At 43.7% G+C, this 119072-nt stretch overlaps 1 protein-coding gene across 1 annotated transcript; it reads left to right on the plus strand.

The window, feature by feature from the left end:
* Positions 1 to 7972: 7972 nt before the first annotated feature.
* Positions 7973 to 99694, plus strand: LOC124043813 (myosin light chain kinase, smooth muscle-like; the record flags this gene model as incomplete). Its single annotated transcript, XM_046362793.1, has 33 exons — positions 7973 to 8070; positions 23856 to 23991; positions 25906 to 26059; positions 38571 to 38778; positions 40190 to 40235; positions 52199 to 52364; positions 52626 to 52791; positions 52968 to 52989; positions 53147 to 53739; positions 55249 to 55452; positions 56592 to 56726; positions 60003 to 60155; positions 69918 to 70064; positions 71179 to 71376; positions 71628 to 71874; positions 73465 to 73545; positions 73904 to 74727; positions 76736 to 76852; positions 77503 to 77571; positions 87446 to 87493; positions 88183 to 88310; positions 89412 to 89568; positions 91345 to 91650; positions 91866 to 91892; positions 92088 to 92172; positions 92443 to 92646; positions 94536 to 94753; positions 95018 to 95141; positions 96579 to 96731; positions 97209 to 97332; positions 98573 to 98663; positions 99169 to 99297; positions 99438 to 99694. Coding segments are annotated over exons 3-33 (5577 nt in total), but the record flags the coding sequence as incomplete, so codon positions are not given.
* Positions 99695 to 119072: the final 19378 nt, after the last annotated feature.

Genomic DNA, 119072 nt, shown 5'->3' on the forward strand with positions numbered 1-119072 from the left:
GCGATAAACAACTAATGTTAGTCCATTGGCCTACCAGCTACCTCTCTCGCCCCATGATTTGACAAAGCACGTCCCGTCATTCAAAAGGCACTCACTCTCCCGTTGTCCCCGTGATGCCCCCTATCGCAACATCTCATCATAGGCCTAATTAAGAGTCAATTATATATGGAAACACTTAGGAACTTTTCCCAAATCTCATTCTATTCTACTGGCCCGTTTCTTGAGAGCAGTTTCTGATCATTTTGAATTAAACATTTGTGTAGCCTTCCCTAAATATGAAAGATAACGTTCGCTGTTATTTCATTAGGCTTATTAAAATCACAATGACATCGGATTCAATGCGGCACTGTGGTCACGCTGTTGTCTGGCCGGTAGATAGAAAGCTAAATACTCCCCTCTAGTGATAGCCTAGTTTTTCCAGGAGACCACCAACAAATGTAAGACAATAGTAGCACAACGCTCCACGTCGCAACGACTTAACGCTATGTTATGTGGCTACCTACCCAGAAGGTATTCATTACCAAAAACGCAAAGGAGTCAAATGTGTTTTCCTTCTTGGGATAGAGCTAAAGGAGAACAATAAATGGATAATTCTTCTTATATTGGAATGTCTGTGCTTGCTGGCAGGGAAAAAAAACGATTGGATGGCCATCACAAGTAGGTCTAAAAGAATTAGTTGTGGAGCTTTCTTTTTCCATCAAGGCAGTCTTGAAGAACGAAAGGAGCAACTTCTTTGATTTAAATAAGACTTTATTTACTTGGCACTTCGATAGAGATATTTCAAATAGCGTGACAAATAAACGCCAACGCGTTTCTGCTTAGTAGACCTTTGAGTGGCAAGTTAACCAATCCAAAAATATGTAACATAATAATTCAATTAAATAACAGAATACAGAGATGATATACATAATAATAACAATAATAAGCAGTTAAGAGCGTTGGGCCAGTAACTGAAAGGTCCTCAAGCCCATTAGGTGAAAAAATCTGTTGATGTGCACTTAAACCTAATTGCTTCTGTACATTGCTCTGAATAAGAGTGTCTGCTAAATGAATCAAATGTTTAAACTGAAAAAGTTATATAGCTAATAGACTATTATTAATAGGAGAAAAAAAAAAAAAACATTGACAATTATTTTGCTCTCACAGCCATGCAATCTCCATAGACAAACATTGGCAGTAGAATGGCCTTACTGAAGAGCTCAGTGACTTTCAATGTGGTACTGTCATAGGATGCCAACTTTCCAACAAGTCAGTTCTTCAAAATTCTGCCCTGCTACAGCTGCCCTGGTCAGCTGTAAGTGCTGTTATGGTGAAGTGGAAACGTCTAGGAGCAACAATGGCTCAGCCGTGAAGTGGTAGGCCACACAAGCTCACAGAACGGGACTGTAGAGTGCTGAAGCGCATTTGTGCGTTAAAATGGTCTGTCCTCAGTTGCAACACTCACTACCGAGTTCCAAACTGCCTCTGGAAGCAACGTCAACACAATAACTGTTCGTCGGAAGCTTAATGAAATGGGTTTCCAGCAGCCACACACAAGCCTAAGAACACCATGCGCAATGCCAAGCATCAGCTGGAGTGGTGTAAAGCTAGCCGCCATTGGACTCTGGAGCAGTGGAAACGCATTCTCTGGAGTGATGAATCACGCTTCACCATCTGGCAGTCCGATGGACAAATCTGGGTTTGGCTGATGCCAGGAGAACGCTACCTGCCCCAATGCATAGTGCCATCTGTAAAGTTTGGTGGATGAGGAATAATGGTCTTGGGTTGTTTTTCATGGTTCGGGTTAGGTCCCTTAGTTCCAATGAAGAGAAATCTTAATGCTATAGCATACAAATACATTCTAGACGATTCTGTGCTTCCAACTTTGTGGCAACAGTTTGGGGAAGACCCTTTCCTGTTTCAGCATGACAATGCCCCCGTGCACAAAGTGAGGTCCATTCAGAAATGGGTTGTCGAGATCGGGGTGGAAGAAATTGATTGGCCTGCACAGAGCCATGACCTCAAACCCATCAAATACTTTTGGAATGAATTGGAACGCTGACTGCGAGTCAGACCTAAATCGCCTAACATCAGTGCCCGACCTCACTAATGCTCTTGTTGCTGAATGGAAGCAAGTTCCCGCAGCAATGTTCCGACATCTAGTGGAAAGCCTTCCCAGAAGAATGGAGGCTGTTGTAGCAGCAAACAGGGGACCAACTCCATATTAATGCCCATGATTTTGTAACGAGCAGGTGTCCACATACTTTTGGTCAGGTAGTGTACCTCCCAGTTATCTGAAAGGGGGAACATTAGAAAGCTGGAGATTGGGTATGAATGGAAAAGCGTGAATATGCCAGAGGACATCTTGAGCCACATTCTTTCAATAGGAAAGTTTGGTGAATAAATTGAATGGAATAAATTCCTTACTTCATGTTGCAGTTATCTTGGAAAGGTAAATATTAAGGCATTGTAAATGCTCATTTGATGTCATTTCATTGTAGATCATTTCTATACATAGACTATATACGGCCTCTCTCATATGACCAATATAGTATGTGTCCCTTGAGGAAGAGGTCATCTGACTCCAATGGGACTTCCTGGAATATTTACCCTCTTATTCCATGTCTTGACAGACCCTTAAAGATGTTACACCTGCTACATACTGAACTGCGATCGCAACTGTAAGTCTCCAGATACATGTGTGTCCTTTGAAACCTTCCGTTTCTCTACACCTGCCTGCAGTTGGGAATGGGAACATCTCACAACTGCGGATTGACCGAGTTCTGGGGTATCAACAACAACAAAAATAAAAGAGAATGCGTGAGTGAAAGGCATTTCTGACACCTCCATAGATAGGGTTTGAAGATGTATTCAAAGCAGTGGGTCAGTCTCAAGTCACCTCACTGCTCCGAGTGAAATCCTTTTCTTGAATCATTTGGCATTCATTATAAATGCATTATTGTCTCTGTGTCCTGTGTTGTTCCTCGCGGGAACAATGGTGGGGTGAAAGTGTCAGACTTCATCAACGATCGCAAATTGCATCTGGATCCCAACGACACGGTTCATCCTTACTAATCAGATCCCATTGTGGTGGAAATAACTGTTATTCTATTTTAGACTCTAGACTAGAAATCCTCTTTTCTGCTTTACGTTGACTGCTAAAGAATGTGAACTTAGACATCACAAAGAGCTTTCCAAAGAAGCCTTCAATGTGATGAGATAACAGCAATATTTTCAAATGGTGCAGTTTTGTAGACCTACAGCCAGTGTGTGTGTGTGTGTGTGTGTGTGTGTGTGTGTGTGTGTGTGTGTGTGTGTGTGTGTGTGTGTGTGTGTGTGTGTGTGTGTGTGTGTGTGTGTGTGTGTGTGTGTGTGTGTGTGTGTGTGTGTGTGTGTGTGTGTGTACGTGTGTGTGTGTGTGTGTACGTGTGTGTGTGTGTGTGTACGTGTGTGTGTGTGTATGTACGTGTGTGTGTGTGTGTGTGTGTGTGTGTGTGTGTGTGTGTGTGTGTGTGTGTGTGTGTGTGTGTGTGTGTGTGTGTGTGTGTGTGTGTGTGTGTGTGTGTGTGTGTGTGTGTGTGTGTGTAGGTGTGTGTGTAGGTGTGTAGGTGTGTAGTTCTCCCCATAAGACCGCCCCTAATACTGGGAATGTGTCGTCCCACAGATGGGCCCGCTGGGCCACCAGGTGCCAGGAAGTGACAGCCTTCCTCAACCAACCAGATCGGGCCCTGCCACCAAAATACACACTTCTCTCTGGCTATTTTAAGCTTGCTCAGTTCTGAGTGTGCGTGTGTGCTGTCTAATGCATGCACACTTTGTTTTCACTACATTGTCTTCTTATGATTATCTGAGTTCAGAAAATTCCTGTCTGATTTGCTTTGATATTGTGTTTGCCCTGTGGCTATATCTCCAACCACAATTAACTTGTGGTAATTGAAACCCTCCTCTGTGCATCTTGTCAGCAACAAAATGCTTTGTGGAGTTCAAAATGGGAATTTCTGAGACAGATTCCTTTGTTGGTTGCGTTTGTGATTGGAATATTCTGTCTACTGAGCCTAGGATACATACAGGTAGATTAGATGATATTGCAAATCATCCTCTGATTACTTGGTTCGATCCAGCTCCTGCCGTTTCCATGGAGACCAGAGCACAGGATGTTCTGCAGTCTAAGTTGATGATCTGTGGGCCAGGCTGCCTGCGGCCATCAGGCTATGGCCTGTTAACAGGCCCTCTGCCAGGATCCTTATGGTTTACCCACAAACACAGACCCGCAGACAGAGACAAATGCACAGCATATGGTTAAAGCATCCGACAGCCAAGACCAGGAGGAAGTCCTAATATGGACAGCGTAAGCCTAAATCAGGTATAAAGCGGGAAGTAGACTTGTCTTGGGAGAATGACCATGATTATGTGGACATTATTACCCTCATGATTTAAATTGTTTGACCAAACGATTCAAGAGAAGAGCAGCTGTACTGCACATCAAAAACATCACAGAGCCATGAAGATCAAGAGACAGTAAAATACCTTAATAAAAACCTTGAGTGCTTAATATGCACTGAGCATCTTCCTTGCAAGCTCAATACAGTATATTACTGAACCCTGGTTATGGGGAAGGCACTCTATGCACCCTAAAAGTGGTTATCCTTTATAAAAATAAATTTTGCATATCTGTAATACACAGGGAAAATAATCTGTAGGAAAAATGACTATTTCGAAAAGAGATTGGCAAACTGACCACAGGATATTATGGGAGAGATGTTGCATGTATTGGGTGGAGAACTATTCATATGAGACAGCTGGGGATAATTCAGTAGTACACTTTCTAACTTTAGCCAGTAGATGGTGCTATGCACCAGAAGGCCTGGGTTATATTTTAAAACTTTTTGGGTTAACAATTGTTATGGATTTTGTAACATTTGAAACATCCTCACTGTCCACAAACTTAAACAAATTGGACTTTGGCAATGGCATTAACTTTTTTTTTTAAATATCCAAAGACATATAAGTCTCAATAACTTACGCATTTCAGTTTACAAACCAAAAACCTCACCTCAAACGACGGAATGTCTTGCCACATGGCAGTACCACTCTCCAATTGGAAAAGTGTGCTGCCAAAACCAGGCCATAAAACATTCCTAGAAACCACACAGCGGGTTGACTACTTTAATCAGTGGAGTGGGTTAGCCAATTACAGAGATACAGCCACAAACTGACAGGAAGAAAATAATTACTGCATTAACTACGGGAGATATGCAGATCAGGGGCGCCTCTCCCTCTCATATTGACTTCTCTAAATGTCAAGGTCAACAAGGTTATACAGTAGCTATGGTCCAGGGTGTTAGCACGGCTGCTAACTCTGAGCCCCTTTTAATGGCGTTAGCAGCCGTACTAACGCCCTGGATCAGAACTATACAGGTGCCTACATGTCATGGTTTGCATTTATAGTATTTTATCCTAATGACATTTTCCATCCTTCCATCCAACTGGTGTAGTTGGTGTTAACAAGCCAGTGGAATACACTCGGAAGTAGGAGAAGTAAGAGAAGTGTGGAGTGTGAAAAACACCAGGACACTCCAATAAAACATACCAATTTGTTTCACTACATGACTTAAGATACAAAACTAATGTGTATGGGGGGGGGGGGGCTCAGTGTTGAAAACCATTTTAAACGGCCTTCCCTAGAGCAGGGTTTATAACGTATGTGGAGGGAAGAACGAGGGGGGGGCTTCCTATACCTCTGTGTTTCAGACAGTCTAGGACTGTTTTGTCTGGAGTTTCGTTTGAGGCAGCACTCCCAGAGAATGTTTACTTTTACCTTTCCGGTGGGCTAGCTACTCTTGATCTGATTCCCATGATTCCCAAGTAGCCTACTGTAAGACCTGCCTCTTTCTGGAATGGGTAGGGGTGGGTGTCAACATTGTTACATGGAATATGAGATTGCCTAATAGAAGCTGAACACCTTTAATATAACAGCGTATATCATTGTTTTGTGAAGTCTGTTATAGTGGACCTATTCAGACGTTTATCATTTTGTAATGCCTGAGACACAATAAGTACTCAGGAGAACTGCTTAGCCTGCCCAGAGAGGTACAAACCCTATTGCTCCTTTGCTTAACCAACACAGTTCATTAAAGGATAGGATAGGACACTGAGTTATAGAGAACACACTGATCTGCTGACGGACTGATAAACTGAAGTGCAGTAGTACGACATAGTACAATATCCACTAGAGAGCAATGATGTAACACTGATGCTGACCTCTCAATGCACAATTGGAAAATGAGTTATGATCTGTTCAAAAAGTTAGATGAGGTTTGGTAAGTATGCAGTTTGACTTCCAGCGTGTGTTATTTGATCAAGTTGTTGACAGAATACCACACTAAATATCTCAAGTCTTCCTCTGCATAAACCTAAGAAAAATATCTCCTCATTATCCTAATCGAATCACACGTTCCCTTTTGACACTTTCTCTCAAGCGCTTGGTAGTTTGTTTCTAACACATGGACTGTTTTTCCAACACTCAGTCCGCTGTCTTCTTTTTGCTTCCTGTGTTTCCTATATAGCACTGCCATCCCTGACAGTTGACAGGTTGTGAAGTCAGCTGCAAGTCGAGAAATGCATTTGACCGGGGGGACTGTAACAGCCAGGAGACGTGGCAGGTATCCATTCAGCCTCTGACTTCAAACCCATACGGACTAAATTACCATTCCACATGTTACAACTGTCTGCCTCAACTCTTACCACTGCTCAGCTCCTAAAACATTTATTTTTCACAGTAATAGTTCATCAGTGGTGTAAAGTACTTAAGTAAAAATACTTGAAAATACTACTCAAGTAGGTTTTTGGGGTATCTGTACATTACTTTATTATTTATATTTTTGACAACTTTTACTTCACTACATTCCTAAAGAAAATAATGTACTTTTTACTCAATACATTTTCCCTGACACCCAAAAGTACTTGTTACACTTTGAATGCTTAGCAGGGCAGGAAAATTCACACACTTATCAAGAGAACATCCCGAGTCAACCCATATTGCCTCTAACCTGGCGGACTCACTAAACACTTTTTTATTTTTATTTAACCTTTATTTAACTAGGTAAGCCAGTTATGAACAAATTCCTATTTACAATGATGGCCTACTAAAAGGCAAAAGGCCTCCTGGGGGATGGGGGCTGGGATTAAAATATATATATATATAAGACAAAACACACATCATGTCAAGAGAGACAACACAAACACTACATAAAGAGAGACCTAAGACATACTTCGTTTGTAATTGATGTCTTGAGTGTTGGAGTGTGTCCCTGGCTATCCGTAAATACAAATTAAATAAAATCCAAAGTATATTTAAAAGCAAATACTTTTAGACTTTTACTCAAGTAGTATTTTACTGGGTGACTTTCACTTTTACGTAAATCGTTTTCTATTAAGTTATCTTTACTTTTACGTGTGACAATTGAGTACTTTTCCCCCAATGTATTTCATAGCACAAAAAATACTTGACACTTTTAAATTGGGCTTTCGGGAGATACAGCTAGTGGCTCTTGGTGATAGTAGTAAACTATGGTGTCACAGTGAGAAATGCAGAGAAACGACACTAGCCGGTCCTTTTTGTTTTGAGTAATCACGAGTAAGCCTGATAAACTGGGCATTCAATGTTATCAATAACTATCTAGAAGGGATTAAAAGATGATTACATTTCAGAATAATAGCTGTCTGATTGCAGGCTATGTGAACTAAGCACTGAAAAGCGTATTTAAGATATCTATTTTAATTTACCATCTGAAAATATTGTACTAATCCTCAAATACATGTAAGAAGTTGATGGCCATTGGTTAAAAACACCCTTGAGCTGAGAGCAATATACATCATGTAGTTCATACATAATTTACAGTTCACAAATGCTGTGACCCAGACCAGACAGTACATTTTGGGGAAAGATTTGCACATTTCCAGACCTTCCCCTTTCCCATCTCCCATCTCACACGACCAATGAAACGTCTTGCAACGCATGTTAGAACTGACGCCAAAAAGTTTGATACTGGCAAACGAAAACCGCAAGAACTGAATCAAGTAGTCTCGACGGTAAGTCCGACGGGTGAGTGACTTACCTGTCTTTGAAAGCGCGATTCATTTTCTCGCTGAGTTCTTTGAGGAAAAGTTTTCCCTTCAGAGTGAAACGTTTGAGCAAAGGAGCAGCTCTTCATATTGGGGGGGCACTACTTTGTAGCACTCTGCAACGTGCTGCTAAGGTAAATCCAACTGAAATATTGAAAATGTTTGGCAGAGCCTAGGCTACCGGTATTGCATAGGCTTACGTTTATATTAAAGCAACTGACTATGACAACTTTTATTATATACTACTTTATTTCTTTAGATTTCTCTTATTGCATGTGTTTCCAATTTTCAGCGCTTTTTAATTTTTTTTAAATTGAAATGTATGAAATGACTATTTACATTATTCTACTGAATGATTAGTAGCCTAATACTTTACCAGAATATTTATGCTTTTTTTTAGCCTTTCATTTATTGCCTTTGAGTTCTAAATTGCACATAAACACTGCAGTAGATGAATAGATAATTCAACGTGGTCGCAGGGAAATTCGTATTGTTCTAATATATATATATATATATATATATATATGTATATATGTATATATATATATGTATGTGTGTGTGAGCTTCATTCAGGATCATATATTACGTTACCTTACATTGTGAATGGAATAGCTGTTGTACAATATCATGCAAGTCATTGGATGTATAGTATCATACGTCTTACACGGTCGTACAATATCATACATGTTTGAAGATGTAATGACCGCGATAAATGAAAATGTAAATGTTTTTATAATCTATTTCATTTAGCAGATGCTCTTATCCAGAGCGGCTTACGGGCGGAATTAGTGCTGTGTCCTTGAGTAAAGGACTTATCGACAGTCGGTTCGAAGATTCGAACCAGAGACCTTTCGGTTACTGGGCCAAAGCTCTTAACTGCTTTTCTCACACGGATCACATGGCCTGTCCATGTGAACCCCTTATCCTTCGGCAGCAATGGTGGTTTAGGTCAGTTGTTTCCAACCTGGGGGTACTAGGACCCATGGGGGTACTTGGCCTATCCACAGTGGGTACTTGAGGAGACTCATGAGACCATAGGACTACTGGTAAAATGCGTATGAAGGGGAACTTCCTGGGGTGTACTCCAGGCAGTCAAAATTCAGTTGGTGGTACAGTAAATGAAATAGGTTAGGAAACACTGATTTTTACCTTGTTAGCTCGGGGATTCAATCTTGCACCCTTTCAGTTACTAGTCCAAAGCTCTAACCACTAGGGTACTTGCCGCCTGTGTTGGTGACTGCAGGCCCTCCCTGGAAGCTCAGTGTGCACCTGTCTAGATCTAGCTTCCTTCCCACACAGGATGATGCACCGTCCTGACCCCTACTGTAATTATCCCCTTCCTTTCCATGGGGACCAGCTCACCTGTGACTGTGCAGAGCTGCACAGTTGTGGCCTCAAACTGAGCCCAACCTGTTACAGTTTCCAGTCTCACCATGGTTACTGTGGATCCAGTGTCCACCAGGGCAGAGCAGAGCAGAGCACCCCCTCCACAGTGACTGGGATGTGACAAAAGTCCCCAACACAGGTCCGGCCCGCCCATCCGCTTGCAGTTGTCTGCTTCTGGGGGAAGTGGAGCCCCGCTCCCCCGTCTGTGCTGTTGGGCTCCCCATGGTGGGGGTTGGGAAAGAGAGACAGGAGTCTGCACGGCACCGTCCATGCGGACCCCAAGACGTTTCCCTGGGCTCTGGGGGACATTGGGCAATTCCTGCGCAAATGGCCTGGCTGGCCACTCCCCCAGTAGACCATGGGGCCAGGGCGTGTGTTGTGTGCTGTCTGGAGCGATACAGCACAAATGAGTTCAGTCATTTCAGTCACTCATGCAGGCTTTTCCAGCTCTGGGTTACTCTGCACCACAGCCCACAAAGTGGGTGTATCTCCAAACGCCCCCACTGAAGACCCAGCCCACACAATCTCCCTCTCCAAAGCCAACTCCAAGGCTTTCTGTAATGACTCTGGATGAGCCAGCTGGGTCTGTGTGTGCAGCTCCGTAGCAGAGAGCGCCTGTATGAACTGGTCGTGTGCCAGCTTGCTCTGCACGAAGGGGGGTGGCATGTGAGCGTATGTCTGCAAGTGAGGCTCTCATAGTCCTTAGCTACCACCCGTAGAGGCTCCCCTGTCTGCTTGCATCTATTACTCCGTTTGGAGCGCAATAGTCCTCAGTTTGATCTAAAGCCCAAAATCACGTCTCTCCTCCGGCCGGGACAAGCAACAACGAACAGGACAGAGCATGGTTTGTGCGAGCAGGCTTTGTGCCCTGATGCCCTCACGACCACCTCAGCCAAGTCCTTCGATGTCTATGTGGGTTCGTAGTGTCAACCCTGCAGCGCACACACACTTACATACACCAACTGGTTGATGGACTGCTGAATGTTTTTTTTTCTTCTCTTGCTTTTTGTTCTTTTCCATATTATATCTCTCTGATAAGCTACCGAGAAAAGGGTTCAAATAGCCCATATTCATATTTGTAGCCTTAGAAATAAGGTTAATGAAATCATTAACTTATGACTATCAGATAACATTTAATATATTAGCCATTTCTGAGCTTCACTTAGATAATTCCTTTGTTACAGCAGTAGCAATACAAGGATATAACATCTACAGAAGAGACGGGAATGCCTATGGGGGAGGTGTTGCTGTATATATTCAGTGCCATATCCCTGTAATGTTAAGTGATCTCATGGCAAGTGTTATTGAGGTGTTGTGGTTACAGGTTCACCTGGCTCATCTAAAACATATTATTTTAGGGTGTTGCTGTAGGCCACCAAATGCTAACAGTCAGTATCTAAACTGAACAAAAATATAAATGCAACATGCAACAATCAGTCAATTGAAATAAATGCATTAGGCCATAATCTATGGATTTCACATGACTAGGCAGGGGCCCAGCCAGAATGAGTTTTACCCCACAAAAGGGCTTCATTACAGACAGAAATATTCCTCAGCACTCCCCCGCCATCTCCTTAGACAATCCCGCAGGTGAAGAAGCCGGATGTGGAGGTCCTAGATTGGCGTGGTTACATGTGGCTTGCAGTTGTCAGGCTGGTTGGATGAACTGCCAAATTCTCTAAAACAACGTTTGAGGCTGCTTACGGTAGAGAAATTAACACTCAATTATGTGGCAACAATTCTGTTGGACATTCCTGCAGTAAGCATGCCAATTGCACACTGCCTCAGAACTTGAGACATCTGTGGCATTGTTGTCTGACAAAGCTGCACATTTTAGAGTGGCCTTTTATTGTCCCCAGCACCGGTGTAATGATCATGCTGTTTAATCAGTTTCTTGATATTTTATGCCTGTCAGGTGGATGGAGTTTCTTGACGAAGGAGAAATGCTCACTAACAGGGTTGTAAACAAATTTGTACACAAAATTTGAGAGAAATAAGTTTGTGTGTGTATAGAGCATTTCTGGGATATTTTATTTCAGCTCATGAAACATGGGACTAACAATTTACATGTGGTGTTTATTTTTGTTCAGTATAAATAATGTTTGTGAAACGCTTGATAGTGTGTGATGAACGCAGAGAGGTCTATTCTCTGGGTGACCTGAACATTGACTGATTAGCAACTAGCTGTCCTCTCAAGAGGAAGCTTCTGTGACTAATGCCTGTGATATGACCCAGGTTATCACTCAGTCAACTGCAGTGTATACCAATAGTGTTGGATCTGTGACAACCACTTGTATTGATCATATCTTCACTAATGCTCCAAAGCAATATCAGTTCCCATTGGCTGTAGAGACCATAACATTATCCAGATGCAGCTCTGGAAGTACTTGTAAAATGATTCATGCCATTTTTGACAAGCATGTTAAGAAATTAGTGGCGAGAACTGTTAGAGCCCTTTGAATTGAAGAATCGTATGACTCAACTTGAAATCGGTCGACCTCTACTTTTTCATAACATTTTTGGATGCCAATTATGACGAGGAAATTCCACGAGGAAACTGCGTGGCAGGCTTGACCACCTGTTACGCATGTCCAGCAAGGAGTCAAGGTAAGTTGCTAGCTAGCATTAAACTTATCTTATAAAAAACAATCAATCTTAACATAATCACTAGTTAACATGGTTGACGATATTACTAGGTTAACTAGCTTGTCTTGCTTTGCATATAATTAATGCTGTGCCTCTTAATTTATCATCGAATCACAGCCTACTAAGCAAAAAGGGGTGATGTTTTAACAAATCCCATTCGCAAAAAAAGCTCAATCGTTCCACGAATGTATCTAACCAGAAACATCAATACCTTTCTTAAAATCAATACACAAAGTATATATTTTTAAACCTGCATATTTACACTGCTCAAAAAAATAAAGGGAACACGTAAACAACACAATGTAACTCCAAGTCAATCACACTTCTGTGAAATCAAACTGTCCACTTAGGAAGCAACACTGATTGACAATAAATTTCACATGCTGTTGTGCAAATGGAATAGACAACAGGTGGAAATTATAGGCAATTATCAAGACACCCCCCAATAAAGGAGTGGTTCTGCAGGTGGTAACCACAGACCACTTCTCAATTCCTATGCTTCCTGGCTGATGTTTTGGTCACTTTTGAATGCTGGCGGTGCTTTCACTCAAGTGGTAGCATGAGACGGTGTCTACAACCCACACAAGTGGCTCAGGTAGTGCAGCTCATCCAGGATGGCACATCAATGCGAGCTGTGGCAAGAAGGTTTGCTGTGTCTGTCAGCGTAGTGTCCAGAGCATGGAGGCGCTACCAGGAGACAGGCCAGTACATCAGGAGACGTGGAGGAGGCCGTAGGAGGGCCACAACCCATCAGCAGGAACTCTGCCTTTGTGAAAGGAGGAGCAGGAGGAGCACTGACAGAGCCCTGCAAAATGACCTCCAGCAGGCCACAAATGTGCATGTCTGCTCAAACGGTCAGAAACAGACTCCATGAGGGTGGTATGAGGGCCCGACGTCCACAGGTGGGGGTTGTGCTTACAGCCCAACACAGTTGCCAGAGAACACCAAGATTGGCAAATTCGCCACTGGCGCCCTGTGCTCTTCACAGATGAAAGCAGGTTCACACTGAGCACGTGACAGACGTGAGTCTGGAGACGCTGTGGAGAATGTTCTGCTGCCTGCAACATCCTCCAGCATGACCGGTTTGGCGGTGGGTCAGTTATGGTGTGGGGTGGCATTTCTTTGGGGGGCCGCACAGCCCACCATGTGCTCGCCAGAGGTAGCCTGACTGCCATTAGGTACGAGATGAGCTCCTCAGACCCCTTGTGAGACCATATGCTGGTGCCGTTGGCCCTGGGTTCCTCCTAATGCAAGACAATGCTAGACCTCATGTGGCTGGAGTGTGTCAGCAGTTCCTGCAAGAGGAAGGCATTTATGCTATGGACTGGCCCGCCCGTTCCCCAGACCTGAATCCAATTGAGCACACCTGGGACATCATGTCTCGCTCCATCCACCAACGCCACGTTGCACCACAGACTGTCCAGGAGTTGGCGGATGCTTTAGTCCAGGTCTGGGAGGAGATCCCTCAGGAGACCATCCGCCACCTCATCAGGAGCATGCCCAGGCGTTGTAGGGAGGTCATACAGGCACGTGGATGCCACACACACTACTGAGCCTCATTTTGACTTGTTTTAAGGACATTATATCAAAGTTGGATCAGCCTGTAGTGTGGTTTTCCACTTTAATTTAGTGTCACTCCAAATCCAGACCTCCATGGGTTGATAAATTTGATTTCCATTGATATTGTTTGTGTGATTTGTCAGCACATTCAACTATGTAAAGAAAAAAATATTTAAGAATATTTCAGTCATTCAGATCTAGGATGTGTTATTTTAGTGTTCCCTTTATTTTTTTGAACAGTGTAGTTAAAGGAAATTCATGTTAGCAGGCAATATGAACTAGGGAAATTGTCACTTCTCTTGCATTCATTACACGCAGAGTCAGGGTATATGCAACAGTTTGGGCCGCCTGGCTCGTTGCAAACTAATTTTACATAATTATGACTTAACATTGATGCTTGTGCAATGTAACAGCAATATTTAGACTTAGGGTTGCCACCCATTCGATAAAATTATAGTGTCCGGATTTGACCATATTAATGACCTAAGGCTCTTATTTCTGTGTATTATATTATAATTAAGTCTATGATTTGATATTTGATAGAGCAGTCTGACTGAGCAGTGATAGGCAGCAGCAGGCTCATAAGCATTCTTTCAAAAGTATTGCCAGCAGCTCTTAGCAATGCATGAATCACAGCTCTGTTTGACTTCAAGACTATCATCTCCTGAGATTAGGCTGGCAATACTATAGTGCCTATTAGAATATCCAATAGTCAAAGGTATATGAAATACAAATGGGATAGAGAGAAATAGTTGACGCAGTGGGTCAGAAGTTTACATACTCTATTAGTATTTGGTAGCATTGCCTTTAAATAGTTTAACTTGGTTGAAATGTTTCGGGTAGCCTTCCACAAGCTTCCCACAATAAGTTGGGGTGAATTTTGGCCCATTCCTCCTGACAGTCTGGTTTGTAGGCCTCCTTGCTCGCACACACTTTTTCAGTTCTGCCCACACATTTTCTATAGGATTGAGGTCAGGGCTTTGTGATGGCCACTCCAATACCTTGACTTTGTTGTCCTTAAGCCATTTTGCCACAATTTTGAATATATGCTTGGGGTCATTGTCCATTTCAAAGATGCATTTGTGACCAAGCTTTAGCTTCCTGACTGATGTCTTGAGATGTTGCTTCAATATATCCACATAATTGTCCTCCCTCATGATGCCATCTATTTTGTGAAGTGCACCAGTCCCTCCTGCAGCAAAGCGCCCCCACAGCATGATGCTGCCACCCCTGTACTTCACTGTTGGGATGGTGTTCTTTGGGTTGCAAGCCTCCCCCTTTTTCCTCCAAACATAACAATGGTCATTATGGCCAAACAGTTCTATTTTTGTTTCATCAGACCAGAGGACATTTCTCCAATAAGTATGATCTTTGTCCCCATGTGCAGTTGCTAAACGTAATCTGGCTTTTTATGGCGGTTTTGGAGCAGTGGCATCTTCCTTGCTGAGCTGTTGTTCTGGGATTGATTTGCACTTTTCGCACCAAGTATGTTCATCTCTAGGAGACAGAACGCGTCTCCTTCCTGAGCAGTAGGACGGCTAAAGGAGTGTGTGCATCCACAGGTGTGAAAGGAAGCTGAAGTAATTCCACTGCTTAGAAATAGTGAAGCAGCCTTTGCTGGCTCGAAAAGCAGCCCAATCAGTTTGCTGTTTATTAAACTGATAGAGATAATTGTGTTTGACCAAATACAACTTGTTCTCTGAAAAGTAACATTAACTACTGACTTACGGCATGCATATACAGAAGGGCACTCATCTTGTACTGCACTGACTCAGGTGACAGATGATTGGTTAAAATAAATGGATACCATTAGAGTTGGAGCTGTATTGTGAGGATTTCAGTGCAGCCTTTTATGGTATTGATCATAGATTGTTATTGAAGACACTCAGTTGATATGGCTGTACATCAGCTGCTATCAAATGGTTGGAGAGTTATTTATCCAATAGAACCCAGAGTGTGTTCTTTAATGGAACCTTTCTCTAACATCAGATGTGTACAGTGCGTTGTCCCTCAGGGCTGTTACTCTTCTTTATTTTTACAAATAATTTGCCACTGGTATTACACAAAGGTAGAATGACTATGTATGCAAATCATCACACACACTACATGTCAACACCCAAAGCCAGTGAGATCACTGAAATTCTAAATGAGGAGTTAGTCAGTATTGGAATGAATTAATATATTGGTCTTAAATAAATCTAAAACTAAAAGCATTGTATTTGGTTCAAAACATTCTCTTGACCTCAACTGGAGTTGTGTATAAAGGGTGTGACCATTTTGAAGTTGAAGTCCTAGGTATAACATTGGATGGTCAATTATCATGGATCAAGTCATATTGACAAAGATGTGAAAATGGGGAGGGGTATGTCTGTTTTATAAAAAGATATGTGTTTTTGACACACAAATCAACTGTACTAGTTGTTCAGTCTCTGGTCCTGTCTGGTAATATGGTCAAGTGCAGCAAAGAAATACCTTAGCAAAGCTGCAGCTGGCTCAAAACAAAGCAGCACGTCTCTCCCTTTACTGCGCATAGAGCTAACATCAACTACATGAATGGCAGTCTTTCCTAGTTGAGGGTTGACGAGATGAACTGCTTCTCCTAGTTTTTATGAGACGTGAACTATAGCCATTTTAAACCTGAGGTGCCTTTTTGAGTAACAAATTAAACTAAAAACACTGCAGTAGATCAACAGAAAATAATGTAGTGTACTTTATCCTTTTGGGTTAGGTGAATGTTCCCGCAAAACTGCTTACTTCCTCCAGGACTGCCTCGTAGAAGGAATGCCATGCGGCGCATAGACGCAAGATATTGAACTTCACTGTGTTCTATATAAGTTAGTGCCAACTAATGAAGCGATCAACGTTTTTTTTCTGTGATGGAATGAACATGATCTCAACCCCTTTTTCAATTGAACAAACCAAAATAAATATAACTTTGCAAGACCGAGTCCGTGACTTTGTTGTATGCAGAGCCAGAGCGCAACGGAGTATAATTATATTATCAGGGTAACGTTAGCCCATGAGCAGTCTTTCAATCACCCGCAAGTGAATGCGTTTTTCAGATCTGTTCAGAATGGAGCGCAGAGCCGCACATGACCGCATGTGTTGATATTCTTTGCTATTTGGCGAGTTATTAGCCCAGTTATAGATAAGTATAGGTAGACATAGGAGGAGTTACTGCTTCCTACAAAAGCACAAAACGTGTAGGCGACATTTCAAGGTGTATACATTGTACATACATAATACATTGTATTTTGTAAAGTGGTTTCTTGCCTCCATACAATCAAATGGACAGTCAACTATGGTGTTGAATACCAAGTAAAAAAATATAAATTTGTCAAGCCCTTCATAATGTAAAAACGTTTTCAAAAGTTTCATGCAATGTAGGCCTGTATTGAACTACATACATACATACATACATACATACATACATACATACATACATACATACATACATACATACATACATACATACATACATACATACATACATACATACATACATACATACATACATACATACATACATACATACATACATACATACATGCATGCATGCATGCATACATACAGTGGGGCAAAAAAGTATTTAGTCAGCCACCAATTGTGCAAGTTCTCCCACTTAAAAAGTTGAGAGGCCTGTAATTTTAATCATAGGTACACTTCAACTATGACAGACAAAATGAGGGGAAAAAATCCAGAAAATCACATTTGTAGGATTTTTTAAATGAATTTATTTGCAAATTATGGTGGAAAATAAGTATTTGGTCAATAACAAAAGTTTATCTCAATACTTTGTCATTGCCAACAAAGGGTATATAACAGAGGTCAAATGTTTTATGTAAGTCTTCAAGGTTTTCACACTGTTGCTGGTATTTTGGCTCATTCCTCCATGCAGATCTCCTCTAGAGCAGTGATGATTTGGGGCTGTTGCTGGGTAACACGGACTTTCAACTCCCTCCAAATATTTTCTATGGGGTTGAGATCTGGAGACTGGCTAGGCCACTCCAGGACCTTGAAATGCTTCTTACGAAGCCACTCCTTCGTTTACCTGGGCGGTGTGTTTGGGATCATTGTCATGCTGAAAGACCCAGCCACGTTTCATATTCAATGCCCATGCTGATGGAAGGTTTTCACTCACTCTCACGATACATGGCCCCATTCTTTCCTTTACATGGATCAGTCGTCCTGGTCCCTTTTCAGAAAATCAGCCCCAAAGCATGATGTTTCCACCCCCATGCTTCACAGTAGGTATGGTGTTCTTTGGATGCAACTCAGCATTCTTTGTCCTCCAAACATGACGAGTTGAGTTTTTACCAAAAAGTTATATTTTGGTTTCATCTGACCATCTGACCATATGACATTCTCCCAATCTTCTTCTGGATCATCCAAATGCTCTCTAGCAAATTTCAGACGGGCCTGGACATGTACTGGCTTAAGCAGGGGGACACGTCTGGCACTGCATGATTTTGAGTCCCTGGCGGCGTAGTGTGTTACTGATGGTAGGCTTTGTTACTTTGGTCCCAGCTCTCTGCAGGTCATTCACTAGGTCCCCCCCGTGTGGTTCTGGGATTTTTGCTCACCGTTCTTGTGATAATTTTGACCCCACTGGGTGAGATCTTGCGTGGAGCCCCAGATCGAGGGAGATTATCAGTGGTCTTGTATGTCTTCCATTTCCTAATAATTGCTCCCACAGTTGATTTCTTCAAACCAAGCTGCTTACCTATTGCAGATTCAGTCTTCCCAGCCTGGTGCAGGTCTACAATTTTGTTTCTGGTGTCCTTTGACAGCTCTTTGGTCTTGGCCATAGTGGAGTTTGGAGTGTGACTGTTTGAGGTTGTGGACAGGTCTTTTATACTGATAAGAGGTGCCATTATAACAGGTAATGAGTGGAGGACAGAGGAGCCTCTTAAAGAAGTTGTTACAGGTCTGTGCGAGACAAATCTTGCTTGTTTGTAGGTGACCAAATACTTTTTTTCCACCATAATTTGCAAATAAATTCATTAAAAAATCCTACAATGAGATTTTCTGGATTTTTTTTCTTATTTTTCTGTCATAGTTGAAGTGTACCTATGATGAAAATTACAGGCCTCATCTTTTTAAGTGGGATAACTTGCACAATTGGTGGCTGAATAAATACTGTTTTGTGTGTGTGTGTGTGTGTGTGTGTACACACACACAGTGGCTACTGTAGGCTATATCATAGAAATCAAAAGCTATTTCTATGTGAAAATCTTATGGGATTATTTATTTAGTATTTATCCACTGGTTGTGTTGGTAGGCCTACATTATGATCAAATAGCCTATTGGCTACTGTCTAAAACTGTAAGGGTACAGCCTCAGTGTTCAATGTAAACGCTTGCCGAAGGTTGAACAGAATTCTCACAATGTTGAAGTTTCTGTTCACAACACCTAAAGACGCGTTCATGTGCTTGATCCATAATCAGTTGGACATGAGCAGTGCCGTAAATAATGAAATGCAGGTGGTTGAACGGTCAATCCAGTTAATAACACTGCAATAGTAATCCTCTCTCACTAGCTGTGCTCTGGCAGTTGGCTACTTTGGCACCCAGAATCTAAAGACGGCCTTGAATAGGAGCAGAAGTCTAAAGTCAGCCCTTTCCCGTGTCCTGATACTGACTACAAGGGGACAATGGAGCTGGCTAGTGTTGCAGCAGCAGCTCATGTAATGTAGCTAGAGAAGGACGCTCTTGACCTGTTCGTCTGATGTTCTGTGGTGGAATATGTCACAACTAGGGTTGCAAACCTCCGGTACGTTCGCAGGTTTTCCAGAGATCCCATTTGGAAGATTCCAGATATCAAGAGGGAGTAAGCAAGAAATCCGCTATCGTCCAATTTTGGAAAGTTACTGGAATTTTGCAAACCTAGTAATAACTTAATTATTATAGTTTGATAGGACAAATGTCTCGACCTTCAGTCACATTTGACAAATGGAACCGTTATGGGGCATTGGTTAGGCCTATGGCTATACAAATCTGACAACAGCACCCCAGCATCGTTGTGTGGTTAAGCGATTTAGATTTAAGTCATTTCGCAGACGCTCTTATCTAGAATCGAGCCCACAACCCTGGTGTTGCAAGCGCCATGCTCTATCAACTGATCCCCGCAATGCTGTAACAACTGAGCTAAAAAGCTGTGTCCCCTTCAAATGGCATGTTATTCCCTATATAGTGCCCTTCTTTTGACCAGTGCCCTATGGGCCCTGGTCAAAGGTAGTGCACTACATAGGGAATAGGGTGCCATTTGGGACTTAGTGTGTTGAGAGTTACAGGGTTGTTACTAGCCTTGTCACTCCTGTCAGTGACTCAGAGCTTCCTGCTGTATTGCCAAACAGTAGCATTGTCTCTGTATACCACAGACCATTTATCTATCACTTGTCTTCCCAGCTGTCACGTTTACCAAAAGCCCCAACAAGTGGGATTTCTACTGTTGATAAGATTAGATGGTGTGTACACACATCATCCAGTTTCACCCAATCCTTCTCCTTTCCTTGTGGCCTTTTGTACACTTAACAAAAAATATAAACGCAACATGTAAAGTGTTGATTCTTTGTTTCATGGCCTGAAATAAGTTTCCAGAAATGTTCCATATGCACAAAAAGCTTATTTCTCTCAAATGTTTGTCCCTGTTACTAAGCATTTCTCCTTTGCCTTGATAATCCATCCACCGGACAGGTGTGGCATATCAAGAAGCTGATTAAACAGCATGATCATTACACAGGTGTACCTGGTGCTGGTGACAAAAGGCCACTCAATGTGCAGTTGTCACACAACACAATGCCACAGATGTCTCAAGTTTTGAGGGAGTGTGCAATTGGCATGCTGACTGAAGGAATGTCCACCAGAGCTGTTGCCAGGGAATTTAATGTTAATATCTCTACCATTAGCCGCCTCCAATGTCGTTTTAGGGAATCTGGCAGGAAGTCCACCCGGTCTCACAACCGCAGAGCAAATGTATGGCATCGTGTGGGCGAGCGGTTTGCTGGGGCAAATGGTGGTCACACCAGATACTGACAGGTTTTCTGATCCACGCCCCTACCTTTTTTTTTAAGGTGTCTGTGACCAACCGATTCATATCTGTATTCCCAGTCATGTGAAATCCATAGACCAGGGCTTAATGAATCTATTTCAATTGACTGATTTCCTTATAGACTGTAACTCAGTAAAATCTTTTAAAATGTTGCATTTATATATTTTTTCAGTATATTTGACTGCAGGCCCCTGTTCATATCAATCTGGTGAGTCATGGGCTGTGTCAATAGTCCACTTATGGTAGTTGCTGAGGACAGTGTATATTTCGAGCAGAAATGTCCCATTCCCGACACACACTTACGTGTTACTTCTGATATTGTTACATTTCCTCTATGGTTCTGACCTTGAGTTCCGCCATGTTCTGTTGCGCAGTTGAATGTTCAATATGATAAGCACTTTGCCGCGTGGGCTGACATTAAACGCTGTGCAACACATAAAGTGATCCCCAGACGATCTTGACTAATTTAAAATAATATCTCTTTAACTGCTAGTTGGTTTCATTCACGGGTCCCAAAAGATTTGATTTACTGGTTATTTGACTGAGGTACAGTAATGTTTAGACGGCTATTTGTTGATAGTGGCCAAAACAGTAACTTTTTAACTGTGGGATTCCAGGTGTTTTATCAGTCCACAGTTGTCTGAAACGGCACCCTCCTTTATAAACTGAGTGCACAAAACATTAGGAACACCTGCTCTTTCCATGACGTAGACTGACCAGGTGAATCCAGGTGAAAGCTATGATTCCTTATTAATGGCACTTGTTAAATCCATTTCAATCAGTGTAGATGAAGGGGAGGAGACGGGTTAAAGAAGGATTTTTAACCCTTGAAACATTGAGACATGGACTGTGTATGTGTGCCATTCAGAGGACGTATAGGCAATACAAAATATTGAAGAACCTTTTGAACAGGGAATGGTGGTAGGTGCCAGGCGCACCGGTTTGTGTCAATAAGTGCATTTTGAGGTTGGTTTCGTTTAGATTATTGAAAAATAATCACGGTTTTCGGTTCAATATTTTTTAACATTAATTCTGTAACGACACAGAATAAAACAATTCATAACTGTACTATGATGGTACTGACTGTCCATTACTGCTTATCACTTAATAACCATTTATTTACATCAATTTACTTGAATAAAATATTTCAGTTGTGCATATTCCATTTGTTTTATAGGGTGACTTATGTTATTTCATTTCTTTACAAAAATACTTCATTATTTCGTATCTCATCTCTATAGACCTGCTGTCTGACAAAATCACTATTTCGGTAGTTCTTGAAAGTAAAAAAAGGCATCACTTAGATCATGTATTTTCAGGTAGAGATACCTCATGAAGGTACTGCTCTCCATCCCTCTTGATCGCATCTTCTGTCTCTTTTCTCCCTCGCAGTGTCTGCCCCCACACAGACCGAACAAGTAGGCGTGCAATGGATTATGGTCATTGTAGTTAATTATCATGTTTTCTGCGCTAAACTATTAGGATATTGGCCTGTTGGAAACTACAAATCCCTTTACTATATCGCACAGTTCGGGCTTGATCTTATTTATCTCTAGAGAAACTGTGTATTCAACTCACAGAAGAAGAAAAAATGCACAAAATTAAATTCAAATAACTGAACCGATGTCGATCTATTAGTTTTTAAAAACTGAAAAAGAACCCACATTTCAGTTAATCACTGAGCACTACACCCCAATTGGCCTTCGGCGAAGGTGAATGACCCCATGGCCATGTAAACGTCTGAGGTGTTTGCTCATTGCTAACACCGGTGCAAAAGAGAGCCCCAAACCCAAATGGAGAAGGAGTACATCTCTCCCAGCCAGGTGTTCCAGATATACATCTCAGTGACTTAACTCTTAATGTTAGGATCATTGCTATTGGGGTACTGTGGATAGAACCAATATACCTGTGGGTTAGCACTATAGCAGCGGCACCTTTTTTTGTGGTGTTTCTTCTGTCAGCTATTGCAAGTATTTTTCATTTGCCTTGCTAAACTATATATTCCATGTTTTATTGATATTGGCTTCGAAAGGGTACGAACCTTAACATCGACCATGTCGAATGTGAGTTATGATTCATGTTTGTTTCAGGGCCATGCAAAATATGATTGGTCAAACAGACTGTGAAGCTCTGAATATACACTCTGCAATGTGTCAACTGATAAAGCACCAACATCTCTATCTTGTTGTTCTAAGAAAGGATTAGTGAAACACAGGCCTGGCTGTGGCTTTGCTGATAGTAACCCATTGTTGTTTTTTAATATTTGGGAAAGCAACATGGCATCCTGGTAAGGGATTACAGTGTATGTCCCAAATGCCCCCATAGTCCATATATAGTGCACTACTTTTGACCAGAGCCAATAGGGTGCTGGTCAAAAGTAGTGCACTATGTAGGGTGCCATCTGGGATGTAGGCAGAATAATAATGCATTATTTACACACTTGGCACACACTGGTTGAATCAACGTTGTTTCCACGTCATTTCAATGATATTACGTTGAACCAACATGGAATCGACGTTGAATTGTCTGTGCCCAACCTTTTTGTCAAAGTGTGTGTGCATGGAATATTTTGATGGTTTATACAGCAAATGGACGCTTTCACGCTTGTGGTTGTTATTGGCCTTGCACATCCTGTCTAATATAAGTGTTTTCTCAGACAGACCATTTTATGTTAACGCCGTGGATGCTGGGAAGTCGACACATGCAACGCCACTGTTTACATTTTGAAGTCCTCACCAAGCACATGTTTAGATTCCACCTGAGGTTGTGTTCTCCAATTTTGGTCCACATCAGTTTTTCCTCCTTTCCCTTTTGATTTGGAGCTGAACAGAAGCACCATGTGTTCCCTGATAGACTTGTTTTAATATGATGTTGTGTTAGTTGAACGAAGACAGGCTATAAAGTAACATCGTATGGACCCTAAAGAACCCCAATGGACATCGGCCTTCTTTTGGCTCCATTGTTTTTAAATTCAATCAATCAATAAACTAATCAACCAATCAGTCTCTTAGGACGAACAGAGCCGCACATCTTTACATGGACTAACAGCTCTACTGTACCTTAATGTGTTCCTACCTAATACACTAATTTTCTCCATGCTGAAAAAAAAGGAGTTGGGACGCACACAAACCCAGCCCCGGGACAGCCAACTAGCAAGCATCAGGCTTCCTGAACACTAAACAGAAGCAGGCCTTGACCCACCACTGCCCCTCCGACTGCGAAGCCAGCCCAACACGAGAATACACAGTGAGTCGGCGGCTTCTCTCTTGATTGTTTCCCTTCTCTCTTTCTGTTGCGCAAGCTTTCTTAATTGTTCGAATGTTTTATTAACTGTTTTATAGTGTTGACATGAAGGTGAGAATGCAACATGGCGTATGGTGACGTCACCACGACGTCGGCTAACGTGCAGGGCAAATATCATGCAGTATCGTCGTACGGGTCACTGCTGAGCAAAGATTCTATTTGAATTCTTACGTTGCCGACATGGTATCGCAACATGATCTGATCAACTGTGAGACTTGAATTGCTTCCAGATACAGGTGAATAGGCTATGATGCATTAGTAAATGTTGGCCGGTAGACTGCATTCACTTTGGGGCCCGCCATGCTTCTTTTTTTGTTAGTCACATTACATATTAAATGAGCTAGCAGTTGTGCTCTGAGCTCAAGTTAAATCCTTCATCTTCGTCCTTAATGGGTGCGAGGCTTTTGTTTCGGGGCAGAGCATGTCAATCTCATAGCCGACCCGTTCTGAATGTGTCATACTATTACTGGTCTCTGTGAGGTAATAACCCAATGGCTCCCTATTGTCTACAGTGCACTATTTTTGACCAGGACCCCAACCAAAATCACACTGCAGAGCCCCTCAGTGACCCTGAACTGACACCTGTCTCGCAACACCCCGAAAGAGTAAGAGGGCTTGACGACACGCCACATCAATTAAGCAGTGGTTTTGACATTATTAATCCCATCTGATGTTGGGTGGCATTGTGTAGAGGTGGGGATATGAATTGTATTAAAATAAAGGCTAAACTCAAATGTGTTGTTTTTGACACTTTACAGCCACTGCTGTTAAAACCGCAGGAGCTTTTTTTCTTTCTCTCCATTTTCACAAAGGAACATTTAGTCATGAATTCTCAAATCCTTTCGCTTTTTCTACCCTTTGCTCCTCTCGCGTTCGTTCTCAAGGGGCTCCAGCTGCGGCTCCGGCTGCAGCTTCATATGGCTTGCAGTCTGCAAGTCTGAGGGCCCTGTGTTTATGCCAGAATCAGACATCAAACCTCTCAAAACAGCCATAATTAAATCACTTCTACTCGTCCCTCCTTGGTGGTCCCAACTCCTCTATTGAGAGAGTGCTGATTATAACACATCCCACAGACGGGGATACACAATGACCAATGGCATATTTCCGACTGACCGTATGTTTGTATGTACAGTATGTGGGTGTTATGCTTATTTAGTTATTCTAATGTATTAGATTAGATGAGATTCACAGGGATGAGTGTTGGCCACCTAGAGCGAGAGAGCGCACGTACTGCGATCCAGTGAACTTTGAGTAGTCAAATATTGTGGTTGTCGATGACAGGGAGCATTTTTTTTTGTTACTTATTTTGCTTTGTCGCTTGTTTGACTGTTGATTTTATGGTGGAGGCTGAAAAGGTGTCTGAGAACACCGCTTCTGTGAACGCCTCAAGTCTGTGCTGCGAAATAAACATGGGAGGTAATTTCCCCCAAAACGTCAGGAAAGGGAAGTTGCAGTTATTTTCTAATATTTCCTTAACTACTTCCACAGCTAAGTTACGGCTTGCCAAAGCTAAGCGAGGGCGTCTAAGAATAACAAGCTCAAAACTGCTAAAGTAATGACTGTGAACCAATGGATGACTCTTTTTTTTGTTTGTTTTGTATCTATCGTTATTAGGGTTGATACGGATTTGGCAAACTAGTTGGTTGATGGTATATAGAGACAGGAATCACTTCAAATATAATTAGTATGTGAATTCCAACAGCCTGTTTCTGTGCCCCAAATGGGACATTATTACAGTCTTCTATGTGCCCTGGTCCACTGCACTACATAGGGAATAGGGTGCCATTTGGGATGCATCCTATAAAAATGAAGTGCATTATCAAAACAATTGACAAAAAGTAATTATATCCTGTACAGAAATATGGGGGATGTGCAGCTTGTGACAACGCGGATCTCCAAGACCAGCCTGACACAAGGCCGAGGTTCCCCAAGTCAGGATCCTCCAGCCTTCACTCTCCCACCCCGCAATGCCCGGGTCAGTCTGGGAGGGACAGCGCGGCTGGATGGGAAGGTATGGATCTCTCGCTCTCCACTTCCCCCTCTCAAAATCCCCTTCTATCCTCCTGACGTTGTACTGGTTATATCTGTTTCTTTTCAACCCGCCCCAGCATGTGTGCGTTCTGCATGTTGCATCATTTTCATTGTGTTAGGAGTGGAGAGGTGCTGAAGCGGACTTGGTGCTCTTGGGTCAAGGCCTGATGTTGAGCCCCACCTCCTGTTAGCAGACAGAGGCTGTGCCAAGACTCCTTACTGTGCTGTTCACTGAGCACTCCTTGAGCATCACCTGGGTTTAGGGGTTGATTTGGGATTGGGCATCAGTCTCCGGTTATCAGCTGACTCGATGTGGCCATGGAAGAGCAAGCAGGCTTTGTACAAAAAAAATGCTTTTCCCAACATGTGACTGAGGTTGACAGACGGTACTGTCAGGTCATTACATTTACATAATATTTTAGTCATTTAGACACTCTTGATTTATCCCGATGGTCCTTTTTGGAGAAGACCTGCTTGAATTTCCCATTTCCAAATTTTCCATCTGATTCTTGCATGGTTCATTGTTATCCAATCAAAGGAAGAAATCTCTGCCCCAAAGTGTTTTAAAGTTTCCAAACCGATAAGTCGTAGGCTATACTTTTAAACAGGCACTTCAAAAAATTGGGTGGAAGTTCCGTAGGTAGATTAAAGGTCTATCATGGGTGAAATGCTAGTCAAGAAGAGAAATATAACATATGTCATTCAGCAGGCCCAAAGTTTCTTACAGTTGTGAGTGCCTACATTTTTGTATTTATTTATTTAACAAGTCAGTTAAGAACAAATTATTGTTTTTCAATGACAGTTTAGGATTAACTGCCTGTTCAGGGGCAGAACAACAGCTCAGGGGTTTGAACTTGCAACCTTCCGGTTACTAGTCCAACGCTCTAACCACTAGGCTACCCTGCCGCCCCATGGTTGGCCCCAGTGAGAATCGAACCCATACTCTACCAACTGAGGCACACAGGACCACGCAATGCATTTATGAAGAATACTTTATTAATTTCATGCCTATACCTGGAGAGTCTATGTATTTCTTATCCCCAAACATGCATGATTTACACCGTCCACTGCACATCGCACTCAAGCTACACCAACTCTCCAGTAGCCTTGCTCCATGTTTGGACACCTCTGCTCTTCAGATGCCCCAGTCTCAGTTCTTGTAATGTCTCCCCACTGCTTTCCATGTTAAAGGGATATTTCACCCAAATTACAAAATGACATTGTTTTCCTTACTGTGTAATCAGGCTTTGGTTATCTGGCCACTGTCTACAGATGCTAACATTTTGTATTTTGGGTGGACTATTGCTTTAAAGACATGACTGCGGTGGCAATGGTGGCAATGCATTGAGTGGGATTTCTCTTTTAGATTGAGAAGGATATGTGATTAACAAGACTGTATTGTTACAGAAAGCAGACTCCTGTCACTGTGTTCAACTCCACTCTACCCATCCGCCTGGTTTTCATTTGGCTTCTCTGTCGCTGATTTTGAGTCTGATGTGAAGCATTGAAGTAGTTTCTAGGACCCATGTTATGAATTTGAATTGCATCCGGTGAATGAAATGAAACCGTAAAGTCTTCAAGGAGAGATGTGATAATTGATGGAACTGTTATCAGGCATTTGCAGAGGAATATTGTCCATAACTATGCCTTTCGACCAATCAGCATCCAAGATCCAAACTAGGGCTGTCCCTAATAAATAAAAAAAACGTATATAATCGTAGTCGATCGAGAGTTGTCTGTTCTTTCGACCATATATAGACCCTATGTTTGAATAAAATCAGCTAAATGTAAGCTACTGATCTTGTCTGATGCTTTAAGCACCGAAATGAAGACACACAAATGACTAAAGAGTGAACCAGAGATCAATATAGTCTAACAAGAAGAAAAAAACCTGTTCTGACCCCACCCCCGCTGCTGGCCTATGCAGATTCTGCTATTAAGCTCCTGATGTTGCCTGTAATAGGCTACACCAGCGGTCTGCAACCTTTTTTCCATTTGGAGTACCAAGTTATCGTACCATCGCTACTGATCTGCGTGCCAGTTATGATTTTCATGAGCACATTTTCATGGAACAGTTGAATATAATTTCTAATCATGTCTTCATATCTCAGAATCAATGTCAAATGATTAATCTAAATGATATCTAAATGAAAATGTCAAAGTAACGTCTAATAACATAGCAGCCCGCAGGTAAGAAAATATCCGGATAAAAAATAAATATCCCTTAAATTACATTGGCAAGACTTGGCCTGTCTGCAAAGAACTTGAAACATTTGTATCAGTTATTGACTTGCTAGCAACATTGTATAAAATATTCTGGGCCCTCAGTTTCCTGCGCCAGTGACCTCCTGACAGATCGACGCAGCTGTAGGCTATTTGCGCAAGGGATAAGAAGTAATCAGGTAGGCCTGTTTTATGACGTTTCCATCAGAGCATTACATTGTTTTTCCCATTTCATGCTCTGGTTATTGAAAGGGAGAGCGCTGGAAAGATTTTTCAAATAGGCTGCGTTGAAGAACTATTCTCATTCTCAATTGATTTAAAAACGTTTGTTTACTTGCTGTATGGGGTGAAGAACAAATTACTTTGAGAAGCTCCACAGTGATGGTGAGCTAAAACAATCAGAAATAGTATTAGATCCCCAAATGGGCACATTTATCAAATCAAACACAGACACAAACATGCATGCATTCACACATGCAGACTCACACTTTAACAAATGTTATTAGTCACATGTACCGAATACAACAGGTGTAGACTTTAGTGAAATGCTTACTTAAAAGCCCTTAACCAACAATGCAGTTTTAAGAAAATACCTTAAAGTAAGAGATGAAAGTAACATAATTAAAGAGCAGCAGTAAAATGACAATAGTGAGGCTTTATACAGGGGGTACCGGTGTCAACATAATTGAGATAATATGTACATGTATGTTGAGTTAAAGTGACTGCATAGATAATAAGAGTAGCAGCAGTGTAGAAGAGGGGGGGGACAATACAAATAGTCTGGGTAGCCATTTGAAGAAATTGTTCAGGAGTCTTATGGTTTGGGGTAGAAGCTGTTAGAAGCATCTTTGACCTAGACTTGGCGCTCCGGTACCGCTTACCGTGCGGGAGGCAGAGGGAACAGTCTATGACTAGGGTGGCTGGAGTCTTTGACAATCTTTATGGACTTCCTCTAACACCGCCTGGTATAGAGGTCCTGGATGGCAGAAAGCTTGGCCCCAGTGATGTACTGGGCCATGATAGTTGGTGATGTGGATGCCAAGGAACTTGAAGCTCTCAACCTGCACCACTGCAACTCCATCAATGAGAATGGGGGCATACTCAGTCCTCCTTTTCCTGTAGTCCACAATCAGCTCCTTTTTGATCACGTTGAGTTCTCTGACCACCTCATCGTTGTCTGTGATCAGGCCTACCGCTGTTGCGTCATCAAAACTTAATGATGGTGTTGGAGTTGAGCCTGGGAGTACAGTCATGAGTGAACAGGGAGTACAGGAGGGGACTGAGCACGCACCCCTGAGGGGCCCCGTGTTGAGGATCAGCGTGGCAGAAGCAGGCTGTCAGGAAGTCCAGGATCCAGTTGCAGAGGGAGGTGTTTAGTCCCAGGGTCCTTAGCTTAGTGATTAGAGCTTTGAGGGAACTATGGTTTTGAACGCTGAGCTGTTGTCAATGAATAGCATTCTCACAGGTGTTCCCTTTGTCCAGGTGTGAAAGGGCAGTGTGGAACGCAATAGAGACTACATAATCTGTGGATCTGTTGGGGCGGTATGCAAATTGGAGTGGGTCTAGGGTTTCTGGGATAAGGGTGTTGATGACCAGCCTTTCAAAGCACTTCATGGCTACAGATGTGAGTGCTACGGGTCAGTAGTCATTTAGGCAGGTTACCTTAGTGTAACGAGCAGGCCTGGTAGCCTAGGCCTATTTCTATGGGTAATCAAGTGCGTGTCCTTACTCATGAGTGCTCCAAACAAGACAATGAATAAATTGACAACTCGTAAATTAAATTTTAAATAAACCAAAACAATTTTCTCAAGTGTAGCCTAGGTTGTGCGCTCTGCATGAAGCTGGTTGAGAGAATTCTAAGAGTGTGCAAAGCTGTTTTCTAGGCAAAGGGTGGCTATTTTAGAGTCTCAAATATAAAATATATTTGTTTTAACACGTTTTTTTTTTGGTTACTACATGATTCCATATTTGTTATTTCATAGTTTTGTTGTCTTCACTATTATTCTACAATGTAGAAAATAGTACAAATAAAGAAAATTAGTAGGTGTGTCAACTTTTGGCTGGTACTGTACATAATATGTATCTCATACTCAGACTACTGTATATTTGCCACTACTCAACAAAAAAAATTGGGTCAACCAACATCCTAGCGACCAAACAATCGACCAGTCGACTAAATGGGATCAGCCCTAATCCAAACTATCTGTTTTTTTAATGTTGTACCTAAACCAACCAGTGCTCTTGGCTAAGATGCAATGGGACTGTAAAAACTCTCCCCTATCTTGAACTTTGTCCGGGTTCTCTAATTGACCATCTTTGCGTGTGTGTAGCCGTCAATGAGCTTCCACATTCTGTAGATTTTGCCTCCCGAATGTCTCATGGTGCTCTGATTACTCTCGCTGCCCGCAAACCCTTGTGGTCTGCTCCTAAAACACAGCGGGTAAGGCAGAGGAAATTGAAATGATAAATGCTGCTGCAGAACCTGCCACTGCTGTCTGGAGCCAGGGCTGGAGCCAGGGCTGGAGTATGAAGCTGAACGCCTGGGACTGCTGGGTGCGTTGGCGAGGAGAACTGAACTGGCTTTGTGTCCAGCCACTGTACCTCAGACACTGTCAGAATCCATTTAGCTGTGGTCACAGATGCTTAACACCACAGAGCACCACAGGTCCATCGAGTCCAGATTAACAGTGGCCAAAATAGCTGCTTGCCCTGAGTTAGCCTGGCTTCCACAACAACCCTAGGACCAGGCTGATGGCCATAGTAGTGATGTCATGGTTTGAGTATTTGATGAAAAAAAGAAAAAACATTGTTAAACCCACTGCAGGTTCTTGATTGCTAGACAAATATACTACCTCGTTTAGCTTTATATACAGACTTGTTACGTACATAGTTGATAACATGTGTGGCCCACCACTGCTACCTGTGGTGCTCCACATGTCTAAATCACTCATACAGGAAACTTACCACTCCCCTCTGCGTCGGCCTAATCTACGGGTTTATTTTCATTTGTCTAGAAATGTATTTAAGATCTTAACAGATTCCAGTTGTATTGGATGAAATGTGAATAGGGGGGAAATCATAAGGATCCTATTTATGGTTGCAAAATTCTGGTGACTTCCTGTAAAAACCCAGGATTTCCAGAAATCCTTTTTGGAGGATTCCAGATTCCCTGCTTATTTCTTTCGGAATCCTGGAATCTTCAAACTGTGATTTGTGTAAAACCTGGGAATTTGGGGAAAGTGACCCTAGATCCAAGTAAGTCTCTCACCCTCATAATTCCCATGCTAAAAAAGGATACACAGCTCTGACTGCCATCACGACAGACTCTTGACATAATGTAAGGAAGCACATCATTGAATTCCTCTGAGAACTTTGAGATGGCCTGAAAAATTAGCTGCACTGAACAAGTCTGGTCATTGACCCCACCCCACCCCCCCCCCCCGAGTTTTCTTATATCGCTCGGATATCGGACAGTTATGATTAAAAAAAATTGACCTTTTTGCCATTTATTCACGTTTTATTCGATGCGTCTCTATGGGCTATAGCCATAAAGCAAATGGCTCAATTATACATTTTATGACGGTCTTAAAACAATTCCATATGTTAGCTTAGTATATAATTGCGATTTTAAGGGCTTAGGCCTACAGGGGTTAAGTCGGGCGCTGTTTCCCGAGAGCATAGAACAAACTGTTGCATTTGAAGGGGCTTCAGTTTGGGGAGGGGGGGGGGACTTGTTCTTGTAGAACCCCATTCTAGCCCTCTGTTCTCAGATACTGATCCATATACTGTAGGTTCATACATAGAGATCCAACTATATAATTCTTTGGGTTCATTTTGGGTATAGTCACCCATTTGTGATATTGAGACAACTTTTAAGTACAGCTAACTTGAATATCGCTAATAAAGCTTTACTGGTAAAAACAGACAATTGAAATACTTCCCCCAGGCAGACTGCTCGTCTGGGTCACTTCTGTTTTGGCCCATTTAACAGCATGGATAAAAAAAAAGTGTTATTTAAAGTTCCTAAACACAGACACCTGTGTCTGTTTCTCACTTGCAGTCCCGTGCTGCACATGGGCCCAACAATAACAATACCTTCCGCTGTAAGTCTCTAGCTCTTTCTGTCATGTTTTGTTGTTCTGCCGTTTTTAACCTTCGTACAGTAAATGTGCGTCTGACTCTTAACACAATTCAGCATTTCTAATACCGCTAAATATGAGACATTACTGTTGCTATCAAACTAACAATGAATCCAACGTCTAACCAATGTATTTTGAAGGATGTGTATTTTTTTTGTTTTGAAGACAGTCGAGCCCCTACTCCTTTACACGTCACTTCGTAATCCTTTTGTGAGCGATCGGTTGGTTGTGATGAGGGTGACATGCTGGTTAGGAGAGGAGGAGAGCCAGCAGTGCAGTGTCTGATTTAGTGCAGCCTGACTGTCCAATGCTAAGCTGACCTGGGTTCAAATACTATTTGAAATCATTTCGAACACTTGATCTGTGCTTGATTGAGATTGCATGGCTTAATGGACCAATAAAATAGTCCCCAGAAACGGTCAACTCCGCCCATCTGCAACTCCAGGCAGGCTAGAGCAGATCCTCAAAGTATCTGAAAGAATTCAAATAATATTTGAATCCAGGTAGGTGCTGAGGCAGTAGATCTAAGGAATGCGTCTTCATAGGGATTAAAATATCTTAGTCTTGTGACTTGCTTCCTCAGGAGTCGTTTTTTTCAGAGCTGCTGGAACAGAACCCGGTCAGCTCCAGTTCTGCTTGGATGAGCTGAAACAATGCAGAATGTATCTCCTCCAACTATTACATTTTTGGGCAGTTCAAATCAAATCAAATCAAATTTTATTTGTCACATACACATGGTTAGCAGATGTTCATGCGAGTGTAGCGAAATGCTTGTGCTTCTAGTTCCGACAATGCAGTGATAACCAACAAGTAATCTAACTAACAATTCCAAAACTACTGTCTTATACACAGTGTAAGGGGATAAGGAACATGTACATAAGGATATATGAATGAGTGATGGTACAGAGCAGCATACAGTAGATGGTATCGAGTACAGTATATACATATGAGATGAGTGTGTAGACAAAGTAAACAAAGTGGCATAGTTAAAGTGGCTAGTGATACATGTGTTACATAAGGATGCAGTCGATGATGTAGAGTACAGTATATACATATGCATATGAGATGAATAATGTAGGGTAAGTAACATTATATAAGGTGGCATTGTTTAAAGTGGCTAGTGATATATTTACATCATTACAGTAGTACCTGAAGAATGGGATGGTGCTAAACACATGTTTGTGTGCTGTGAGAGAATAGTTTGTGTGGGTACTGTATGTTCAACACCAACCCTAAGACGATAGGTTCTTCAGTACCGATGTGATGAAACACCTCCGACATCTGCCAGCCAAATGCTACAGGCACACACACATACACACTTGGGGCGGCCTCCCACCAACTACGATTTACAGACCTTCAAAACAAGGGTATCAAGTGCACAGATGTTTCCCGGCTCCCAGGAGGAGGTAATGTGTCAGGGAGTTTGTTACTTGGTTCTGTTGCTGTCCCAGGCAGCATCCATCACTACTGAAGGCAAGATTCATCACCTCTCCTTACGGCTGCGTCCCAAATGCACCCCATTCCCTATATAGTGCACTACTGTTGACCAGGGCCTGTAGGCAGTATAGTGTCGGGTGCCATTCTTATGCTCGTCCAGATTGAAGCCTTTTCAAATGTTCTGTGTTGAGTAGGGGAAACTTTTTATCTTTTGGCAGATCTGTGCATATTCTACTCTAGTCAGTTTCAGCCCGATGCAGATGACCAGATAGTATCTGTCCTGCTTCTGGAAGGAGTTAGGGTTGCAACGATGATTTGTCTCCGGTCTTGGCCCAGGGGAGCGACTGGCTCTGCTAGGTTTCATTGCAGAGGGATGTTTGTGCTGTCTCCTCTCTGTCGAGGTTCAATGGACAAGAAAATCCAGAAGCTCTACCAGATCAGTTGGAGAACATTGATGTGTAAATCAGTGTCCTGCCTCGCTCCATTGGTAGAGCATGGAGCTTGCAACGCCAGGGTTGTGGATTCCATTCCTGCGGGGGGGGGGTGGGGCATTATGAAAATATATGCACTCAGTACTGGAAGTTACTCTGGTAAAAGAGCGTCTTCTAAATGACTAAAATGTAAATGCATGTCAATGGTATGTGCGTCAGGATTATTGATGTGGGATAATTGCATCCTCTCCTAAAAAGTATACAGGGAAAAACATTCAGAATAGCAAGTGAACCAGCCTAGTGTCACCATTTTGAGGTTATCTGGTCCTGCTGCCTGTCATTTTCCTTCCCGGCAGGCGTGGTTTTTGTCATGCTCCAGAGCCATGTTTTCAATAAGAGGGGGGGGATGCTCCTGTGAAGACCAGGAATGTCCACCAGCATGGAGGCAGGCGTCTGACATGCTCTAGCCCCCCCCCCCCCACCCCCTAGTCATTTATTGGCCTGCCAAGGGAAGAAGAATGCAATATTACATAATTACGAGCCAGTAGGAAAATATAGGGGGAACAGCATGTGGGGGAGGCTCCATGTTAACTCTGTGAAAGGTATGCTGCCAGAAACCTGATGGTGGTTGAAAGTGCTCGCCTATTGAAAGCAGATGTGGACCACTGCTCGGCTATTCCTACACGGCTCCACCCTTTTTCCACCGCTCCTCTCACTTCTCTAACCAGTGTTGGAGAAGCGGCCATCTTTCTTCTTCTGCTGGTTACATTGGTCAATGGTGTCCATTGGCTACATTTTTGAAGGCCGTCTTCCTCGTCTCATCCATCCACTGGCCATGGTTAGGAACGGTCGTTAAACCCTGGTGATTTGTCTCTTGCATGTGTAATTCAGAGCAGCTATTTGGCAGTGTGGCTTGACCGTGTCAGTGAAGCCAGGAAAAATAAAAGGTTGATGTGTTGGAGACATCAGGTTGTTTCAATGTTGAAACAATCAGTGAAATACTTCATTATTTTCCTTCCAATGGAATGTTAGCTCAGGACTAAACATTAACTCCGTGTCCTTAAGTGATGTGGGATTCCTCACCATCATGTAGACTGTGGCTATTCACAGCACTGAGAGAGTCAATGTATTGATCACTCAACATCATCAAATGACCAGACAATGCTCGGTTGTAGTGTTATCAGTTTTTCTGTCTGGGAATAGTGTGCCAATTTGGGACACAAACTTACTGTATTCCGACCCGTGGTAGAAATCACAACTTTGTGTGATGTATGCTACAATGCAGGTGGGAATACATGAATGGGTTCTTATGAATGTCTGTCTGAGCAATAGCCAGAGGACAATTCTTCTCCTAGAGTCTCCGTCAGAGGCCAACACCAGCAGTAATCCACTACAGGTGTCTTCCAGAATACAAAGTTGAAAAGTCATTCCGAGTACAAGACATTTTAGAGAATTACTGGGACAAATAAACCGTAGGCCTATTTCTTGGGGAATGAAAAAGACCAGGGGTTCGTCCCAAATAGCACCCTATTCTCTATATACGCCACTACTTTTTGACCAAAGCCCTGGTCTGAAGTAGTGCACTAAATAGGGAATAGGGCGCTATTTGGGACGATATTGATTTGGAGCATCGACTGGTCTGAAGACGCGAGGGATCAAAATGCCCTTTCTGGTTTCTTCACATGGAAACGGTGGTAGTGGAAATCGCTGCTTACATGATTAAACGAACAAACGCTGCATCTTCCCTTTTTAATCAGTTTCTCTCTTCATTACGAGGGGATTTTCACGGTCAAGGCTGCTTTTATCCCCTAAGTATTAGCCTTGTTATAGCGAGTAGTACCCTTGTCGTGGTGATACATTGGGTTCCAGTAGCATGACTCAACAAGAACTAGAGAGAATATTCCTTGCTTTGTTCCCTTTTTTACTTGTTGTCTTCTTGCACTCTTGGGTATTTTGGTAGTCTTTAGAAGATCGGTATGTTCTGGGTGGATCAGCAGTCAGGGCCTCTCTGCTACCAGTGCATTGGACCATAGTCTTGTCCCAACCTTTTTTGTTTTCAACCCGTTTTCTCTTGTTACTTGTCTGTTTTTCTGGCATTTTTAAACTTGTCTTGGTGTGTAAACAACCTAGTGTTTTTCCTGTACTCCGCATGTGAACTTGCTCATTCAGGATGTTTGAGGCCCAGAGAGGACCACAAGAAGCTTTAGGAATGAGAAGTCCGAAGTCTGCTCGAAATTTCTGCGGCACTGAGCCTCAAGCAGCTACGTTTTCAAGGAAATGCCAGTGTCTGTTTGATTTAATAATGACTTTAATAATGCTATTTTTGGGCAAGCCTTCGGAGAACTGGGTACAACGGAGGTTATATTTGATTGAAACAGAGAGGCTAGTTTGACAGGCAGGAATGTGAGTGGCCGATTTTTAAAGAGCGAGGCTGGGCCTGTGTGCTTTTTTAGCTTGCCTCAGAATTTTGTGTGGCCTACGGAGTCATTCTATCCTCTACTAGCAGTCGAACCTTATTCATTTGTATGTTCAATCTGAAATCCGTTGCAGTGGTTAACAATGTCCATTTCCCGTTAGTTTTTTTTCCTGTTAATTCAAAACAAGTTGTCTTTGCGAGGGGCTTGTAATTGCAGAGTTGGGGTTTACCATGGTTCTCCTCCGAAATACAATGTTTTAAACGTCCTCCAGGGTTCAAGACGAGGATTGTTGGCTTGCCACCAGTAGAAACAGTGTGCCCATCCCCTGTCATTATTACCTGTGGCCTCTGCCTGCAGATTTGTGATGCTTCAAAGATTTCTGAGAAAACGAGCTGTAGTGAGATTAGTGAAGTCAACTGGAACTGAGATGAATCGGAGAAAGGTGGGAAGCTCCTTTCAGAGATACGGGGAAAGTTAGAGGTGTTTAACAGATCTTCTGTACCTGTTCATTTTTGCTAGTTAACTTCCTGTGCTGTTTCAGCACCAGTGTTGTACGCCACTCTTGTCAAGTGGCATGATGAGTGATGGCTACTGACCTGGGCCATGTCGGGGAAAAAGAGAATTGAAACGTCAGAGAGGATAAAAAAACTTGAGTTATGCACTAAGGAAAAAGGAAGGAAGTTGAGGAAATTAGGTTTAGCTGGAAACCAGAACACAGGGATAATAAAACCAATGTTTTCTTGTATTCTAGGTCGGAAACGTTAAGGGTAATCGGTAGCTTTCCATTTCGCTTGCTAGTTACCCACATCAATGTTTATCATTTGTGTTTTTGTAAATATCCTAGTTTGCCGTGTCCATCTTGTTTTTACATCTAATTATTGATTTTGTATCCACTTTAATTAGGCCATGGGCCACAGATTGTCAGTTTCACCCAGTGAGTTGCTGTGCTCCGACTCCAATTGTATTGTGAAGATTATGCTAATGAGAAGGGTGGACGTGAACACACTGCTTTTGTGCCCGCATAGAGATTGTCATGGAGCTTGATGTCCGTCCGTGCCCTAATATTTTGACCTGCTCATTTAAAACCAGCTTATGGAAATGGTTTATTGATTATGATAGTGTTATGTTCATGGGAATGTGATACATACACTCTGTACAAAACATTAGGAACACCTTTCTAATATGGAGTTGCACCCCTCCATTTTGCCCTCAGAACAGCCTCAATTTGTCGCGGCATGGACTCTACAAGGTGTCAAATGTTCCACAGGGATGCTTGCCCATGTTGACTCCAGTGCTTCCCACTGTTGTCAAGTTGGCTGGATGTTTGGGTGGTGGGCCATTCCTGATACACACGGGAGACTGTTGTGCGGTCTGCCTGGCTCCTACTACCATACCCTGTTCAAAGGCACTGAAATATTTAGTCTTGCTCATTCACCCTCTGAATGGCGCACGTACACAATCCTTGTCTCAGTTGTCTCAAACCTTCTAAATCCTTCTATAACCGGTCTCCTCCCCTTCATCTACACTGATTTTTGAAGTGGATTTAACAAGTGACATCAACAAGGGATCATCGCTTTCGCCTGGATTCACCTGGTCAGTCTGTCACGGAAAGCGCTTATTGTACATACTGCATGTTTCTATGGTTTTACTTCCCATCCTCACTGTAAATAAATGCCTCTTCCTGGACATTGCAGCACTACCAACGTTTTTGTTTCCTCACTGAGAAATCTTCACAGGGATATTATTGCTGATTTAACCCTGTCAACTGTTTTGTTTCAACCAGGACCATTAACCACTGATGCTCTATGTTAAAAATCCACTGAGGTACGTCCATCTATCCCTAGGTGAGAGGATACCCTGAGCCCCAGGTCACGTGGTCCAGGAATGGGAAAGCAGTGACTGCTGGAGAGCGGTTCGTCATGGAACAGAGTAGCCGCGGAACCTTCAGCCTGGTGGTACACGGTGTCCAGGAGGAGGATGCAGGGCGTTACACGTGTGAGGCTGTCAACGATGCTGGGAGCCGCCAGGTCACAGTGGAGATCACTATAGAAGGTACAGGGCGCAGCTGTCCAATAACTGCGTCCCAAATGGCACTCATTCCCTAATATAGTGCATTACGTTTGACCAGAACCTGCAATAGGCAATGTCCAAACGTTGTGTGCTATATAGGGAACAGGGTCCTATTTGGAAGGCAACCTAACCCTCTCCATCAGCCAATCAGAAATAATAGAATGGTCTGTTGACAATTGGGCTCCTGAGTGGCACAGCGGTCTAAGGCACTGCATCTCAGTGCTAGAGGCGTCACATACAGACCCTGGTTCGATTCCAGGGTGTATCCTAACCGACCGTGATTGGGAGTCCCATAGGGCGGCGCACAATTGGCCCAGCGTCACAAGGGTTTGGCCGGGTTAGGCCGTCACTGTAAATAAGAATTTGTTCTTGATCGACTTGCCTTTTTTTAAAATAAAGGTTAACTAAAAATACAAATAAATAATAATTGGACAGGGTCCATTGCCCTTGTATCTCCTTTGAAATGTAGCATAGGCAGTAGACTGGGACATGTGCACGGCCTCAATACCTCATGTGAAATTAAACCAAGACGGCGCCAAGTGTTTTTAATGGCACCGCCTTTATTTTACTCTATAAAATACAAGACGTCCTGTCAAAAGTATTGTACATGGGCTTTTGTGCTGTTTTTAACTCTATGTAATAGTAAGAATAAGGTTGAATACTTTTCTACTTCCCTGTTCAGACGGCACTCATTAGAGTAACCGATGGCAAAGCCAGCAGAGGTTTTGTCCCAAATGTCCCCCTATTCCCTATACTGTATAGTGCACTTCGTTTTGACCAGAGCCCTATAAGCCCTGGTCGAAAGTAGTGCACTAAATAAGGAATCTGGTGCCATTTGGGATGCTGCCATTATAATATCCACATGGAAGGCTTCGGGAACTTTTTCTTCCTGTTAGGATAAGTGTTATTGGCACACTTTTTAGATGTTCAAATTCCTTTGTGTATACCATGCCAGCTGTGCCTCTTGCATTTCCAATGTTTACACTGTGGATACTTAGGTTACATTGTGCATGAAAGAGGCGGCCTGGCACCTACTACTTTCCAGGGAGAAGTATGTAAACATTCAGACGTCCTCCACATTTTGTTAAGCTTTACAAGATCGTAAACAGCTATTTAGGCACCTCTGGCTCACTGAACACTAGCAGATACATATGGAGCATGACCTCTGTAACAAGGGGCATTGCAGCGAGATCTGAAGCATTCTTCAACACTGCACTGTGCACATTCATTTACACCCGTGCTGCTGGACTTGCACCAGCAATCTATTCCCTGTCTCCCCAATGGCACCCTATTCCTTATATAGTGCACTGCTTAGGGAATAGGATGCCATTTGGGATGCACCTTGATGTTTATTTTTATTCATTATCTGAGGCGTGTTTTCCATCTCTCATAGGGAACACAGGGAAGAAATCCAGACTCCCCTCCTCCAGTAGAACAGGGTAAGGTATATGTGGCTGCGTCCCAAATGGCACCCTATTCCCTATTTAGTGCACTACTTTTGACCAGAGCCCAATGCACCCTTGTCAAATGTAATGCACAATATAGTGAATAGGTTGCCATTTGGTGAGCATCCTTTCTTTGCAAATGGTGGTATCATGGTGGTGTTTAAATCAACCTTACTGTCCTGTTTCATCGTTCTGGTCGTTTTTTATTTTCAGAATATTGTTCATCAAAATGCTTTCTTGGTATAATAAATATGGCTGCGAATCCAACTTTTTAGGGATCTTTAGTCCGCTGCACTAAAAAGATCCGGAGCTTCCCGAAGCTTTTGCACGTGCGGATCAGCGCATGTGTATATTCTATATGCACAGAGAACCGGCTGCTCAGACGAATGGTAATCAAATCAAATGTATTTATGTAGCCCTTCTTACATCAGCTGATATCTCAAAGTGCTGTACAGAAACCCAGCCTAAAACCCCAAACAGCAAGCAATGCAGGTGAAGAAGCACGGTGGCTAGGAAAAACTCCCTAGAAAGGCCAAAACCTAGGAAGAAACCTAGAGAGGAACCAGGCTATGAGGGGTGGCCAGTCCTCTTCTGGCTGTGCCGGGTGCGGATTATAACAGAACATGGCCAAGATGTTCAAATGTCATAAATGACCAGCAGGGTCAAATAATAATAATCACAGTAGTTGTCGAGGGTGCAACAAGTCAGCACCTCAGGAGTAAATGGCAGTTGGCTTTTCATAGCCGATCATTGAGAGTATCTCTACCGCTCCTGCTGTCTCTAGAGAGGTGAAAACAGCAGGTCTGGGACAGGTAGCACGTCCGGTGAACAGGTTAGGGTTCCATAGCTGCAGGCAGAACAGTTGAAACTGGAGCAGCAGCACGGCCAGGTGGACTGGGGACAGCAAGGAGTCATCATGCCGGGTAGTCCTGAGGCATAGTCCTAGGGCTCAGGTCCTCTGAGAAAGAGAGAATTAGAGAGAGCATATCTAAATTCAGACAGGACACCGGATAAGACAGCAGAAGTACTCCAGATATAAGACTTACCCTAGCCCCACGACACATAAACTACTGAAGCATAAATACTGGAGGCTGAGACGCGAGGGGTCAGGAGACACTGGCCCCATCCGATGATACCCCCGGACAGGGCCAAACAGGCAGGATGTAACCTCACCCACAAAGCACAGCCCCCACACCACTAGAGAGATAGCTTCAACCACCAACTTACCATCCTGAGACAAGGCCGAGTATAGCCCACAAAGATCTCCGCCACGGCACAACCCAAGGGGGAGCGTCAATCCAGACGGGAAGATCATGTCAGTGACTCAACCCATTCAAGTCACGCACCCTCCTAGGGACAGCATGGAAGAGCACCAGTAAGCCAGTGACTCAGCCCCTGTAATAGGGTTAGAGGCAGAGAATCCCAGTGGAGAGAGGGGAACCGGCCAGGCAGAGACAGCAAGGTCGGTTCGTTGCTCCAGAGCCTTTCGGTTCACCTTCACACTCCTGGGCCAGACTACACTCAATCATATGACCTACTGAAGAGATGATTCTTTAGTAAAGACTTAAAGGTTAAGACCGAGTCTGCGTCTCTCACATGGGTAAACAGACCATTCCATAAAAATGGAGCTCTGTAGGAGAAAGCCCTACCTCCAGATGGTTGCTTAGAAATTCTAGGGACAATTAGGAGGCCTGCGTCTTGTGACCAGAGCGTACTTGTAGGTATGTATGGCAGGACCAAATCGGAAAGATGGGTAGGAGCAAGCCCATGTAATGCTTTGTAGGTTAGCAGTAAAACCTTGAAATCAGCCCTTAACAGGAAGCCAGTGTAGGGAGGCTGGCACTGGAGTAATGTGATCACATTTTTTTGGTTCTAGTCAGGATTCTAGCAGACATATTTAGCACTTTACTGAAGACTATTTAGTACTTTATCCGGGTAGCCGGAAAGTAGAGCATTGCTGTAGTCTAACCTAGAAGTAAGAAAAGCATGGATAAATTTTTCTGCATCATTTTTGGTTTCTGATTTTTGCAATGTTACGAAGATGGAAAAAAGCTGTCCTTGAAACAGTCTTGATATGTCCGTCAAAAGAGCGATCAGGGTCCAGAGTAACGCCGAGGTCCTTCAGTTTTATTTGAGACGACTGTACAAGCATCAAGATTAATTGTCAGATTCAACAGACGATCTCTTTGTTTCTTGGGACCGAGAACAAGCATCTTTGTTTTGTCCGAGTTTAAAAGTAGAAAGTTTGCAGCTATCCACTTCCTTATGTCTGAAACATAGGCTTCTAGCGAGGGCAATTTTGGGGCTTCACCATGTTTCATTGAAATGTACAGCTGGGTGTCATCAGCATCGCAGTGAAAGTTAACATTATGTTTTCAAATGACATCCCCAAGAGGTAAAATATATAGTGAAAACAATAGTGGTCCTAAAACGGAACCTTGAGGAACACCAACATTTACAGTTGATTTGTCACAGGACAAACCATTCACAGAGACAAACTGATATCATTCTGACAGATAAGATCTAAACCAGGCCAGAAATTTGGGTTTCCAATTTCTCCAAAAGATTGTGGTGATCCATAGTATCAACCGCAGCACTAAGGTCTAGGAGCACGAGGACAGATGCAGAGCCTCGGTCTGACGCCATTAAAAGGTCATTTACCACCTTCACAAGTGCAGTCTCAGTGCTATGATGGGGTCTAACCAGACTGAAGCATTTCGTATACATAGTTTGTCTTCAGGAAGGCAGTGAGTTGCTGCGCAACAGCTTTTTCAAAGAATTTGGAGAGGAATGGAAGATTCAATATAGGCAGATTTAAAAAAAATTTTTTTTTTAATTAAATAAAAATATATATATATTTTCTGGGTCAAGGTTTGGCTTTTTCAAGAGAGGTTTTATTACTGCCACTTCTGGTGAGTTTGGTACACATCCGGTGGATAGAGAGCCATTCATTATGTTCAACATAGGAGGGCCAAGCACAGGAGCAGCTCTTTCAGTAGTTTAGTTGGAATCGGGTCCAGTATGCAGCTTGAAGGTTTAGAGTCCATTAATTATTTTCATCATTGTGTCAAGAGATATAGTACTAAAACACTTGAGCGTCTCTCTTGATCCTAGGTCCTGGCAGAGTTGTGCAGACTCAGGACAGCTGAGCTTTGGAGGAATACGCAGATTTAAAGAGGAGTCCGTAATTTGCTGAATTTAATGAATTTATTACTGCTGAAGTGAAAGCCATCCTCTCTTGGGGAATGCTGCTTTTTAGTTAGCTTTGCGACAGTATAAAAAATTTCGGATTGTTCTTATTTTCCTCAATTAAGTGGGACAAATAGTATGATCGAGCAGCAGTGAGGGCTCTTCGGTACTGCACGGTACTGTCTTTCCAAGCTAGTCGGGAGACTTCCAGTTTGGTGTGGTGCCACTTCCATTCCAATTTTCTGGAAGCTTGCTTCAGAGCTCGGGTATTTTCTGTATACCAAGGAGCTAGTTTCTTATGACATGTTTTTTGGGGTGCAACTGCATCAAGAGTATTGCGCAGGGTTAAATTGAGTTCCTCAGTTAGGTGGTTAACTGATTTTTGTCCTCTGGTGTCCTTGGGTAGGCAGAGGGAGTCTGGAAGGGCATCAAGGAATCTTTGGGTTGTCTGAGAATTTATAGCACGACTTTTGATTCTCCTTGGTTGGGGTCTGAGCAGATTATTTGTTGCGATTGCAAACGTAATAAAATGGTGGTCTGATAGTCAAGGATTATGAGGAAAAACATTAAGATCTACAAAATGTATTCCATGGGACAAAACTAGGTCCAGAGCATGACTGTTGACAGTGAGTAGGTCCAGAGACATGTTGGACAAAACCCACTGAGTCGATGATGGCTCCAAAAGCCTTTGGGAGTGGGTCTGTGGACTTTTCCATGTGAATATTAAAATTACCAAAAATGTGAATATTATCTGCTTTGACTACAATGTCCGATAGGAATTCAGGGAAATCGATGAGGAACGTTGTATATGGCCCAGGAGGCCTGTAAACAGTAGCTATAAAAAGTGATTGAGTAGGTTGCATAGATTTCATTTCAACGTTGTTTTTTTGTAAATTGAAATTTACTATCGTAAATGTTAGCAACACCTCAGTCTTTGCGGGATGCACGGGGGATATGGTCACTAGTGTAACCAGGAGGTGAGGCCTCATTTAACACAGTAAATTCATCAGGCTTAAGTCATGTTTCAGTCAAGCCAATCACATCAAGATTAGTTCATTGACTATAACGGCCTTTGAAGTGAGGGATCAAACATTAAGTAGCCCTATTTTAAGATGCGAGGTATCACGATCTCTTTCAATAATGGCAGGAATGGAGGAGGTCTTTATCCTAGTGAGATTGCTAAGGCGAACACTGTCATGTTTAGTTTTGCCCAACCCAGGTCGAGGTACAGACACTGTCTCAATAGGGATAGCTGAGCTGACGACACTGACTGTGCTAGTGGCTGGCCTGCACCCTATTTCATTGTGGAGCTAGAGGAGTTAGCCCTGTCTATGTTGGTAGATAAGATGAGCGCACCCCTCCAACTAGGATGGAGTCCGTCACTCCTCAACAGGCCAGGCTTGGTCCTGTTTGTGGGTGAGTCCCAGATAGAGGGCCAATTATCTACATATTCTATCTTTTGGGAGGGGCAGAAAACAGTTTTCAACCAGTGATTGAGTTGTGAGACCCCGCTGTAGAGCTCATCACTCCCCCTAACTGGGAGGGGGCCAGAGATATTTACTCGATGCCAACACATCTTTCTAGCTGATTTACAGGCTGAAGCTATGTTGCGCTTGGTGACCTCTGACTGTTTCATCCTAACATCGTTGGTGCCGACGTGGATAACAATATCTCTATACTCTACACTCTCTACACTCTCTGCCTGTTTTAGCTTTAGCCAGCACCATCTTCAGAATAGCCTTAACGTCGGTAGCCCTTCCCCCTGGTAAACAGTGTAGGATCGCTGCGGGTAATGGAGTCGCCAATGACTAGGGTTTTAAATTAGTCAGAGCTAATGGTGGGAAGCTTCAGTTTAATAAAGTTAGATCAAAGCGGAATCAATGTATGCAACAGTGGCAGTCTGTCATTTAAGATTAGGGAGGACATTTTTTATGAGCATGGCATTATTTCTATACGGCATATTGGATGACTGTCATTCATATTCCATTCACCCAGCTCAATGTAACATCGATAGGTTTAGGCTACTACATGACACTCAAATTATCCCTATGCCTATCGAGGTTGCTACAACCTAGCCTACAAATTTGAAGTTAAACACACACAAATGAAACATACACTACAGTTCAAAAGTTATAGAACACTTACTCAATGGTTTTATTTCTTTACTATTTTCTACATTGTAGAATAATAGTGAAGACATCGAAACTATGAAATGACACATGGAATCACGTAGTAACCAAAAAGGTGTTAAATAAATGAAAAAAATGTTATTCTTCAAATAGCCACCCTGCTTCCTTCTGAGAATTCGAAGGCAATCGAATAAACCCCCACTTCCTTCCATTCTGCTAGGAAATGTGCAGTCTTTGGGGAATAAAATAGATGACCTACGGACAAGATTAAACTATCAATGGGACATTCAAAACTGTGATGTCTTGTGCTTCACGGAGTCGTGGCTGAACGATGACACATTCAACATACAGCTGGCTGGTTGTACGCTGTACCGGCAGGATAGAACAGCGGCGTCTAGTAAGACCAGGGGCAGTTTTTGTAAATAACAGCTGGTGCACGATATCTAAGGAAGTCTCAAGCTATTGCTCGCCTCAGGTAGAGTATCTCATGATAATCTGTAGACTACAATATCTACCTAGAGAGTTTGTGTATTTTTCATATCTGTTTACATACCAACACAGACTGAGGCTGGCACTAAGACCGCATTGAATAAGCTGTATTCCGCCATAAGCAAACAAGAAAACGCTCACCTGTAGGGAAGAGGTCAGAGACCTAGCCATGTGGTGCCAGGACAACAACCTCTCCCTCAACGTGATCAAGACAAAGGAGATGATTGTGGACTACAGGAAAAAGAGGACCGATCACTCCCCCATTCTCATCGATGGGGTTGCAGTGGAGTAGATTGAGAGCTTCAAGTTCCTTGGCATCCACATCACCAACAAACTAACATGGTCCAAGCACACCAAGACAGTTGTGAAGAGGGCACGACAAAACCTATTCCCCCTCAGGAGACTGAAAAGATTTGGCATGGGTCCTCAGATCCTCAAAAGGTTCTACAGCTGCACCATTGAGAGCATCACTGCCTGGTATGGCAACTGCTCGGCCTCCGACCGCAAGGCACTACAGAGGGTCGTACGAACAGCCCAGTACATCACTGGGGCCAAGCTTCCCTGCCACCCAGGACCTCTATACCAGGCAGTGTCAGAGGAAGGTCCTAAATATTGTCCGACTCCAGCCACCCTAGTCATAGACTGTTCTCTCTGCTACCGCACGGCAAGCGGTACCGGAGCACCAAGTCTAGGTCCAAGAGGCTTCTAAACAGCTTATACCACCAAGCCATAATACTACTGAACACCTAATCAAATGGCTACCCAGAATATTTGCATTGACCCCCACCCCCTCCCCTCCTTTACACCACTGCTACTCTCTGTTGTTATCTATGCATAGTCACTTTAATAGCTCTACCTTCATGTATATATTACCTCAACTAACCGCTGCCCCTGCACATTGATCCTGTACCAGTACCCCCCTGTATATAGTCTCGCTATTATTATTTTCCTGCTGTTCTCCAATTACTTGTTACTTTTATTTCTTATTCTTATCAATATTGTTTTAAACTGAATTGTTGGTTAGGGGCTTTTAAGTAAGCATTTCACTGTAAGGTCTACTACACCTGTTGTAATCGGTGCTTTTGACTAATAAAATGTGTTAAAGTGTGAGTCTGCATGTGTGAATGCATGTATGTTTGTGTCTGTGCGTATGCAGTGTTTGAACGTGAGTTATGGTGTAGTGAGTCTGTATATGGTGTGTATATATCAAGTCTAGTGCGTGTGCTTAGCGTCAAGTGCAAGATAGTCAGTCCAGAGAGCTTGGTTACTCTTAATTGACTATTTAGCAGTCTGGCTATTGAGCTTCTACCCCCAAGCCATAAGACTTCTGTCTCGGAGCCTGTTGGTCCAAGAGCCGATGCTCCGGTACTGTTTTCTGGATGGCAGCAGAGTGAACAATCTATGGCTTAGGTAGTTGGAGTCTTTGTCAATTTGTCAGTCATTCCTCTGTCACTGTCTGATACAGAGGTACTGGATGGCAGCCCCAGTGATTTACTGGGCTGTCCGCACCACCCTTTGTAGCTATTTGCGGTGAAGGGCGGTGCAATTGCTATACAAAGTGGTAATGCAGCCTGTCAAGATGCTATCGATGGTGCAGCCTTTTGAGGATCTGAGGGCCCATGACAAATATTTTCTGCCTCCCTGATAGGGAGAGGCACTGCCATGCCCTCTTCACAACTGTGCGGGTGCCTGTGGACCATGTTAAGTTGTTAGTTATGTGGACACCAAGGATGATGGTGTTGGGGTCGTGCGAGGCCACACAGTCATGGGTGAACAGGGAGTACAGAAGTGAACGAAGCACACATCCCTGAGGGGCCCCCGTGTTGAGGGTCAGTGTCCCGGAGTTGTTGTTGCCTACCCTTACTGCCTGGGTCCGAGCTGTCAGAAAGTCCAGGATCCAGTTAGAGTTGTTCAGTCCCAGAGTCCCTAGCTTGGAGTGGACTATGGTGTTGAATGCTTAGCTGTAGTCTATGAACAGCATTCTCACATAGTTATTTCCCCTCTTGTCCAGGTGGGAGAGGGCAGTATGAAGTGCAATTGTGATTGCGTCATTTGTGGATCTGTTGAGGCTGTATGCAAATTTGAGTGGGTCTAGGGTGTCTGGGATGATGGTGTTGTGTGTCATGACCAGCCTTTCAAAGCACTTCATATTTACAGATGTGAGTGCTACAGGGTGGTGTAGTCATTTAGGCAGGTTACATTGGAGCTCTTAAACATTTAGCAACTGACTCGGCGGAATGAATACACCCCTGATTACCCACACACAGTTCACCTTTATAGCAGCCACATACAGCATCATCACTTTTCTCATTGTATAATTCCTTCTCGCATCTACTCGCTTTCCTTCTTTCACTTTTTATTTTCCCCTTGCTTTTGGACAACACAACAACTGTGTCAGTCTTTGCCCAGGCAGCCAAACCTTCATAGCATAACCACTAATGGCTACACAGCCTAAGTTGTCACCATAGCGTTATGATCAACAAACTAGAACTAATGTGTTTGTACACATGGATTGGATTGTGGGTTTACTATCACGCAGTTACACTAGCGGGTCCCAGTGGCAATACATTTGTAAAACCAAAAGCTTATATTTTTGTTAGCTTACCTTGACTTAGAAGAGTTGCAGTGTTGGGTAACCTTAGCCAGCTAGCTAACATAAATAGCATTAATCTCTGCTTGAGTCAGGTTGTTGGGTAAGCTAAATTAGCTGCATTAGCTAAGTGAAAAGTAAACTAAGAAGAAGAAGAAAAAAATACAATGAAATATAACTAGCTCACTCTCGCTCTCTGCTGCTCTTCCTTAGTAGTTGAACAGTTTTGAACAAAACAATTGTCGTTCTCTCTGAGTCAGAAACTCACCACACTTTATGCATTGCAGTGCTAGCTAGTTGTAGCGTATGCTTGGATTGGATGGACAACATGTCAATTCATACTGCAAGAGGCTGGATGAAGTCCCCGGGAAGTTGTCATAATTACTGTGCAAGTCTATGGAAGGGGTGAGAACCATGAGCCTCCGAGGTTTTGTATTGAAGGTACAATGATCCCAGAGAAGGACTGAAAATAGCTGTCCTCCGGCTACACCATGTTGCTACCCTAAAAGGTGCTGTTGAGGCTACTGTAGACGTTTATTGCAAAACGGTGTGTTTAAATCAATTATTTGGTGACGTAAATATATTTAGTATAGTTTTATCTAAAAAGGATACCTTTGTTTAATGTTTCACAATTTTTTGGTTGTAGAAATTCACCGAATAGGATGGTCCTCTTCCTCCCTTGAAGAGCCTCTGCTGGTATACAAGATCACATAATGGTCACAGTATTCTACATAACCTAACCCGAATAGCATAGTATAACGTTACTGTAAGACAAAAACGCCAACACACTTTTCTCTCATGTGACCAGAACTCAACAGCGCGTGCCACTGTGAAAAATACACAGGTACGCTACAGTATGCTAGTTTACCACCATCTGCTCTAAAATGTATTCACTCCATAATTCAAACAACACTGTAGGCTACATCAACTCAAGTAGATCTAAATGCATGTCTCCATGAAACTGATTGAGATCAAAGGGTACTATGCTGCTTAGCCTTTTTGAGGCCCTAAGTGAGGTTTGGTTTGGGGGGTTAATTTCCTGCAATTCTACACATCTTGCCATGGCGCATAAATAAAATGTTGCCGTTTTCAAGGCCCAGTGCTGTCAAAAATGTGATTTCCCTGTGTTTTATATATACATTGAACCAAAATAAAAACGCAACATTTAATAATTTCAAAGATTTTAGAGTTACAGTTCATATAAACAAATCAGTCAATTGAAATACATTAATTTGCGTTATCTATGGATTTCACATGACTGGGAATACAGATATGCATCTGGTCACAGATACCTTGAAAAAAAGTAGTGACCATTTGCCTCATGCAGCGTGATGCATCTTCTTCGCATAGAATTGATCAGGCTGTTGATTGTGGCTGAGATTATTGATTTCTCAAATGTAATTTTATGTCACATGCGCCGATTGAAACAGTGAAATGCTTTCTTACAAGCCCTTAACCAACAATGCAGTTTTAAGAAAAATAAGTTAAGTAAAAAACAAAACAAATAATTAAAGAGCAGCACTAAAATAACAGTAGCGAGGCTAATTACAGGGGGTACCGGTGCAGGGGCACAGGTTCAGGTTAGTCATTACTGCACGGTAAAGACTGCTCGGAACTAGAAGCACAAGCATTTCGCTACACTCGCATTAACATCTGCTAACCATTTGTATGTGACCAATAACATTTGATTTGGTAATTGAAATAATATGTACATGTATGTAGAGTTAGTGATTTTGCATAGATAAGACAGAGTAGCAGCAGTGTAAAAAAGGGTGGTGTGTTTGGACTGTGATAGTTTGTTGGTGATGTGGACAACAAGGAACTTGAAGCTCTCAACCTGCTCCAATGCAGCCCCGTCTATGAGAATGGGGGCTTGCTCGGTCCTCATTTTCCTGTAGTCCACAATCATCTCCTTTGTCTTTATCACGTTGAGGGAGAGGTTGTTATCATGGCACCAAACAGACAGGTCTCTGACCTCCTCCCTATAGTCTGTCTCATCGTTGTTGTTGATCAGGCCTACCACTGTTGTGTCATCGGCAAACGTAATGATGGTGTTGTCAATTATTTGGTCCTTAAATTTGAAAAAATAAAGTATCACAATTGGCTTTAGACAATTTTGGTCTTTAATGCAGGGCCAACAGACGTGTTCCTTACTTTTTCCCCTTTCCACTTGCCTCTTCCATTTTTGTGGTAATGCTGAAATTAGGTATCATTTTGAGTAGAGCTGGAATGTCCATATATTTTTGTTTGCTGCATGTGTGACAACTCCACCAGTCCTATTTATGATATCATTAAAAATATCACAACCAAAGATATATATGTTTTTAATCAATTAGTGTATTTGAGTTTAACCATAATATTGGTTATAATATTTGTTGTACTATTTGTTTAGTCTTTTCTGGTTGATTAAACTGAAATTGCAACCAACTTTCTATGGCTTGTTTTAAAAAATAGCAATATTTTAGAGATGATGATTTCATTTTCAAATAACCTAAAGTGAGAGATTGTAAAGCCCATTCCTGAACATGGGGTGACACGTTCTTGCTAGAGAACCAGTTTGGGTTTTAAGTATAGCTTTTGTATGACTAAAGCCTTTAGTGAGAAGTGTAATGCTTTAATGTTGAATCATTTCTGCTCCCCGAATTCATGTTCATTATATAAATGTTTAATGTTGTCTGGCTTGCTGTTCCAAAGAAAAGAGAACGTTTTGCTCATATAGTACATTTAAAAAAAAATAGTTAAACAGGCATATGACTAAAGAGTTAATCAGGGTGATATCTCCACAAATGGAAAGGTATTATCCTTTACCACTGTAGCAAGATCTATTTTTGCTAACTTTCTATTAAAATGTATTGTAGTGAGATCATTTCTTTGAATACCGAGTATGTCCACTTCACCGTCAGACCATTTTATTGGTAAACTACACGGTAATGTAAAAGTCTAATTTTTTTGTGATGCAATACATATTATAAACTGGGATTGTTCGAGCCCTGAATGCTGATTGGCTGACAGCTGTGGTATATCAGACCTTATACCACGGGTATGACAAAACATTTATTTGTACTGCTCTAATTACATTGGTAACCGGTTTATAATAGCAATAAGGAACCTCTGGAGATTGTGGTACAGTATATGGCCAATATACCACACCCCCTCATACGTTATGGCTTAAATGTAGTACTTATCATAATTTGGTTGTAATGCAGAGAGGTTAGAAAAAGTATCTAGATCATCTATGAGGCTGTGGAGGGATCCAAGTTGTGGATTTAAAGTAAGGGGGTGGCGGGGTGTGCAACTCAATATTAGGAAGGTGTTCCTAAGGTTTGATATACTCTACATGCACAGAAGATTCGGGAAGCTCCGGATCTTTGATTGCTGCAGACAAAATCCCGTGAAAGTTGGATCCGCAAGCAACGGCCTGTAAATATAGTCTGTCAGTCACTCATATTTACTATATTAAGTCATTGTTCAAATGGAATTTGTTTGTTCAAGTGGTGTGATTAAGCAGACACATATTTGGATGCTGAGGTAGTGAGTGGTTGTGTTTTCTCTGACTCCAGTGGGCGGTTTGGAGTGTCGACCATGGAGAGTATGCCCAGTATCTGGGGGGAGAGCCCCCCTAAGTTTGTGACAAGGCCCTCGCGCATCTTTGTCCGAATGGGACAGAGTGGCAAGTTCTCTGCCAAAATCACAGGACGCCCACAGCCCCTGGTTACCTGGCTTAAGGTGAGATGGAACAGAGAGAAGGTTTAGTAATCTCAGTAACTTTCCCAAAATTCCCAGGTTTTCCAGCAATCCCACTTTGAATCTTTTTTTTGTATTAGGAGGGAATAAGCATGACATTTTGGAAAGTTAACATTTAGATTTTGTAACTCTGGTTAGAACAGAGATGGTGTATTGTCTTTCAAAAATGTAGGATGGTGAGTCTTAATCTCTGACATCTCTCTCTTCCACTTTGTCACTTTTTCTCTTTGATGGGTGTCACAGGGAGATGAAGAGCTTCATACTTCTTCCCACTTCAACATGTTTGAGAAGTCGGGAATCCACTTCCTGGAGATCCGAGACGTGTGTGTGGACGATGCAGGAATGTACACCTGCTCTGTGGCCAACAGTGCTGGGAAGGCCACAGCTACAGCAGAGCTGAATGTTCAGGGTAAGATACTGCAGCCATCAACACACGGGCTGTGTCCCAAATATGACTTTTCCCCTTTGTAATGCACTCCTTTTGACTAGGGTCCACTGAATAGGGTGCCATTTGGGACAAGTTATATTTGGGACATTGTTTGTTGTATTTGAGAGGAAATTCAGTGTGCATCCTTTCCTTTTTAGGTTCAGGCAGTGAGGCTGGCATGTGAGTATGTATCTCATACAATTCCCTGCATTGTAGTATTACTAACTGTGATTCCACGAGCAATTATTTTCATGAGATGTATACATTTCTACCAAATAATTCCACAAGAATTTCTCTACAGTTAAATATTCAATCCCTTGAAAATGTGTTACTACAGCCTTGGTCCCTCTGCTCCGGTGGCCCCTGTCCCAAAGACAACTGACTCACCCGAAGTCAAGCACACAAGTAACGGCCTGCTCGCTGACCGGCGTTCACCGACCAAGACAGGGGACAGGACTGAGACCAGAGAGAGACTCGCCACACTCACCAGGGAGACCAAAGACCACACAGAGCTGACCAAAGCAACATGGAAGGACACCATGGTGTCTCCCAAGACCACCATCCTGGTGTCTCCCAAGCCCCCTGCAGACCTGCCTGATGAGGCCCCTAGAAAGCCTGGAGTGGCAACCCCAAAGGCTGCCAGCTCCACCAGTCTGCAACACCATCTAAGAGGCCAGGGAGCTGCTAGGACCAGCCCAGACCCACACAGAGCCCCTGAGAGGGATACAAGGGATAGGGTGAAGACCTCCCCAGTGGGAGTCCAGAGCCCCCCACAGCCATCTCCAGAGCCCACTAGAGAGACTAGAAGGCAGGCCAGAGAGTGCAGGTCAGCGAGGACAGCAGAGACTGCTGGAGCTCCACCAAAATTTGACTCTGTACCTCAGAGCCAGGACACTAAAGAGGGGACCAAAGTCGCATTCAAATGCCAAGGTGATTCAAAACATCTTATGGTGTATTGCATTGAACAAAAATATAAATGCAACATGTAAAGTGTCGGTCCCATGTTTCATGACCTGAAATAAAAGGTCCCAGAAATGTTCCTTCAGCACAAACAGCTTATTCCTCTAAAAATGCTGTGCAGAAATATGTTTACATCCCTGTTAGTGAGCATTTAACCTTTGTCAAGATAATCCATCCACCTAACAGATGTGGCATATCAAAAATGTGATTAAACAGCATGATCTTTATACAGGTGCACCTTGTGCTTGGGACAATAAAAGGCCATGCTAAAATGTGCAGTTTTGTCACAACACAGTGCCACAGATGTCTCAAGTTTAGAGGGAGTGTGCAATTAGCATGCTGACTGTAGGAATGTCCACCAGAGCTGTTGCCAGATAATTTAATGTTAATATCTCTACCATTAGCCGCCTCCAATGTCGTTTTAGGGAATTTGGCAGTACTGTACGTCCAACCGGCCTCTCAACCATAGACCAAGTGTAACCACACCAGCCCAGGACCTCCAAATCTGGCTTTTTCACTTGCGGGATGGTCTGAGACCAGCCACCCAGACAGGAGATGAAACTGGGGGTTTGCACAACCGAAGAACTGTCAGAAACAGTCCCAGTGAAGCTCACCTGCATGCTCGTCGTCCTAATCAGGGTCTTGACCTTCAATGGTCACTGTCACGCTGGAAAAATGTGTTTTTCACGGTTTAAACTGTACTGGGCAGATGGCAGACGGTTTGCTGACGTCAACGTTGTGAACAGAATGCCCTATGGTGGTGGTGGGGTTATGGTATGGGCTACGAACAATGAAAACAATTGCGTTTTATTGATGGCAATTTGAATGCACAGAGATACCGTGACGACATCCCAAGGCCTACTGTCATCCCATTCATCCGCCACCTCATGTTTCAGCATGATGATGGATGGCCCATTGTTGCAAGGATCTATACATAATTCCTGTAGGCTGAAAATGTCCCAGTTCTTCCATTGCCTGCATACTCACCAGACTTGACACCCATTGAGCATGTTTGGGATGCTCTGGATCTACGTGTACGACAGCGTGTTCCAGTTCCCACCAATATCCAGCAACTACAGACAGCCATTGAAGAGGATTGGAACAACATTCCACTGGTCAGTCAACAGCCTGATCAACTCTATGCGAAGGAGATGTGTCGCGCTGCATGAGGAAAATGGGGGTCACACCTGATACTGACTGATTTTCTGTTCCCTGACCCTTCCTGTTTTTGAAGGTATCTGTGACCAACAGATGCATATCTGTATTCCCAGTCATGTGAAATCCATGGATTAGGAATGAATTGATTTCAATTGACTGATTTCCTTATATGAACCGTAACTCTGTAAAATGCTGTATGTATTTGTCATGTTTTGATGCACATTTTTGCCAATTCACGAATACCAGTTCACTAACAGTTCTTAGCTACTTTTATTATTGCATATTTAACCCATTAGATTGACTGTTAATGTGCTCTTCCAGTCTCAGGCTCTCCCGTGGCTGGCCTGAGCTGGGTTAAAGATGGCTTCCCTTTGAGACCCAGAGCAGGGCTGAGTTTCCAGCAGGACGGCAACACTCACACCCTCACTGTGGACAACGTCCAGAAAAGGGACAGTGGGACGTACGGATGCACCCTGACTACTAGCACTGGGAAGGTGTCCTCGACTTGGAACCTCACGGTCAAGAGTAAGTACTTGGTTTGGGTCCCAAATGGCACCTGATTTTTATCCAGCATTTCCGAAATCCTGGTCCTGGGGAACCCAAGAGGTGCAACATTTTTTAATTTTTGCCCTAGCACCACACATATGATTTTAAAATGATCAAAGCTTGATGAGCAGTTGATTTATTTTAAATCAGGTGTGTGGTGCTAGGGAAGTCACTAAAATGTGCCCCCCTTTGAGTCCCTGGGACCCGTAGGGCTCTGGTCAAAAAGTGTTTACCATACACACTGTGGCAGGAACTAAAGGAGAACGGGAGAGCAGCATTGTTGGTTTTAATAGTGTGAACTAAGGCCCTTGTTGTGCAGGATATTTATCGCGTCTTCCTTTTCATGGTTGAAGGTACAGTAGTTGAGACGTAAATGGTCTCCGCAGTCTCCAGCTCTGCCTTTTTGGGTAAATAAGCTTCTAATTCATTTCCCCTGCCTGTCTTAATCAAAACACGATAATGTTGAAGGCAGGCTAAACTGAGGTGAGCACATCGACCGTTTAGTTCATTCCTCAGCAGCAATGCCGATTTTTGGGCCGAGTTCAACTAAAACGAGACACTGTTGCTATTGGACCGGTCCTTATAAGCTGTCTGCGGTCTTTAACCAAATAACAGTTGGTTGTTTATTGTCCAAGTGAAACTGTTTTGATATCTGGTTGGTGGTTTTGTTTGGACTAAACGTACTGGCACCAGTCTACGGTGATTTAATTTAGGGTGAGTCCAGAATTTATCGCTTTTATTTTCCACAATACAGAGCCGTGTCGGACTCTATGCATATTCAGGTTATTGTGCTTGACATGAGTAGTCTTTTTGTTGGGAGTGTGTGTCCTCCCAGACATGACTGCCACAATTCTTGTCCACATATGCCCTCTACTGGAGAGAAGGAAAGATTGCATCTGGTCATACACCCAGTTTGCTGATACTGCGGTCGGTTGTCCCAAGTCTGGGCAGGTAAGTGTTTGCTGCTGGTACTTTGGGCCAAACACTGGGGTAAAGTCTTATGGTGGAAATGTGGCCCGTTAGACTGACCAGTACCACGCATTTCAAACGTAAGGCCCCAATGTAATACATTTAGGTCGTATTCTTAATACTCTGTCTGTGTACTCCCTCCCCTGCAGACCCACGGCTGGAGGGCAAGCCCCCTGCGTTCAGCACTGTCCTGAAGGGATGTTCAGTGAGTGAGGGCCAGGACTTCCTTCTGCAGTGTTCAGTGGAGGGGGAGCCTCTACCGAACATCTCCTGGCTCCTAAATGGTGAGAGAGCCCATCATTAAAACAATTTTACATTTGACTTAGGAAATAGGTGCCATGCTCAAGGGCACAACGGACAGATTTTTCACCTAATCGGCTCAGGGATTCAAACCAGCAATCTTTCGGTTACTGGCCCAACGCTCTTAAACCGGTAGGCTACCTGCCACCCTGCATCTCCCCCTGCAGTAACTAAGGATGCAGAGTTCCAGTAGCTTTCCCATAATTTCCAACTGGAATTTCTGGGAAACCTGGGAATTTGGCAAAAATTACCGTAAATTTGCAACCCTAGCAGTAGCAGTCACCATTGTCTGCTAGTTACCGTATATCCATTATACCCACACGAGGGGGGTGATAATCCTGTTTTTCAATGCTTTGTATCTCATTGGACGGACAGACGAAAATCCCTTCCACTCCTATGAAAAGTGAAGGATGAAGGGAGAAGTGGTAGGAATAACAAAAAGTCCCTGTACTCAGAACCCTCTTGAATAGATCAGCTAGGTGGGGGGGGGGGGGGGGGTAATTTATTACATGCGTTCCCGAATGGCACCCTATTCCCTATATAGTGCACTACGGCCCTAGTCAAGAGTAGTGCACTATAAAGGTAATAGGGTGCCCTTTGGGACACCACCATAGTAAGTCTGCTACTGCTTTCCCTCTCAGCATGAGGCCGGCCCATCACAGGACCACCGTTTCACAGGTCTGGCTACTCTGCTGCTGAAGGTTCATGTGTCTCTGTAATATGTCAGATCCCACACAGAGAATGTTGATCTTTTTCATCTTTAACTGCTCTACGTAGAGAATGTCGGAGGAAACCCCTTGAATGGGCAATTTTGAAGGTCATAACTCCAAAATGATTAATGCTATACGGGAGCCTTTGGATGTCCATGTCTCATTGGAGTTGACGTTTGAATTGGTTATGGTAAGAGTTAAGGTTAGGGGTCAGGGTTTAGCCTTGGGAGTATGGACGTCCTAAGGGTACCCAATATCACTAACCAAAATGAAAGCTTGGCATGACAATTGATCTAGCAGAATTCCAACTGAACATAGAATTTTTTTATTGTAGCTAGGTCATTTTTATCCTTCCATATTTAATGAAGATTCATCACAATTTGTTAAGAGTTAGACAAAATCAATCTATCACCTGAGCCTAACTTTGCTCACAACATAGGGCTACAGTTCTTAACTGTAACTTTCATTTCTAGTCAAAAGTTCGGCTCCTGAACTTGTTTGTGAAGTGTCTTGGCCAATGTAATTGTTTGTGTTTTGTTTTACTTCGGTGGCCAAATGTGTTTGAGTTGAATTATCCTCGTTAGAAAACATAGCTGAAAAGTATTAAAGGTCCAATGCAGCCGTTTTAATCTAAATATCAAATCATTTCTAGGTAACAATTAAGTACCTTACAGTACTTAATTGTAAAAAAAATAATAAAAATAGCTTCTTAGCAAAGAGCAATTTCTCAAGCAAGAAATTTGCTAGGACTGTCTGGGAGTGGGCTGAGTGGGGAGGGGAAAATTGAAAACTAGCTGTTATTGGCAGAGCGGTTTGGCACTTTCTTTCTTATTGGTTTATTAACTAATTTACCATGTAGTGACGTCACCAGGCAGACCAAAGCTCCATCTCAGCAAAACAAGATTACATTTCAGGCGGTCTTTTCAAACAGCTCTTACAGTACACTAGAAAGGCATTATCATTATTTTCACAACTCCACAGTATTATTTCAACCTCATAGTGCTGAAATATAAAACATATGAAAATCACATTTTGTCTGCACTGGGCCTTTAAGAGGCATCTTTAAAATAGAGATTTAATCTTTAAACTCAAATAGAATTGACTTGTTGCTGATTTTAGCGAAGGATCTAACATAGTTTGTGTCCCAAATGGCACCCTATTCCCTTCATAGTATACTACTTTTTGACCAGAACCCTATGGGTCCTGGTCAAAAGTAGTGCACTATATAGAGAGTAGGGTGTCACTTGGGACGTAGCCATAGTTTCCACAAGGCCACTTCTCTTAGTGCTCCAGGTCTGAGCTGTGCGGGAACTGTTGATGTTATACTCTGGTCTCTTGAAGACGGATGGACAGTTAATGGCATCACACTTATCTCAGGGAAGAGAAATAGTCCCCGCTCCCAGCAGGGATCCCAGCACCGACCGATTCACAGCCCTCTGTTCTTTCCGCTGGAAAATACACCCACAGCCATTAAACAAATATGAGGCCTAGGAACCATATAAAGGAAAAACATGCATCGCTGCCTCCTGAAACCTCTTCTGAAATATTACACACAGCTAGACTTGGCAAGTGTTTGTGCTCCAAAAGCAGACATCTGAGACTCTCTCTCTTTCCAAACTCTGACCTGTGCCGGCCGATTATGAAATGCCTACCACAAGGACAAAAAAAAGGCTCCTCTGGATTTCAAAGCGAATGCCTTTCTTGGGATTGGGTGGTCCAGCACCGGGAGGGAGCAAGAGCCGTTTATATAGCGGTGGTGCATAAATATGGCATATTGTACATTCCTCTCCGTTACTCTCTTTTTGTGTCGTCATTAGCACAGTATACATGATCTCAATTTGAGCTCCAAGATTTGTAAAACTCCAAAATGTGATTGTGCCGATTTTATTTACTGGTGCATTGAATCATGTTGTGTGCTGTAGTTACAAAACTTTCTCCACATTTTCGTGGTATCCAACTGGTAGTTACGTTCCTGTCCCATCGCTGCAACTCCCGTACGGACTCGGGAGAGGCGAAGGTGGAGAGCCGTGCGTCCCCCGAAACACAACCCAACCAAGCCTCACTGCTTCTTGACACGACGACCCATTTAACCCGGCAGCCAGCTGCACCAATGTGTCGAAGGAAACGCCATACACCTGGCGACCGTGTCGGCGTGCATTTGCGCCCGGCCCACCACAGGAGGATCAATTTAACACAGAGCTAGCTAGCTGCCTGTCTGTGTAAACTCAGGCCTGCTGGGAAACACACATCCGATCAGTTACAAGGTTGTTGTTGTTGTTTTTTACATTCGTTTAGTCTTTCTCTGCCACCACACATTTATTTGTTTCATAAGCGATTCCACAGCAACAATTTTCTTTGTTCAATATGAATATTAGTCTCTTGCTTCATTTCTAATAATCTTTCTTCAATCATCTCTCTCCATGTAATACTGCTCTCCTTTACTTTTACACTCTTAGTGTAAGAAACGTGTTGTTGTTGCTGTGTGTGGACTGGGTTTAGGTGTTTCCTCTTCGAGTGTGACGCATGTTCCTTCCCCCACTCCCCCTCCAGACAAGCCAGTGCCGCATGCCCACTCTGCCTTTGAGAATGGCCTGACCCAACTCACAGTCCAGGGTGCACTGCCAGAGGACGAAGGCCAGTACGCGTGTGTCGCTGAGAACAGCCATGGGAGAGCGGTGTGCACTTCCAGAGTCATCGTCAAAGGTGGGCTTGGGAGCCTCTACAGTGGTCGTATGTATCAAGCTTCTCAGAGTGGGTTCAGCTCCTCCCTGTCCAAATGCTGTTCATTAAGATCCAAAAGTTATAACTGATCATATACCATGACCCGTACTCTGAGACACTAGGTACATACAATACACATTACACTGAGAGTACAAAACATTAGGAACACCTTCCTAATATTGAGTTGCACCCCCTGTTACCCTCAGAACAGCCTCAATTCATCGGTGCATGAACTTTACAAGGTGTCGAAAGCATTCCATAGGGATGCTGGACCATGTTGACTCCGATGCTTCCCACAGTTGTGTCAAGTTGACTGGATGTCCTTTGATTGGTGGACCATTCTTGATACACACGGGAAACAGTTGAGTGTGAAAAGCAGCGTTGCAGTTCTTGACACACTCAAGAACTACCATACCTTGTTCATAGACACTTAAATTGTTTGTCTTGCTCATTCACCCTCTGAATGGCACACATACACAATCATGTCTCAAGGCTTCAAAATCCTTCTTTGACCTGTCTCCTCGCCTTCATCTACACTGATTTGAAGTGGATTTAACAAGTGACATCAATAAGGGATCATAGCTTTCACCTGGATTCACCTGGTCACTCTTTATGTCATGGAAAGAGCAGGTGTTCCTAATGTTTTGTACACTCAGTGTACACCACAATGGCTTTGGAAATATTATTTTTAGGACAAGGAAAAAGTCTGCTTTACTAAAAAGATGGTCATATAGGGGAATGCCGAATTAATATTTAAAGTCTTTACATTTTTGAACATCTGAACACACATGCATGTTATGCTGACAAATTATTTAAACGTGTGTGTGTGTGTGTGTGTGTGTGTGTGTGTGTGTGTGTGTGTGTGTGTGTGTGTGTGTGTGTGTGTGTGTGTGTGTGTGTGTGTGTGTGTGTGTGTGTGTGTGTGTGTGTGTGTGTGCATATATAGAAACATCTCCGGTAAAATATAAATCTATACAGTACCAGTCAAAATTTTGGACACCTACTCATTCAAGGTTTAAAAAAAAAATGTATTACTGTTCTCTACATTGTAGAATAGTAGTGAAGACATAAACTATGCCATAGCATATATGGAATCATGTAGTGACCAACAAAGTGTTAAACAAACCAAAATATGTTTTAAATTTGAGATTCTTCAAAGTAGCCACCCTTTGCCTTGACAGCTTTGCACACTCTTGGCATTCTCTCAACCAGCTTCATGAGGTAGTCACCTGGAATGCATTTAAATTAACTGGTGTGCCTTGTTAAAAGTTAATTTGTGGCATTTCTTTCCTTTTTAGTGCATTTGAGCCAATCGGTAGGGGTGGTGTACAGAAGGTAGCAATATTTGGTCAAATTCCAAGTCCATATTATGCCAAGAACAGCTCAAATAAGCAAAAAGAAACGACAGTCCATCATTACTTTAATGCATGAAGGTCAGTCAATCCGGAAAATGTCAAGAACTTTGAAAGCTTATTCAAGTGCAGTCGCATAAACCATCAAGTGCTATGATGAAACTGGCTCTCATGAGGACTGCCACAGGAAAGGAAGACCCAGAGGTATCTGCTGCAGGGGATAAGTTAATTTTTTCCTAGCCTCAGAAATCAGCAATTAACTGCACCTCAGATTGCAGCCCAAATAAATGCTTCACAGAGTTCAACAAACACATCTCAACATCAACTGTTTAGAGGAATCAGTCCTACATGGTTGAATTGCTGAAAAGAAACCACTAATAAAGGACACCAATAAGAAGAATAGACTTGCTTGGGCCAAGAAACACGAGTAATGGACATTAGACCGGTGGAAATCTGTCCTTTCGTCCGAGTCCAAATTTGAGATTTTTTCGTTCCAACCGCCGTGTCTTAGTCAGATGCAGAGTAGGTGAACGGATGATCTCCGCATGTGTAGTTCCCACCGTGTAGCATGGAGGAGGAGGTGTGATGGTGTGGGTGTGTGTTGCTGGTGACAATGTCTGTTTTATTTAGAATTCAAGGCACACTTAACCAGCGTGGCTACCACAGCATTTGGCAGCTATTCGCCATCCCATCTGGTTTGAGCTTAGTGGGACTATAATTTGTTTTTCAGCAAGACAATGACCCAAAACACACCTCCAGGATGTGTAAGGGCTATTTGACCAAGAAGGAGAAGGATGGAGTGTTGTATCAGATGACCTGCCCTCCACAATTCTCTCGACCTCAACCCAATTGAGATGGTTTGGGATGGTGAGTTGGACCGCAGAGTGAAGGAAAAGCAGACAACTCCTCAGCATATGTGGGAACTTCTTCAAGACTGTTTGAAAAGTGAAGCTGGTTGAGAGAATGCCAAGAGTGTGCAAAGCTGTCATCAAGGCAAAGAATCTCATCTAAAATGTGTTTTGATTTGTTTAACACCTTTTTTGGTTACTACATGATTCCATGTGTTATTTCATAGTTCATAGTAGAAAATAGTAACTATAAAGAAAAACCCTTGAATGAGTAGGTGTGTCCAAACTTTTGACTGGCACTGTACATAAAATGTGTCTCATACTATCAGGCTATTTTAAGTCTTGGCAATCTTTTGGCTTTATTGAGAATGTGCTCAATCCATGATGGGAAATATGCTTCTCTTCTCAGAAGAATGAGCATTTGACTGTTTACTAAAGCCCTGAAATGTCTATATTGAGAGTACTTTGAGCCCTTTGATAAGCAACGCTGCTGCTCTAAGAGAATATCTATTTTAGGGCTCTGATGTTGCATTTAAGGAAACATCTGCTCTCTCTGTTCCAGCATGCATCTTGTCTACATCCCAAACGGCACCACATTCCCTATATAGTCCACTACTTTTTTTTTTTTTTTTTTACCATGGCCCTGGTCAAAAGTAGTGTACTGTGTAGGGAATAGGGTGCCATTTGGGACAGAAACCTTGTCTTTCAGCGCACACAGGGCTTCATGGCAGAGGTTCAGATTTTTAAAATGTGAAATGCCATCATTTTCCCACACATGCACCGTGAGTTCAGCATGCAGCATGAGAGAGAGAGGGAAACACAGCGTGTTTGACTTGCTAGCACACCAACCATCTTGGTCATGCATTCAGAACGAATGGCACTCATTCATTTTTAGTAACAAAAGAGTGCTAGAGCAATCTGTTTGGAAGCACTTTCTATGAAGTCCTTTATAATGCATTATAATACACTTATGTTTAACAGTAATGACACTGACTGTAAGATTCCATAGTGATCTCGATCTACAGGTTAACCTTCACTTCAATCTGATTTAAGAGTCTCCTTTCTAAGCCCTGATCTTAAAGATGCAACGCTTCGTGCAGATGGGCTAGCTGCAAGCCAAGTGGCCGTTGATTCGCTTGGCAAGTTGGCATCACACTGAACCTGTGAGAACAAGTAGATGAGTGGATTGGTGCCCGTTTATATGATGCTAGTCTAAGAGGTAGGGTGAGTCTGCTTTGTTCAACACAGCTAAAGATATATTGTTGAAGAACAGCCATGGCAGTGTTAGCTGTAAATTAAGATCATCATACTGTACATATACCTACAGTATATGACAGCGGAGGCTGCTGAAGGGAGGACGGCTCATAATAATGGTCGGCATGGAATGGTATTAAACAGATGGTTTTCTTGTGTTAGTTACCATTCCATAATGCTCCATCCCAGCCATTACTATGAGCCGTCCTCCCCTCAGCAGCCTCCAATGATATACGAATACTGTAAGGTGTAATGGTTTCTTTTTACTATTGAAATGCCTTTGGGAAATGCAAAATGTTTATATTGACTGTTGAGCATTGCATGCCTTAGGATTGGTAGAGGGGCGAGAGGATGTCCCACGCAGTTAGGCTCCCCGCATTATTATTAACGTTTGTTTAAAGTCGGGCCCTTGTGCAATGTGTAAACTGTTATGAGGGCTCCTCAGATTACTGTCGGTCCCAAATGGCACCATATTCCCACTACTTTTGACCAGGGCTGACGAAAGCTCCCGTAGGCCCAGGTGAAAAGTTAGTATAGTATAAAGGAATAGGGTGCCATTTGGGGACGCAGCCCTGAGGCAGCAGTGAAACGGGGCTTTTTAAGCAGTAGTGCTGTTGGAAACGTGCTGGAGAGATGCCTTGGATCTCCCTCTGGCATGCTGGGTATGTATACAGACAGTGGGCTGTGTTTATGACCGGCCCTGTCTTGTAGGGTCCTGACGTCCACAAGGTTAGGGCCACTAGATTTATGAACCTGGGGAGGAGGGGGTTGACTCTACGTAGAACCAAACGCCATACATGGTGCGTATGAATCAAGGAGCGAGGGCCAAAAATGTTCTGTCTGTCTGTCTGTCTGTCTGTCTGTCTGTCTGTCTGTCTGTCTGTCTGTCTGTCTGTCTGTCTGTCTGTCTGTCTGTCTGTCTGTCTGTCTGTCTGTCTGTCTGTCTGTCTGTCTGTCTGTCTGTCTGTCTGTCTGTCTGTCTGTCTGTCTGTCTGTCTGTCTGTCTGTCTGTCTGTCTGTCTGTCTGTCTGTCTGTCTGTCTGTCTGTCTGTCTGTCTGTCTGTCTGTCTGTCTGTCTGTCTGTCTGTCTGTCTGTCTGTCTGTCTGTCTGTCTGTCTGTCTGTCTGTCTGTCTGTCTGTCTGTCTGTCTGTCTGTCTGTCTGTCTGTCTGTCTGTCTGTCTGTCTGTCTGTCTGTCTGTCTGTCTGTCTGTCTGGGTTCGGTTCTGTCTGTCTGTCTGTCTGTCTGTCTGTCTGTCTGTCTGTCTGTCTGTCTGTCTGTCTGTCTGTCTGTCTGTCTGTCTGTCTGTCTGTCTGTCTGTCTGTCTGTCTGTCTGTCTGTCTGTCTGTCTGTCTGTCTGTCTGTCTGTCTGTCTGTCTGTCTGTCTGTCTGTCTGTCTGTCTGTCTGTCTGTCTGTCTGTCTGTCTGTCTGTCTGTCTGTCTGTCTGTCTGTCTGTCTGTCTGTCTGTCTGTCTGTCTGTCTGTCTGTCTGTCTGTCTGTCTGTCTGTCTGTCTGTCTGTCTGTCTGTCTGTCTGTCTGTCTGTCTGTCTGTCTGTCTGTCTGTCTGTCTGTCTGTCTGTCTGTCTGTCTGTCTGTCTGTCTGTCTGTCTGTCTGTCTGTCTGTCTGTCTGTCTGTCTGTCTGTCTGTCTGTCTGTCTGTCTGTCTGTCTGTCTGTCTGTCTGTCTGTCTGTCTGTCTGTCTGTCTGTCTGTCTGTCTGTCTGTCTGTCTGTCTGTCTGTCTGTCTGTCTGTCTTAGAGAAGTCCCTCGTGGAAATGTGCCTGTTTCGCTCAGAACAGCTTGTCCTCTTGCTCCCTCTGTCCCTTTTTATTTTTGAAATAATGATTTATTTCTATATAACTGTATTGTGATAATACATGTTTTTATCATTAGATTCAACTTGGCTTTTTACCCCATTATGACCAAAGTATAATTGATGAGTCAAGTAATTTGATTTTGACTCTTAAAGACCTTGGCAAGAGCATCGCCCTTTTCCCTCATGTCCTATGGTCATCTTTAATGAGATTATCCAAGTGTTTGCTTTTTCAGGACATGTACCTCACTAGTTTGCCAATAACATCACATCATCAGTCATTTGGAGTGTCCAGATCGTCGCTGTGGTGTTTAGAGCACGGGTCTAAAGGGTGATCGAGCTGTAATTGGTGTACTGTAAAGTGTCCGAACAAAAGTAGTGCACTGTATAAAGGGGTTAGGGTGCCTTTTGGGACGCACACCTGGTAACGTTCAGGACATCTCGTATTCATCCCAAATGGCACACTATTCCTTATTTTGTGTATTACTTTTGACCAGGGCTCTGTTCACAAAGAGTGTACTAAATAGGGAAAATGGTACCATTTGGGATGCAGATATAGCATTGCGTTGTGCTCTGGAAACTTCTCCAGATGGCAAGTCTGTAGTTATGGATGAAATTCTACTCCCGACTTCTGAGGATGACAAAATGTGATCAGAGTAGGAGGAATTCTATCGTAATAATTATTCATTCTGACTCTATAATCATGTGTATAAAATGCATACGGCCCTGTGCGTCTCTGACGGGTCTAGCAAGATAGCTAATCATTGCATCACCAGACTATAATGTGTCTATCTTGTACCATAATGGAATTAACAATGTTCGGATACTTATAAGCTGTTCCTAGCGATCTAAGTTCTCGCATTATTTGAGTCACGTTTTAGAGCAGAGTTGTCAAGGTGGAACCCAAGTGTACGATGTGTAGTATAATTACAGTACCAGTCAAAAATTGACACACCTACTCATTCCATTTTTTATTGTTTTTTGTTGCTAGTTTCTACATTGTAGAATAATAGTGACGGCATCAACACTATGAAATAACACATGGAATCCTGTAGTAACCAAAAAATTGTTAAACAAATCAAAACACATTTTAGATTCTTCAAAGTAGCCACCCTTTGCCTTGACAGCTTTGCACGCTTGTGGCATTCTCTCAACCAGCATCATAAGGTAGTCACCTGGAATGCATTTCAATTAATAGGTGTGCATTGTTTTAAAGGTCATTTGTAGCATTTATTTCCTTAATACGTTTGAGCAAACCAGTTTTGTTGTGACAAGGCAGGGGTGGTATATAGAAGATAGCCCTATTTGGTAAAAGACCAAGTCCATATTATGGCAAGAACAGCTCAAATAAGCAAAGATAAATGACAGTCCATCATTACTTTAAGACATGAAGGTCAGTCAATCCGGGAAATGTCAAGAACTTTCTTCAAGTTTCTTCAATTGCAGTCACAAACACCATTGAGCGCTATAATGAAACTGGCTCGCATGAGGACCGCCACAGGAAGGGAAGACCCAGTTAACTCTGCTGCAGAGGATAAGTTCATTAGAGTTAACTGCACCTCAGATTGCAGCCCAAATAAATGCTTCACAGAGTTCAAGAAACGGACATATCTCAACATCAACTGTTCAGTGGAGACTGCGAGAATCAGGCCAATGGACATTAAACCCGTGGAAATCTGTCCTTTGGTTTGATGAGCCCAAATTTGAGATTTTTGGTTCCAACCGGCATGTCTTTGTGAGACGCAGAGTAGGTGAACGGATGATTTCCACGTGTGGTTCCCACCGTGAAGCATGGAGGAGGTGTGATGGTGTGTAAGGGCTAATTTGACCAAGGAGAGTGATGGAGTGCTGCATCAGATGACCTGGCCTCCACAATCACCAGACCGCAACACAAGTAAGATGGTTTGGGATGAATTGGACCGCAGAGTGAAGAAAAAGCAGCCAACAAGTGCTTAGCATATGTGGGAAGTCATTCAAGACTGTTGGAAAAACAGTCTTCATGAAGCAGGTTGAGTGCTGTCAATGCAAAGGGTGGATACTTTGAAGAATCTCAAATTTACTATATATATTTAGATTTTTCATAACACTTATTTTTGGTTACTACATGATTCCATATGTGTTATTTCATAGTTTTGATGTCTTGACTGTTATTCTACAATGTAGAAAATATATATAGATTTTTTTTTTTAATGAATGAATAGGTGTTGCCAAACTTTTGACTGGTACTGTATATTTATCATTATTCCAGAACAACAAAACAAAGAATATTACTCTGAATTACAAGGACTACAGTATGAAGACAATTTAAAAGTGATAAAGATGCATTACAAGTATGCAATAAGAATATAATTAGAAAATGTGTACATACCATACATTTTTCTACAATGTAGAAGATTGTCTGTCTAATAACATAGCATACACACTATGGCATAGGCCTACAAAGTATAGCCAGGAAATTTGCAATAGAAGTTCTCAATGAATGAAGCAACCCATTTCAATTTCCTCCATCGATTGAATTAGCATCGCTCTGCTGGCCAACAAACAAAACGCATAAAACTTCACAATCATTCTCAAAACCTAATCGACACACTCAATCTAAATGATAGGGGCATTGAACTGACCACCGTCCGGCGACCAGTTTAGTTCAGCAATTCTGTAAAGATGAATCCTTAACTTGCAGCTCTTCAGAGCTACTGAAGGGATCCAAACATGACAATTGAATTGAATCAGTCGTCATGCCTCTGAGTGTGCCAGTATCCTTGGACCTTCGTGGCAATGTCCGGCCCCAGAGAAAGCCACTGGCCAAGGTGTGCTTCACTCCTGTGATGCGTATAAATATGGTCATCCATCCGGACAGTGTCATAAATCGTGATCAAATCGTCACGCTGTGCCTTGGCGCCGACGTGTCTTCATCACCGCTTTCATCATCGGTCAACCCCCTAATTTTTCATATGAGTTCATATGAGGATCAGCTGTACACTTGTAATGTTCTGCTCCAGAGCCTCTGAAAGTTTTCAGACTATACGCTTGGCTGCCAATGTCATTGAGAACACAGGTTTTCCATATTCTTTGGCATGGTTTCTTCAGTACTGTAGGTTTCAGATGTCCTGGCCGCAGGATTTTTTCAGTTTTTGATTTGTTAAAAAAGTTAGAAATATCCAATAAATGTCGTTCCACTTCATGATTGTGTCCCACTTGTTGTTGATTCTTCACAAAAAAATACAGTTTTATATATTTATGTTTGAAGCCTGAAATGTGGCAAAAGGTTGCAAAGTTCAAGGGGGCTGAATACTTTCGCAAGGCACTGTATGTAAACATTCTTAAAGTGGCATTACCCCATAGGGTTCAGATCAGAAGTATTGCACTATGTACAGGAAATAGGGTGCCATTTGGGAAGTACTATAAGAAATCTACTCCAGCCTTAATATACAGTGTGTGCTTAGGGTCATTGTCTTGTTGGAAGGTGAACCTTCACCTCAGTCTGCGCTCCTGAGCACTCTGGAGGAGGTTTTTATCAAGGATCTCTCTGTACTTTGCTCAGTATATCTTTCCCTTGATCCTGACTAGTCTCCTAGTCCCTGCCGCTGAAAAACATCCCCCACAGCATGATGTTGCCACCACCATGCTTCACCGTAGGGATGGTGCCATGTTTCCTCCAGACGTGACACTTGGTATTCAGGCCCTGGAGTTCAATCTTGGTTTCATCAGATCAGAGAATCTTGTGGTCTGAGAGTCCTTTAGGTACCTTTTGGCAAACTCCAAGTGGGTTGTCATGTGTCTTTTACTGGGGAGTGGCTTCTGTCTGGCCACTCTACCATAAAGGTATGATTGGTGGAGTGCTGGAGAGATGGTTGTCCTTCTGGAAGGTTCTCCCAAACCAAGGCTCTTCTCCCCCGATTGCTCTGTTTGGCTTGGCGGCCAGCTCTAGGAAGAGTCTTGGTGGTTCCAAACTACTTCCATTTCAGAATAATGGAGGCCACGGTGTTCTTGGAGACCTTCAATTCTGCAGAAATGTTATGGTACACTTCCCCAGATCTGTGCCTCAACACAATCCTTTCTCGGAGCTCTACAAACAATTCCTTCGACCTTGTGGCTTGGTGTTTGCTTTAACATGCAGTCAACTGTGGGATCTTATATAGACAGGTGTGTGCCTTTCCAAATCATGTCCAATCAATTGAATTTACCACAGGTTGACTCCAAGTTGTAGAAACATCTCAAGGATGATCAATGGAAACAGAATGCACCTGAGCTCAATCTCGAGTCTCATGGAAAAGCATCTGAATAGTTATGTAAAATAAGGTCTGTTTTTATTTTTAATACATTTGCAAAACATTCTGAACCTGATTTGATTTACATGACAAACAGTCCATTGGGAGAATGCTGCTGAATCTCAAGTTGGTTGTCTTGGCTTAGTGTGCTGCTTAGTAATTGACTCATGTTCTTAAAGTAACCCTGCTAATGTTGTCGTTACATTTCAGCGAAGAATACTTTCAAGAGGACGGACCCTCCAAATGCAGTTGACGCCAAGAAGCCGTCGAAGCCGTCTGCCCCTGTATTCCTACGTGGTCTGAAGGATCTGAAAGTCATGGACGGTAGCAAAGTCATCATGACCGTAGAGGTGGCGGGTAAGAGAAGGCCTAGTCTCTCCTCCTCCTAGGTCATATTCTTTAGGTAGCAAATGAAAGAAAACAGACTACCTAGACTAGTCCAATAAGAACACCTTTTGTTTTTATATTCCGTTGAAAAGCATTTCAATGACGGTGTGCCACAGTGAATACATACAACCCTGGTCGGTGTCTTGTGTTGGCACTTATTCCTATTAATCAGACTAGAAAACTCATATCTTTTGCTATTGTTTTCAGTGTTTTTAGCAACTCTGTTTGCTTTAGACACTGGTATTTCCTGCTCAGCCCCCCCAGAGATAAGTTGTTTGGTTTTTGGTTGTTTTATGCATTTGCATTTCCTTCCAACATGTGACCTGAGGGGATGGGTAGCCTCTTGGAGTATTATCATTTCTTATTATATCATCTTCATCATCCCACTTCCTGTTTGTCTGAGAGGTTGTTCGCAGGAGTCGCAAGTAGTATGGCGTATGATTTAAGTTATTATTCTAGGCCTTTCATCATTTAATGTAAATAGTGATGGAGCGGGATGGTCTCTCGCTGTATTTTCTTATGGAGATTTATGATAACAGTAATCCCACATGCAATTTATTCAATTATACCATGCATCATACCTGTGTGGAAAATGCATAATATTATGCAAGATAATTCTAAGTCACAGCATGTGTTATGTAACACAGCCTGTCATAACAACATGTAACTATAGGGCACAATTCAAATGATTTAAATTACAAAATTACATATTGGTTTCCTTACTCAGTAAGCAGTCTGACAGAAATCCATGTTTTGGTTTTGTTTACCTGGCCACGTTCTTCAAATGCTAACTTTTTAGCATGTTTGTCCAAAAATCAACTGATTATCCAAACAATTAGTATGTTTTGTGTTTCATGTCCAAATTATCTTAAAGTAGCTTTATTGAGCTAAACGATACATGTCAGACACTTTTTAAGATGATTGGGGCATGAAGCAAGAAAAATGTTAACTTCTGGAACAATGACTTACATTGGTCTTTGGACAATAATGCTAAAAAAGTAATTTAGAGACCGTGACCAGGTAGACAAAGCCAAACACAACCACGTCCAAACACAAGGTTTAATGTCAAATGTTGTGGTCGTAGGGAATCCTCATCCAGAGATTGTGTGGCTCCACAATGGGAAGGAGATCCAGAAGTCAGAGGACTTCCACTTTGAGCGGAAGGGGAGCCAATGCAGTCTGTTCATCCAGGAAGTCTTCCCTGAGGACACTGGGAAGTACACCTGTGAGGTGTGGAACGAAGTGGGAGAGGTTCGCACCGAGGCCTCGCTCACTGTGCAAGGTAGGCTAGTAGCCTAAACTCCACCTAAGCTAGCTCAGTATCTCTGATGAAATATCTCTAGTAGGATGTAGTTTATGCCTAGGGTCATTTTCCCCAGGTTTTCCAGATATCCCGATTTTTGGAATATTCCTGGAATCAGAGAATCCGGAATAAGTTGGAAATCAGGGAATCTTCCAACCAGGATTTTATGGAAAAAAGTTACAGGAAATTCACAACCCTAGTCATGCCATAATGTTGTCTCTGTCTTCCAGAGCCCCAGGACGGGGTGCAGCCCTGGTTCATCACTAAGCCCAAGTCCACCACTGCCTCCTTGGGCCAGAATGTCCTGCTGTCCTGTGCCATCGCTGGGGACCCCTTCCCCCAGTGGAGCTGGATGAAGCAGGGCCAGGTGGTGACCACTGGGCTGGACTATGAGATTCTGCAGAAAGAGGATGTGGTGTCCCTGCTCATCAGGCGAGTCCGGCCCCACCACGCCGGGGACTACGAGATCAGCCTGAGGTAGGCATTTGAGACGCGCTGGACTCCTTACACAGTAGATGACTCACTTCTGTAGTGTCGGGAGAAGGGGCTGTTTATGTTGGAACACAATAACACTGCCATTTACACTATAACATACTATAAGGTAGTGGTTTTGAAGCTGGGGGTCCCGACCTCTCGGGAGGTCGAGAGAAGGTTTTGGGAAACTGAACGGGGGGAAATATTTTGTTTCCAAACATATTTTAATAAGCTGAATATACCATTAGTATTTTATATGTAGACCTTTGCCTATTCAATCTGGTTAGCAACATAGGCCGACAAATATTGGACCAAATTCTTCTTTAAAAAACATCTCTGTGATTCAGAACCAAAACGTTGCGCGTCTTGACTGTTGATCGTGACCAAAGACCAGTCATCGGCATTGGCACGCAAAGGCGGGCACACACATCCAGATTAGCTGTGACATCACACTGCCTTCAATACCTGTGGCTGATGTTGTAACATTCTGGCTAATTTATTACGATATTTGTGAGGAAGGCAACCGCTACGGACAGACCATGCTATTCATCCGATCAAATCAAATTGTATTAGTCACATGCGCCGAATACAACAGGTGTAGTAGACCTTACAGTGAAAAGCTTATTTACGAGCCCCTAACCAACAATGCAGTTTTTTTTTTTTAAATGGATAAGAATAACAAGTAATTAAAGAGCAGCAGTAAAATAACAATAGTGAGACCATGTACAGGGGGTACCGGTTAGTTGAGGTAATATCTACATGTAGGTAGTGTTATTAAAGTGGCTACGCATAGACGATAACCACAGAGAGTAGCAGCAGTGTAAAAGAGGGGGGTGGCAAATGCCAATAGTCTGGGTAGCCATTTGATGAGGTGTTCCGGAGTCTTACGGCTTGGGGGTAGAAGCTGTTTAGATGCCTCTTGGACCTACACTTGGCGCTCCAGTTCCGCTTGCCGTGCAGTAGCAGAGAGAACAGTCTATGGCTAGGGTGGCTGGTGACTTTGACCATTTTTTGGGCCTTCTTCTGACACCGCCTGGTATAGAGGTCCTGGATGGCAGGGAGCTTGGCCCCAGTGATGTACTGGGCTGTTCGCACTACCCTCTGTAGTGCCTTGCAGTCGGAGGCCGAGCAGTGGCCGTACCAGGCAGTGATGCAACCGGTCAGGAAGCTCTCGATGGTGCAGCTGGACTCTAGAGAAGTGACATGATATCCCTAGTTGATATTGGCTACTAACATGAATGACTTTCAGCTCAAAATGTTAAGTGTAAAATGTAGTTTATTTCTGTATCTTGTGTCTTGAAAATGTGTGCTGGTCAAACAGTTTGAGAACCACTACTATAAGGTGTCTGCCTATGCCAAAGTTGAATTTTAAATCAATGTTTTGATTGGTTATTATAATACATGGATTAGTTATTATAATACATGGATTAGTATGAGGATTGCGAATGTTGAAAAATTATGTTTTTAGGGCAATCCAAGACCGGCATCACTGAGCCTCTTCTTGATTTGGTCTTAAAAGCAAGGGCCAGTAGTTAACCTTCCCCCTCCCTAGTTTTCCATTCACCTTCTCATCCTCTCTCTCTTTTCTTCTAGGAACAAAGTGGGTGACTGCAGTTGTGCTGCCACTCTGTTGGTCAGTGAGGGTGCTGTGGTGTCCAGTGGAGAGCACCAAACGTATGTAGCTAACTATCCTACTGCTTCACTGTAGAGTCCCCTCAGCCTGGACTATTTTTGCCTTCTCCCCACTAACTCCCCCCTCCCCAGACCCCGGTTTCGAATCAGCTTAATCCCTGAATATAACCAAATAAATTGTTTACAGTACCTTTTCCAGCTGTGCCATTGTTCAAAGCCAGGGGTTTGGGGGATGGGGCCCCGTTCAGGGTGCATACCCTTATAAGGCTACTGAAGTCATCTCTGATGTAACATCAAGTTGAGTTGTGGTCCCCCCCCCCCAATTAACCAGTGGATGTCGGGGCTTTTAAACGACCACTGTTTTTTTCCCTCCTCTCTCTGTCTCTCTGTGCTACTGCAGGCTTGAGCCTTGTCAGCGTGTGGGAGGAGTGGACGGGACAGTGCGAGGCAGAGGAGCACCGAGCAGCAGCACTAGCGCTAGCAGCAGCTCCATTCAGCAGCAGCAGGAGTCGGAGGAGCCCAGCGCAGCCCGAGGACTCCTGAAGAGGCGCGTGGAGACCAAGGAGCACCCCGAGGACCAGATCCGCCTGCAGGAGGCTGAGCAGCGCGACTTCCGCACGGTGCTGGGCAGGAAAGTCACCACCAAGAGCGTCTCCGAGGAGGACCTGAAGGAGATCACGGCGGAACAGATGGACTTCAGGAGCCAGCTCCAGCCCAGAGGGGTCAAGCCCAAGACCCTGTCTGAAGATGAGAGGAAGGTCAGCGCTCCCGCACAGGTGGACTTCAGAGCCGTCCTGGGTAAGAAGGGGGGAGCCCCGAAACAAGGCGCCGCTCCTGCCGAAAAAGGAGAGCCTGCAGATTTTAGATCGGTTCTGGCCAACAAGAAGAAGCAGACGAGCTTGGAGAACAACGGGGAGAGCCCTGCTCCAGCAGCAGCTCTGGCACCAGCAGCAGCAACACCCAAAGCTCCTGCTTCTTCCCCTGACAAGAAAGAGAAGGAGAAGAACGCTGTCAACTGTGTGGATGGTGGGATTATTGATAAGAAGAATAACAACATTGGAAAGGAGCCAGTGTTCAGTCAGAAGCTGAGTGATGTGAGCGTGGTGGACGGGGCTCGACTGCGACTACAGTGCCAGGTGACCTGTGACCCCCCTGCTACCACTACCTGGACACTAGACGGGAAGGTCATCAAGCCGTCCAAGTTTATCAAGCTGTCCAACGAAGGTAAATGTGTGGCCTACTACTAAAACGACCATGTCTGCCTCTCAAATGGTACCCTATTCCCTTTCTATAGTCCAGCCCAAAAGTAGTGCACTACATAGGGCAGGGGTATTCAACTCGTACCCTACGAGGTCCAGAGCATGAATGGTTTTCTGATCTACCTGATAGTTAATTGCACCTAATGTAAATCAGTCCCTGATTAGAGGGGAACAATGAAACATCGCTGTGGAACTGGCTTCCATGTTCCAGAGTTGAGTTTTAGGGACATGGGGACGAAGCTACCATTTGGGACGTATTCCATTTCATTAATGCCTTATTCATGTCTGTGGAGGCTTGGCTTCCAATATTAGAAAGTAGTGTGTCTATGACAGACAGAAAGACAGTGATATGACTTGAGTTTTCCCTCCTTCACCGAAGTATTACAGGCATTTGATATGGGATATGATGGGAACAAGTCCCTTTACATAAGGAAGTCGATCAAATTGTATTTGTCACACACACCGAATACAAGTGTAGACCTTACCGGGAAATGCTTACCTACAAGCCCTTAACCAACTATGCAGTTTTTAGAAAAATACAATGTAAGAAAAATATTTAGTAAATAAACTAAAGTAAAAAATGAGAGTAACAATAAAATAATAATGAGGCTATATTTAGGGGGTACCGGTACCGAGTCAATGTGCGGGGGTACAGGTTAGTCAAGGTAATTGAGGTGATGTGTAGGTAGGGGTAAATAAACCGTGAGTAGCAGCAGCTAATGCAAATAGTCCGGGTAGCCATTTGATGAGGTGTCCAGCAATCTTATGCCTTGGGGTTAGAAGCTGTTAAGAAGCCTTTTGGACCTAGACTTGGCGCTCCGGTACTGCTTGCCGTGCGGTAGCAGAGAGAACAGTCTAGGACTAGGGTGGCTGGATTCTTTGACAATTTTTGGATCTTCCTCTGACACCGCCTGGTATAGAGGGCCTGGATGGCAGGAAGCTTGGCTCCAGTGATGTACTGGGCCGTACGCACTACCCTCTGTACGCACTACCCTCTGTAGCACCTTGCGGTCAGAGGCGGAGCAGTTTTCCATGACAGGCGGTGATGCAACCAGTCAGGATGCTCTCGATGGTGCAGCTGTAGAACTTTTTGTCATTGACGTTATCATAGCGCCGATTATATTTTGTACTGGTTCCAAAGTAAAAAGCCCCTCTCATATACAACGTGGTGTAATAGAGAAATAATAGCTAATTCCCTTTTCCTGGGCTCTTGGGGGTCCCTCACACACACACACACACCATGTTCGTCCCAAATGGCACCCTATTCCCTTTTGACCAAGGCCCATAGGAAATAGGGTGTCATTTGGGATGCAGACATCCATAATTTCAGCTCTGTAATTTCAGTCGGCTTGATTTGCTGATGAGCTGTGGCGATTTCTCACATTGCCTGAGACTCTGGCCTTCCTGCTCCACTCTGTGTGTCCAGTTACAGTGCAACTGTATGGGGATAAGTTAGTCCATAGTTTGTGCTTGTGGCAGCAGAGGGTAAGGGTTGCTCTGGTCCCATGACAACAAGGAGATGCCTCTCTTAGAGAGAGCGCAGCCAAATGACGCCCTGGACCAGAGCTAGGGGTAGAGGCTATTTAACAAGATGATCAACACCACAGTAACATAAAAACATGGCACCCTGCTCAACCCCCAGCTGTTATTTAATGTCAGAGATACAGCCCCAAATCCCAACTGTCACACAGCCATGTCTAGTAATGATACGATGGAGTTATTACTTGGTGACCCTCCAGGTCACGTTTATTCTCATTTTAGTTTCACCATAGGTCATGCTAAAGAATGCATAGCTTCAGGCTCTGAGACGGAGGTTTACATATCCCATTTACGTCCCACCATAACACATGAAGTATGTTCTCATGGAACAACAGGGTCGTAATGGAGGCCTCTCTGGTTATGGTTGTCTGTGTGTGTATTGTGGCCACTGTAGCTAAGGTCCCTTGTGTGTGTGTATCTTTGTTTTTCTGCAGGAGGCCAGTGCTCCCTGACCATCGACAAGGCCCTGCCCGAGGATGAGGGCCAGTACAAGTGTCGGGCAGAGAATTCTGCCGGTAAAGCTGAGTGTTCCTGCATGGTGCTGGTGGATGGTGAGTTGTTTCAGGCTGACGTGTCCCTCTGACTGCTCCCCACTCCCATGAGTCCCCCTCAGCCTCACGGCCGCCCCGGCCTCGGCCCAGACACTTCCTGCAATTACAGCGGACAGATTAGCCTAGCTGGAGTCCCTGTTCCAGATTCCCACTGCATGCCCCCCCCTCCAGCACTCATTAACAGGCCTGGATAAAAACAATATCCAGGCACGCACAGTTCATTTCTAGCTTTAGATTCCTACGCAAATACAAATTAGTTTAACTTTCGCATACTTCCACTGTTGACGTCAATGCAAAAGTATGAGATACTGAAACGTTATTTAGCAAATATGATTCAGTCCACCTTAAATAGTCCAGAGCAGGGTTGCCAAATTCTGGGAACTTGCAAAACAGTCCCTGGTTTCCCTTATTCCCTCCTGATTCCGGGAAGCCTCCAACCAGGATTTCGGGAAAGCCAGCGAATTTATTGAAAGTTCCCAGAGAATCGTTCCATTTCTAACATGAATGGTCCATTTGTATTAAGTACTTTAAGAGACAATTGTTAGCTGTTGTTACTGATACATTAAGTAGGAATTCATATAGTTTATCAGATAGGGAAATAAGTAGCCAGTTTTTGGGGCCATGTTGTTTTTTTCTCCCCTCTTCCATAGATCCTACAGACACAAACTCGACTGCAGCAGACAAGAAGATCAAGAAGCCATCCACCCCTACCTCAGAGAGTGAGTTTCCAAAATATGTGCTTCCTTATTTCCCAAAAAGGAGCGGCGTGGGATCTCTGTCTCTCCCACTGCTGCAGCCTGCCTTCCCCTCTCTCTCAGCGGGTTGGGGCTCTTTATAGCATGTGAACAAAACTAAGATATTCTTCTGACCCCAACCTCACTCATTAAATCTGGCCCAATCTCTTCTCTCTGTGTAGAGAACCAACATGCAAACTGTCATCAGTAAATCTGTAAATATATTTTCAGTCAAAGTGGTGTAAGTTAGATGTATGCTCAGGTGTTGGGGAAGATGTCATTTTCTTATTGGTGTTATTGGTCTTAATCTTCTCAAGCTGGAGGAGTTGGAAAGGAGTTCTATAGAGCGATGTGCTATACTGCACATTCTTTTCCATATGATTTAATGACGTAAGCATTAGCCTGTAAAGAATCCAGCAGTCGACCCCCCCCCCCCCCCCACCCCCCCCCACCCCCCCATGCCCTGAGTCAAGCACGCAGATCTACCTTTACATAAAAGGCTTTGGATCAGGCACACTCAGGGCTGGGCATGAGGAATGTTCATTTATCCCTCCTGCCTCTAGCCTGGATGGTTCCTTCCAGGGGTCAGAGGCCACTATGACACCCCGCTCCTCTGTGATGTTTGACAGAGCGAGTGCTGTTTTGTCTTGAAGGCCGGGACACTCACTCGAACCTAAAACATGTCCAAGGAGAAAGGGAGAGGGGAGGGAGAGAGAGGGACCTTTTTTTGCATGGATGCCCTGCTCACTCAACCTCCTCTCCCAAACTTCCATGTAAGGCTTTCGTCTGCCTGCTCCTTAGCCCTCTCTTGACTCGCATGCTCTGGCCTCTATTTCCTATACTCTTGAGGTTCTGCAGAAAATCTGCCAGCTTCAGGGATACGCTTTTGTCCTGCTGGAATGTGGACTGACCCAAACAAGCTCTAAAACTAAGAGCTATGTGGTGAGCGTTTTTAATTTTAAAAAAAAATAAAAAAAACACGCATGAGGCAGAGACCGGACATGAGAGCCCCTGATGATTAAGTCAACGCTATTCTCTTTTTAGGATGATGGATTCCCAAGTAGGAGGGATTTGCAACAAGTAAATGGGTGTTTAACGTTCACAGCATTGGCTAGGGTTGGAGGTAATTCTGTTTTTAGAATGATTCACTCACAACAATGTACCCATGGTGTTGGGATCATGTCATGTGAAGCTTTAGAGTACAGGAACTCTGTGATATTTGGGGTCAGTGCTTATGGATCTCAGAGATTTTGTTATTTTACAATGGCACTAGAAAGCAAGCCTTGCGGCAGATATTATAGAATATAAAATAATGGCGCTGGAAGGAATAACATCCGTTTTACGGGCTCTTCACCATTTGTTTTGTTTGCTCTTATCTTTTGGCCTATGATTTTAATGCAGGAAAACTGAAATCTGTCCCACCTAATATCTACCAACACCAACACACAACTAGAGGTGGAAAAAAAACTCTAGATCACCTTTACTCCACACACAGAGACTCATACAAAGCTCTTCCTCGCCCTCCGTTTGGTAAATCTGACCATAATTCTATCCTCCTGATTTCTGCTTACATGCAAAAACGTAAACAGGAAGTACCAGTGACGCGCTCAATACAGAAGTGGTCCGATTAACCGGATGCTAAGCTACAGGACTGTTTCGCTAGCGCGGACTGGAATATGTTCAAGGATTCATCCGATGGCATTGAGGAATTTACCACATCAGTCACCAGCTTCATTAATAGATGCATCGATGACCAGTGTGCCCAGTGTGGCCATACGTATGTACATATCCCAACTGAAAGCCATGATTAAAGGAAACATCTGTACTGAGCTAAAGGGTAGAGCTGCCACTTTCAAGGAGCAGGACACTAATCTGGATGCTTATAAGAAATCCCGCTAAGCCTTCCAACGAACCATCAAACAGGCAAAGCATCAATACAGGACTAAGAGTGAATCCTACTACGCCGGCTCTGACACTCGTCAGATGTGGCAGGACATGCAAACGATCATGGATTACAAAGGAAAACCCAGCTGTGAGCTCCCCAGTGACGGGAGCCTACGAGATGCGCTAAATGCCTTCTGTGCTAGCTTTGAGGCTAGCAACACTGAACCATGCATGAGCGAACCAGCTGCTCCGGTCGTCTGTGTGATCACGCTCTACATAGGTGATGTGCGTAAGACCTTTTTTAAACAGGTTAACATTCACAAGACCGCAGGGCCAGACAGATTACCAGGACCTGTACTCAGAGCATGCACTGACTAGCTGGCAAGTGTCTTCACTGACATTTTCAACCTCTGCCTGACCAAGTCTGAAATACCTACATGTTTCAAGCAGACCATCATAGTCCCTTTCTCCCCTCCTGTACTCCCTGTTCACCCACAACTGCATGACCGTGCACGAAAACAATATCTTCATTAAGTTTGCCGACCACACGGCGGTGGTAGGCCTGATGATCACCAATGACGATGAGACAGACTATAGGGAGGAGGTCAGAGATCTGGCACTGTGGTGACAGGACAACAACCTCTCCCTCAACGTCAGCAGGTTAAAGTAGCTGATTGTGGACAGCAGGAAACGGAAGGCCGACCACGCCCCCATTCACATCATCGGGACTGTAGTGGAGCGGGTCGAGAGCTTCAAGTTCCTCTGTGTCCACATCACTAAGGACCTATCATGGTGCAAACACACCAACACAGTTCCCCCTCAGGAGAATAAAAATACTTGTCATGGGCCCTCAGATCCTCAAAAAAAATAGCTGCACCATTGAGAACATCTTGACTGGCTGCATCACCGCTTGGTATGGCAACTCCTTGGCATCTGACCGTAAGGCGCTACAGAGGGTAGTGCGTATGGCTCAGTACATCACAAGGGCCGAGGTCCCTGCCATCTAAGACCTCTATACCAGGCGGTGTCAGAAGGTCCTAAATATTACCAAAGACTCCAGCCACCCAAGTCATAGACTGTTCTCTCTACTACCACACGGCAATCGGTACCGGAGCACCAAGTCTGGGACCAAAAGGCTCCTGAACAGCTTCTACCCCGGAGCTATACGTTGGCTTCCCTGACTATTTGCATTGACCCCCTTTTCTTTGCACTGACTCTCTTGCACCAGCTCAATGAACACTCACTAGACTCTACTCACACACCCTACACCGACACTCCAACACACACACACACACACACACACACACACACACACTGACGGCACACACTCAGACTTTCACACTCTTCACATACGCTGCTGCTACTCTGTTTTTGATCTATTCTGATTGCCTAGTCACTTTAACACCTACCTATATGTTCATATTACCCCAATAACCTCGTGCCCCAGCACATTGTTTCCTTTTTTATTTTAAATGTTTAGCCAATTGTTCTTACACAACAATGATGAATTTAAAAAGTAAGGGCTCGTAAGTAAGCATGTCATGTGACAAATACAATTTTATTTGAGTATATATATATGTATACAGTGGGGCAAAAAAGTATTTAGTCAGCCACCAATTGTGCAAGTTCTCCCACTTAAAAAGATGAGAGGACTGTAATTGTCATCATAGGTACCCTTCAACTATGACAGACACAATTGGTGGCTGACTAAATACTATTTGCCCCACTGTATATAACAGTGAAATGCTGATTCATCACTGTGCCCAGCAAATATAATGACCGTCATTTATTGAATCCTTAAGTGCTTTTGAGTGAGCTATTGATGGTATCCGCCTTGTTTTGGTTTTTCTAAAGCCGTTGCTCTTGCTTGTGTGGTGTATCTAACTCCAGTCACCGAGCGTGGCGAGCCATGGGAATTGCGTCAGTGGTGCAGTGCGATTGAAAACGAGCTGCTTTTTCATGCCCACTGGAAAACTCACAACCTCTGCACAATTTACCTTACGCTTGGGCGGCATAGTCCAGCACTGCAGGGTTCTGCAGACCTCAGAATGCACTGTCCTATCTGGTGGCTCAGCATCTCCTCTCCTCTCGCATCTTTTCTCCTCTCCCCTATACTCTTCCTCTCTCCGCACAAACAGAGCATGCTGGCCACAGAGTGGAATGCCAATGCGGTTGCCTGCTCCCACACCTCGTACATCCAACCGCTTTCATCTGCACCTCTGCTCCTCTCGTCAGCCTGTAACGACGCTGGACAAGGGCGACGCAACGTTCTCCCTCTATTAGGAAAACAGATGGTGCTCGTCGGGGGGAATTTAATGGTTTTGGAGCTGCTGTTTCCCCTGGATGCTGCGCATTTGCAGCCTGATTGTGACACCAGGCCGTGCAATACAATGGCTCCATGTTGTCTGAAGGCCCGTGTGAAGGAACCAGATCGAGGATGCACGGCCCCCTGGGGAAGGGTTAAGGACCCACTTGTTTAGACGACTTCAACGTCTCTCAAAAGACTTGGAGCGCTCGCTCTGCTGCTCACTGCTCCTGACTCTATATGGACCGGGAACCATCAGCCTTCGAGGCTTGATATCCTAGGTGCTGGCATATTAATTAGTACCAAGGTTACAGATCTGGTCGTTGACTCATGGTCAGGATGCCGGAATACAGTTTAAGATGTAGTGCCTTTTACATTGACACTGTGATTTTTTTTTTTTAATGCAGAACCGTGTTTTTCAAACGATGGGTCGGGACTCTGGGACCCACTGATGGGTAGAGGGCTCCAGGTTAAAGTGTCCCCCTAGGTACAGATCTAGGATCAGCTTCTCATCACCCAATCCTAACCATGAGTGGGGGAAATGCTAAACTGATCCCAGGTCAGCATCTAGGGTCAAGACTGCGTTTTGAGGGACTAAAAACATAGGTATTAGTGGCATTGGTTAATGATTTGTCACAAAGGACAGTTATAATGGAGTACATTTGAGAGCTTCTGGTGCAGATGATCGTGTGACATTGAGCGATGTATCATGGTGCCGGTGTGATCCTTTTCCTACCAGAGTCTATTCTTTCCTCTTAAATGTAATGGCAACATTTGGATTTCCACCGAAATAGACATTCCCAAAAGTAACTGCTATTCGTGTGTAATTACATGACTCTGACTTACCAAAACTTGGTGTATTTGGAAAGACATCTGGAAGATTGAGGAAATGATCAGAAGATAGATGGTAGTTACATAGTTCAGAATACACAAGATCAAGGTCAAACAAAATAAAATTTTTATTATTTTGAAAGTAAGCTTTCATTGACAAGCTGTAAGTGATGCCCAGAGATGGAAACACATCCGATGGCTTCCACAACATGTGAACAATATCAGAAAAAAAAATGGGATTGATAGACCTAACAACTAGAAATGGTGTCAGGTGTGGTCACGGGATGTTTCCAAGTGTCCCTAAACATCTCCAAAGTGGCAAATGTCTGTAAATTAGATAATTTCAGTGCTATTACATATTTGCAATCCCTTCTTGCTATTTTTTTGTATAGAAACACTATTTCTGACAACTTCACTCAAACATTGTGGTGTTATGTTATCCAGGGTACATTCAAGTGTCCTTTCAACCTCTCCAAAGTGTCCGAATGTGGTAATTTCACTGTTTTTGCACACTGGATGTGCCTAAAAGTTATTGTTCACTATAACAAACTAAATTGCTACAACACCCAACCTCTCTCAAACATTGTGGTGGTGTCGGGAGACATACGGGAGGATATCCTATTTTTTTTTTCAACCTCTCCAAAGTGCCTGAACATTTAGGCTCGGTATATCCAATGTATTGGTCCCACATACAAATGAGCTGTTTACAAAAACAATATAAAAGCAACAGATATACAACTTGGTTACACACGTGTCCTTCACTAAAAAAAAAGGTGCACAAATAAGCTGGAATATTTCAAAATGGCATTCTTGTTCGTTTTACATCCCAGGTCTAGATTATTAGATTTCACTTTCCCCATAGCTTGTGCATGTCGTGACAGTCTTTGAAGCGGGTCTCTCTCTGCCAGGAAAAAAAAAAAAAGTGTTTTGTGCAATGCTTGCATTTCTTCCTTTTGGCATTTGTGTTGGATAGTGGTGCTCGCCTTCAGAAGGGGGTCTTGTGATGGTTGTGAGGTTGCTTTGGGCCCCTAATTCAGCTGCTCTCAGAAGGCCAACTGGGAGAGAGGGGTTTGACCTTTTTCGTTGGCCATCTGCAATGTCCACAAAGTGGTTAAAAAAAAGTAGTATACCACTTCCTGGTCTTGAGGAGGACCTGGTAGTAGCCTATCAGAGCATCAGAGATGTCGACACCCCCCCATGCTGGCATTGTAGTCCTTCTCAGAAACAGGAATGGGGACTTTCTTCCTTTTTCCCCATCCTTGAGACATGGTTGTTATCGAATGACTTATGCTGTGTGGTGAGCATGGTTAATTCCCCAGTTTCCTTCCATTTCACAAAAAGCAGCTTGTTAGTCCTGATCCAACGTATGGTCCCCCCCGGTCTCTGCTGTCTTTCATGTCTTTTACCTTGGTCTTGGGGAAACCGATTCTGTTAGGACGAATGGTGCCACAAGCCTCTCTTTTATTTTTCAAGATGTCTTTGAAAAGTGGATGTAGAACCATCAGACGGGTGATTGACATAGCAGTGAGGGGGTGAAGACCTTGACCGCTGGGGAGGGGTGACTCCCAAACGTCATCATCCAAATCCTCTGCATCATCCACTCTGTGGTGAATAAAATAAAGGGATATATTGGTGTGAGACTCAGAATTACAGTAGACTATATTTGCAAAATGGCATTACGGTAAAGTAAAAACACCAAGCCTAAACTTAATCTGTGCAGTAACTCTCATAGAAGGTGTGAAGCACACACACAATGCAAACAGTAACACATTGGAGACAAAGGCAGAGATGAGAACCACAAATGAAATTGGCTATATAAAGTCATGAAAATAATTTACTTAACGGATCTAAGTGGATCCAATCCTTCTAGAAAGCAAATCTCTGTCGGGCGAGTCGAAATCCTCGTTCGTTGTCCAAATCGCTCCCCTGATCCGAGTCCAACCAATATTTTATTCAAAGCTTCTGTCTGTATACTTATTCATAGCTGCCTTATTTTTTAGCTTCCTGATCGATCTTCTTAGTTGACCTTTTTTTTTACCGCCTTGAGAAGCCATCTTTTATGCTTAAAGCAATGAAATTCAACCGATGAAATCTGTTTACAATATATGACTGTACGTTTGTTTATCCAATGTGTAACTCTGTTGTTGTTTGTCACACTGCTTTGCTTTATCTTGGCCAGGTCGCAGTTGTAAATGAGAACTTGTTCTCAACTGGCCTACCTGGTGTTAAATAAATGTGAAATATATTTTTTAAATGTAGTGTACTCGGCGCGTCTCGTCTGAGCCAGGTAGCAATAGTTCGCGTTATGCATAAAATGTTCTAGGCCTTGCTTTGTCCCACCCAGATCAACTGCATATCCCTGTAAAGCTTATCACATTGGCTACAAGACTGTCAAACTGCAATTAGTAGCCAATCCCCTGTGTAATGGATGCCTACAGCGCGTAAGCAGGCAACATATTTTTGATGCGCAAATATCTAGTCACTCGGTGGACATTCGATGTTGCCATTAACTCACACACAATTGGCATTAGGCTGGATTTGGTCCTACCAACCTAAGGATTCATTTCATATCCCCCATTTAGCTATAGCTAAAACACAGACCAAATCGAAGATGTTTTGTGAAAACGTTGCGTAAAATACAAACGTTGACTCTCAGGGCTGGTGATCAATAACGGTAGGTCACATGCAGACGGACAATTCTCTGGAGTCCCGGATTTCGGTGTGTATCAATGTATTCCGTGTTTATTTTGTTTACGCTTCATAACGCTAACCGGAATGTATATAGCAGCCGTCTTGAAACGAGGTCATCGGCTCGGCCTAGGGTCTACCGTTCTCATACCAGACTGAATTGAATAATGTCTAATAGGATCCCTACATATGGGGCCTTTACATTTAAGGGGTTAATAAACAGCCGTTCCCTTTCTCTAGTGCTCCATGATTTGTTGCACGTTTCAATGTTCAGTCCTCTACTAGGTCTCTTGTCACATGGCTGGCTGTTTTTCAAGGATACAACAAAGAGCTGTTTTGCACTTGAACCGTAATGGATGGCTAAACTAACTGATACACTGCCTCGAAGCTCAACTGCCTGCATAGTTGCAACATATAAACAATGATTCGTTTTCTTGATCCCGAGTGCTCGAAGGCTGGGCGCAATAGTTTAGTTAAGTCCAATCTGAACTGAGGCATGTGAACTTTACAACAGGAGCAATGACCTACTAAGGATAAATAATTTTCTACACTAAAAATTTGCAACGCCACTCGTTTTGCTCATAACCATTTTAGTCTGTTGTTGTTAAAGCCTGGTTTGTTTGTTGGGCTTCTCTATTTGACGTGAGCTAAAATATATCGTTTTGTATTGCAAGGGTAAATGCTTTGTTTGTGCAATTACAACTTTTATCAACTTCAAATCGTTTTGGTAAGTTTTGTATTGGAAAAGATGATGTTTTTTCTTTCCAGCGAGGAGGACCTGTCATGCAACAAAAAAAAGTATGACTTTTGAGAGCTTGGAGCTCAAACTGTTATTGGTTCATATTGATGTTGTTGCTCCTTGCTCCTCACTCTGTGCATGAGTTAGATTTACTGGCACATTGTTTCTTGACAGCAATCAAATGTAAAATAAATAGTGCCAAAAGCTATTTCCTGGATACTTTGACTATTTTTAGTATTACCAAAAAAGGCAAATACCAAAGGACATGAGCACAGAGGCAGCCCTTCTTTCTCCCAAGACATCCACAAGAGAAGAGCTCCCTCCCCCAATTTCACTTATCAGACACTGTTTATTCTCCTTTCCCGTATACTGTCCTGGGAATAACTAGTGGTAACATTTAAATGAGGCACATAATGCACTATAATACACTTGTAATGTGTTATGATGACACAGACTATTAGAATAAGCGTCCACAATAACTCATAAGCGGTTATAAAACTCAATGTTTGATAGATCATTTATTATAATAACGCGTAAGACTAAATGCAAATGAATGAACCAGTTAAAAAATTATTCTAAATCTACGAATGTGGTATATTTCCCACAGAATGTGGTATATTTCCCACAGTATGTGGTATATGTCCCACAGTATGTGGTATATGTCCCACAGTATGTGGTATATGTCCCACAGTATGTGGTATATGTCCCACAGTATGTGGTATATGTCCCACAGTATGTGGTATATGTCCCACAGTATGTGGTATATGTCCCACAGTATGTGGTATATGTCCCACAGTATGTGGTATATGTCCCACAGTATGTGGTATATGTCCCACAGTATGTGGTATATGTCCCACAGTATGTGGTATATGTCCCACAGTATGTGGTATATGTCCCACAGTATGTGGTATATGTCCCACAGTATGTGGTATATGTCCCACAGTATGTGGTATATGTCCCACAGTATGTGCTGGGCCAGAGGCTTGTTCACACGCTGGACTGTTTCCAGCTTGTGTCAAATGATCTGTACAAATCTTCACCTCTGCTTTGATCGAATCAGTCTGACTGTCAAAAGTAACAGCTCTTAACGGGGATCCAGAGAAATCGCTGCAGGCGCAATTTGAGAAATATGTTAGGAAAAAGAACGTCTATGCTCTTTCTAATGCTTGCTGCGGTAGCTCACAATGATGGAATAATTAAGTGCAGTGGCCGTTAATTTATGTGAATCCGACACACTCACTACATTTTAGATTCCGTCTGGTTTCAGATCCCTGTTTTTATCGTGTCAATTTCACACATGAAGAGTCACACGTGGGATTCCATTTGTACCAAATCTTCTCATTTGTTCCATTTATCAAATGCATTGACACAACTGCCTTCCTAATTGCAATCATCGATCTTCTCTTTTCCAGGTGAGGCGAGGATAAAGAAACCGAATACAAAGATGCCTCCCAAACAGGGTAAGAAAGACTCCTCTGCCATGCAAACATGTCACTTAGGGGTGTATCAGAGTATGAGTGCTGGTCCAGGATCAGCACCCCCCCCTGTCCATGTCCATGTTATTCACTGGGATCGGAAATTCTTAACTGATCCTCTATCGTCACTCCTACTCGGGAGTCGCTTGATCAATAGAGCACAGTACTAACTCTCTCTGGGCTATTGAAGAGCCCACAACCAAAATGTCAACAAGCGGTATAGATGATTCCCCAGACTCTATGTACTCTAGCTCTCTCGGCCAACAACAGTGATACATGCAGTGGGATAGCCTAGAGGGCCTGGCTCGTGTGTCAAACACAGGCCATACCTTGCTGCTCTAACTAAGACTGAGAGTACTGCTCCCTGCTCTGGCAGAGGTCTGGGGGTGCCTGTAATGGCAATCGGAGACCCCCCCCCCTCACCATGCTGTAGTGTAAATCAACCTGCATTCTAATAACGAGAGCCAGGGGAGCAAGTCACCTAATCTGAGCAGCTGTTCCAGTTGTGCTTTGTTCGCTGCCGGGGAGCATTAAGGCGTTAGCAATGGAATGGCGTGGGCCAAGGGCGGAAAGTCACAACCCTGCCCAAACCTAGAGGTTTGATCTGATGATAGAGATGTTCCTGGCCGAAGTGACTGTTGATTTGTGTGTGTGTGTGTGTGTGTGTTGTCCAGCTATGCCCCCTCAGATTGTCCAGTTCCCAGACGACATGAAGATTCTGGCAGGGGAGAAGGTGGAAATTCTCTGTAAGTTTGGAGGAGCTCCACCAGTCAACTGCACCTGGCTCAAGTTCCGCAAACCAGTAAGGACCAGTCTTTACAAAATAATTGACAACATTGATAAAGGGGCGGCAGGGTAGCCTAGTGGTTAGAGAGTTGTACGAGTAACCGAAAGCTTGCAAGTTCATATCCCCCAGCTGACAAGGTGCAAATCTGTCGTTCTGCCCCTGAACAGGCAGTTAATCCACTGTTCCTAGGCATTTGTTCTTAACTGACATGCCTAGTTAAATAAAGGTCAAATAAAGATGAGCAAAAATGACTGGTGTCGAAATGAGAATGTGTAAGCAGAAAATAACCCCATACCTACTGTGATGGATCTTTGATGTTATGGGGCTATTTTGCTCCCAGTGATCCTGAGGCCCTTGTTAAGGTCAATGGCATCATGAGCTATCAAGTACCAGGGACATTTTAGCCAAAAGCCTGGTTGCCTCTGTCAGGAAGCTGAAACGTGGCTGCAAGTGGATATTACAGTAAGGCAAAAAAAAAAAACAAGCATACATCAAAATCCACAAAGAAATGGTTAATTGGCCAGAAAATCAACATTTTGTGGTGGCCATCTCAGTCTCCGGACTTTGAAAACCTGTGGTTTGAATTGAAGATGTCAGTCCATAAGAGCAGACAAAGGATCTCAAGGATCTGGAAGGATTCTGTCTAGAGGAATGGTCTAAGATCTGTCCCAATGTGTTTACTAACTCCTAAAACCTTTTTAGTAAATGGCTCTGTGCCGTTACCCTCGCAAGGTGAGGAGGTATTGTAAGGTTTTGACCTCTACCTTTTTGGAGAGAAAAACAAGTATTACTTGCGAAACAAAATCTCGTTCTCTGAGCAACTGTATAGGTATAAAATAATATCATTTCCCCTTCTTTCTTGAATAGAATATAGCTCAGTATTTGAATGATTTATTTCATAGTCATTTCTGCTCATCTTTATCGAGGGTGTCAATAATCCTGGACCCCACTGACTCTAATACTATGCCTCCTATCTCCACCATCTCCATCAAATATATCAGATCTAATTACATTATACCAATTCAAGGCTGTAGCTCTCATCATTGTAGCCTTGAACACGGTTTCAACGAACACATGTCGCCTCTGTGAAACCACTGCCTTTTGTCTTGTTTGCAGATTCAAGAGGTCAAAGGTGATTTAACCATTGAAACCACTGAGGTCACCAGTAAACTGACCATCGCAGACAGCCAGCAGGACCACTGTGGCTGCTACACCCTCGAACTGCGAAACAGCTACGGCTTGAGACAGGCAGCTCTCAACCTCACCATTGTGGGTACGTTCCATTTGACACACATCAGGCAGCTCTCAACCTCCCCATTGTGGGTACGTTCTATTTGACACACATCAGGCAGCTCTCAACCTCCCCATTGTGGGTACGTTCCATTTGACACACATCAGGCAGCTCTCAACCTCACCATTGTGGGTACGTTCCATTTGACACACATCAGGCAGCTCTCAACCTCCCCATTGTGGGTACGTTCCATTTGACACACATCAGGCAAGCTCTCAACCTCCCCATTGTGGGTACGTTCCATTTGACACACATCGGGCAGCTCTCAACCTCACCATTGTGGGTACGTTCCATTTGACACACATCAGGCAGCTCTCAACCTCCCCATTGTGGGTACGTTCCATTTGACACAAATCGGGCAGCGACGCCGTTTTTTGCCTCCGTTGAATGAGTTTCAGGAGGTGATTACGAGTGGCGGAAGTCTTTCCCTTTTTCAAGTGAGCGATATATGGTATTAATCCACTATTTTAAAACCACTGCTCCTACTGATACCGATCATTGTATTGTCTCTCGTTAAAAAATGTTTAAAAAAGAATAGCGGTCCTGTAGCTTTGGGGAATGTTGTTGGGGAAGGGAAGGTATGCAGGCCCGGGCCAGCTCCAACTCTCTGTATCCTAAAACTAACAGGCCGTTGCAGGGATCTCCAGTGGCCTTTTAAGGCTGTGCTTTCTCTCCAGCTGTTGCTTCAATGTGAGGCCCTTTGCCACTGCTGTCCATAGTGGAGTGTATCCAGTCCTACTCCGGGAATACGCCACAGCCAGGGAAAGAGGACTTCTAGAGGTGCTCCATATAAACGCCACCGCTTATGTGCCCGGGGAGCTGTTAATAGCATACGAAGAGGCACGAAGCGCTTGTTAGACGCTGATAAAAAAAATAGCCTAACTACTTAGACGCTTGTTAATGTATATGATCCTCGCGTTTAGGTTTATGGTTCTTGGACTCTATGTATGGAGTATAGAGGTTTAGTTTTGAATTGTTTCATGTAATGTGTGGCCCCTTTTTTGTTTTGTTTTTTTGCAGTGACATTGAATCATCCCGCATGGCAGAGCTGTTGATGTCACGCTGTGCTCTTTTGGGGGCGGTTTTGTTTGGTATTTTACAAGGGACCACTGGGGATTTAAGTGGGGGTATTCTTTTAACAGCTCGGGTAACATGGCATCCCTCTAAACAAACCAGGGGGGATAAGTGTGCTGTACCTAGCAGACAGTCTGGGGCATGTCGTCTGACACCAGCAGTACAGTAAAACGGATCCAGACTCCATGTGGAGTCCCCCTGTCACGGCTCCCACTTTTCATCTGCGCTCACGAACAGTTTCCCCGTACTGTGCCTGCTTGCTGTTGACGAATGGAGTTGGTTCAAAAGGTAGCCACTTTTGCCAGACAGGAAGCTGCTTCATTCCCAACACAGCTGTGCTCTTGTGTGCACGGTCATTACTGATGTTGGTGAATGGAAGGACTGGGAGACCTATGTTCACAAATCGAGTGACTCATCACGCCTTTTCAATGGCATCAAACTATAGGCGCATGTCCCAAATGGCGCCCTATTCCCTATATAGTGCGCTACTTTTGACCAGGACCCAAAGGGTCAAAAGTTAGTGCACTATATGGGGAACAGGGTGCAGTTTGGGACTCAGCCTGGAACAGGTATCACCACAATGTGAACATGGTTTTGTGTGGATTGTTGAAAGGTCTAGTATTGTGTCTGAGCATGTTCGCCATTTGGTGCGTTGATCTACTGTGTGACCTCTCTGTGTTCCAGACAAACCTGATCCCCCTGCACGAGTTCCAGCCGCCTCAGACATCCGCCGCTCCACACTCACACTGTCATGGTACGGCCCCACCTACGACGGGGGCAGTGCCGTCCAGTCCTACAACCTAGAGATATGGAACTCGGTGGACAAGGAGTGGAAGAACCTCGTCTCCTGCAACAGCACCTCCTATAATGTCCAGAACCTGCTGGGTCAGCGCCAGTACAAGTTCAGGGTGCGGGCAGTCAATATCTATGGCATCGGGGAGCCCAGTGCCGAGTCTGAGGCTGTCACAATGTTAGAGGAGGATGTTGAGGGTGAGCTCCCCCTAGTGGGTCTATGGTGTACTGACACTCATTGGTAATACTTTATAATCCCACTCAGTGGTAACACTTTATAATCAACCTCATTGATAACTAACAAGCCATTTTCATTGTCAGACATAGATTTGTATTAATGATGATGAATTCATAATAATAATGATTGAGTCATACTAATCACTAACAAACTATCTGATAATTTATTCTAACAGAAAAGGAGGAGGTTGAGGATGATGAAGGTATGTTTAATCCAATCCAATATTCCATGTTTAAGTAACTGATTCCTTTCAAAAATGATTTTGGTAACATCTTCTATGATACGTAAAATGTTTTATGATGTCCTTTCTAATGCCTTATAATGCCCTTTATAATGTGCTATGACAGTGACTATAAACATCCATAATGACTCATAAGTGTCATGCTCCTATGTTCAGAGAAAGAGCCAGACTACAGAGATGTGATCGTTAGAACAGATGTGAAAGTAAAGGATCTGTATGATGTGGAAGAGAGGCTCGGAACGTGAGTACCCTTCTATCAACAACTACAATGTCCCAAAAGGCACCATATTCCCTATATAGTACACTGGGCCTATAGGTCTCTGGTCAAAATTCGGGCACTATTATAGGGTGTCATTTGGGATGTGGACAACATGTTGGTCAGCAAAGCATTGGTCCACATTGACACGTGTATCTACATGTGCAGCAGGCCTACTGTGCACGCCTCTCGCATCCATGATATCGTCTGTATCAGACTCCCAGAAAATGATCCTTTTCCTTTTCTGTGCTTTAGGGGGAAATTCGGACAGGTGTTCAAACTTTTGGAGAAGGGAACAAAAAAGCACTGGGCTGGAAAGTTCATCAAGGCCTACTCTGCAAAAGAGAAAGATCATGTGAGACAAGAGATTGCAATAATGAACTCCCTCCATCACCCCAAACTTGTCCAGTGCATTGATGCCTTCGAAGGCAAGTCCGACATCGTCATGGTTTTGGAAATGTGAGTATAAGTGACCCATGTGTTACAAAAAGTTTATTCATTTCGGTTACCCTATTCCCTATATCAAATGTTATTGTCACATACACATGGTTAGCAGATGTTAATGCGAGTTAACCAACGAGTAATCTAACCTAACAATTTCACACCAGCTACCTTATACACACACAAGTGTAAATGGATGAAAAATATGTACATAAAGATATATGAATGAGTGGTGGTACAGAACGGCATAGTCAAGATGCAGTAGATGGTATCGAGTACAGTATATACATATGAGATGAGTAATGCAGGGTATGTAAACATTATATTAAGTGGCATTGTTTAAAGTGGCTAGTGAAACATTTATTACATCATTAAAGTGCCTGGAGTTGAGTCCGTATGTTGGCAGCAGCCACTCAATGTTAGTGGTGGCTGTTTAACAGTCTGATGGCCTTGAGATAGAAGCTGTTTTTCAGTCTCTCGGTCCCTGCTTTGATGCACCTGTACTGACCTCGCCTTCTGGATGATAGCGGGGTGAACAGGCAGTGGCTCGGGTAGTTGTTGTCCTTGATGATCTTTATGGCCTTCCTGTGACATTGGGTGGTGTAGGTGTCCTGGAGGGCAGGTAGTTTGCCCCCGGTGATGCGTTGTGCAGACCTCACTACCCTCTGGAGAGCCTTGCGGTTGTGGGCAGGGCAGTTACCGTACCAGGCGGTGATACAGCCCGACAGGATGCTCTCGATTGTGCATCTGTAAAAGTTTGTGACTGCTTTTGGTGACTCGCTTCACGTTCCTATATAGTTTACTAGAAATGTAAACAGAGGGTTATTTAGTAGGCATACAACTGGAATGAATACAGGTCCATTTGCAGTTTTGATCTTGAGGATTTTCACTTGGCACTTGTGTGTAACAAATTACACTACATGGCCATAAGTATGTGGACACCTGCTTGTCGGGCGTCTCATTCCAACATCATGGGCATTATTATGGAGTTGTTACCCCTTTTACTGCTATAACAGCCTCCACTTTTCTGGGAAGGCTTTTCTTCTAGATGTTGGAACATTGCTCTGGGGACTTGCTTCCATTTAGCCACGCCAATTTATACGGGCTACGTGCTTCAGCACTCGGCGGTCCCGTTCTCTGAGCTTGTGTGGCCTACCACTTCGTTGAGCCATTGTTGCTCCTAGACGTTTCCACTTCACAATAACAGCACTTACACTTACAGTACCAGGGTAGCTCCAGCAGGGTAGAAATTTGATAAAACTGACTTGTTGGAAAGGTGACATCCCACTGAGCTCTTCAGTAAGGACATTCTACTGCCAATGTTTGTCTATGGAGATTGCATGGCTGTGTGCTCGATTTTATACACCTATCAGCAACGAGTGTGGCTGAAATAGCTAAATCCACTAGTTTGGAGGGGTGTCCACATACTTCTGATGTAGTGTATCTGAGTATGAAAATTGATATGATAACGTTTATTTTGGAGAATGTCAAAGGAAATTGATTTGCATTTAAACATCTCCATTATTCGTGGCTAATGATTCATTTTGACCAGACAGACACTTAGGCTTTTTTTATGTGGTGATGCTTGGAAAAAGTTCACTTGCCAAGTATTTGAGATGTAAACACATTAGACTGAACCATTTCCCCTCTGTTTTTTTATAGCATTATCAAGTGGTACACTGACACAAGACCACTGGACTCACTTGACTCTCATTTACAACTGCAATTGTCCTTAGTACTCATTTTAGATGATATGTCTTGTAAGCTGTCAAAGCTAGAAAAAGATATTCGAGATACTCTAAAATGACAAGTATTTCATATCCGGTGAAGGATTTCCATATTTGGCTGTAATGTGTTTTGCAGGATCTCAACCATCATTCTCTCCCTCTCTCTCTCGCTCTCTGCAGGATCTCTGGTGGGGAGCTGTTTGAGCGTATCATCGATGAAGACTTTGAGCTGACAGAAAGGGAGGTCATTAAGTACATGCTGCAGATTGTGGACGGGGTTCACTACATCCACAAGCAGGGCATCGTCCATCTGGACCTCAAGCCTGAGAATATCATGTGTGTCAACAAGACCGGGAACACCATCAAACTCATTGACTTCGGCCTCGCTCGCAGACTAGGTAACCAGGCCTCGTGTGCACAGGGCATTTTCAGAAATATGGTTGCGGAATTCCGGTAACTTTCCCCAAATTCCGATGTTTCCCAGAAATCCTTGGTGGGAGGATTCCTGGATATCCTGCTGATTCCAGGAATCTGTTACTGGAATTTTGCATCCCAATTCAGAATCATAGCGACATCTCTCTTTTCATTAACTTTCTATTCTAATGAATGCTAAATGAACACCTTTTTCATTTTTGAAACCGTCTTCCCCTGTGTGCTCCTAGAAAGCTCTGGAACATTGAAAGTTCTGTTTGGAACCCCTGAGTTTGTGGCCCCTGAAGTGATCAACTATGAAGCAATCAGTTACCCAACAGACATGTGGAGTATAGGGGTCATCTGCTACATCCTGTGAGTGTCAAACCAGTTATAATGACCCTTATAACCACTTGTAACCATTCTTACTTGTAATGAGTAAACTTCTATGTTAACACTTTATTTGGATAATCCCAAATGGATGGTCTGTAAATGTTCAACTGTCAACAACATTTATACAAACTATCCGCTAATCCTAACCCTTATCCTAACCTAACGTTAACCCTAAACCTAACCCTTATCCTAACCTAACGTTAACCCTAAAACCTAACCTAACCCTTATCCTAACCTAACGTTAACCCTAAACCTAACCCTTATCCTAACCTAGCGTTAACCCTAAACCTAACCCTTATCCTAACCTAACGTTAACCCTAAACCTAACCCTTATCCTAACCTAATGTTAACCCTAAACCTAACCCTTATCCTAACCTAACGTTAACCCTAAACCTAACCCTTATCCTAACCTAACGTTAACCCTAAACCTAACCCTTATCCTAACCTAGCGTTAACCCTAAACCTAACCCTTATCCTAACCTAATGTTAACCCTAAACCTAACCCTTAACCTAACCTAATGTTAACCCTAAAACGAACCCTTATCCTAACCTAGCGTTAACCCTAACCCTTATCCTAATCTACCGTTAACTCTAAACCTTATCCTAACCTAATGTTAACCTTTAACCTAACCCTAACTGTAACATAGCAAGCTGTTGCATTAGTATAGTTTGTTGATCATTTGAGCATATGTAGATAATCTATAAGGCACTATTCAAATAATGTATATTTGCTACAGTGTCCCTAATCTCAAAGCTGCCTTATTGGATTTCTCTGGGCTTCCATGCTCACAGCAACAGTTACTTTCTGCAGGCAGGCAGTGTATGGGCCTCTCCAACCTCTATGCCTGTAAATGGATATAGAGACAGAGCAGAGCAATACTCTCCAGTGCCCCAAACCTCTGTGAGGTCTCCTCGGTCCACAAAGATTTATTACACACTGCTTACATAGCAGTGTTAGAAGTAAGGCTGTCTGATCTCTATTGCCTCAGAGATTTCAGTTGTGCATCCCAAACAGCTGCCTATTCCCTATGTAGGGCACTACTCTTGACCAAAGCCTTAAGGGAATAAGGTGCCCGTAGGGTGCCATTTGGGACGCACGCTAGGTTTCATCCATCCTGTTAGAGTCCTGACTCAAAGTGTACATGGTGGATAAAAAGCTTTTGTGGTGTACCAATATAAGACCTATGTCTAGCACGGAAAACATCTGGGTGTGCCCAATAAGACTGGCTTCGTTGAAAGTGATGAACACTTACCAAGTCTCACCAGTGAGCGCTGTTTAGGGGCCCGGCAGGGTGTGGCACATTTTCCATGCAGAGCAGAAGTGGTTTTTGGTAGCCCTTTTGTAGGTCAAGCGTTCATTTATACTTCTCTCTCTCGCTCCACCTCTCTCCAACCTCCCCCTCTCTCTCCATTCCTCAGGGTGAGTGGCCTGTCCCCATTCATGGGGGATAACGACAACGAGACCCTTTCCAATGTGACCTCGGCCACTTGGGACTTTGAAGACGACGCCTTCGATGAGATCTCAGACCACGCCAAGGACTTCATTACCAACTTGCTGAAGAAAGACATGAAGTAAGCAACATGAGGCGCTCTGAAACACGGCTTGATTAAAGAGCCCTGTGTGTCCCAAATGGCACAGTATTCCCTACATAGTGCACTACTTTACCATACTTTATCATCAAGTAGTGTACGGAATAGGGTGGCATTTGGGCCAAAGCCTCAGTTTTGACATGATTTGAGTGTAAGATGGCTTTGATCAGCCTGCCAGATGTCTCTGTTTAGATTGTTTAGGTGTCATATATATGTTATTTAGTCTCCTTTTGCCAACGGTTGCTTTTGACTCTGAATACATCCCAAATGGCACCCTATTCCCCAAGTAGTGCACAACTTTTGACTTGGGCTCTGGTCAAAAGCAGTGCACTATGTATGGAATACGATGCCATTTGGGACGTAACCCCAGATCTCGGTCCAAATCTCTGTCTGATGTTTTGTAATAGTGTGACTAAAGTCTTTGCGCCTCTCAATGTGCATGTGTCTCTGTGATCGTAGGGCTAGGCTGACATGCGATCAGTGCTATGAGCACCCATGGCTAAAACAAGACACTGGCAAAATGGAGGCCAAGAAGCTGTCCAAGGAGAGGATGAAGAAGTACATCTTGAGAAGGAAATGGCAGGTAGGTAACAGCAGAACCAGATCGTGGTCTGTGTCCCAAATGGCACCCTATGAGCCTCGGTCAAAAGTAGTGCACTATAGAATAGGGTGACATTTGGGGATGCAGACCATGTCTCCGGTTACAGATGGACATATTTGGCCATCCGTCTTAACCACGAGACGAGCACTGTTGGAGCGGTGTCGTAACGTATTAATCCACCCAAACAGGTTTGAGATTGAGAGAATGTGCTAGACACAGTGCACTATGACTTTGGCTAAAGTTCCACTGTAAGAGGCGCTGTGAATATCACTTGTCTGTTAGCGTACCCTGAGCTTCCAAGTCCCTGCAGTTAAACTCCTTCTTTGAGTGCTCGCCCACGAGCAAACCTCTCATTGTGTGAAACGGTCACCATGGAGGTCCATTAGTAGTTCATGAGGTTGAAAAGTACAAACTGTGAGCATTACTTCGGAAAACTAGAACACAAAACAGTAGAGACGGTGAAAGTGGAGAGATGTCTGTTTGACCTGTGTTTTTGATTCAAATGTACGAAGTCTGAAGGCAACAATCTCAGGGATCAAGTTATCCACCATGCTTTGTTTATAGAAGCAACATGTTAAGATCATAGATTGCGTTCCAAATGGCAGCCAATGCCATATATAGCTCTGGTCAAAAGTAGTGCACTATAAATGGAATAGGGTGCCATTTGGGACATTTATTCAGACCTGTTTTCCCCACGGTCAGCATGACATACCCCAGTGGACAGTAGATCTGATCTGGTTCTACACATGGACTGAGATGGTGAATCACATCAGATTGTGGAGAAGCCAACTTAACGAGTTTCTCCTGACCCAGCCCAACACTCCTGTCAGTGCCCTCTGACCTCTTCCTTCTCACACCAGTCTCTCCTCCAACACTTTCAAGTTCTGTTTGTCTCTCCATCTTTCATCCCTCTTATCATTCTCCATCTGTCGGCTGAACTCCCTCTGCATCTTTAGTCTTTGATATTGTCTCTCTGTAAATCAGTCAGGATTATCTTCATCAGGCTTCCCTCTGCGTCAACTCTGGCCTCTCTCCTTAATAACCTGCCTATAGGACACAGCCCTACTCTGTACTTCATGGCCAACTAGCAGGTCATTTCTTATTGTTACAACCATTAATCCAGAAGCGTCCTCGTAACATTTCGTGATGATGTCTATTCCTATGCCAAGGACTGTTTGTACTGCGACAGAATGTAACGAGTGTATCATTGATTTCACGGCAGAAAACCGGACATGCAGTGCGGGCCATCGGAAGGCTGTCATCAATGGCGATGTTGGCGGGCGTCAGTGCCAAGAAAGGCTCCCCTACTGAAGGTGGCACGGCTTCTTTTTTTGTACCTCCTTCTGAATGTTCCAAACCTTTCTGATGTCCCCCCCGAGCAAACTCAGAGCAGTTTTTGGTTAAGTGGTTAAAGTGGCTATATGTAACTTTTTGCAACCTGACCAAATTCACATAGATCAATAACTACACATTTCTATCATTCTACTTGAATGCAAGTCTAAGAAGCGGTAGATCTGTTCTATGTGTGCTAGTTCTATGCTTTCTCTTAAGTTTTGTTTTTGCGTCTTTTTACTTTCGGTTTTGTACACCATATTTTTGGTTATGGGAAAATATATTTCACAGCGGTTTAGATGGTACAATGATTCTCTACACTATACTAGCTTATTTTGTCATGTAAACTGAAATTAGGTGAACTACTAGAGTTTTAGCAACCAGGAAATGGCGGAGCGATTTTTGCATGGTGCCACTTTAAGTTCAACTTGAGGTAAAATCTATGTGTAATTTTGTTCCCACCCACCATTGTCCCATGTTTCATAGAGGACAACCAGTTCCTTGAATGCCTAGAGTATGAGGAGAAAACCCAGGTCAAGCCCACCTTCAGCTCAGTCATCAAGGATGTGGAGGTGGTGGAGGGGAGCGCAGCCAGATTTGACTGCAAGATCGAGGGTAATGTCTCACAACCTCCTCATTTACATGCATCACAATCTCCTAATTGACATGTACGGACGTGGGCCCCTACAGGCCAGGGAATAGGAGGTGCCATTTGAGAGACATATCCAGTATAAAGATTGTTTGTGTTTTCCCAGGCTACCCTGATCCAGAGGTGGTGTGGTACAAAGACGAACAGCCAATCAAGGAGACCCGCCACTTCCAGATTGATTACGACGAGGAGGGCAACTGCAGCCTGGTGATCTCGGAAGTGAACGGTGACGACGATGCCAAATACACCGTCAAGGCTGTCAACAGCCTGGGCGAGGCCACGTGCACAGCCGAACTCCTGGTGGAGGTGATGGAGGAGGAGGAGGAGGAGGAGGAGGAGGAGGAGGAGGAGGAGGAGGAGGAGGAGGAGGAGGAGGAGGAGGAGGAGGAGGAGGAGGAGGAGGAGGAGGAGGAGGAGGAGGAGGAGGAGGAGGAGGAGGAGGAGGAGGAGGAGGAGGAGGAGGAGGAGGAGGAGGAGGAGGAGGAGGAGGAGGAGGAATGAACAGCACGACCGGTACAAGACTAACAGATGATATCCCCTGTGTTTTAGCCTTTAATCTCTTCAATGGGTCGTTCCACCAATTAGGTGCTTTTTGAGTAGTGTAGCTTATTTCCTTGTTCACGGGGAATGGAAGCACGTTGTGTGCAACAGGAAGGGGCGATGGAAATCAAGTTTCAAATCCAATGTTTTTCTCGTTAAAACGTTTCTAGCCCCTCTATCTATGGGTAACAAGGTCGGTGTGTTATTCTTTGACCCTCCTCAGTTTTCCACCACGAAACACCAGGAAATGTCCTGGAAGAGTAGAACCAGCTCACCTGCTTTTACACTGTGATTTGACTATTAGATGTTCAATGTTCCTTTTGAAAACCATATTTGATAAGGAATAGGATGCACAGAGGGACAAAATGCCGAATGATTTTGTCACTTTATTCAAGTCTTTTCATTCATATTTTAGCCCTTTACACTGGCCTATATGGATGGGGCTGAGTTGAAATGTGTCTTACAGAAGAAGTATGAAAAGCATATGCATGACCATGTTAGCGATTTGAAAGGGAACAGTTTTGAGATGATGTCGAAATTAGTAGGCCAAAGATGACTCAACAGTTCATCTGACACAAGATTGAATCCAATGATTATACTGTTGCTTTTATTTGCATTTAAAACATTATAATTTTTTTTGTCACATTTGTTGATAACGAAATCTGAAAATACTATGGCTACATTCAGTAACATGATAAGAATATCCCTGGCAAATGTGGGGTAGGCTCAACGCAAGACATCGGAATGACAAAGGGTTTGCAGTGAGAGGACTAACTGGTGTCTTCAAGTGGCCACACACACACCTCTCCAAAGTGTGCACTGTTCCTAAGAAATTGTAATGCACTTTTATGACAGAGTCTTGGGGTTGCTGTTTTCTTTTTAGATCTTCTAGCTGTTCCTTTGAGGAACTGGAGCAAACATACTTGTAGTTGGTTTGTTTGGAACACAACCCTGCATCCAACACGACTAGCTTAAGTTATAACATACGATATTACAGGGTTAAGCTTTCACAATGCAATTCGGGGAAGCCGATCCTCATTTTGGTGAGCATTGAAAGGAGTCACGAGTGCCTTCAGGCGTGTGCGCCACGGCGAGCTTCTCACAATAAACAAACGGGCTCATTCTGCTCAGAACAACCAAGGGTGTGACTCCATGGCGTCTTGTAGCTGTACGTCAAACATAGTGATCATAAACGTTGACACTGGACATGAGTTTTATGATATGGAAACGTGAACTGCACATTTGGCCTCGTGGCTTGTATGACGTCAAGGCGGTTGCCCGCTTAGCGGGAGGGATGGGGACAACTTTTTGTCGGGCGAGGTGCTCAAGTTCGGAAAGGCTGTCAAGTCAATTACCCACAGAGCGCTGCGAGGCTAAAGGGCTACGGATCAGATTTACTTCATTTTCCAGGTGGTCTATTTTAAAGGGCACTTCGTTTTAACATGACAGGCTTTTAAAATGCAGTATTTGTGTACAATTTCTACTTTAAATATCAAAGGGATGCGAAAGGCACTCATTTCGTGGAACGACCCTAAAAGCTGCGTTGCTAAGACACTCCTTCTCCGACACACTCAGAAATGGGCTTGAAAATGGGCTTGATGACCTTTTTGCTCTGTTTGTGCACTTTCTTTTCTACTTACTTTTCAGTTATTATATTTCAGATGTTAATATTTAAAACATTACCTTTGACATTATCCACATTCCAGCTGTTTGTGCTTTATCCGTTTATTTAAAGGTATTTGATTTCCTTCAAGTTATCTACATTTTTTTCTTCCTCAACCAAACAAGCCCAAAGTGACTGGTGTTATCAGCATTATTTGCAATTTACCCTGGGCTCTTTTTAAGAATGTTTTTTAAATTGTATTTTTTATTTAAGCACAGAGTCATGTTATCGTATTTGAGCATCAGTTTAGAGATCTTCCTTGCAAGCACGTGTCCACGATATTACAAATTTGCAATACTAAACAGACCGGTGAATTATCACATCTACATTTGTTTTGTATTAGATGTATGTAGATTTATATTTCTAAATTTTTTATAAATGTATCATTTTGACCAATTGCAGATTACATGTAATGTGAACACTACAAGTGTAGTTACTCACAGTTACTAAATAAATGTTTATCACAAAATTATGCTGGTTGTATTGTGATTGGGATGAGGTTCCTATGGTGTTAGAAACTTGGGGAAATAATGGATTGATTGATTCATTAAAATAAAAATACATATCTTTTTTTTTTTTTTTACGGGACTGGATTGCACAATGATGTCAGACTTATTTCCGTTGTGGTCGCTAGATGCTTTTTTCCCAGAGGAGATCAAGTTTATGAATTTCCTGGCTGGGCTCTGGGACAGTGGATGTGCATTGACAAATAACATTTAACTGTTAATAGGCATTACCTGTGGATTATCGTGAATAACTAACGGCAATCAATCAATCGGCATACAAGATCCAAATTTACCGTTTTATAATTAAAGGTTAAATATGAGACATACCGTGCACTTTGATTGATACAAGAAATATAAATTGTGTGGGGTGAATACAATGTGGTTCTCTCATTCTAAAAGTCCATTCCAGTGCAAGGTCACTAATGTACATTGCTTTGGAATTCCGTCTCATCAAAAATCTTTCCAGAACCTTCCCCCCTTCCTTCTCTAGACACAGTGGATAGGACCAGACATTTATTCAGACCCCACGGTCATTCTTTCCCCACGGTCAGCATAACATGCACCAGTGGACAGTAGATCTGATCTGGTTCTACACATGGACTGAGATGGTGAATCACATCAGATTGTGGAGAAGTTTCTCCTCACCCAGCCCAACACTCCTATCAGTGCCATCTGACCTCTTCCTCACACCAACCAGTCTCCTCTAACCCTGAGTGAGCTTCACTGAGCTCTTTCAAGTTCTGTTTGTCACTCCATCCTTCATCCCTCTTATCATTCTCCATCTGTCTACTGAACTCCCTCTGCATCTTTAGTCTTTGATATTGTCTCTCTGTAAATCAGTCAGGACCATCTTCATCAGGCTTCCCCCTGCGTCAACTTTGACCTCTCTTTTATCTCCTTAATAGCCTGCCTGTCTCTCCTCTATCTCAGTCTTCGCTGTACATCTCTTCAGTACTGTCCCTCCCCAGCTTTTTAAAATGTTATTTCTTATTTCAACTGTCTATAATTCAGTTATTATTTCATGAAGTATCGTGATATCTCTCTTGAGCTTCTTGAACTACTGCATCTTTCTTCAGATAGTTCTGCAGCTCCTTCTCAAGCTTCTGTCATCTCTCTTTCCTCACCCATCTCTCTCTCTTTTTGTTTTATTCCCTCTATCTCTCTGACCTTGGCCTTTGCCTGCTGGTAGGTCTGACTGCTGTAGAAACACTCTGTTTTATGCCACCATCTCCTCTACCTGCTCCAGCAGTTCTGAGACCTGAGTGCCATGGGCCCGGTCCTGACTCCCTACTTGGAGAAACTGCTCAGTGCTCTGCTCATTCAGGCCGTCAGCATGGGTGTGTCCCCAACAACCTTCTGCAAACATCTCCATTCTCTCCAGCAGCCCTTAGGGGGCTCCACTGGTACTGTTTGACCAGGAGGAAGGCGGGGGTCCCAGAGCACACAGACAAGTCCAACATTCTGTCTCATCTTGATGATGGTGCCGGAGGAGATGGCTGCCGTTTTACAGGCTCCTAATCAATTGTGCTATTGTGTGTTTTTTGTACATAATTCTTCTGCCACCATCTCCTATGATCGAAAAGAGCTTCTGGATATCAGGACAGCGATTACTCACCTTGTACTGGATGTAGATTTATTTCTTTAAGGAGTCGGACGCACAGGATTTACTTCTGATACCTGACAAGGCCCAAATCCCTGTCATTCGCATGAAGAAGAGACGGCAATATTGGGGATGTAGGTCGGGGTGCCTTATAAGGATCTGACAGCGAGTGAGTAGTCTGGCTCTACCATCAGTCATATTAGCCCATGTGCAATCATTGGATAATAAAATGGATGAGCACCGACCAAAACTATGCTACCAACGGGACACTAAAAAATCTATCTTATGCTTCACCGAGTCGTGGCTGAACGACGACATGGATAACATACAGCTGGCTGGGTTTTTGGTGCATCTACAGGGGTGGTCGTCTGTGTCTATTTGTAAATAACAGCTGGTGCACGAAATCTAATATTAAGGAAGTTTCAAGGTTTTGCTCGCCTGAGGTAGAGTAGCTCATGATAAGCTGTAGACCACAATATTTACCAAGAGTTTTAATTTATATTTTTCGTAGCTGTCTATTTACCACTACAAACTGATGCTGGCACTAAGACTGCCTTATACGAGCTGTATAAGGCCATAACCAAACAAGAAAATGCTCACCCAGAGGCGGTGCTCCTAATGGCCGGGGACTTTAATGCAGGAAAATTTGTGTGTTTGAGGCTGACTTACAACTAGGGAAAAAGCACAGCACTGACCAACACACAGCACAGACCAACACAGAGCACTGCTCAACACACTCACTCTCTGTAGGTTGGACCACTTTAAAAACATTTTAAAACCCAGAGTAAGAAACATTAACTCACTGTTTAATAACTCCAACCCTATATATATAAAAAAAATACATTTAACTCAGAGTGGAGGATTCCACTCCATGCTGTTTCTCCTTCTCAGTGGGAGTGTGGGGTCCCTTCTCCCACTGTTACACAACACAAACCACTTAACACCCAGAACTGTTTGGGGTGTTGTGAGTCAGTCCAAATCACAGATCAAAATCAGGAAAACAAAACATCGGGCAGCATGACTGGAAAAGTGTGCGTAAGGAATACACAGTCCTAAACCAATAATGCAGTTAAGTTAATGCATGGCTTCTGTGGCGTATGAATTGTTGGAACTATTCAGCCATGTATCAACATTCTATCTCTCGTTACTGGCAATCCCGTCCAGTAGTTATCTGATTTTGTTTCTCCTTGTCTTGTAGTGGCTTGTTACTCTCCTGTTAACTCCCTTTTTAGATTCACACCATGTCTCCCCTCATCTCCTCTTGTTGCCTCTCTATTTCCTCCAGTTGTTTTCCCATTTCTTCCACTTATGGAAAATACAATATTATGGATGATTATTTGATTTATTAATAATATTCATTCGATGACCCAAACTTTATGTTTCTCTCTACTCGTTTTGTTCTCCACCTTGATATCGAATTAATTACCAATTTTGCGTTATTGATTTCTGATTGATTTGCCAATCATCTATTCATTCATCAATACAAAAAGCAAACCTGGTTAAATAAAGGTGAAAATTGAAATAAAAAATATATACAAAAACCTTACAGGATTTGTTTTTCTCATCCAGCCTCTGCTGTCAACCGTCATCAGATTATCAACCATTATAAAATCAACAATAAGAGAACATTATCGATATTATTCCGTTTGACAGGTTAATGACAATCAATACATCAGATCATGTTTAATAATGAACTGATTTATTGATTATCATTCATGAATTAGTCTGTCAAACTGATTGGCTCTGGGAACATAATATATAGCAATCTTCTCTCCTCCAGACTCTCACACTTACCAAGCTCACCAGCTGATTCCTCCCTCTTCAGCTTGACCCCCTGGGTCTCGTGTAGTAAATACTCTTGAGGCTGAACTAATGGTGTAAACCAGAGGTGTGGTAGACTACATTACTTGAATACCAGACGAGCAAGATGCAGTGCATCAGGCTACTCCAATAACTCAATCCTCTCTCACGTAGGGACTGTGGGCACCAATGGAATCTGGTTAGCTTCATTAGGTTAATTAACAGCAAGTTTTTATTGGCCCATTTCTGGTCATGAATTGAATCAGGGGAAATGATGGGGTACTATGGTAGATATACTGTACAGTATTGTGGGAGGAGGCAGGGCTATGTAAAACCCTTGTGAATGTCAATAAACAAAACAGAGAAATAAGTCATTACTCGCCCAAATACCATGTTCCTAATTGTCCATTATTCAGGTTGAGACTAATGATCATGTAAAACAAAATGTATTCATTATTACCTTCAAGTCAACATCTGACATATTATCCTATTGAATGCCATAGTGTTTAGGTGTTTATAAACAGTATACTGTCGTAGTGTCGTTATAGAGCACCATCATGGACTGATAAATCCACCGTTGCCGCCTCCTGCTGTTCTCCACGGATGAACTGACGTACAGTGTAGAATCCATGACCTTGACTCCCTGGTGTCGTTCAGCCTCAAACACGCGTTGCCGCTCTCCAGCTCCTGGGTGATCAGACTCACTCTGCCCTCATAGCCACTCCTCTCTGTCACCTGGCCACTCTTATACAGGTAAATACACTCTGCCCTCTTAAACCGCCTGATCGTCATGAGAACTGCACTGGTCTCAGGTGAGCGGTGGCGGGACAAGGAGGACATCTTCACCAACATCCGCGTCCGTATCCTCTTCAGGGGTGATGAATTTAAACCAATCTGTTCAGGAAAAAAACATTTCTGCTTTAATGACATTTCCATATTCTCAAATACTCACATAAACACAACTCAATTAAAAGCTACAATAGACATATAACAATCCAAGGCAGACATATTTAATTGAAGTATAAGAAGTACAACATGAATGCAGTGGGAATCTATGATGCGGAAGGAATTTAAAGGAGCGTGGGGGGAAGGAGTCACTGTGGAGCAGCAGAGCTGTTTCGCACAGACACAAACACAGCTTCAACTCATTTCGAACAGATGACATCCAAAGACACTGTTACACATAAAGAGACATTAAACCTCAAACTCATTTGACTTTACATAATTGGTTTGGTATTGTTGTCCAAAATGTGTAAGAAAAGCTAATAAGGAATTCTAAATAATCACGGGCTATGGACTCTGGACCAGGGACATCACTAGACATTCAGAACATCCGGGGCTCAGCACGACTGAAATGAAGCGCCCCGCTCGCTAGCAGTGAACATTTGAGCGGAAACATAACGCGTTGTTACATATCGCATTGCTTTCTTAAATGCGCTGTGCTCTCCAGACACCAAATAATCAACACTTTTTAATATGAATTCAATGGATTGTGGTCAGTAAACCCATGGAATATGGGTTTATTTGCTAAACATGGTATCTACTGTATTAGCAAATACAAATTACAAGTGCATAACTATAAAGTCATTTTCCAATAAGAAAATGGTTGGGAAAAGTAATAATCATTTTGTTGCAATGTTTTCATAAACCATGTCCAATATTTGATTGGCAATAAAAAAAAAGCCTCATGGTGACTGATGTTGGTCACATTACTGCTAACTAATGTGAGTTAGTCATGATGCATGGACCATGCAGTTCCAAAAGAATCCAAATGATGGGAGCCTAAACCACATGATGGGAGCCTAAACCACATGATGGGAGCCTAAACCACATGATGGGAGCCTAAACCACATGATGGGAGCCTAAACCACATGATGGGAGCCTAAACCACATGATGGGAGCCTAAACCACATGATGGGAGCCTAAACCCACCCATGAATGGGGGGATATAATATGTATAAAAGCATGCACCGAACAATCATGAAAATCATGATTTTATCATATTTATGGTAATAAATCTCAGATTCCAAGGTCAATTAGCTACAGGAGAATATTTCTACCTAATTAACTGCACACAAAAAAAATGATTAGCTGTTCAGGAGTCTTATGGCTTGGGGTAGAAGCCGGTAGGAGAAGTCTCTTGGACCGAGACTTGGCGCTTCGGTACCACTTGCCGTGCGGTAGCAGAGAGAACCGTCTATGACTAGGGTGGCTGGAGTCTTTGACCATTTTTAGAGACTTCCTCTGACACCGCCTGGTATAGAGGTTCTGGATGGCAGGAAGCTTTGCCCCAGTGATATAGTGGGCCGTACGCATTACTCTCTGTAGTGCCTTGCAGTCGGAGGCAGAGCAGTTGCCATACCAGGCAGTGATGCAGCCAGCCAGGATGCTCTCGATGGTGTAGCTGTAGAACCTGTTGAGGATCTGGGGACCCATGCCAAATCTTTTCAGTCTCCTGAGGGGAAATAGGCTTTGTCGTGCCCTCTTCATGACTGTCTTGGTGTGTTTGGACCATGATAGTTTGTTGGTGATGTGGACACCAAGGAACTTGAAGCTCTCAACCTGCTCCACTACAGCCCAATCGATGAGAATGGGGGCGTGCTCGGTCCTCCTTTTCCTGTAGTCCACAAGCATCTCCTTTGTCTTTCTCACATTGAGGTCACCTCTTAACTTCACATGTCTTCACGTCTTTCACTTTACATAAACAATTGTTGACTTCAATCCATAACAATGTTCCACTATTCAAGAAAAACATACTGTACATGAGTACAATCAGAAGTACTACTGCATGGCCTCGCACGACTCCAACACCATCATTAAGTTTGCTGACGACACAACGGTGGTAGACCTGATCACAGACAGCGATGAGCAAGCCTACAGGGAGTAGGTCAGGGACCTGACAGTGTTGTGCCAAGACAACAGTCTCTCCCTCAACGTCAAGAAGACCAAGGAGCTGATCATGGACTACAGCTGCTACTTTGTTTTTTACTCGTAATATTATTATTATTATTAATCCCAATGTTTAGTCCCTTGTAGAAAATAGTCAAAATAAAGAAAAACCCTTGAATGAGTAGGTATGTCCAAACTTTTGACTAATACTGTATATATTCAACGTTTTAACCAAAGACTGCAGCTCAGGCCTGTACAAGAAATCTACAGACTTTCCCTGTAAGATGAACCCTGTTAGCCCTGGGATTCAGACAGGAACACCTCACATCCTTGAGGCTACCAGCACACCCTTGTACTTTACTTGTGTACATTTCCTCTGAGGATGAGAACTGGGTGGACATGCAAAATGTAATAGCCTTTAAAAAATAAAAAATAAACTTTTCAGAACATTGATTTATTTATATAAAGTTTACCAGAGTAATCATGTTCAAGTAATAGGCACGGTATGTATGTGATGAAATGCATAACTTATAACTTCTTGACTGGAGAGATGCATTTAAAGTTTCAACATGACACCTTGATTGATTTGATATTGTGGGGTAAATACAGTGTGGTTCTCTCTCTCTCTCTGCTAATAGTAGACTTTCTCTAAGTGCCCAACAAAAGTATCATCTTCAGAGTTCACAGTCTCTGACTCCTCCAGCCCCCCCCCCTCCCCCAGCCCCACTGTTCTTCATTTGATGAAGATTGAATGCCAAGACGATCCATTACCGATTCAGAAAACCGATCACGTATCAACAAAAAAAAAACAATAGATGACCCTTGTGTCGTCAAGTATTCGCAATTGTCGTTAGGTAAATAGTAACAAATGATCTTGGAATGGATGCACTTCTTATTCAATTCCAATTACTCTATACTGGGAGTGGTTACGTCCCAAATGGCACCCTGTTCCCAATAGGGCCCATGGGAAAAGTAGTGCACTATGGAGAGAGTAGGGTGCTATTTGGGAAGTGCCAATTGTATGTCGCCTGTAGCAGTTCCATGGCAGAGAGTAGCTGAACCATTACAAACATAACTCAGCAGAAATACTATTAGGGAGCCCTAGCTCTGAAAATGGCTTCCTCAGGCTTATCTGGATCACTCACGACAGATGAGTTTCAGTACCACCACGTTAGACTGGCATACACACTGGCAGGTCTACGAAACAACGTTTAGTGCTCGTTGTGTTTTAAATGTTCCTTCTTGCTGTGTGAATCACATTTAAATATATACTATTTCCTCCAAAGTGGTGTGAATGCTGTGTTTTGCGTCTTTATTTTCTTTCCCCTGTAATACACTTTATATGCACTAGAGGGCCTCTTCATTCTATGATGCATCTGACATTACGTTCTCATTTTAGGACTTAACACACTCATAAGACAAGACATGTGTAAAGCCTTCATTCAGCTGGAAACTTTAACAAGACCAATATTCTGTCCACAATGCTTAATTGGCCTGACAATGATCACTTCCAACCTCTTATACCACTGAACTATTTTGACTCTGAACTAAAATGGACATTTCAAGATGTCCAATTGTATTTATGTTAATAGCACAGGAGGTTGGTGGCACCGTAACTGGGGAGAACGGGCTTGTGGTAATGACTGGAGCGGAATAGGTGGAATGGTATCAAATACATCAAACACATGGTTTCCGGGTGTTTGATTCCATTTCATTTGCGCCGTTCCGGCCATTATTATAAGCCGTTCTCCCCTCAGCAGCCTCCTGTGGTTTATAGAATGACCTGAGCGGGAGTCTCAACGTGGGTGATGTGTAAAATCTTGCCCACTGATCAACAGACAACTTTGGGGTTAAGGAGGGTTGCAAACGCTGCCTCTGTCGTGGCTCTACCACAACGTTCTCTTTGTGCCACGTCTTCTCCCTCTCTCATGAGCACTCTGGCATTTAACAACACTGCTTCCTTTAGCTTTGTAGACAAATTTAGCAACATCTGTGAAATGGTGTCCCTGGGAGATTCCTGACACAGAGATTTGATTGTGCTCTCTTTATTTTGGGCATCTGTTTGGCATTTTAACATTTCCTCGCGGTGCACTTTGGGTCCTCTTAGGATTGCCTTAGTGGGGATTTCTCTAGGCCTCGGAGCACTGAGCAGCTGTAGGGTGTCTCCCCCCTGAAACACCATATTCTCCCATTCTTCTATGTGGATTAGGCCAAAAGAGCCTTCTCTGGAGGTGTCTATTAGGTCATCACTCATTGTGACACAAAACATGTTCTACAGTGTTGAGCAGTTGCCATAGAAAAACATGTTTTTGCCTAATTAGCCTCTCATCTCTTCAGTTCCAGAGGACTACTAATCAAATGGCTACCCAGACTATTTACAAAGCCTCCACCCCCACCCCCGCAGCTGCTACTCTCTGTTATTATCTGTGCATAGTCTCTTTAAAATCTCTACCTACATGTACATATTACCTCAATTACCTCGACACCGGTGCCCCTGCACATTGACTCTGTACTGGTACCCCCTGTATAAAGCCCCACTATTGACTCTGTACCGGTACCCCCTGTATATAGCCTCCACATTGACTCTGTACCGGTACCCCCTGTATAAAGCCCCACGATTGTTATTTGCTGCTGCTCTTTAATGATTAGTTATTCTTATCTCTTACTTTAAAAAAAATGTATTTTCTTAAAACGGCATTGTTGGTTAAGGGCTTAAGGGTAGGTATTGCACTGTAAGGTCTACACCAGTTGTATTCGGCGCATGTGACAAATAGAATTTGACTTGATTTGACTACTGACATCCTGTCTCCCTGCCTTTCTCAACCAGCTGAGGCCCTGGCATGTCTGCAACCACCCCCACCCTCCACCAGGAAATCAATCTCACACACACACACACACACACACACACACACACACACACACACACACACACACACACACACACACACACACACACACACACACACACACACACACACACACACACACACACACACACACACACACACACACACACACACACACTCCATCTACTATGCGCTGCCTCATCATCAGCTGCAGCATCATGTCTGTGTCTGTCCCACTCACTCCACGGCCTTGGCTGCTCTCCACGGCAGACGTCTGAGAGAGACCCTGCTATTGTTGACTGTTGTTGGTATGTCCATTGTTGTGTATTTTACAGGCATAGCTCTGCTGAGCACTACTGTTCTGTATGTTCATTAGTTAATTTGTGGCGTTTTGTGTACAGAATAATAGGCTAGTTGTTGAGCCCCTAAGGCCTAAATAGAAAGGCCAATTATTGTAGCTATGTGATGAAGGTTATAATATTATGTAAAAAAAAAAAAAATGTAAAGGGCATGATTGTAATGACAATGTCATTAAGATAGACTTACTGGTTTTGAAACATGTATTAGAATTGTTGTATGTCTGCAATGAGTGGCAAAGGGAACGAATCTGTAACTTCAAATATTGCACATTTACACATTTAACACTGCATGACCAAAGGTATGTGGACGCCTGCTCATCGAACATCTCATTCTAAAATCATGGGCATGGAGTTGGTCCCCCTTTTGCTGCTGTAACAGCCTCCACTCTTCTGGGAAGGCTTTCCACTAGATGTTGGAACATTACCGCGGGGACTTGCTTCCATTCAGTCACACAGAGCATTGGTGAGGTCGGGCACTGATGTTGAGTGATTAGGCCTGGCTCGCAGTCGCCGTTCTAATTCATCCCAAAGGTGTTTGATGGGGTTGAGGTCAGGGATCTGTGCAGACCAGTCAAGTTCTTCCACACCGATCTCGACAAACAATTTCTGTATGGACCTTGTTTTGTGTACGGGGACATTTTCATGCTGAAAAAGGAAAGGGCCTTCCCCAAACTGTTGCACAAAATTGGAAGAACAGAATCATCTAGAATGTCATTGTATGTTGCAGCTTTAAGATTCCCCTTCACTGGAACAAAGGGACCGAGCACGAACCATGAAAAACAGCCCCAGACCATTATTCCTCCTCCATCAAACTGTACAGTTGGCACTATACATTGGGGCAGGTAGTGTTCTCTTGGCATCTGCCAAAACCAGATCTGTCCGTCGGACTGCCAGATGGTGAAGCGTGATTAATCACTCCAGAGAACGCGTTTCCACTGCTCCAGAATCCAATGGCAGTGAGCTTTACTCCTCTCCAGTTGACGCTTGGCATGGTGATCTTAGGCTTGTGTGCAGTTCTTGTGCTGACGTTGCTAACAGAGGCAGTTTGGAACTCGGTAGTGAGTGTTGCAACTGATTTGATGTGCTATATGCTTCAGCACTCGCCGGTCCTGTTCTGTGAGTTTGTGTGGCCTACGACTTCGCGGCTGGGCTGTTGTTGCTTCTAGAGGTTTCTACTTCACAATAACAGCACTTCCAGTTGACCAGAGCAGCTCTCGCAGGGCAACCTTTTGACAAACTGACATGTTGGAATGGTGGCATCCTATGACAGTAGCACGTTGAAAGTCACTGAGCTCTTCAGTAAGGCCATTCTGCTGCCAATGTTTGTCTATGGAGATTGCATGGCTGTGTGCTCGATTTGATACACCTGTCAACAACGGGTTTGGCTGTGAAATAGCCAAGTCCACTAATTTGAAGGGTTGTCTACATACTTTTGTATATATAGTGTACTTTTTCACAAACGTCATCAGTGGATGCTGCTGAGGGGAGGACGGCACATAATAAAGTATGGCTGGAATTGTACTAATGGATTGGCATCCATTCGATTTGATACCATTCCACTTATTCCACTCCAGGCATTACCACAAGCCAGTCATGCCCCATTAAGGTACAACTTCATTAAGGAACTTCATCATTTCACATTAACAGATGTGAAACAGCGTATCTTCATGCTTTGCCCATATTTGTAGCCCAAAATGTCACTTTCATCAACTGACTCAGTGACAGTGTATTTGATTGACGTAATCAAGCCAGTAAAAAAAAAATGGCGAGAAACCAAACAGAGAAGGAGAATGTCAGAACGTGTAAGTCGCCAACAACACGATTTGGAGCATTTAATGGTATGAGTTCAGCCTCTCTCTGCATTGTGTCCCTGGTGCGATGTGTATAGCCAGCTGACCCCCAGTATGACATGACTGACACTGTCATGTTTTGTCATTTATTATCTTGTCTTGTCCCTGTGCTTCCCATTCTATTCGTTTCCCTCTGCTGGTCTTATTAGGTTCTTTCCCTCTTTCTATCCCTCTCTCTCCCCCTCCCTCTCTCACTCTCTCGCTCTCTCTTCTCTCTATCGTTCCGTTCCTACTCCCAGCTGTTCCTATTCCCCTAATCTTCATTTAGTCTTCCCACACCTGTTCCCGATCCTTTTCCCTGATTAGAGTCCCTATTTCTCTCCTTGTTATTCGTTTCTGCCCTGTCGGTTCCTTGTCTAGAATTCACCGTGCTGTGTTTGTGTATCGCCCTGTCGTGTCGTGTTTTCCTCAGATGCTGCGTGGTGAGCAGGTGTCTGAGTCTGTCTGGTTCAAGTGCCTTCCCGAGGCAACCTGTTGTTCACCTGCTGTTCAAGATCGAGTCTCCAGTTTGTCCTCGTCATTTCGAGTGAAAGTTGTGTTTTTTTGGATTGTATTTACTTTACTGGATTAAAGACTCTGTTTTCGCCAAGTCGCTTTTGGGTCCTCTTTCACCAGCATGACAGAAGGAACCGACCAAGGAATGGACCCAGCGACTTCAGACGCTCGTTACACTGCCGTCAAGATCCAAGGAGCCATGCTCGGCAGACACGAGCAGGAATTGTCTGCTGCTCGCCATGCCGTGGAGAACCTGGCCGCTCAGGTTTCCGACCTCTCTGGACAGTTCCAGAGTCTTCGTCTCGTGCCACCTGTTACTTCCTGGCCTGCCGAGCCTCCAGAACCTAGGGTTAATAACCCACCTTGCTACTCCGGGCAGCCCACTGAGTGCCGCTCCTTTCTCACGCAGTGTGAGATTGTGTTCTCTCTCCAACCCAACACATACTCTAGAGAGAGAGCTCGGGTTGCTTACGTCATTTCACTCCTTACTGGCCGGGCTCGAGAATGGGGCACAGCTATCTGGGAGGCAAGGGCTGATTGCTCTAACAAGTTCCAGAACTTTAAAGAGGAGATGATTCGGGTTTTTGACCGTTCAGTTTTTGGTAGGGAGGCTTCTAGGGCCCTGGCTTCCTTATGCCAAGGTGAACGGTCCATAACGGATTATTCTATTGAGTTTCGCACTCTTGCTGCCTCTAGTGAGTGGAACGAGCCGGCGCTGCTCGCTCGTTTTCTGGAGGGACTCCACGCAGTGGTTAAGGATGAGATTCTCTCCCGGGAGGTTCCTTCAGATGTGGACTCTTTGATTGCTCTCGCCATCCGCATAGAACGACGGGTAGATCTTCGTCACCGGGCTCGTGGAAGAGAGCTCGCATCAACGGTGTTTCCCTGCTCCGCATCGCAACCATCTCCCTCCTCTGGCTCAGAGACTGAGCCCATGCAGCTGGGAGGGATTCGCATCTCGACTAAGGAGAGGGAACGGAGGATCACCAACCGCCTGTGTCTCTATTGCGGAGTTGCTGGACATTTTGTTAATTCATGTCCAGTAAAAGCCAGAGCTCATCTGTAAGCGGAGGGCTACAGGTGAGCGCAACTACTCAAGTCTCTCCATCAAAATCCTGTACTACTTTGTCGGTCCATCTACGCTGGACCGGTTCGGGTGCTACATGTAGTGCCTTGATAGACTCTGGGGCTGAGGGTTGTTTCATGGACGAAGCATGGGTTCGGAAACATGACATTCCTTTCAGAGAGTTAGAGAAGCCTACGCCCATGTTCGCCTTAGATGGTAGTCATCTTCCCAGTATCAGATTTGAGACACTACCTTTAACCCTCACAGTATCTGGTAACCACAGTGAGACTATTTCTTTTTTGATTTTCCGTTCACCGTTTACACCTGTTGTTTTGGGTCATCCCTGGCTAGTATGTCATAATCCTTCTATTAATTGGTCTAGTAATTCTATCCTATCCTGGAACGTTTCTTGTCATGTGAAGTGTTTAATGTCTGCCATCCCTCCCGTTTCTTCTGTCCCTACTTCTCAGGAGGAACCTGGCGATTTGACAGGAGTGCCGGAGGAATATCATGATCTGCGCACGGTCTTCAGTCGGTCCCGAGCCAACTCCCTTCCTCCTCACCGGTCGTATGATTGTAGTATTGATCTCCTTCCGGGGACCACTCCTCCTCGGGGTAGACTATACTCTCTGTCGGCTCCCGAACGTAAGGCTCTCGAGGATTATTTGTCTGTGTCTCTTGACGCCGGTACCATAGTGCCTTCTTCCTCTCCGGCCGGGGCGGGGTTCTTTTTGTTAAGAAGAAGGACGGTACTCTGCGCCCCTGCGTGGATTATCGAGGGCTGAATGACATAACGGTTAAGAATCGTTATCCGCTTCCCCTTATGTCATCAGCCTTCGAGATTCTGCAGGGAGCCAGGTGCTTTACTAAGTTGGACCTTCATAACGCTTACCATCTCGTGCGCATCAGAGAGGGGGACGAGTGGAAAACGGCGTTTAACACTCCGTTAGGGCATTTTGAGTACCGGGTTCTGCCGTTCGGTCTCGCCAATGCGCCAGCTGTTTTTCAGGCATTAGTTAATGATGTTCTGAGAGACATGCTGAACATCTTTGTTTTTTCTATCTTGACGATATCCTGATTTTTTCTCCGTCACTCGAGATTCATGTTCAGCACGTTCGACGTGTTCTACAGCGCCTTTTAGAGAATTGTCTCTACGTAAAGGCTGAGAAGTGCTCTTTTCATGTCTCCTCCGTTACTTTTCTCGGTTCCGTTATTTCCGCTGAAGGCATTCAGATGGATTCCGCTAAGGTCCAAGCTGTCAGTGATTGGCCCGTTCCAAGGTCACGTGTCGAGTTGCAGCGCTTTTTAGGTTTCGCTAATTTCTATCGGCGTTTCATTCGTAATTTCGGTCAAGTTGCTGCCCCTCTCACAGCTCTTACTTCTGTCAAGACGTGTTTTAAGTGGTCCGGTTCCGCCCAGGGAGCTTTTGATCTTCTAAAAGAACGTTTTACGTCCGCTCCTATCCTCGTTACTCCTGACGTCACTAGACAATTCATTGTCGAGGTTGACGCTTCAGAGGTAGGCGTGGGAGCCATTCTATCCCAGCGCTTCCAGTCTGACGATAAGGTTCATCCTTGCGCTTATTTTTCTCATCGCCTGTCGCCATCTGAGCGCAACTATGATGTGGGTAACCGTGAACTGCTCGCCATCCGCTTAGCCCTAGGCGAATGGCGACAGTGGTTGGAGGGGGCGACCGTTCCTTTTGTCGTTTGGACAGACCATAAGAACCTTGAGTACATCCGTTCTGCCAAACGACTTAATGCCCGTCAAGCTCGTTGGGCGTTGTTTTTCGCTCGTTTCGAGTTTGTGATTTCTTACCGTCCGGGTAGCAAGAACACCAAGCCTGATGCCTTATCCCGTCTGTTTAGTTCTTCTGTGGCTTCTACTGATCCCGAGGGGATTCTTCCTTATGGGCGTGTTGTCGGGTTAACAGTCTGGGGAATTGAAAGACAGGTTAAGCAAGCACTCACGCACACTGCGTCGCGCGCGCTTGTCCTAGTAACCTCCTTTTCGTTCCTGTTTCCACTCGTCTGGCTGTTCTTCAGTGGGCTCACTCTGCCAAGTTAGCTGGTCATCCCGGTGTTCGAGGCACTCTTGCGTCTATTCGCCAGCGCTTTTGGTGGCCGACTCAGGAGCGTGACACGCGCCGTTTCGTGGCTGCTTGTTCGGACTGCGCGCAGACTAAGTCGGGTAACTCTCCTCCTGCCGGTCGTCTCAGACCGCTCCCCATTCCTTCTCGACCATGGTCTCACATCGCCCTAGACTTCATTACCGGTCTGCCTTTGTCTGCGGGGAAGACTGTGATTCTTACGGTTGTCGATAGGTTCTCTAAGGCGGCACATTTCATTCCCCTCGCTAAACTTCCTTCCGCTAAGGAGACGGCACAAATCATTATCGAGAATGTATTCAGAATTCATGGCCTCCCGTTAGACGCCGTTTCAGACAGAGGCCCGCAATTCACGTCACAGTTTTGGAGGGAGTTCTGTCGTTTGATTGGTGCGTCCGTCAGTCTCGCTTCCGGGTTTCATCCCCAGTCTAACGGTCAAGCAGAGAGGGCCAATCAGACGATTGGTCGCATACTACGCAGCCTTTCTTTCAGAAACCCTGCGTCTTGGGCAGAACAGCTCCCCTGGGCAGAATACGCTCACAATTCGCTTCCTTCGTCTGCTACCGGGTTATCTCCGTTTCAGAGTAGTCTGGGTTACCAGCCTCCTCTGTTCTCATCCCAGCTTGCCGAGTCCAGCGTTCCCTCCGCTCAAGCGTTTGTCCAACGTTGTGAGCGCACCTGGAGGAGGGTGAGGTCTGCACTTTGCCGTTACAGGGCACAGACTGTGAGAGCCGCCAATAAACGCAGGATTAAGAGTCCAAGGTATTGTTGCGGCCAGAGAGTGTGGCTTTCCACTCGCAACCTTCCTTTTACGACAGCTTCTCGTAAGTTGACTCCGCGGTTCATTGGTCCGTTCCGTGTCTCCCAGGTCGTCAATCCTGTCGCTGTGCGACTGCTTCTTCCGCGACATCTTCGTCGCGTCCATCCTGTCTTCCATGTCTCCTGTGTCAAGCCCTTTCTTCGCACTCCCGTTCGTCTTCCCTCCCCCTCCCGTCCTTGTCGAGAGCGCACCTATTTACAAGGTACATAAGATCATGGACATGCGTTCTCGGGACGGGGTCACCAATACTTAGTGGATTGGGAGGGTTACGGTCCTGAGGAGAGGAGTTGGGTTCCGTCTCGGGACGTGCTGGACCGTTCACTCATTGATGATTTCCTCCGTTGCCGCCAGGATTCCTCCTCGAGTGCGCCAGGAGGCGCTCGGTGAGTGGGGGGTACTGTCATGTTTTGTCATTTATTATCTTGTCTTGTCCCTGTGCTTCCCATTCTATTCGTTTCCCTCTGCTGGTCTTATTAGGTTCTTTCCCTCTTTCTATCCCTCTCTCCCCCTCCCTCTCTCACTCTCTCGCTCTCTCTTCTCTCTATCGTTCCGTTCCTACTCCCAGCTGTTCCTATTCCCTAATCTTCATTTAGTCTTCCCACACCTGTTCCCGATCCTTTTCCCTGATTAGAGTCCCTATTTCTCTCCTTGTTATTCGTTTCTGCCCTGTCGGTTCCTTGTCTAGAATTCACCGTGCTGTGTTTGTGTATCGCCCTGTCGTGTCGTGTTTTCCTCAGATGCTGCGTGGTGAGCAGGTGTCTGAGTCTGTCTGGTTCAAGTGCCTTCCCGAGGCAACCTGTTGTTCACCTGCTGTTCAAGATCGAGTCTCCAGTTTGTCCTCGTCATTTCGAGTGAAAGTTGTGTTTTTTTGGATTGTATTTACTTTACTGGATTAAAGACTCTGTTTTCGCCAAGTCGCTTTTGGGTCCTCTTTCACCAGCATGACAGACGCTCTGTTGTATCAGGCTGTGTTCTTCAATATTGCCACTGTGCATCTGGAGAACCTCTGCTCTCCATGGAAACTCTCCCCAAGCTGATGTCATCCTCTCAAAAGCAATGGGACTCCACCCTGTTAGCAACACATTATCTGATATCTTCTACTCAGTAGTAGAAGTAGGCCTAATAGATTGTTTTGCCTTTTTTCTCTCAACCTTCAGTATAGTGAATATTCTATCCTATGCCTATCTATAATGGCTGTAA

This window comes from Oncorhynchus gorbuscha, linkage group LG09 (assembly GCF_021184085.1).
Source record: "Oncorhynchus gorbuscha isolate QuinsamMale2020 ecotype Even-year linkage group LG09, OgorEven_v1.0, whole genome shotgun sequence".
Lineage (NCBI taxonomy): Eukaryota > Metazoa > Chordata > Actinopteri > Salmoniformes > Salmonidae > Oncorhynchus > Oncorhynchus gorbuscha.